The sequence below is a fragment of the Lytechinus pictus genome, chromosome 5, assembly GCF_037042905.1.
Source record: "Lytechinus pictus isolate F3 Inbred chromosome 5, Lp3.0, whole genome shotgun sequence".
NCBI lineage: Eukaryota > Metazoa > Echinodermata > Echinoidea > Temnopleuroida > Toxopneustidae > Lytechinus > Lytechinus pictus.
The window spans coordinates 38,520,579-38,664,757 of NC_087249.1; the positions used below are offsets into that span (position 1 = coordinate 38,520,579).

Sequence of the window (144,179 nt, forward strand, 5' to 3'; positions counted from 1 at the left end):
TACGAGTGTATACAGAGTACAGGTAGTTACTGTAGCATGCCTCCAAACCGATAATTGTAGTTTATCTGTAATCCCACCTACCGAAACATTATGAGGGTTTTTTAGGAAGTAGGACCTCGATCATCCTTCCTCAACCAGGAAATCCTGCATAGTTGGCTGACTCTATTCTTTTTTTCTTTTCCTCCACTGAATAGGTAGAAATGACGTACATTTTTTTTGTCATAAATGTAAAGGCTGAATTTCTTCTCAGGAACTTCCTGTGGTTTTAATCTAGTTTGTAGCTGTATACTCTGTAATTTTAGTGTGTAGCAGTACAGGACCTAACTTTCATGCCTCGGAAAGAGTTAGAATACACTTGGAGAAGGACTAGATCTAAATGTGTTTAAACAGGCTAGGCTCTCTTTCATAATATTTGTTGTTGCCCACAACTTTATTTCTGACCAGAACAAGTAGGTGCTAAAACCGGTAAGTTAGCTGGTTGGTGTTTAAATTTGATCCTAGTAGATTATTGTCTTAATGCAAAATTAATATTTGTTCAAACTCATAAAGAAAAATTAGGGAGAAATAAATCAATAAAATGAATTAATAACTGAAAATTAAAATGAATTTGAAAAGGAAAAGATGAAATAAAAGAATTGGAAATACATTTTTGAAATTTTATTTGAAATAAAATTAAATATGAAAACAATATTGATAATGATTTAAAAATGGATGAAACAAAGAATAAAATGTACAAATAAATAAATGGGTAATGATGAATGCATGAATGCATGAATGAATGAATGAAATGAGTGAATGAATAGAAGATGGATGGAATATGAATGAAATGGGTAGTGAATTCATTCAAAATGTGTCATATTATTCTTATTCTGAATAAGCAAGGGTTAATCCTATTTTTCATTTTTATATTGTCTGTATTATTTTGGATTGGGATTAGGAAGGCCATGCTTTCAAAGGTCCGATTTAGTGAGGTATAGTATTTTATTTACAAATAAAACATGAGTGGATTACAGGTCATGATGACGAGTCTTTATTCAATGAAGGTCTACTAGCAGTTGATAAGTATTTCCTTGACATGAATTGTTAATTTTGGATTAGGATAAAAGTCGACTTACAAACAATCCCGGGGAAAATAAACAAATATTACAAAGTGTTACAAGTGTATCTTGATTTTAGTTATCAAAGATAAATAATGGGAGGATCTCCTGGTTCGGCAAGGCTAAATCGTTGGATCAAGGTAGTAGTAATTTTATCTGGACATAGTGTAAATGATCAGTGTGAATTACACATTGTTTGAGTGTAGGTCTATTGGTATAAAAGTAAGAACTTGCGTTCCCACACATTTAGGCACAGGAAGGGAAGGTATATCATTAATAGAAAGTATCCTAGCAAGCAATGTAAACCACTGAGAAAAAGAAACTCTAAGTGGGAAAGGGGGAGTATTGAAGGCGTAGGGACGTTCACACCTGACAATTACCCTGGAATTTAAAGAAGGGAAATAATTAAGTACAAGTTCTGTTGTCACAGTTATTGAAGTTGCCAAGTGCATACTGCCCTGCATTTACACTAATGATTCAAGACCAGGGCTTATCTAATTCTCTAAATTATATTTTGTTTATTTATGCACAATTCATTTTCCCCTTTATCGTGATCTCATTAAAAGTGATATCAAATCAAATCATAGACAGATCTTTTGTGGTTAATATATAATTTATGCCATTTTTTTATATTCAGTGAAATTATACTACTTTTTTGTGAGGTAATTCAGACAGACAAATAAAGTGGGTAAATCATGACAAATCAAAATGTATTTTGTTTGTTTCCTTGGTGAAATCCTGATTACAAAGCATCAAGAATGAGGCAATGCTAAAATGGTAAAGAAGGAGCCTGAGATTTAAAAGATTTAATGGCGACTAATGCTTACTCACTACTTGGCCTCAGATGCAGTCAACATGTATCTACGTTTTAATGAACAATTGGATGAAAGGGGATTGCTGCATTCAGCTGACAAAAGAGGATTAGAATGGGAATAAAAAGGGTACATGTAGAAGCCACAAATAAATATACATGCACAGTGGGTAAAGTATAGTCCATATTCAGGATCAAAGAGAATATTATAACCAAATTATTTAGTACATTTTTTTTTCAATGAAGAAAATAATCTATATTAAACATATTCAGTTGAGTTGGAAGATAGACTTGTAATTTCTGTATTATTGTTAACATTCCCCACAGTCAAATACAAACTTTTATTCATCATAACCACCCCCTCTTCCGAAATCCCAACAACATCAACAGGCAATTAGGACTGTTGTAGACTTGATCACTCTCTCCATGTGCCCCCTTAAAATAAGAAATTTAGAACTGAATAGATGAATAAATAGGTAAATAAATAAATGAATAAATAGATAGATAGATAGAATGAATAAATAAGTATAAGTTGAATAAATAAAAACTAAATTGAATAAATGAATGAATTGAATGAATAAATAGATAGATAAATGAATAAATATAGCTGTAAATAAATGAATAAATATACAAACAAATAAGTAAATGCAAAAGAATGACCATATACACCCCTTTGGTCACACTGTCAAACCTCCCCACTATTTCCAAACAAAATAATAAAAGTTAAAAAAAATTGATTTTTGAAAAAGTGTGAATTTCACAGGAAGACTAGGAAAAAGAGCAAGCCAAAACTAGTATTGTTTTATTAGCTTGACCAAACCATGGACCTGTAGGTCCATGACCAAACCGAGTCCCTGGTGCTGGCATTTCTAGTCTCGGCATGACTTTTGTCATGCTATTAATAATACCATGCCCTGGAAATACTCCATCTATGAAGAGAAGTATTGGGCCTATTTGTAGGTCTGTTATTAAATGTATCAGGCATATTTTTTCTGAAAAACTGTTTGTTTTCCTCTCTTTCGGGTTCTGTACGGGGAATAACAAGGTTGGTTTCCTTTGCACAAGCACTGACTCACTGTCAACTTGTAGATTCTTGTTTTTGTGCTATATTGAACCATTTCAAAGGTAGTTTGACTTCAAATCATGCATGCAAGGGTGGGTTTATTACACAAAAGAGCAGTGTGTTATGAAACCCAGTAGGACAGCTTTTGAAGTGCATGTGTCATGTATGATGGGCGTACCAAATTGAGAAAATTTTCAACCAGATAGTGAACAGAACTCCATTTTTCACAAGACAGTTGAGGAACAACACTTAGAGTAAATGATGGGATGAGCAAGTTCTAACTAAGGAGCTTGTCAAATTAAATAAAATCAAACTATCCATTCTGTTTCTCTTGATAGATTTCTCTCTCCACACTAATGTTATGACCAAGGTTGGAGTATTCCCTTTATAAACTGACCAACAGAATTCATTTTCTTTCAGTTTTCCAGTATGGTATCCATGAGTAGCCAAGTGCTCAGCAAAAAAAAACCTATCATGTAAGATGATATCTTGTTCAGATTGACAGTTAGTACACCAATGTGACACAGTGTTGAATCGTTTCATTGTCATTTGATATACATTCCTGACCTAATAATATACACATGTGATAAGTAGTTGGTTTGTTAAAGGGGCAGTTGACCCAGACGATAAAATGTTTCAATGTAAATTAGCAACGGAAGCCGACCAAGACGATAATTGTGTGTCAGTCAAACACAGAAAAGGGAAGAATACTGGTCAAGGTTTGACAAAAATCAATAAATATAAGAGAGTTACATGTATGAATTTTTAATGATTCGATATTGTCATATGCAAGCAGCCACTCCGTAGGCCTGTGTATGTCGTATAATATAGACTCCCTAGATACCCATTGTTATGGTTTATATTTTATAATGACAGATTTTTTTATATAGAATTAGACTGGATGAAATTATGTATCCTGCTGATATAATGAATGCACAAGTAAAATCAGCCTCAATTTTCTGAGAAAATTAATTGCATTTTCTTGAATTTTTATATCACGTGACCAATGGTGGAATTAAGTGCAAATTGACATCACAAAACCAAATGTTTGAAATTCCATGACTCTGATATTCTTTTATGGATCTTCGCCAACTTGTCTTTTCACCAATATTTTTCTCTTTTTTTTTTTTTTGGGGGGGGGGCTTATTAAAAACCTACTTCACACCAGAGTAAACTCCCCATAGAGATATATACTAATAACGCTAGAGGGCGTACTTCGTCAAATCGCTGTGATTACGCGGAGACCGGCCGCCATTACTCGATAGGTCTTCGAAGCCTGCCATGCGCGTACAGTACCTATGGGGCATGTACAGTGGTAGCACAGAAACGGAACAAAAGGATGACATATGAGCGCGAAAGCAAATGGAAAAGTTAAATAGTTTTGAATATACTGAATTAAAGTTGAATTAACAAAAAATCTAACAAAACGGGAACAAAAATGCCTATATAGGAATATCAATAGCGCATACAGGCCAATGATATTACATCCCCAATTGTTTTTGCTTTGGTCATATTAAACATTTCGATAGGTCGCTACATTAATTTTTATGACTTTTATTTTCTAATGATTTGGAAGGGATGAATATTAAAATATAGGCCTGCAGATTTAGGGAATTTATCATGTTCCTATGAGAAAAAAAATAACAAGTGCACTGAAAACCCAATATAGTTTTACCATTGATGGTGTAACGGGAGGCTAACCATGATGTAAAATTAATAAGATGCCCTTTAAATATTCTATACTTGATAATAAAATAGTAATCAAAGATCAAAACACTTATACAAATTATTGTACATTTAAAAAAACTATATACTTCATACAAATGCAAGTTACATGTATAGTTGGCCATTTATGCTCAATTTTATAGGCCTACTGGTTTTTTTTTGTGACGAGATAAGAATGTTCATCTGTAAAATCGTAGGGCCTATCCGATTTATATTACTTTGTATTATGTTTGAATGAAAATGAAAAAAAAATTAGTTGAAGTAGAGTGAAACGAATAGAGTTAAAATGAATCAAACTTACAAAATTATATCCATCATAAACAAATTGATCATGAGAACACGGAATCGTGTGGACGAAGGAATGACGGTGCCAAAGGATGATGTATCATTAAAGCCAAAGATAGGGAAGTCCAGAGAAGATGGGCTAATTCACTGTCTTTTGAAATGATTTACTTTTAATGTTGTATGTTTTATTTTTTTCTACTTATCTATGTCATTATTATCAATATTGTTATCTATTATTATTTATAATAGGCATGTGGCAGGTAATCGTAAATGCACTATAAATAGAGAATTTCATCCCGAGAATCCAGATAAAAAGACAAATTAATAGCATAATCCCCATGTAAACACACTAATAGTTTATTGACATGCAATTTGTCATTCATATTTTCAATTGTAATTAGATTTGATTCCTTTCTTTAAGATAAAAGCCAGAGACAGCATCCCTTTTCACAGCGTTACAACGTACGAGCTATGGGTACATCCGGGTACTTTTGCGAATCTAGACCTATTGAGCAATGGCCGACCATGCTCCGCGCAATCACAGACGTTAAGTACGCGTGCCTATGGCGACTCCGCACTCTAGCGTAATTAGTATACATCTCTATGAAACTCCCCCATTAAACTTAGTGTGCTTATTTTCACTTTCAGTCCAGGCCAACATGCATGTCTTTAAGTAGAAACTGAAATGAATGAATGTACATCAAGTGATACAAGTTTTCTGTGAATTTGATTGATAAGAGTTGTACATGTAGGCTATGTACTTTACACTTGAAGTTTGATTCAATCTTGCTCTATGTTTGTTTTAAAATGAATCAGATATTATGGTCATGCTGTATATAGTCCTCTTGAGTGTTATTGGCCAACCCATCTGGGGCCCAGTTTCATAAAACTTGTTTTAACAAATTTGCAACAACAGTTAAAAGCTACTGAAATCATACAATTTGATTGGCTCATAGTAAACTTGATATATAGATTGTGCATTTGCTATTATAACTACATGTAGACTTTATGAAACAGGGCCCCAGATTGGATTCTCACAGGAATTTCCACAAGCTGACAAAAATGAAACAAATGCTCATGTTTCCTTTCATAAACATTAGCAACAAGGAAATAATAAGTTGTCATAATACTTAATGCTTACATATATTGTAAGAGCCTGGTTACGCCCCCACTTATTTAGATGCCCCGTGAACTTTTCCTGAATGTGAGCATGGAACAATATTTTTGCTGTATAAGCCTACATTAAGTACACTTGCTATTGGCTAATTAGCTTCAAACTAGCATACTTCAAACAAGATAATATATCCTAAATTGTGATTTTTTTAGGGGATGAGGTTGTCAGAAATCCTCAAAGATAAGCCCCCTCCACTCCACCAAAAAACCACCAAAATATAAGAACAATATTTTGCTGTTTTCCCTTAATAGCAGAGGGAAAACAAGTGCGGATCGGGGGGGGGGGGGTATTTTTAATGCTTTTTTTGCTTGTCAATTTTTTTGAGGGGAGCCAAAATGGTCTTCATTTTTTACAAGATCTCAACCCGTAAAATTCTGATTCTGGATCCGCGCCTTGAAACAATTAGGGTAGGCCAGGTATTAGTGTCCTAGCTCTGCTCATGAAATGTACAATTTTCATATGTGTCATTTGCCAGGTTGCATCAACCAAGCCTGTATGATTTGTTATGAAAATGTAGAAAATTTATGAAAATTAAGGTAGGTTTTGCACATATTAAAGGGGTCAAATTTGAATTTAAAAAAAAATTGAATTCATTGGTGGAGAGAATAATTTGAATGATACATTTCTTGAAATTCGAAACGTGGAATTGTGTGCATTTGTTTGGGTCTTTGCATTTCAAAGACCACATTTATTACTACCACTAATTACCACACATCTCAAGTACACATCATATGCCTGATATTCAAATAGTAACCAAGTAGATCAACTCGCACCAAGGCAAACAGTACATGTAACAAGTAGCTACCAAGTCAGGACTTAACCCCTTTCAGACATACAGAATTCATATACAACGAGGAAACAATGTCATACACTTTGTATGTTCTGAAAATTGTATTTATATAAATATAAAAATAGTATACAAAAGGAGGCAATGAATAAACTGTTTTTCAAAACGGAAATACATAAAATCTGTAAGAAATACTGTTATACATTGAATTTTGTATTGGAATATTTCAATTGACACAAAAATACAATATTTATATTTCGAAATAGGCTTCCCAAAGAATCACTGTCAGGTTCTATTCCAGGGGGGGGGGGGTGTTTCGTGAAACAAATATTCACTGAGTAATTTGTTCTAAGCCAGTCATATGCAAGGATGGAGTCAGCAGCTTGTACTGTCAGTGAAAATGAAAGAAATAATAAATCACTGACTATATTCCACGAATCGTTCCCTGCACTTTAGTTTGTATTCCACAGAACATCAACTTATTGTTATCCTCAAAGTCTCAATTTCTTATGTGTAGTGTGAATGGTCTGTTGTTTTTATTCTTTGAAGAAAGAAAAATGCCTGGTGAATAGTTGGAGGTATTTTAATATCCTTTGAACGTTGGACCCGTTCTCTGTCATCAAGGAGAATGGAGTTCCTGGTAGATTAATCACCATTATTGTTGTTTAAAAAGCAGACCCATTGTTTGCTTTGCGTGGAGATGTTAAATGTGACTTGTTGATATATCATAAAATATTGTCCATTTCTCTGAAGTAGATATAATGCTTAATAACATCCTGTTGACATAATTATAATTAACATTAATGATAATCGTGAAAAGTAGGAGAGGGACAATCGTGGAGGTTTGTTTGTACCAAGATAAAGTGAAGAAAACTTTGCTGATGTGCAAATAACTGTAAAGTTTGCAAATACGAACCTAATATTTATATTTTTCTTCCGTATTATTATTGCAAAGAATGCGCAAGATATTGATAAAATGTTGGGGGAAAACATGACAAGTGTGGTTATCTATGGGCAATTCCATAAGATATGTACATCAGACCCCCTATATGTGCATGGGCGCAAACCAGGGGCTGGAAAATTTGACAAGCAAAAAAAAAAAGGAAAAAAAGGTTATCACCCAAAATGTAAGGTCACTTTAACAAAAATTGACAAGCAAAAAAAAAAAAGGTTATCACCAAAAATGTAAGGTCATTTTAACCCAGGCCAGGTATTATTTTGATTGTGAATGATGTATTTTTCTCCATCATAAAAGACCAAAAATAGTAGGGGGGACATTTGATATTGTGTCACCCCCTACTATTTTGGGGAGGGGGGATGCTTCCCCCTGTCCCCCCCCCTATGATTTCCGCACATGTATATGTGGGACCTTCATGAAATTTTCTGTCTCTGATATCTGGTTCTTTTGACAATCTGCAATGCTCCCAAATGAATATGATCAATCAGTTTATGTTTAATGGAGTGAAGTAAAACTTGAGAAAAATGGGGGTGGGATGTACAAAAAAGTTGATCATTTTATGGAATTGCCCCTATAATGAAGGTTTCCCACATTTCAAAATGTATTTAATATGTCGATATATGTATATATATAATTTTTTCTGCTATTTGTTTTTATAATTAAAAAAAAGAAATTTATCAGGTATAAATATATTTCAATTACATTGTTAGATTGTATATATGCATATGTTATTTGTTATGTCATTTGCTAATATTGTTATGTCATGCTAAGAAAAAAAAAATGATTACACTTGTATATACTTTTGTTATTGGAATGTGAAAATAAATACATCAAATCAAATCTCTTCTGTCTAAGACATTGTTGTAATTAGGTTTTCTCCAAATGTCACAATTATTTAAAGATTATTGATGACAATAGTTTAGATTTTCTTGTATAATGCTTGTATTAACCCAAGTGTTAATAAAAGGAAATCTACCAAAAGTTAATGTTGGTAAAGATTTAGTGAAATCCATCAGAGATCAAAAGAGGTATGTTTTTTTTATTTATTTTAGTTTTATGACTACTGAGTACTCGCAAGCAACTCCTCTGTTGATTAGATGAAATAAATTCCATAACATGCAATTTTCCTGAAAATTGAGACTGATGTTGCTTGTACATTCATTATATCATAAATATTTCATACCACTTCAATAAAAAAATATTTTCAGTCATCATCGACCATTAAAAAATGGCAATTATGAATTACATTTCATGAGGTGTAAGGCATGTATGGGGCAACTGATCGCATTTGATGTCTCAAAAAATCAAGTCTTTGAAAAATCCATATAATTTTTTATTGATTTTAGTTGTCTTCGAAGATGTTTTTCTCTATTTTCTTCTATGTTTATTGTCAGTATATTTCCTCTTTAAACCTTGCTGTTCAGCATGCAGGATAGTGAAATGACATAGAATGATGTTTATAAGTGAAATTTAATACCTTGATTCTCATCTACGTCTACCAATGATGACTTGGCCTGTATTCATTTTGTTCAAATGCTGGTATTTGTCGCAAGCTTTGTAGTCTAAAGAGCCCTGGTTATACTACCTTGACAACTATATGCATGTAAATTAATGCACAAACAAATACCAATCCAGACATTCTTTCATTTATGGCCGTGGGCAGCGGGACATGGGTGACTTATCGTTATGAATGTAAAATCTATTGGTGCATGAAACAAGCTGAGGCTCTATAAAGAATATCAAATAAAGTTCAATCTACAGTCATTTTCTGTCTAAAGATCTGTGTTTTATGCAAGGGAAATCGGCCTCCAGCCAAATGGAATGTGTATTTAATGAATTCATGGAATAGGTAGATTTTGTCTTGTTTTGTTTACATGTACTTACGGTGGGCTTTCTAAAAAGTACATGAAACAATGTTTAAATTCAGTCATGTACATATATATACAGGGGTAATAATATTTTCATATTATTGTTATGTCTGATTCATTTGTGTAAATATTAAAATTTTTCCCAATTCTTAACAGCTGGCCAAGCCACAAAACCAATTCGTCTAGCCTAGTTCAGCTCAATATGTTTTATCACTGTGTTGACATGAAGTTTCCTCTTGCCTTGTTGATCAAGTGATTAGGGCAAATGTAAATGTCTCCCTCTCTTGGTAAAATACTGTTTATTCTGTACAGTATCATTGGATGATAATCCATCCAAGTTTTGATTCCACTATCATGACTCTGAATTATTCCATTCTTTCAAATGATTTTAGGATAAAAATAAAGGGATCAGTAATAGAAATATTCATGCAAAAATATGATTGTTTTCTAACAATAAAGAAAAAGTAGAAATGGCATGTAAAAATGTATCTGGACAATGTGTTTGTTTTATCACTTTAAAGATATAATATAAGCTTGGTTATTGGATTCTTGCTTGCCAGCACACAATGTAAGCACTTTCTCCACTCCCTGTGGAGCATTGGTTTTTGCAGCCCGGCACCCATATTACACCTTGATTATTAGTCAGTGTCAAAGTGTGGGTTGAAGCCTTGCCAAAGGATGATAAATGTTGATACCAGGAATACAAATTATTCAAGGAAAAAAAAATATAAGAAATTAGCAAAATAAACAAATTCTGATCTCTTATAGGACATATTCCTGCAAATGGTAAATTCATTCAAACAAGGTTTCCATGGATTTTCTACTGTTGGTATTCTCCATTTCACATTCATAACTCCTAAGGGTCAGAAATAGGGAAGAAAGAGTAAAATCCATGGTCAAATGCTTAGATTTGAATTGCATAACCGTTTCATCACTTTGAATTTTTTTTTTTTCATTTTGTCTTTACTACAGATTATACAAGTTAGGAGTGATCATGGCAGCCATCTTGGATGGTCAGTTCTTTGATTTCAACATGGGACCCTCAGATAAAACTTACCAGGTAACACTACATGTAGCTTCCAAGGCCTGTAATATAAAATTTAGCAATTGATCAATGGGTAGTTTTTGTCTCGCCCACCAGAGGTGAAGGCGAGACTTAGGGATCCAAATGTCGTCCGTTGTCCGTCCGTCACAAACCTAATGACACATAACTCCACAACCGTAAGTTGCTTTTCAACCAAACTTGGATGGTAGATGGACTTGGGGGACCTGCATGTTATGCCGCAGTTGGAGGTCACATGGTAAGGTCAAAGGTCATTTTCAGGTCAATGTTAAAGTTTACATGCAGGTCAACGTTAAAGTTTACATGCAAGACTCTCTTATGACACCTAACTCCGCAACCGTAAGTCACTTTTCGATCAAACTTGGATGGTAGATGGACTTTAAGGACCTGCATGTTATGCTGCAGTCGGAGGTCACATGAAAAGGTCAAAGGTCATTTTCAGGTCAACGTTAAAGTTTACATGTAAGACTCTCTTATGACACCTAACTCCGCAACCGTAAGTCGCTTTTCAACCAAACTTGGATGGTAGATGGACTTGGGGGACCTGCATGTTATGCTGCAGTCAGAGGTCACATGATAAGGTCAAAGGTCATTTTCAGGTCAACGTTAAAGTTTACATGCAAGACTCTCTTATGACACCTAACTCTGCAACCGTAAGTCACTTTTCAACAAAACTTGGATGATAGATGTACTTAGGCGACCTGCATGTTATGCTGCAGTCAGAGGTCACATGGTAAAGTCAAAGGTCATTTTCAGGTCAACATTAAAGTTTACGTGCAAGGCTCCTATGACAAGTGTTATTCCATCCCAGTCATTTCACAATGAAGTTTTGATACAATCACAATATTTCTGGTTATTTTCATAAGTGGGCGAGACACAAAATCGCTTTTGCCTTGTTTCAGACTGTTTCAGATTCTCAACAAATGTATTTTAAAACAAATTTTATATGGAAATTATTTTCTTACGTAGTTTATTCATTTTTTGGTTCTTTTATTGAAGGAAATTGCAGGAGCTCTTAAACAATATGAAATCAACTGAGTTGAATTATCAAAAGTACAAATAAATAATGATTTATATGAAATAATGATATATTTCTAAATGTTGGCTGCAAACACAATTTTTAATTGCTGCGCAGCTTGTATAAAGGCGTCAGCTTAAGGATTTTCTGTGGGAAAAAATACACTCTTCTGCCTTACCAAAAGGAAGGGGAATTCATTTACAAGATCATAATAACCATGCCACCCAGGCAGGGTCTGACCACTTGACCGAAGGCCCGCGAGACCGACTTAAAAAAAAGAATTATTTTCCCTCATCAGGTGCAGAGTGGTTTAAGGCGCCTCGTTGCAGCGGCGTATGCCTGTTATCAGAGGGGGAGGCCATAGCCAAATTTTTCGCGGTAACTCCGTCTAGAATTAGTGACATAGCTAGGATTTCAGTTTAGGGGCGATAGTGACCATGGGAAGCGCGCTCCCTTGGGGGTGCAGGGAGGGGGAGTGTCCCCCGCAAGAAGCGTGGAAGCTCGATCCGACGTTCCTGTAAATCATTCCTTGTCTGCTCCCGCTCCTCTTACATTCTCTGCCTGTTATAGGGGGAGCCAAATAATTCCCAGTAACTAAACTTAGAATCAGTGGCGTTGCAAGGATTTCATTTTAGCGGTGGTGAGCACGCGAATCGTGCGAAACACATACTGCGCGCACGAAACGGCTCTCTAGGGGGAGGGTGCAGCGTGTTTCCACTAGCTACTTACAGTATGAACTTACGTTGCCTAATTTCACTGACACTTCTTAATCATTAAAAATGACGGGGCTTATCTATAGATGAACAAAAGCAGTGTAAAAGAAAACGGGTCGTTGTATTTGTAAGATATAAAGAAAAGACCACTGAACGCGTTTGTAAAGGGGCATTTCTTATGGGAAAATGGGAATCTTTTGGAGGTTCTTGATAGAGTGGGGGTCCTTCTTCTGGAAGGGGTACCGCTCGGCCAGTGAGAGTATAATGGTTTTCGGTTGCAAAGTTCTTAGCACTGGAACATGAAGATTGTCAGATATAGAGTAAAAGTGAAAACTCTTTTTAAAGCAATTAAAAATGAGAAACCTAATATTTGTTTCTATTGTAGTTATTATTCACCATTATTATCATTATCATCATACGATTGTTGATATTTTTATTGATATTATTAATGTAGAGGAAGCGTGAAAGAGGAAGGACATAAGAGAGAGAGAGAGGAAAGAGGAAAAGAGAAATCCAGATGAAGAAAAATTGGTAGATGAGGTAAATAATCATAAAAATGGCCGTAAAAGGGAGGAAAATATATTAATAGAAGTGCCGAGTTCACCTACAGCATAGAGAAAAGACGTATAGACAAAAATCACAAAGAAAAAAAAAGAAGCGAAATTATTTAGGAATAAGATGTTAACATAATTAAAGAGAACAGAGAAGGAGAGAGGTGGGATCAAGAGGAACGATAGGAGAAATTGAAAGTAAAAAGAGCTGTGAGAAAAGTACAGAGGAAAAAAACTTGGAAGAATATCCAATTTATTTGAATGTGCTCTGTGTCTATCAGTGTGTGGGATGAGTGTGTGCGTTTCTATGCAAAATATGGTTAGGATATTTCTGAAAAAATTTCTTGAAATTTGCAACAGCCCACTTCGGATGCGGCGCCATTGTATTTGGGTTCATCAGTCTAATTGTAACATTTTTTGGTTTCACCTCGGTTGTGTAGATTTCTTCAGAGACTAGGGTATGATTTCGTTAGACGATGAAGTGAGAGAGGGGATGGGTGTCTGATTTCGTAGTATTATGAAAAGCATTTTTGCAAACCAATCCCAGTCTAATAATACCCCGGCAGAAGCTGAAAAGTTATCTTAAAAAAAATGATATTAAAACATGAACAGTTGAATGAATGAATGAATGAATAAATGAACAATTATATTTATTAATTGATTACACCCTCGTATAAAAAAAAAAAACGCCACCCCCCCAAAAAAAGGGGGGGAAACATGAGCGAGAAAATAAGGTATAGGAGAACGTAAGACGAGCGAGAGCAGTCAAGGAATAGTTCAAGGGATCGTCACAGCTTCTCCCTCCATGCACCCCCCCCGGGAACGCATTTTGCGCGCTCAGTAAGTGTTTCACACGCTTCGCGTGCTGACTACCATCCCCTTGAATTAAATCCTAGCTTCGCCACTAATTTTAGACTTAGTTAACAGGACATTTTTGGCTGTGCCCCTCCCCATTTCAGGCAGAAAACGTAAGAATTAGAGCGGATGCAGACAAGGAACGATTCAAAGAAATTTCGGAGCTTCCGCAATTCGAAATTTTTCTCCCCCCTTTCCGTTAACAGGCAGAGAATGTAGAGCAGGAGCGGGCAAGGAACAATTCGAAGAAAACGTCGGAGCTTCCGTGCTTCGCGCGGTCGGGGAGGGAGAAAACTCCCCTTATAATATGGAGCGCCTTTCATGCGCTCATTGTTAAGTGTTTCGCACACTTCGCGTGCTCACTACCGCCCCCTAAAATGAAATCCTAGCAAAGCCACTGATTCTGGACTTATAGTTACCGGGAATTTTTTTGCTCTGCCCCCCCTCCCCCTCCGATAACAGGCAGAGGACGTGCTAAGATGAGTGAGAGCAGATAAAGAACAATTCAAAGGAACATCGGCCTTCCGCGCTTCTCGCGGGGGGGGGGGGTACACTCCCCTCCCTGCACCCCCCCGAACGCGCTTCTCGTGCTCACTACTGCCCCCTAAACTGAAATCCTAGTTATGCCACTAACCATAGAGCTATTAACATAGCTCCATGCACTAACTCTAGACGGAATTACTGGGAAATATTTGGCTCTGCCCCCTCCCCCCTCAGATAACAGGCACTGTTACGCCGCTGCAACGAGGCGCCTTAAACCACTCGACCGCGGAACCCGATGAAGGGGGAAAAAAGTTGGTCTCGCGGGCCTTCGGTCTCGCGGGCCCTCGGTCTTGTGGGCCCTCGGTCTCGCGAGCTGTCACCACCCAGACAATGATACAGACTTGCCAAGTCTCACATATTGCAGGTGAGACTCCTGCGTTTAATAGGGCCTCTGCTGCTCATCCCGAGCTCAAATCTCTTTCTCACGCATATATCACAGCCTATCCCCATATACATTTTACACAATGCCTATGATCTTGCGCTGAGTCACAGAAAATCTTATCATCACTGGTCTTTGAACTTGGCATCTCTGTGTTAATGCTTATTCTTTTATTCCAAACCATGCCTTCAATCTCCTGACGAATAATTCTCTTGTTAATCTTGATCTGTAGTCTTCCAGTAGTCCTGCAGTAATTGTACAGATCAACGATGTCCTCCTTACTCCTAGTGAACTCCTGTCACCGACCGCCTTAGAATACCTCGCAGAGGAGATCGAGATCAACGCCATCGATGAGTTAGCTGGAATCATAGACAGACATGAAGGTGAGTTCAGAAAACCTGGGGATTATTTCATGAAAGTTGTCAGCACGGTGTAGGACTTCATTCTTTGACAGTTGACATAGTAACCATCAGAGACCAGTGCTTTTCAGGAAATCAACTATTTCATGTTTATTCAGTGCGGACATTTATCAGAGAAAATACTTCATGAAATACCCCCCCCCATCTGGTGGCAGTGATATAAAAAGCCGCAGAATTAATTATTTGAATGTAGCAAGCGCCTTTCACAGCTGGAGCTAAAGCCGGGGTAATGTATAGTGCGCTATTGAATAGGAAAATAGGTAATTGGCATGTCATAAATGCTATATATTATTATTATTATCATTATGCCTAATTGAAAGAGCTGCAATATATTCATAGCAGACTCAAATGGGAATCAATCTCAAATTGTGTCATTAAAAAAGACAAAAATTTTGATCACTCTCAGTTGGAGTTTGCCTTGAATCTGTTGCAAGAGAAGGCACTGGGGACACTTGCAAAGGCTTGTATCCACTTTGTCTGCTTTATAGCAGGTGGTCCAGTTATCAGATTGTCCAACACCACCATGGCTAAACCCACTTGGTATTATGATAATTAAATTTAGGTTCAACCCTAGTCTAAACTAGAATTTTAAACCGCACTTCTATGGAATGCTGTGTTTCATAGTATTTCTGTCCTATTCGTGACAATTTTAATTTCATTAAAATTTATTATATTTTGCACATTCCCATTTTTCCAATTTCACAACTCAATTGATTTTTTAGACAACTTTTTGCAGCAAGATAATACTAAGTTTTACTTGGTGAATGGGCTGATAACTAGCACTCCATAAAAGTTTGGTATTTAAAGTTAACCCTGGGGCCCGTAACACAAAACTTAGCAATGATCGTAGAACATTTTTCTATGATTGATTGCTTTGACTACAATGTACAATCCATCGCTAAAATCAAGCTTACCATCACATGGTCTAATATGACCTGGATGCGCCTAGCAGGCAGCTCATGATTTTGATCCAATTTTGATCATTTTTTTTATCACTTGTGACAGTTGTGACTTAATTTTGTGCCAATTTTTGCCATCAACATTTGACTTGTATGATTATGATGTTTTAGTATAATGTCCACCGGTTGGATGGTCATATTTTCAATGCATAAATGATTTTCCACTTTATAAAGAATTGGTTAATATAATAAACAATTCAGCTAATCACAACGACTGAAATGAACAGACAATATACAGTATGCATTGTATTTTAATACGTCACTACTTCATGGTGATTCTGGGCATTTAGGGAAAAGACCTGACAGAAATATGCTTCTGTCATAGCATACTATGTTATCAACTACTTCTCCTTTATTTTTGTCTGGTTGATATTGTGTTTATATTTTTTTTTTTTGGGGGGGGGGGGGTACAATATATAATAGTGATTTTGTATGATGTATATTGTGTCATTTATTTAAGTGCTTTAGAATAAATGAATGGTAATCAAATAATTTATCCAAAATGAAATTCATACTTTTTCCTTCCAGTTAGATGAAATCTTTAGTATTTTTTTTTATAGTAAGAGAAAAACTAATCCACCTCTCTCATCCATCTCCCTCATTCATCTCCCTCATCCATCTCCCTCATCCATCTCCCTCATCCATCTCCCTCATCCACCTCCCCCATCCACCTCCCTCATCATTCTCCCTCATCAACCTCTCTCATCCATCTCCCTCATCCACTTCCCTCATCCATCTCCCTCATCCATCTCCCTCATCCATCTCCCTCATCCATCTCCCTCATCCACCTCCCTCATCCACCTCCCTCATCCACCCCCCTCATATACCTCACTCATCCACCTCCCTCATCCATCCCCCTCATCCACCTCTCTCATCCATCTCCCTCATTCACCTCCCTCATCCATCTCCCTCATCCATCTCCCTCGTCCACCTCCCTTATCATTCTCCCTTATTCGCCTCCCTCATCCACCTCTCTCATCCATCTCCTTCATCCATCTCCCTCATCCATCTCCATCATCCATCTCCCTCATCCACCTCCCTCATCCACCTCTCTCATCCATCTCCCTCATTCTCCTACCTCATCAACCTCCATCATCCACCTCTCTCATCCATCTCCCTCATTCATCTTCCTTATCCGCCTCCCTCATCCACCTCTCTCATCCATCTCCCTCATTCATCTCCCTCATCAATCTCCCTTATCTGCCTCCCTCATCCACCTCTCTCATCCATCTCCCTCATCCACCTCCCTCATCCATCTACCTCTTCCACCTCCCTCATCCATCTTCCTCATCCATCTCCCTCATCCGCCTCCTTCATCCACCTCCCTCATCCATTCCTCCTCATCCATCCTCCTCATCCACCTCCCCCATCCAACTCCCTCATCATTCTCCCTTGTCCATCTCCCTCATCCATGTCCCTCCTCCACCCCCCTCATATACCTCATTCATCCATCTCCATCAACCATCCTCCTCATCCATATCCACGACCACCATCCACCTCCCTCATCCATCCTCCTCATCCACCTCCCTCATCCATCCCCCTCATCCACCCTCTCATCCATCTCCCTCGTTCATCTCCCTCATCCACCTCCCTCATCCATCTCCCTCTTCCACCTCCCTCATCCATCTTCCTCATCCATCTCCCTCATCCGCCTCCTTCATCCACCTCCCTCATCCCATTCCTCCTCATCCATCCTCATCCACCTCCCCCATCCACCTCCCTCATCATTCTCCCTTGTCCATCTTCCTCATCCATGTCCCTCCTCCACCCCCCTCATTCATCCATCTCCATCAGCCATCCTCCTCATCCATCTCCACGGACCACCATCCACCTCCCTCATCCATCCTCCTCATCCACCTCCCTCATCCATCCCCCTCATCCACCTCTCTCATCCATCTCCCTCATTCATCTCCCTCATCCATCTCCCTCATCCATATCCCTCTTCCACCTCCCTCATCCATCTCCCTCATCCATCTCCCTCGGCCATCTCCCTCATCCACCTCCCTCATCCATCTCCCTCATCCATCTCCCTCATCCACCTCCCCCATCCACCTTCCTCATCCTTCTCCCTTGTCCATCTCCCTCATCCATATCCCTCCTCCACCTCCCTCATCTACCTCACTCATCCGCCTCCCTCATCCACCTTTCTCATCCACCTTCCTCATCCACCTCCCTCATCCACCAATCTCCTTCCTTCACCTCCATCATCCATCTCCCTCATCCTTCTCCCTCGTCAATCTCCCTCATTCACCTCCCTCATCCACTTCCCTCGTCCACTTCCCTCGTCCACTTCCCTCGTCCACCTCCCTCATCCACCTCCCTCATCCTTCTCTCTTATCCATCTCCCTCAGCAATCTCCCTCATCAATCTCCCTTATCCATCTCCCTCAGCAATCATCATCCCCCTCCCTCATCCACCTCCCTCATCCACCTCTCTTATCCATCTCCCTCATCCATCTCCTGCATCCACCTCCCTCATCCACCTCTCTCATCCATCTCCCTCATCCACCTCTCTCATCCATCTCCCTCATTCCCCTCCCTCATCCACCTCCCTCATCCATCTCCTGCATCCACCTCCCTCATCCACCTCCCTCATCCATCTCCTGCATCCACCTCCCTCATTCATCTCCCTCACCCAACACCCTCATCCACCATCTCCCTTTTTTATCCACCTTCCTCTTCGACTTCTCCAGTCCATCTCCGTCATCAATCAACTGTCATGTTTTCTTTATTTGGATCACCGCCATCTTCTGCTCAGAATATTAAATATCTTTTCATTTTTGTGAAGAATCCTCGTACGACGTTCGTTCTACTGTACTTCCTGTTTACCCTCGTGCGTGAAAACGTAAACAACTTTTCTGGAGCACACACGTGCCAATCAGGGTCAGTCCATGTCCATCCGCCAATAATAATATAGTTCCACCCCTCCTGGCCTACACCACAGCCCAAGCTACATATCGGATTGAGTTCATCTTTGTAGGTTTGAATTCATCGAGTGCTTGACCAACTCACCACTCGTCCACTACATTTAAATTTATCGAGTAACTAGATTTTGGCAAAGAGTGCCACTTGATTATCTCAGCTAAATTGGCATAATATAATTCGCGTACCTCAAAACGCAAAACGAATGAATAAAATCATGGTGTGATATCACCAGCTATCCCAATTCTATACCATCCGCCTTTCATCCCAAAATAAATGTTTGTTGTCTCTCTCTTCCCCCACCCCCCAAAAAAAATAATCTGTCTGATATAATTAAAAAAAAATACATATTAAAGGGATGGTCCAGGCTAGAGATATTTATATCTAAATAAATAGAGTAAAATTCACAAAGCAAAATGCTGAAAATTTGATCAAAATCGGATAACAAATAGCGAAAATATTGAATTTTAAAGATTTGCATTTTTCCGGTGAAACAGTTCTAGGCATGTCTTTATGAATATTCATTAGGTGGGCTGATGATGTCATATCCCCACTTGTTCTTTTGTATTTTATTATATGAAATAAGGTTTATTCAAAAAATTTCTACCAAGAACTAAAACAAATGGATTGACAACTGATTAAGGGCATAAGTTATTTATTGCCGCAACTTATTTCATCATAATGGAGACACATCATTTACACATGTATGAAATAATGAAACATTTATTATTAATTCATGTAATAACAAAAGAAAAAGGAAAGTGGGGATGTGACATCATCCGCCCACCTACTGAATATTCATGACGATGTGCATATAACTGTTTTCACAAAATATTGCTAAACTTTAAACATAATGTAGAAAAAGACGTGTTAGGTATGGACTTTACTTTGTCTCGTTGTTAAAGATTTTGTTCTTTGTTATTTAGTGTTTGAATTCAGTTGAAATCATACGGAAATCATGCAGGTATTGACACACAAAAATAAATTACAACAGAGCCTTATTTAAAGGTGGGTTAAATTTGGTGGGATATTGTTTGAATTATACAATATTTCACTTTTTACTGGTTTGACAATAAGGACCAACTTGACTGAGCCATATAGTAGTAAACAATGGTAATTCCACATGTTCAGGGGGGAATCAATTTGTTTCACTTGACAATGAAAATTAGAATATTTCATATAATAATATGCAAAAGAAATAGTGGATAATGTCATCAGTCTCCCCCGGGCAGTCTCCTAATTTGCTTACCGACCAGGATGTGAATATAACTGTTTTGTGAAATTAAGCGAAACTTTAAAATGTCATAACTTTCTCATTTTACATCCGATTTTGGTGAAATTTTCTGCAGTGTTATGCTTGTTGGATTTTTCTCTTTTAATTCGAATCACCTTTTTGTTGGGGATGACTTGTCCTTATTAAACCAACTGAGAAATTCATAAAGACCCCGGATAAAACTAAATTAAAGGCAGATAATGCCCCAAAACATACAATAAGCATAACCGCATGGATTTTGAATAAACAAATAATCACAAAGCCATACGATTATTCATAGGCCAAAGGAGATTTATAAATAAATTCCATCTCTGTATCTGGTATCGGAAAGTTCAGCGGTCGGAACCAATAATCATGCAAATTATTTCCGGTATAAAATACACACGCGGATTAATTTACGCATTTACATGCTCGCCAAATTTTGCTGCGCGATTTTTTGAGAAAGGCTCGGATCGATCGCCTGTGTGGATTACGTGAGATTTGGCAAATGATAGAAAATGTCGTCGGAAAAGTCGAGAAATTTGGATCTATTGTTGGCAGCAGGTATGTGTCGTGAAATTGAATTCTTCTCCCATCGTGTGGTCAGTGTAAAACAGGTTTGATCTGTGTAAACCCTGTTTTTATTTTGTAAATGATCGTGTGAATATAAACACGGAAGTGCTGCCTACGCAACGCTTCATGGGTTATCAACACAACGTGGTTAGCGAAGAAAAAAAAAAATCGCTTCCGGTATTTTTAAATGATTGCTTTTCGCGCAATTTCCATGATGATGGCAATCCGTTATGTTTTTTATGATTTATAAAGTATCAAGTATGTGACGAAGGTGAAAATAAAGTGGCCTTTATAGTTTTGAGGTGTAAATTTGTTCTTATCTCCGTCCTGTTTTTGCCTTTTTTTGTAACGAGTCTTTGTTGTGGTACCCACACAAACGCGAATCAAGAACCAGGAAGTGCCATTGATACAACGTGCATTTTATCAGCAGCTGCTCGCTGCACTGTCGAGGCATTTTGTGCCAGCCCAGGGGTGGTATTCTGAGATCCATTTTATCTCAGATAAAATAAAATATTTTATCTCCGTTAAAATCAGTGAGATAAAATACCCTTAAAATCTCTCCGAATTGGTATTCTGAGAACAATTTTATCTTCATTTTATCTCTGTAGGACACACCTAATTTTTAATCAATATCCAATTAGAAATGCGCTTTTATAGCTCTCTCATATCACTCAACCAATGAAAATCCATTCCGCCAGGAGGTGTGGCAAAGGAGTGAGATTGCGTCAATCTATTGACTTCAAATACGCTTGCAAAATACGCTTGCGCGTCTTTACAGAGATTTCTTTTTAAAAAATGACAATACTCTCATCTTTTTTCGAAGTCTATATTTCCTCTTTTCAAGCATCATTTCAAAGACAATATTAGTCAAGAAAAGTCTCATGAAATACTTCCTGGTTGTACAGGAATAACGTTAAGGTATTATTCTCAATAAATATATAATTTTTCTTCATTTTCATGTCAACATTTGTAGTTAATTCACCAAGAAATAATGTTGAAATCAACGTCGCGGAGATAAAATAGCCCCTACCCTCTTTTAAGTTTATTTTATTTTTCTTCAAAGTAACATGAGCGCAAGCACATCATCCGCGTTGCAATGGCCAGATACGCGAAGGGTATGTCTACGCAGGCACTCCCCTGTTGCGTATTATCTGTAGATACGCAAGATAAAATTTCTACGCAAGATAAAATTTAAAATTTTATCTGAAAGATAAAATGTCATCTCAGAATACCAATTTCATTTTAAGAGATAAAATAAAATATTTTAAAGATAAAATGACCTCAGAATACCGCCCCAGGTCATGGGCAGGAGCTTGTTCAAATTTCCCATCGCCTTTTCATCACATTCAAAATATTCATTATCAAAACTAGTTGCAACATTCTAACTTCAATCTAAGTTTTGCATTTTGGTTAAACAATTCTATGAATGCATTTAGAGACTTAATGATGTCAATGTCATACATGTAATCTCCACCTATTTTGTATTTTATTTTATGAAATTCTATTTTTTTCTTCCATTAATTGCAAGAATATAAAATAGGCCCTTTATACCACTGTTGACATTATTTCTTGTTACAAGAGTCAAGAGAGACATGCTTTCACACATGTATGAAAATATGAAATAATAATTATTTCTAAGCAAGATTTTTTTTTTTGGGGGGGGGGGGGGGTGGGTTGGCTTACTGGACATCTAAAATCTACAACATTGGATAAGCTTAAACACAGATGAATTGTTAATTTCCAGGGCTCTTTTGAGCATGTTGGGGGCTAAATCGCCCCCAGCCCCCTTGTACGATTAATTCCCTGATTATTTCATGTGCATGTACAATATGGAAAAAGTGAAGACATGACATGTGTAGCTCACCTAATACATGTACTTGGGACAAACCATTTTCAAAAAATATTGTCTAACTTAAAAATTCTATACATGTACATGTATGTGTTACTTACTATTTTCTAACTTGTAGAGTTTTGTAATTTCCATGAGGTACATGTAATCCAAATGTGAACACATTTTTTAAATTTTTTTTTGTGCAAAAATTATTATATGCATTGTTTGAAAGTCACAAGAAATATTTTTCAAAGTTCTGATTTTATTATATTTTGTAGACCACTGAATTTGCAGTTTTTGTCTCGCCTGCATAGCAGAGCGAGACTATAGGCGCCGCTTTTCCGACGGCGACGGCGGCGTCAACATCAAATCTTAACCTAAGGTTAAGTTTTTGAAATGACATCATAACTTAGAAAGTCTATGGACCTATTTCATGAAACTTGGACATAAGGTTAATCAAGTATTACTGAACATCCTGCCTGAGTTTCAGGTCACATGACCAAGGTCAAGGTCATTTAGGGTCAATGAACTTTGACCATGTTGGGAGAATTATTTTCAAAATCTTAACCGAAGGTTAAGTTTTAGAAATGACATCATAACTTAGAAAGTGTATGGACCTAGTTCATGAAACTAAGGCATAAGGTTAGTCAAGTATAAGTGAACATCCTGCTCGACTTTCAGGTCACGTGACCAATGTCAAAGGTCATTTAGGGTCAATGAACTTTGGTCAAGTTGGGGGTATTTGTTGAATTACTATCATAACTTTGAAAATTTATGGATCTAGTTCATGAAACTTGGACATAAGGTTAATCAAGTATAAGTGAACATCCTGCCTGAGTTTCAGGTCACATGACCAAGGTCAAAGGTCATTTAGGGACAAAGAACTTTTGCCAAGTTGGGGGTATTTGTTGAATTACCATCATAACTTTGAAAATTTATGGATTCTAGTTCATGAAACTTGGACATAAGGTTAATCAAGTATAAGTGAACATCCTGCCTGAGTTTCAGGTCACGTGACCAATGTCAAAGGTCATTTAGGGTCAATGAACTTTGGTCAAGTTGGGGGTATTTGTTGAATTACTATCATAACTTTGAAAATTTATGGATCTAGTTCATTAAACTTGGACATAAGGTTAATCAAGTATAAGTGAACATCCTGCCTGAGTTTCAGGTCACATGACCAAGGTCAAAGGTCATTTAGGGACAAAGAACTTTTGCCAAGTTGGGGGTATTTGTTGAATTACCATCATAACTTTGAAAATTTATAGATCGAGTTCATGAAACTTGGACATTAGGTTAATTAAGTCCCACTGAATATCCTGTGCGAGTTTCAGGTCACATGACCATGGTCAATGGTCATTTAAGGTCAATGAACTTTGGCCGTGTTGGGGGTATTTGTTAAATTACCATCCTAACTCTGAAAGTTTACGGATCTAGTTCATAAAACTTGGACATAAGAGTAATCAAGTATCACTGAACATCCTGTACGAGTTTCAGGTCACATGACCATGGTCAAAGGTCATTAAAGGTCAATGAACTTTGGCCGTGTTGGGGGTATTTGTTGAATTACCATCGTAACTCTGAAAGTTTATGGATCTAGTTCATAAAACTTGGGATATATAGAGTAATCAAGTATCACTGAACATCCCCTGTGAGTTTCAGGTCACAAAACCAAGGTCAAAGGTCAGTTAAGGTCAATAAACTTAGGCCATGTTGGGGTAATTGTTGAATTGCCATCATAACTTTGAAAGTATAGAGTGAATGAAATGTGGACATGGGTGTAGTTGACAAGTCTTAAGTCACCGTTCAAATGTCATTTATGGTCAATGAACGTGGTATTATGTCATTATATGAATGGTGTTTTTGTGAATGATTATTTTATAGTAGTTTTCAAAGTTAGCACTGCTGCGATATTAAAATCGCGTAATGCAGGCGAGACTGCCAGAGCAATAAGCAATATTGTAGAAATGCAAAAAAAAAATGAATGCAACCTACAGTAGCGAGAAGTTAGAGAAAAAAAAAACATTGATTTCATCTGGAAGTGATAGTATTGTATGCTGTATATACATGTAGGCCTACTTGTATTTATGATACAACTGTAATTGTAATAACTCAATTCAATTCATTTCTTCCTGTGTAAGAACATATAATATTATAAAGCACAAACAATACAATTAACATTGAAAATATTTACATGTAAATGTATGTACTTGTACATGTACCAGTCAGCTATCTTTGAATCACTATTACAATGTACCTGTAAAAACCAGAGAACAATAAATTTTTACAGGACTGGTAGTGTACACTGACTGAGGGGATCAAAGCCAATGCAGATGTGTAAATTCTGTCAGTTTAAATCATACTCTGAAAAGTCTCAAGAAGTACATGCCTGCTAAATATTCGGATTTAGACATATCAGTCATTTATACAGGTCCATGCTTTCTCCACACAGACACAGACTAAATATTTTTATGATTTCATGCTTCATATAAAATTGCTGGTATTTCCAGTAATAAAAAAAGTTTTGTAAAACTTTGTCTGGTTTGTAGTCAGTTTTAATATAGTATTAGATCATGTATTTTAACTTTCCTTTTCGTTTAAAATATTGTTATATTTCTATGAATTTTAAATATTGATATTTCTTACATTTTATTTCATTCATGATTTTGTAGACGGCAGAGAGCAGGTTTATTTTTTTATTTTTTATTTTATTTTTTTTGGGGGGAGGGGTGTATTTTTCATATTCCTACATGTACATGAGCTACATGTTTGTTCTTTTATGTTTGATAAACCATTTAACTAGTATCTTGCTTATGATAATAATAATGGTCAACCTATCTGAAAAAAAGAAAAGAAATGGGTTCATACATGTTATTGTGTATCACACCCATTCTGAAATCTCTACACTGGTTGAAAGTCAATGATCGCATTTTGTTTAAAAAATTTGGTCTTTTGCGTACCTGCAAATTGGTTCTGCTCCACATTACAATATCAATAATCTAATAAACAAATACTCCATACTCCTGTCAGGTCCCTACGTTCGGCAACTCTGGTTCCCTAATTCTCAAATCTACAAGGGTTTATATGTTCATTTGGTCCAATGCCAATTCGCCCAATTGCCAACTTGTTTACTATCATTTGGTCTACCGTCAGTTCGTCCAATATCCATATGGTCTTATTGCCATTTTGTCCACTCACCATTTCGTCTAATCACCAGTTGGTCCAATAGCCATTTAGTCCACATACAATTTGGTCTAATTGGACTCAGTGTTAATTGGGCAAAATGAATGAAAATGAAACGAATATTAGACCAATTGATTATGAGATGAAATGGTCATAGACCCAACTGGTGATTAGACAAAGTGATGATCGGACCAAATGGTTTTTAGACGAAATTTTGAAGGATGGAATGGCATTAGACTAAATGAAAGTAGACCGTGTGGTGAGTGGACCAGTTGGCAATTTACCATCTACAGTGGGGGGTACAGGCCTTTGCTCACGCTTACACTGTTCTTTGGAATGATCTTCCTCTCGTCATTCGAGAATGCTCTTCTGTTTACACATAAAGTTTAAACGTTACCTAAAGCAGGGCTCCACACTAACCCATTTTTTCTACTGGTCCAACCTATTCATGTCGGACCAGTAGATACCCAGTTTTTCAAATTTTTACTGGTCCGAACCTAAAATCTACTGGTCCCAAAAAATGGATAAAACATTAAAAAAAGGCGCAAGTTTATTTTTCTAGCCTTTCGTTCCCCCCCCCCCAAATAAAATGAAGGAATGAAGGACAAAAAGAAAGCAAGACAGAAACGAAGAAACAGGGACTCGATTTTAAGGCGCGCGAGAGCGATCGCGCGCTACATGCGCGCCTTAATCCATTTTTGGTAGCGCGATTAATAGCGCGCCTCGCGATAGCTGACCTGCGCGAAAATGTCTAAAGTCGCCCTCGAAATCACCCAAAATCAAGCTTTCGGGGGCGACATAAAATCTGAATGTCGCCCCCGAAATTATTGCCGAGTGATAACAACTCAACGGCCCACTAGTGCCATATGCTCGAGCTCCGCTTACCATTTAAAAACCATCCAAAATCCACACTCAAAATCACGAATAAGCCTTAAAAGTAGCGAGTAGCGCAGTTTCAAATTCCGAAGTTGCGTTATTTTTTCTGTACCACGTATTTCCATACACATGGTACCAGGTATGGAAAAAAAATCAACGCAACGGTCGGGAAAGAGTTGCATGTATAGGGGTCCATTATGACTACCACCATGTGCAATTCCGAATGCACATGTTTCCCCTACAGATATCACGATTCTGTGATAAAATAATTCGAATTACACAGGAAATAAATCCCAGAGTCTAGTAACCTAGCATTGGTGAGTGGTCATTCGGCTTTGCTTTTCAAAACGGCTTATTAACTTCCAAAATAAGTTATCTAATTTATCAATTATAACTAAAAAATCATTTGTTTTCTTTTTCTAGGGGATGAGGTATTATATCAGACAATAAATCATCAAACAAAGCTCCATCTTTTTTACAAGGACGGCGGCAGGCTCACGCATTGGCGCTTTTACTAGCTAGCCAGTTGGAGCTCTGTCTCTCTGCCAGAGCTCTGGGGGACAATTCGCTCAGTAAAGGCCTCAATGATGGTGATTTTCTGTTTCAGACAGAGTTTACATTTCAGGAATATCATTCAAAACTGCCAATAAAGTTTGATGATTTCTTCATTGTCATGTATATTTAAGTTCTTAATGAATACATTCTCACCAAATTTAGACTCCCCCATAGAGAAATTAAATTTTCATGGAGATCTGCGTTTTCAAAGAACTTCAGGAAAAGTTAGGGTAAGTGGGCCTTTATTACATGTACATGGCTGACTAGGGTATTGTACTGGAATAAATGGAGTAGAAATTAGATATTGAATTCATTTATATCCAAGTCCAACTCACAGTCACACACACACGCACACACCCACCCATCCACACACACCCACATCCAAGATTCGAAACATGATAAATAACTTTAAAAATCATACAATATTAAACAAAAAGTAATAATTTCTTAATAAGTGAACAGGTATTCCTCAAAATACAAAAAAGTAGCATTTAAAAAGAGCCCCCGAAATTTGACCAAAAAATTAAAATGGAGCCCCCGAAAAAAAAAAAAAATTGTCAGTGACTTAACTTTTAGCCAAAGTCAAAACCTAACTAAAACAGGTTTCACAACACACAATCTAATTACAATACATTGTAAAACAATTATAAATACTTCCTTTGGTTGTTGATTGTAATTTTATAGTACATACATTTCCTCCATCCATTTTGTTAATTGGGCAAAAAGCTCCCCTTGTATGTTGAAGAAGAGCTTTTTGAAGTGCTCCTCTACCGCTCTCCTTAAAAGTTCTAGGAGAGCTTTTTATTGCTCCCCTTATAATTATAAAACTGAGTCCCTGAAGAAAGAAAGAAAGAAAGAAAGAAAGAAAGAAAGAAAGAAAGAAAGAAAGAAAGAAAGAAAGAAAGAAAGAAAGAAAGAAAGAAAGAAAGAAAGAAAGAAAGAAAGAAAATAATAAAAGAAAGGAAGGAAGAAAAAAAGAAAAGGTAAAGAAAGGATAGATGTGAAGGAAGGAAAAAAAGAAAGAACTAAAGGAAAGGAAGGAAGGAATAAAGAAGGAACAAAAATAAAGAAAGAAAGAAAGAAAGAAAAGAAAAAAAGAAATGAAGGAAAGAAATGAAGCAAGCAATACAGAAAGAAAGAACAAATCCAGTAAGTAGTAAAGGAAAGAAAGAAGAAGCAATAAAAAAGAAAGGGTAAAAGGAGAGATAAAATAAAGAGAGAGAGGAAGGAAGGATTGAAAGAAGGAAGAAAGGAATTAAGGAAGAAATAAAGGAAAGGTAAAATGATAGATAGAAGGAAAGAAATAAAGGAAGGGAAGGAAAGAAGCAAGCAATATAAAAAAAAAAGAGAAAAGAATAGATGAAAGGAAGAAAAAAAGAAAGACTGAGAGACAAAGAAAGGAAGGAATGAAAGAATAAAGGAGAGAAAGGAAGCAAGCAGTCAAAAAAAAAGAAAGGAAAGGTAAAAGGATAGATTTAACAAAGGGAAAAGGGAAAGAACAAGACATACATAAGAAAGGTAGGAATGAATGTAAGAAAGAGAGAAAGGGTTGGAAGAAGGAAGAAATTAAAAAAAACATGAAAGGGTAAATAAATGATGGATGGAAGGAAGAAAGTAACAAAGAATGAAGGAAAGAAAAGGGTAAAAAGAAGGAAAGAAAGGAATGAGAGAAGAGATGAATATAGGATGGATGGACTCAAGAATTAAAGAAAGAAAAATATCAAAAAGAAAGAAAGGAAGGAAGGAAGAAAGAAAGAAAGAAAGAAAAAAGAAATAGAGAAAAATATTTTTAAAAGGAAAGAAAGAACAAATTAAAGAAAAAAGGGAAATTAAAAAAGAAAGACAGTAACAAAAAAATTGAAAGAAAAAAGGGAAGAAACAAAGAAAGATGGAAAAGAAAGAAGGAAAGAAAGATAGGAAGAAAACAGAGGAAGAAAGCTAAAACTATCATCAAATAATTTATCAGTTTCTTTTTGGCTCAATTAAAATAGCTACGAGAGAAAGTCAGAAACCAAGTGTATCAACACACACATAAATGCATATGTGGGGCTATTATGTATTCAGAAGATATCACCCGAAACCCGATCTGTTTGAACCAAAACAGAAGTGGAAATTTCTCCTTTTACTGCTTACAAATGACAGAGTTACTCCAATTTTTAGGAAATATGGACTTATAAGAGCCTTTCATGAGTATGAACCGTGAATTTTTACAGTTCTGTGAGAGATTTCTGCCAGAGTTTAGCCAAGCTTCGTTCGCGCAGCCAGTAGAGAATTTACCACGTGGGTTGTGTGGCTGGCTACATGTACACTGTATGCTACTCTAGTGTGTGTATTCTGTGTGTGAATGACAGAATTTAACGGGGGGAAATAGTTTGCAGTGAATTTGACTATTTCTGGAAAAGTTATTGGCCCAACAGTGGATTTTATTAGTGGTCATGTCGGACCCTTAAATCTTGCTATTTTTGGAAAAATTACTGGCCCGAAAATGATATTTTTTACTGGTCATGTCGGACCAGTAAATCTTCCTATTTCTGAAAATCTACTGGCCCGACAGCGATTTTTACCGGTCTGGGACCGTCGGACCGCCGCTAGTGTCGAGCCCTGCCTAAAGACACATCTAGTCAATGCTTCCTAATCCTATTGTCATTTAATACTCAAGTTCTATAATTTTTCATTGCATATTGTGCCTTCGGCACTTTGGCGCACTATAAATCCCATCAATTATTATTATCGTTAATCGGGAAATGTTTTCACTCTGGTGCCTTTTGTTGCTTTGTCAATATGAACAATAATTGTCTTAAAAGCACACATCTTCAAGAAAGTAACAAATATATATAATCTTTGCTTTTTCTTCTTATCTTCTCCAGTGAAAGCATGCGACAAGTCAATGAGCGAAGATGCCCAGCAGAAGCCTCATGAGACGATAATGGCTGCTCATGCGCTGTTAGACATATCACCAACCAACACCGGGGACGACAGGAAATTCATTACTGTAGATTTCATCAAAGGTGTGTGGTAAATGCATTGGTTTTATGGTTTTGTGAATGTAATGATGTACAGTATATCATGATAAAAAGGGAATTCAAGATATGCAGGTATTGGGTTTGGTACACAGAGTAGCATGAATACATTCGTTCCTTGAAATTTGAATGACAGCACAAGTCAAGTAATCAAACAGATTGATAACAGTGGCAGTACCCATTAGTTTAAAACACTGTTCAGAATACATAGTGGATGTTTTCTGATGTAAACCAAGGTTGGGTGTTCAATTGCAGTTCCCAATCCCATCCATGACAGAATCTGATATTAAAGAATTCTAATGAAATGTTTAAATTCATTGTGGTTAGCTAAATTTGACACTAATTCTAAAAAGGAATGTGAAAAGTTACTTAATTAAATAAAGTCCTTCTGCTCTTCCCTCTTCTCCGCCCCCACCCTCCTCCCCTTCCCCTCCACTTATCCCCCCTCCCTCTATCTCTTCCTCCCTCTCTTCCCCCCTCACTGGAATCATCACATTCAATGCCATTATATCACTAAGAACTTGATCCTTTGTTTTATCTTATAGAAGAACCACCTGCTAGTCCCCTGCCAGAAGAAAACATTGACCCAATCACTGCTGATGATGAAGATGATGAATTGAAGCATAGAGTATCTCACATTCATCTTGATGAGGAAACTATGAGAGGTAAGAAAAAAATGTTAAATTGCAAAATGGTCTACACCTGCTTATTCTACAGTACTTTCTGTTTAGTTTCCTTCCACATGGTCTAACCCTACCTTGTCTACAACCACTTTGCCTACTCCATTTGATCTAATTACCATTTAGTCCATTTACCATTTTTGTCTAACATCCATTTAGCCTACATGTACATCCATTTCATGAAAGCACCACTTGGTCTAATGGTTGGTGAACACCCAATTTTAATTTGACTAAAATAATAACTAGATGATGTGGGAAATCTGACTGAGTATTGGATTAAAATGGGAATTACGGTAAGTGGGTTAAGTTCTATTGTAGTGTAGATCAAATGCCAATTAGAACATGTTGGTAGTTGACATAAAAGGTTTAGACCGTGTTGTGTACAGACTGTTTAATTCAACCCCCCCCCCTTCCCAAGGATCTCACTGAATAAAATTAAAATGCTAATTTTGGTGTACATATTCTTTGTATAATTCCTAGCAGTTTTGTTTGAATTAAAAAAAATTATCTTTTTGAGAAATATGAATGGTTCTGCAAGACTCAAACTGTGAATCTTTTTTTAAGTGATTCTTTCATAATTCACTGACAATTTATTTTATATTTCAACCTTTATTTTCAGAGCTGACACAGAAGGGTATGGCAACCCCTTCAGTGGAAACACTCAACACTCTTATGCAAGCAACACTGAGGCAAAGTAAGTACCACAATGAACTCCAGGGCCACATCTTCTTCAGGGGAGCATTTCAAGAAACAAATATGGATTTTCTTTGACAACTGTGATAAGCTACTAAAATCTTGCCTCTGATAGGCTCAGAACAATTGGTTCAGTGGAAATCACAGACACGATACTTCAGATTTCAGAAAAATTTTCGGGGGGGGGGGCTTTCATGAACCATAGTGCTTTTAACTGATAAGTGTTATAAGCTACCGAAATCCTTGCATCTGATTGGCTCAGAATAAGATAGTGAAAATTGCTTATATGATACTTGAGAAACACTTTCTAGGCGAACAAAAGTGAAAATTAGTTATGAAAATCATTGATTCCTGGAACACTCCTAGGTGAACTCCGTTGGACTTGGTTCTGTGAGAGCATACAGTCTTGCTCGTAGGTAGCACATCAAAATTAGAGTATATTCCAGAATGTTGAAACAATCTTTGAAGGCCACAGTGCCCCTCTCAGCTGGCTTGCAACCAAAGTAAGACATAAAATATAATCATAACTGATATGATGATGATGCACAGCATTTGTATAGCGCCATATATCTTTCAAAGACATTCAAAGGCGCATTGGAGGAGCCAGCCAATCTGGGTCGCCAAGAAGGGTGCGCACACAGAACTGTGACCCGCAGGTCTCTCCTCCCGATAACTGGTTGGGGAATGCAGGTGGACCACTACACCGGGGTTTCCCCCTACTCTTATTTGAATAGTGCAGTGGGCTCTTAACGTGCAAAGGTGGTGATTCTCCTCTACACGGGGCCTCCATTTAACGTCCTATCCGAGGGACAGTGTTTTCCACTGTAACATAGCCTGCATCTATGAAACAGGGGAGAGACGTTTACACACAACGCACTGGCTTCAGTCATCCACCCGGGGTGGACTCGAACCCACGATCTTTGGTTCGACGGGCACACACTTTACCGACTGAGCCAACTTCGCTCTCTGATATGATCATTCAAACATTGAAAATCTTGCTGTCCAAATCATCATATGCATGCTTGAGTTGAAATTCCGATCTGTGCATCGCTCTTCTTTTTAGGCATGAAGGCAAATTTAATTCCTTTATCGTTGTGACATAGCAAACAGCTGAATGTCAATGATTCGAAGGCTATATTTAAAAAAAAACTTTGCACTGATGGTATGATGAAAGGATATATGTATAGACAATAGGTTCATTTCCTTAGTTGCGATGTGAGTTCAGTCCCCTTTGAGGGATATATTTACATATATGGAGACAGGTAATTTGTTTTTCTGTATAGTTACACACAGATGTTAGATTGTATATGATGTGTAAAATTTCTTTATTATTTCTTCTGACACAGCGGCGGACTCGCAACAAGTACTGACCGTTCCCACATCACAGTTTGCATTTGAACCACCATCAGATCATAATATTGAGATGGGCTATGAAATGAACCTTGATACAGATCACCATCACAACCACCATCATAAACACCACCACCACCACCATGAAGGAAGAGAACAACATAAACGACATAAAAAGTCTAAAAAGAGTGAGTTTGTCTTCATCCTTAATGTGTAGATATGATTGGACTGCTTGATTTGAAATTCCTTATAGTGGTTTTCGCTGTTTATTTTTTTTATGAATAGTCAAGTTAGCATTTTATTGAAATGAAATCACAGAGCCCATTCCTTCCCCCTTACAGTTCATGAGTAAGCAGTTCTAAAAACAAAGAAGTGCATTGAAGGGAAAAATTGAAATAAGATCTCAAGTAGAGTTCAAAGTTTATTTGAAGCTAGATTGGATGTTTAGTATGCACATATTTGTCCTGAATGAATTTGCATATATCAGCTTATAGTTTATGTTGTTAAAAAGAAGGGGGCCTTTATGCCCCGCCCCCATTCTCTCCTTGATACAGAGTCCAGTCTTTTTAAGATTGAATGTGTATTTCTTTGTCATGTAAATAAACCTCAGCAGAATTAAGCATGGGGGAAAACATGTATTGCCTTTATAAACTTGACATTATGTCTATTTCGGTTCAAAGTATGATAATTCTCCATGCATGTTTTGTCTGCCAGGTCGAAAGCCAAAGATCAAATCAGAATCACCTCTCCAATTGTCAAATGGCAGCATCAGGAAAAAGGCAAAAGATGGTGAGTAGTATCACTTAAGCGATCTGATTTTATCGACTAAATTTTATGGACTGATCAGATTTCTGTAAAATATGTCGTCACAAATTTACATGTGCAACTTATACAAAATTAGTCTTGGAAAAGTTTGACATGTACTAATTTAATTTGCGAATGTTGTATGGTGTGCCTCATTATTCTTTTGAAAATAGAAACAATATATTATATTGGATGGCTCAGAATGGAATACCAGAAACATTCCAAAAGTTTGGGCAAATATCCCACGAATCGCAGATGAGTGGAATATTGGCCCTAACGAGTGAAATATTTCTGGTGTTCCATGAAATGAAGCCATCCATTATAATAATTATCTATCCCACCCCCTCCCCCCAAAAAAGAGGGAGACATTTGATTTAACAAGTCATATCACTTATTAAATTATGGCATCATGACTTCATAGGATAAATTTTGGTTGTTGACATGCGACTTACATACAGTTCATTATGACGTCATTGAGCGTAATTGTGATCTATGGTGCACGTCGCATTGCTTTCATAGTTGTACACGTATATTTCGCGCGTGCGCACTAGACTAGACTGTCGAATATGGTCTCGTACTCAACGGCAAATTTTGTACAGGAGCCTATGGCATATTGGTCCGATTTCAGTTCTTTTTAGGGTTACACTCTGATTTTTCGCCTTCCACACAAGCCCACTTGTTCCAAAGGTTTAATTCCCCTTTAAGCTTAGCGATAGATCATTAGACTGCTCATTGTGATTGATCATACATAATAATCATTGTAATCATTCATAGAAATCGGCCCCATGGTTAATTGATAAGCTTTGTGTTACCCGGCCCTGCAGTTTTATTTAGTTGACCAGAAATGAAATCATTATATTCTTCAATTCTTTTCTTCCCTTGGGATAGCACACACCACGTACCTGTGGGAGTTCCTACTGGAGCTACTTCAAGACACAGAGACCTGCCCTAGATTCATCAAATGGACGAGCAGGGAACAGGGTATCTTCAAACTGGTCGACTCCAAGGCTGTATCCAAGTTATGGGGTCAACACAAGAACAAACCTGATATGAACTATGAGACTATGGGTAGAGCACTCAGGTGAGTTCTTCATCATGCCTCGGTCTCAACAGCAAAACCCAGACCTGGGCGGTGTTTCACAAAGATTTAAGTATGACTTAGAGTCGCTTTTAAATACCTGATTGCGTGCGGTATAAAAGGCTTGATCGCATTGGTCAGATCGTGCCATGTACTATCATATATGCGTCGGCATTTAAATGCGACTCGTAAGTCATACTTAAATCTTTGTGAAACACCCCTCTGGGCTCCGTAACATAAAAATTGATCGTACGCTTGATTTTTAAGATTGATTGTACAATGTAGTCAATGCATCTATCGTAAAAATTTGTTCTACGATCATTGCTAAGCTTTTTGTTACCGGTTCCAGACAGACCAAAGTTATGTTCTTCCAAGTGACATATCAGGAGGGCGTTTCATAAAGCTGTTCATAAGTTAAGAGCGACTTTAAGAATGACTGGTGATCCTTTCTTGTGGTAAATGACAATCACCATTATATGTTTATTAAATGTTAATTGGTGATTATTTAGCATGTGAGACTGGTTCACCAGTCGTTCTGAAAGTCGCTGTTAACTTACGAACAGCTTTATGAAACACCAACCAGGGCTAAAATTAATCTAAGGCCCATACAAGGCCAAATATCTGTAGCCTTGAGGACAAATATGATTGCCATTTTCGCCTGTGGGCCTGGTGCCCTGCAGTAATCCAGTGCATGTGTCCCATTGAAAAGCACATTTTATTTTTGATGCCCTAATTGAATGGCCTTAGATGCCCCCTAAAGTGGGATAGTCATCTTACCTTTTGAATAATGGCCTTGCCCTTTTAATTCTTGATTCGAGCCCAGACATATCATTGGTTGGTTGGAGTCTCTTGTTAGTGTGTGTAGCATTCACTTTTAAGTTTGTTCCTTTTCACAGAGGGGGAATTCCCTAATTCTTACTCGATCACCTTGATCTACTTTTCAATTGGCATGTAAATATACCTGCTAGAAAAAAAAACCTGTACTGGCTCATTTTCAGGTGATTGATAGTTCAAGGGGAAGTTCACATTGGCTGGTTTTGATTAAAGCAGAACAATGAGAGGATAATATTGGTGAAGCCTTAATGAAAAATTGGTGAAAGAATAACAGTTATAAAATATGAATTTTGAAATTTTTGATTTTGTGACTTCACAGACAAGCAGGACCTCCATACGTTTTTTGATATTAATTCTGATATTAATGCCATTTTCCCATAAGTTTGAAAGTGATTCTATTTGTGTGATTGATATATCATTAGACACATCATTTCACACCCCATTTCAAAAGAAAAATACTTATATATATCATGTTCCATTTGAAAATAGAATTTATCTTTGCAATTTGCTATTTCATTGTTTGAATAATAAAAGCTAAGAAATGTAATTTATTAAAGAAATTAATTTTTAAACATTTCCCAAACAACCAAAACAGAATGTCAAAATCAAATTCAAAATAATTCCCCATATGGATTGAACTTGTATCAATTTCTTATTTTTTTTTTGGGGGGGGGGAATTAGCATGGCAGAAATTGTGTGTGAACTTTTTTTTTTGCAATAATTTTGATAAAATAGATCTGTTGTAAAAAGGTGCAGTAAATAAAAAGGTACAAGAAATCTACAAAAAATATACCAATTTGTAAATAATTTCTCGATAAATACCAATCAAATAATACATTTGTTTCATTTTTTTTAGGTACTACTATCAACGGGGGATCCTATCGAAGGTTGATGGACAGAGGCTAGTCTATAAATTCTGTGAGATACCAAAGAACATCCGTGAAATCGACTGCAGTTGAGGTCTTCGGCATCACTGACAATCTTCCATTCATCAGCTTTGTGACTGGTTAAAACATTATTACAGAGATTCCAGATTATATAGAAATATATATGAATATATATTAGAGATACTTTATAATATTTGCTTGAGATTGCTTATTCCATTTCAACCGAACTGATGGGCAATGGAAATATTTGCTATGATGAGTATTCGACGCTGTAGTGCAGGAGATGACCAAACAGGATTTTCACCAATGGTGGCGAGCAATGGTGGCAAGGCCGAAAGAGGAAAATTTGATTATACATGCACTGTAATGTTTTGGAGATGTTTAGAGAGTTAAAAGCAACAATTTGATAATAGTGATTTAGGGTATATACCTCGCATATACCGATACCTACCTTGTTAGGTGTTCAATGTGCTTCTGTATTACCCCTGCTGAAGTAGCCTCCCGATTCCGGTGCTCACAGCTTTTTTGAGGAATTACCTCCTCCCGGTACCCATTTGGCTGGGAATCGAACCCACGATCCTCGGTTTCAAATGGGAGAGTCGGAAACACCAGACGGCATCGCTCCAAAGCAATAGTGACATGTTTCATCCTGCCAAGCAGCGACGAGAGAATGTATTACGAGCGAAAGAAAGCACGGGTGACGAGACTGACTATGAGGAGTGTTCTTGATCTTCCAGAAACATCTGTCACTCAGATTTGAGAAAATGTCCATTTTTGGAATTTTTGAATAATTTTCAGTATTTGAATGAATTCCCAAACCCCATTTTATGCATTTTATATGAACAGATGTTTTTTGTACATGTATGTTGTATGATTGTGCCGAGAAAGTGAGATTGCACGTGTAACAGTCATAGAATCTTTAGAGGGTAACATCATGGGAAATGACCTTCCTTATTACATGTTATAGCAATACTGATCATCTTGCTCTGTATGAGTTCTTGATGAAATTCCTTACATTGTGGAACAGATTTTAAAACCGTACCCCATATATCAGGGAATAATTTCAATTCTTAAATCTTATTAGCATTTGTGGTTGTTAGAGAAAAGCTTTCTGTACAAAAAAATGCTACACAAGTGAAATTTTGTGTAGCTGTCATAAAATTATGTGGAGCAAATTGTGATGCAATACCAGGAAATTATTTGCTGTGCTCAATATTAGATAGCTTGAACTGCAAACTCTGTCAATATCTGATGACCACTTGATATAATCATCCCATTACCCCTACTTGTGGTAAAAGTAACATTTAATTAACTGTAGTAAATCTGAAAATTGATACACAACCATTGAAACTCATGTAACAAATTGTAAAAAATTAACATGTCTTTTTCTGGAGACTTGCAGTCACTGTTTCAATTATATTTATATCATAATTACAATGTAGAGAGTGTATGAAGATGTGTGATACGGCTTAGAGTGAGACGAATCATAAGTTTTCTTTACCTCAAACTTTGCCTTAAAGTTGATTTTTTTTCTGGTACATCACCTTTACTGACTGTATATCTTGACATATTTTGAAGATATATATATATTTTTTTTCAATTAACCCTGCAGAGATTAACTTTTGGGGTGTACATGTAATTTCTATAGGGGATTTTAGTATCAACGTATCAAATGACATCATTTGTTAGAAATGCAAAGAATATGGGTTATGGTTAGAGCAATTTGAATATATTTAACTCTCGGCCATTATTCTCACAACGTTTTCATTTTTAAGAATACTATCTGTATTAAGGTGCTATGATAAGATTTAAAATGTAACTGTAAGACTATCAGTTTCTGTTAGGTTGACTGAGTTTTTTCCCCCTTGCACAACAACTTATCTATTTAGTGATCTGTTCGTGTACCATATTTGAACATTATAAGCAGTCCATGTTTTTTTATTTATATTTCTTCCTATTCTTGTTGCAATACTGTTAATCCTAAAAAGTCTGACTCTTAGTCTATTAGGGCCTATTTAGACCCATTTCACAGCCAGAGCCCCCCCCCCCCCCCGAGTCTTCTTCCCCTCTTTAAGATCTTGGCCCAATGCACCCATGTCATCCATGTCTGAACTTACATGTACGCATGAAAGTGAAAACAAAGGTGCGCTCAGATTAATTGTAAAGTGCAGTGGCTAATTTTGTGTAGAGACTCTGTGTGAGACTGGAAAGTACAAATAGTTATGAAACAATGTGGTGATTGCTTTTCACGTTGCAAGATTATTGCACAAAAATATTGAGGGGAGTATGGAATCCCCCCCCCCTTGGGCCTTATAGGGTTAAAATCTATATACATGTACATGTAGTACATGCTCCATAACTCTACTGGAAATTGTCAATTGATTGTGGAGCACGGATTTCAAGGGATAATTAACCCATAAAGAATGTAGTGGCAATAACTTATTGATTTGATTTGATTAGATTTGGGCATTAGATATGTTAGAAAAGGGAACAAGACAAACCAGTTTCTTGCCAAAAGAACTGTATGTATCAGTTCTACCTCACACAAGGTTTTACTTGTTTTCCCCTTGTACAGTTTGCCAGATTAAAAAAAATGTTCTTTATGCAACGTAAATTTGATTTGACTCCAAGATAGTGTAACAGTCTGGTTTATTATGCTTGTGTGAAGGGGACCATTTTACATGAATCATCATTATGGCTTTATGGATTTGACACTGAAATTTTTATGTACATACTTCGGGGGTAAATTCACAGTAATGTAGAAAAATTCCTAGGACCTTTGTCGATAAAAGGTAAACAACAAAAATTGATATATATTTTTGAATTTTGTGTGAAGATTTTCAATGTTCCGTTAATTTGATAAACCAAACTCATTTCATTGAACTCATTTGTAAATATTCCATGATCATTTTTTTTAAAGATGCTATTTTTATGCACGACATTACTCTTGTAAATTTGTGTAAATTTTGTTTATTTTATATTTTGCTACATATTTTTCTTTCATCAATACTTGGGAGTTGGGAATTAGTGGGTTAGATATATATTTCTGATTACTTTCACTGGAGTTGATACTCATCCCATTTACTTGGTAACAGACAAAAACAAAAGGTGCAAAGGGTTTTTTGACCCACATAATTTAGAAATAAAAGATCGCACTCATAGGGTGATGAAGATTGCCATTGGTCTCACTTCAGAATGTTTTGTTTATTTGATGGATAGAAATAGAGATAGTCAAAACACAGAATTTGTTTTGATGTACGTGTAATTTGGAAGATTTTTTTTTCATTTGCAGGAAGGATTAGTAGTAAATTACAAAGGTACATTCCATTCTGCTTTATAAATCACATTTTTAGTCGATACAAGCCTCAAATAACCATGGAAACGCACCAGCAATACAGACTTGGAAGCAGACAAAGTATCCCTCGATAATGTAATGAACATTACAAGAATATAGCAGAATATTTTCTCGTCAAATAATGCATGTACTCCATTGTTATTGTCATGTTTGCTTTTATATTTTTACCCTAACCCTAAGATAAATCATTCACTGCCATTGAGTTTGTGTATGAATACCGTATATGTGTAGCTGTTTATGCACTTGTAGTATGCGAAGGATGGAAAATATTATTTGAATCGATTCTGTAGGATAATACAGAACAGAAAATCAGGTTTCATTTGAAAGATTTTCCAGTTGAATTCTTTTATGTATGATAATAATTATAAATCCTATTTTATCCGTAAACAAATCATAATGTAAGTCCGCGGATCATCCCAGATATGCCAACTGTATGCCTTAAATTTCAATAATTTTAGGTCAAGGGCACATGTTACAACACAAATGGAAACAGACGTTGGCAGATTAAAAACATTCAAGAAATCCTTTGATAAAAAGAATATGTACGTGCTGAACAAATAAAATTCAGATTTTTCCCCTTTCATTCATTGTAAAGTTGTAATAACATGCACTATCCAATATCCCTTGTACATTGGAATAGAATATACACATATTGAACAGTTTTTAGTCCGGTGTTGGTGTTAGTGTTGGAAGCACAATTTGGATTATGTTGCCTTCATTAGCTCCCAAACCTATTCTGAGTTTAATTACAAAAATGATACAGATCACAATATTACTTGCGCAACACCTAGTGACTAGTGAGTGACTTTTCAGGACCAATATAATTTTACATTTGGTGCTATGCTCATGTGAAAATGGACCGAACATTAACACCAAAAGGTCAACACTTAACTTGAAATCACCCATTATGCCTTTAGATTCTGCTAGTTTGAAAAGATGACGGTTCCAAAAGTTCCAACCACTGAGATCCCTACATTCAATTGACTCTACTGTTTTGTGGTAGAGGACAAGAATATGGCTTTATGGTCCATATTCTGGACTTTGGTTGAATTCAAACCCTGATCAGGGCTCTGTAACACAAAGGTTTGGGATGGATTGCAAACATGAAAGAACCGACCTGATTGGTCCCTGGTCAGTATTTTAAACCAAATGCGCGTGTAGCATTGATATTGATTGGTCAGTTCATTTAGCGATTGATCGCTATTTGTGTTACGGAGCCCTGGTCCGTCTAGATCAATGTCTAACCAGGGATTTGGGAGGTCCCAATTCTGGTTTAACCATGGATAGCCACTAATATCCTCTATAGATTGTATGGAAATAATAAGTTTAATACTTTTCTTTGAGTTTGCCTTAGAAAGGACCCCATAAACCTAAAAATCAAATGCAAATTTTTGGCTTTAGCACAACTTCTGGCTTGTAATTAAGTTATCCGGCCAAGAGTTCAGAATTATGGACCAAGGAATTCTTTTTCTTTTTTTCACTGAATCTCTGCCTTTTGACATTCCTTTCTATATTTGTTCATTATGTACATGTATGTAAATGAAGGGTAGGCAGTGAGTTTTCTAAAAGAAACCCAAATGTACAATGTTGAAATGAGATGTTTTATTATTAAATGATTATATGAAAAAACTCTCGAAGTTGTATTCGTATTGTGTGAAATGTGAACACTTAATTAAGTCAATGAATCAACATTTGATGGTTTTTGTTGGATTCTGTTTTTTTTGTGTGTGTGTGTGTGATAGTAAATAATGCATTGTCAACTAATGAATTTCAGTGCAGGTGCTTTTGACTTCCACTAGGGAAATTGCTGCATATGAGACGGCGAACAAAATTACAATTTTGTCTTCTAAGACATGAAGATCATAATTTTTTTCATTGGGTGCACTTTGTACACATGATTTCTTTTTTTTTGTGTGTGTGTAATTGGCTGCCTGTTGGGGACTGATGTCCTTGTTTGCAATATCTCTCCTGAGTCTCGTGTCTTCAGTCTTCATTTGTTGGCAAAGGCGGAAATCTGTCTCCAAAAAGGTAGGGGGGACCAGGGGCTGGAAAATTTTACAAGCAAAAAAAAAAAAAGGTTATCGCCCCAAATGTAATCGACCAAAATAAATTTGTTTGACAAGCAAAAAAAAAAAAAGGTTATCACCCAATAAGTAAGGTCATCTCGTCCAAATACATGTTTTATTTCAATTTCTTTCTTTCCATCATAAAAGACCAAAAATAGTAGGGGGGACATTTGATATTGTCCCCCCTACTATTTTGGGTAGGGGGGACACGTCCCCCCTGGGATTTCCGCCCATGTTTTTTGGTGAATGTTTGTGAAGATGAATGCGGGAAGTTTAATTGACTTCAAATTTCAGACACTGATGCAAAACACAAAATATTGAGAGTAAAATTAGTATCCCACAAACTGGTTCCACAAGGACCTCTATCTTGTCAAAGCTAAATATTTTCTGAAATGTGCCATTTTTGACAATTTTCTTTAAATTGTGGACTTTGTTTTGAAGAGTGTGAGGGCAGAGTATTGTTGCATCATTGATCATTGATGCAAAGTATATAATATTGAAAGTATATGGAGTTATGTTCAAAGTTCAGAGTAAGATCAAGGTGGCACCAGATCTGTTTATTATAATATTTTAAAATCAGCTAAACATATGAAATGTTGTACGAACTCGTTTCATTTAAAGTTTAACAATTTATTCCACCATGGAAGAATGTGCCTAGTTGACCTGAACACCACGGAAACTTTTGAAATTTATTTAAGGAAAAAGTAATGTGGTTAGGAATGATGCGGAATTCTAAAAAGAAGATCAATGGAAAAAAACTGAATATGCAAATCCCATGGTATAATCATGCATTTTTTTCTTTTAACTTTTTCATTTATCAATTTAGTAGCACTCGCAAAAAGATGGGGAGCATGCCTCCTCCCCGTAAAAAAAGTTTTACGACCAAGAAAATAAGGAGAAAAGGAATGGGAACAAGTAAAATAATATATTATTTTCTGAGTATTTTAAAATCTATCCAAAAAATATTTTTTTGTAAAGCAAAGATCAAAATTTTGCTAGCATGTTTCCTTCTTTAAGGTTACACTTGCTCCTTCTAGCTTCTGTCATGCCTGTTCCTCTCACAATTTACGGCTCATTAAACCACTCTTCTTGTAAGTAGCTTAATAATGGCAGAGGGTCTCTTATTAAAACGTTTCACATTTTGATTTTTTTATTCATTTGCGGTCGGACGTTTCGCCGACACTATACCGGGGGACGGAACTGTTATTTATCGCCGAATATCCTGGGGAGTCTTCGGAACAGAATTTGGCTTTGATTTCATTTTATGACATCATAATAATGGCTTTATCTTCCACATCAGTAAGTACAGCTAGTGATCTAAAAAAAAAAACTATAATTTGTTGCATGAATTCGACGATTGAAGTTCAATAAGTATGAGGTTTTCACCCAGAAGTATTTAGATGGCAATCATATATTGTCCCATGTATTGAAATTTATGCTGGAAACGGCGCACCCGCACCTAGACCAACTCGGCAAAAGCTTCAGTCTCTGTAATCTGTATTTTGGTTGTTCCGCTGAACTGCGTTGGCTCCATCCACCCTAACCCGCGGGCGGGAGCCCAGGGGCTTACTGTGTATTAGACCAAAAAAAGCTTCGGTCTCTGTTATGTTGGTTGTTCAGCTGAACTCCGTTGGCTTCACTCACCAAATACAGAGACCGAAGTAACTTCTACTTCTAAGTTCTAGCGCGATCTGTACAGGGGACTCAATGGCCATATGTTATGTACTTAAGATCGGATAAAACGGGGAAGTGAATTTGCGCGACAGCCGAGGTAAATCACTGTTTTTGTTCCTTTTAACTTGATTTTTCTCCGTTTTTGGGCAATTAATGCCAAGACAAGAGGGAATATCAATTTGCATTTTGGTCGCGTTAATTTTCAAAATTTTTATTCATTAAATAAAGACAAAAATTGAAGAGCCCCGACGGGGGGATTTCGCATTGCAAGTCCCCTAATGGTGGCTGCACGCTAGCGAGCCGTCTGTGTACGAGGAGAATAAAAAAAACAAAAAATTTAAAAAAACTCCTCGAAACAGACGGCTGCCAGCTGTCTAACTGTGTATTTGACCATACTCACGGGACTAGGGTGATTTATGGTCTAAATATTTCTCCAAATGAATTGTGAAAACAGAAAGTATACAATTACCACGATTATATGGATGAAGGTCTAACGAGTGGCAGTTTCCTGACATCTGGGCACAGACTGGAACCTCAAAAAACGAAAAGTTCTCTCCTTTTACCCCAGTCTCGATCGGCCATTTTGTTACGATTTTTAACAAAAATGGCCGATTGAGACGGGGGTAGAAGGAGCTAGGAGAGAACTTTTCGTTTTTTTGAGGTTCCAGTCACTCTAGGCGACACCCCAATACTTACCCGTGTTAATAAACTGGGACTCCACTCACGCGCATTTGGGCCGCCCTAGCTTACAACTAAGCTTTGTTTTACGAAAAAATAAATATTCTTATGATTCAATACATGTTACTAAATAAATTTGTACTGTTAAATCGGTACTCACCGGTTCTTTTCTTGAATTTGCTGGCAATTTCCCACGCTTCTGGCTACAATTCTGCGACTAGCCCTGTCGCGGTAGACAGCTACATATGCAACTTTATTTATAAATGGAGCGCCCCTTACGAGAGTTGTTAATGCCGCGGAGAAATCGTTAGGCATTTTTGCCTGTGTTCAAGGCGTAGCTGTTCTATTTTTTTTTATAGGTATGAGATCGAAATCACAGCGAACTCGTATTTACACTCTTCCATGATGATTCCGAAAGAGAGGCGCATCACCCCCACCCACATGGGCGCAAATCCCAGGGGGACATGTCCCCCTCACCCAAAATAGTCAGGGGCACATTATGAAATGCCCCTCTACTATTTTTGGTCTTTTAATTCAAAAATCGAAATAAAACATGTATTTTGGAAGAGACGATCTTACTTTTGGGATGCCCTTTTTTTTTAGGGGGGGGGGCTTGTTTGCTTGTCAAATTTCTTTTGGTCAAGATGACCTTCTTTTAATTGGGGTGATAAACCTTTTTTTTTTTTTTTTTTGCTTGTCAAATTTTCCAGCCCCTAGTCCCCCTACCTTTGGGGAGAGATTTCCGCCCTTGCCTAACACTACTCTTGATATTGTTTGCGAATCTGCACGGGCGTCGGGGGCTGGGGGATGAGGGATGAGGAAAATCGGTGAGACGAGAAAAAAATAGAAGGGAAAAGAGGACAGAAATAAAGTGAACGAAAGATAAATTAATGGAAAAGAAAAGGGAGGAGAAAATAGTGAGAAAAGAGATTTTATGTGCCCATGCAAAAAGAAATGAGCAGAGGTTGAGATGTTGTCCGTTTGGGCAAATGTTTGTCTGTTTGTTGGACTGGCGCCTGTTGCAAAAATTATTAAGCTGATTGAATCGGGAAATGTTCCAACTGCTTCATGAGGATTTAGCGGTTGTAGGTATAAATCTGTATAAATCGCGCTCTAACGCTCTAAAACTGTGTTCCGGGCTGTGTTCTTAAAAGTTGTCCTTCATATTCATTTTCGCAAAAGAATATCAAGTTTTCAATCAATTGTCTATAGTTATCCTGTTTATGATAAAAAATACTTAGAAATTGGGTTAGGTTAGGGTTAAAAATTATCAGGGCACAAAATATATTTTTTCAGCTCGAGCGTCGAGCTGGCATTATTTGATCTGTGAGATTATGTTTTTAATGACATTCATTCTATTCACAGCAATATATTATTAAACATTGCCGCACGCGCTGTGTGCCGCATGAATTATAGATAGGTCTATACTTATCAGGTGAATGCTTTACCGCTTCACACTGATCATGCTGATACTGTTTTGTAAATTATAAAAAAGGGGAATTTCACCTTGATAAAAAGATTGTGATAATAAGAAAAATAATTTCAAAATATCGGTGAAGGTGTTATTATTTTTTTTAAATTGGAGTTAATAGAATTTCGAATGCTTGATTTGTGACGCCATAAACAAGCAGTTGCTCTATATTCTATGTAATATAAAATGCCAAAATTTCCCATTTTTAATGGTCCGTAATGACCCACTTTTTTCTTTTTGGAACGAGTAGGGGTATGAAGTTATCTATTGAAATACTGAATGTACAATAAAAGTCATTATCATGTATTTCTTGACATTTCATTTACTTTTTTTTACCATAATTATATCCTAAAGCTGCTCGCATAGGCCTACGCCATCACAAATAATTTTTTTTTTAATCTCACCTTTAATTTTTTTTTTGGGTGGGGGATGGATTTTCCTCGAACGCATACCAATTTTTCAAATAATTTTTTTCTGCTATTTTCATAATAAACTTTAAATGAATTCACCTTTGCACTACTTAATTTTTTCAAAGACAAAATTACATCTAGTCATCATCATCATCACCAACTTCATTCTCATCTTCATCACCACTACCACCATCATCATCATCACCGCCACCATCACCACCACCATCATCTTCACCAAGATAATTTTCATCATCATAACCATTGCCATCATCGTCTTTCTTTTTTTCTTATTTTTTCCCCTTCCAGTTCTTTTTTTCCCTTCATATTTTCCTCCTTTTTCAGAGGGGCACACCACCAATGTGTTTGATGTTGTATATAAGTTGGCGGATGCCTCATGAATTGAAATAACAGAGAAAATAAGGAAATGGAAAAAAGTAAGAAGAAAAAGAAGGATGAGGAGAAGAAAAAAAGAAAGCCAAACAAACAAGAAAAACCAATATCAAAATTTCGTAATAAAGTCTTCTACGTCAGTTTAATAATTATGTTTTCAATGAAATGAGAACATAAAAGAATTGAAACAAGTAAAAAGGGCTACATCATAGTTAAAAGAAATAGAGGGAAGCTCCGAGACAATAAAAAAGGGTAAAAAAATAAGAAAAGACTTTGAAACACTCACAACACGAGCATAATAAAAAAATTGGGAATAAGCGAGGACAAGTAGCTGAGGGACCCCCCCCCCTTATCTATCAAACTCGCATTTACAAGAACTTCTTACTAATCAAAATATTGCGAGCAAAAAGCACGAGCTGGCATTTTTTTAAATATTCAAAACTGATAGAGAGACACCTTTTAAACAATTCATGAAACATAATAATCATTCATTAGCTTAATCGAATCATTCGATTGCGAAAGGATCTGAGAATTTAGTGTTTTTAGGAATTCATTAGAAGCATAAATTTGTATCTCAACATTAAAATAAGATGGGCGCAATGCATGAGCTAAAGCTTTATATACCAATACAAAATTTGGACATTTAAAATATTTTCGTATTTATGAAAAAGATTGATATTTCATGAAAGCTCGAATCCCGAGGAGGAATATTTTTTATTAATTGACTTTTAAAAAGGCTGTTCTAAGCCCCATTTAATATTTGATTATAAGTCGAATAAAACAGTAAAAGCTGAAAAAATAAATTATATTTTATTCCATCATTATTCTCTTTCTCTTTAACCCTGGTTCCTTTTTTTCTGGGGGGGGGGGAGTATTTTGGTTTTAAAAAAGAGAGAAAAAAAGGTAATTGCTGGCTTGTGGACGGTAGTGGTAGGGACACCCCTCCCCCCCCCCCCCCCGTAGTTACGCGTTACGCCATTATTGGACCAAATGATCCTACATGTCCGAGGCGAAACTTGTGCAATCAATTAAACGTTATTTAAAAAAAAAATTAAAGCTTGCGCTGTTTAACTTCAATCTCTTTCACCTAAATTTACGATGAATGCTAGCGTTATGAAATATATAACTATCAACGTCTGGCGAAAAGAATAACCAACCGATCACCTGAGGAGAACGCGTACCACGTGATCTGCATATCAGCTCCGATCGCGAGTCAGAAGTGAAGAGCAACTGCCAAGAAAATCAAGAAAAAGTCGTCAAAATGTAAGTTTCCCTTAATTTCTTTCATTTTTTGTTGTTGCTAACAATGCATTTACACACTAAAATTTAAATTTAAATAAAAGAAACAAATTATAGCTTCTACTTGTGATATAATATAGAAATATCCTGTTCTCAAAGATTTCTAACCCAAAATACTACTGATATGCCTATGAGGTCCATACATGTAATGTTTGGACCTCATTGGTACTAGGAGTGGTTCCAGTCTGTGCCCAGATGTCAGGAAACTGCCACTCGTTAGACCTTCATCCATATAATCGTGGTAATTGTATACTTTCTGTTTTCACAATTCATTTGGAGAAATATTTAGACCATAAATCACCCTAGTCCCGTGAGTATGGTCAAATACACGGTAAACCCCTGGGCTCCCTGGGTTACATTCACCCATACATAGACTGAAGAGTTGTTGGCCCGTATGTATAGCAAACGTATTAGCAGTAACGTTAGATCTAGTATAACATTCGGCGGAAACCCGATTTGTACATAAATTTAAAAAAAATGTCACATTATAAAAAAGAAAGTACATTCAAACTTACGAAAAAATATATAAGAAAGTCATAAAGGGGCCTAAGCTTTCGATCCTAGCAGAATCTTCGTCGGAGGCAAAATGACCACAAAAATATATAAAATTCAGAAATATCGTACCTCAGACCGCAGTTACCGCTAATTCCTTTCAAATGATGATCGAAACATAGTCATCTTCGATCCTTTCGTTGGTCAACGTAAGTTGCCATCTTGATGACGTCATCATCCTTACACTTTACAGACGTATGTACCAGTCGCTATATATCGCGATTTGTGCCGCTGCTTTGCGCTTGTAGATGTGCGTGCGTCAGCGTTCTCGCCAGGATTTTTTTACGCGTGTCGGAAACCCGCCGATTGGGCGGTGGCCAAATTTGCACGTGATGTTTTGATTTTCACATGCGCTCGCTTTGATCCGATCCAAAGTCAAGTTTCATTGCCAATCTGCGAAGTTCAATAGATGATGTAATGCTGTTTTAATCGGCGGCAGACACCAACCTAAAACTGATATCGGCGAAAATATTGGAATGTTAAGTTGTTAGTTATCTCAAAATTTAGGGGTCTTTTTTTGTCTGGATATGTTTTAAACTGTTTTGACTTGTTAATGAGTTCAAATATATTTCATATACCTTTCGTTATGGACTCCCGTTCTCCGAGAAGAAATATAAATCACGCATTATTCGTAAATTTCTTACAACGGCGGAAAAGAAATTAAAACAGAATAGAAGTCACAAACATCTCGGATTAATTAACGATCTATCAGGACATTTTAACATTGTTTTGAAGTGTTAATGAGTTAAAATATATTTGATATACCTTTCGTTACGGACTCCCGTTCTCCGAGAAGAAATATAAATCACGCATTATTCTTAAATTTCTTACAACGGCGGAAAAGAAAATAAAACAAAATAGAAATCACAAACATCTCAGATTAATGAGCGATCGACTTGGGAATGTTTTAAAATTGTTTTTGAGGTCCTAACGAGTTGAAATATATTTATATATACCTTTCGCTATGAACTCTCTAAGAAATATTAATGATGCACTATTCTGACAACGGCGGGAAGGATTATAAAACAGAATAGAAGTCACAAACATCTCAGATTAATGAATGATATATCAGGACGTTTTAACATTGTTTTGAAGTGTTAATGAGTTAAAATATATTTGATATACCTTTCGTTACGGACTCCCGTTCTCCGAGAAGAAATATAAATCACGCATTATTCTTAAATTTCTTACAACGGCGGAAAAGAAAATAAAACAAAATAGAAGTCACAAACATCTCAGATTAATGAATGAACGATCGATCTGGGAATGTTTTAAAATTGTTTTTGAGGTCCTAACGAGTTGAAATATATTTATATACCTTTCGCTATATGAACTCTCTAAGAAATATAAATGACACATTCTGACAACAGCGGAAATGTAAATAAAATAGAACAGAATTCACAAACATATATCACTAAACAGATCACTTGGATTGTGAAGCGTCTCGGCTTGATAGGGAGGTATAAACCGGGATATAGATGATAGTCTTTAATAAAATTGTTGAAGATTCATGATATATTTGTAAAGAGTTTTGATGTGATATCGACATGATTTATGATATAAAATCATTCTTCGAAAACCAAAATGAAGCTCACAGCCAAAGCAAGTGATACCTCCTTCGACATAAGGTACATTATGTAATACCTTGGGTGACCCAGCTGGGCCAAGTCTGTCATCAAGACACTCGACAACAAATTGAGATAATCTGTCGAGATTTGCTGAACCATTAAATCAGGTAAACATAAGATAAAAATCGTTTCTCTTAGGACTCATTTGGGCAGCCACTGAGGTGATTTTAAAACATGAGCCACGCAAGCAATTGCCTTGGGTGGTGATGGACATTTCATTGATTTCTTTTTTTTTCAGCGACTTAACAAATGAAAAATAATAATACATATTCTAATAACTTTTTAAATCTTTGATGGATTTTCCTCAAACTTTCACCAATATTTATCATTATTTTTTTCTCTTATCTTTACTATAAACTTTTTGTCAGGGTGAACTCCCCCTTTAATGTTTGGTCACTTGAAAATGACACCTACGTATCATGAACGTGTTTTCAGTTGGGAAAATTTGGAAATATAAAAAATCACTTATCGTCTATTTCTACCATGCTTATCTTTTTAAGAAAATTGAGACTTCGAAAAAGTGTTTTTGACCATTTTCATCATTTTGCAATTCAAATTCCCTTTAGAAAGATGTTGCAAAGTCTTAGGGATATTTCGGATCTGTACGATGCAGGATCTAGGGGCGGGGGAGTTTTTTTTGTATGGTAGTTTTTATTTGACAACTTCAGTTCATATACAAAATAAAATACATATAAGAAATAGAAGTTTGATGTCTTTACAAATTGATAAATACCTTGACAACTCATAAATTTAACACAATTTTTTCCCCTTAAGTGTTACAATAAAACACAATGTCAGACATCTTCCAATACATAATTATAAATAACATTGATGATAATAATATGCATTAAGAATAAAAACTTCTACAATAAATTCAACATATTGATTTTTTTTTCCAGTGTCAAATATCAACATAAAAAAGAGATTTTCCAAATACACATTGGCATGACATAGGCCTATCGATTAGAAATACATAAAAATACATTTTTAGATACTTCTAATCGATGTGTCGATCATGCGGTCTCATGCCAACCCCCCCCCCCTAGATTATTAATCAATAGAAGAAACTGTATACACTTGTGAAAAACAATACAAAAAATTATAGTCTGTTTTAGATGAAAGAATGAAAAATAAACGTTGAAAACAAGCAATTAGCCGTCAAACAAATAACATTAACTTTACATCTCGCTCCCGCGCCCGGGATCTCTTTTTTCTCCTTTGACAAAATCATGCACACACGTGTCGTCCTAAGCCCCATTTCCAGGGCAGTTTATAATCACTCGCGTCGCGTGCGGGTTCGTAATCACTCGCGTTTTGAATTTTTGGCGATTTTTTTAACGGTGTCTTCAATGGGACAGACATGCAGGGAAAATAAAATGAAATTGAAATTCCAGTTTCGTTTTAAGCCGGCAATTAAGTGCCTTAAAATAAAATGTACTCGACTACTGTTTTAACATAACAAACAAGCAAATCAGCCATGTGGCTCAACTAACTTAGAATAGATCCGGACTTCTACTGTGTCTTATACGAGGACTCCCGAGTCGGAACTTGCCATATCTGCCACATCGATATTACATCGTATCATTCCCATATGCGGACATGCCTGCATGCAATGACCCCAAGGCGGCCGGACCCGGCCGCGGTCGGACACGACGTGCATCGGTAGCATGGAGCAAGCTAACGTGAGTCGAGCTGAGTTAGATCCCACGTTATATATGAGGCGCCGATTGTACCAATATTATATAGAACAATTATTTGTTACATAATCATTATTCATTAAATAATAACTATTATTTATATATAATTTACATTCTATTTGTAAATAATTACTATTATATAAAATAACATTTCTAATTATTTATATATAATTCCAAGTAATACTTCATTATTTGTAAATAATAATAGTTCGACATTCCATTATTTATAAATAATGATTATTTGTTTTTCATTATCTATAAAGAATAATTTTTGTGTTTCATTATTTATAAATAATGACACTGCATACTTCATTATTTATGAATAATTGCAATTCGTTTTTTTATTATTTATAAATAAGTTTGTTGAGTTTTCTATTATTTGTAAATGATAATTATCTATTAACAATGCCAGTGCACATTTCTTTATTTATAAATAATTTGTTGAGTTTCCCATTATTTATAAATAATGAAAATTCATCGTGTTTCATTATTTATAAATAACATTTTTGTTTGAATATCCCATTATTTATAAATAATCATTATTTATAAACGATTTTTACAGTTTGCCATTATATACAAATAATCGTTATTTATATACAAATAACCATTATTTATAAATAATGAAAAACAAATAATCATTATTTATAAATAATGAAAAACAATCATTATTTATAAATAATAAAAAACAAATTATCATTATTCATAAATAATGAAAAAAAATAATCATTATTTACAAATAATAAAAAAAAAAAATCATTATTTATAAATAATGAAAAACAAACAATCAGTATTTATAAATAATGAAAAACAAATAAGTATTACTTGGAATTATATATAAATAATCCTCGTATAAGACACAGTAGAAGTCCGGATCTATTCTAAGTTAGTTGAGCCACATGGCTGATTTGCTTGTTTGTTATGTTAAAACAGTAGTCGAGTACATCTTATTTAAGGCACTTGCCGGCTTAAAACGAAACTCGAATTTCAATTTCATTTTATTTTCCCAGCGTGTTTGTCCCATTGAAGACACCGTTAGAAAAAAAATCGCACCGAAATGAAAAAAAAAAATCGCCAAAAATCAAAAACGCGTGTGATTACCAACGCGACGCGAGTGGTTACCAACGCGAGTGAATATAATAAGCCATTTCCAGCAAGCTAGCCAACACTTATTGTTGTGACATGACAGCAGATCAGAATGACATGAGAAATTGAGAATGAACGTTAAGAATATTACTAAGAAAGTAATTAGCGGGAAAATTATGAGGAACAATTCATTTTATGAAAAAAATTTCTTGAAAACTATCGGAAAACGGTATCATGTAAAAATGAAAGGCTACGTCGGACCCGGGTCGCACCGCGGACAATTCAGTTCTAACATACATTGTAGCATGCATGTTCGGCTCAGCACGGCGCGCTTGCAATGCTAGTGTGGCTGCTTAGGCTTGGCTGGCTGGCTGGCTAGCCGGCTGGAAGTGGAAATGCGCCAGTTTCTATGCATGGATATTTTCCGGTCATCAATAATAAGATCGTAGTTTGTCTGTTGCCGAAATGATTCTGAAACATCCTTTATTTTTTAGGATTGATGATGAATGATGTAACAATTATTTCCGATGACTTTCCCCCACTTTTAATGATTTTTTTTTTTGCCTGTGTCGCTCGCGTTTTGCACATGACGCATATAGAGCTTGTGGAATTTACGTGTGTCGCATGCGACGCGTGTGTTCTACACTGGCGAGAACGTTGGCGTGCGTTCTGAACCTGTCGCTCGCATTGATTGGCCAGGATATCGAAAATTGAATCGGAAAGCCTTGATAAAAGCACAACTCGGGCAGCAACACACGGCTGCCATTTATTCCTCTCCGGCAGAAAATAAATCATCGGTAACCTATATTTTCGTTATTTTTGTAGAACTTATAAAGTATCAAAAGAAAGATTAGAGTCTAACAAAAATAGTGGGCCTTCGTTCAAGATAATATAATGTCATTTAGAATTCATAAAAATAAAAATCTGGACAAAACCCGTCCTCCGATTTGCTGACCTGATTACACATGCAGGCTCGCACTAACACACTACCGTCGGTGAATGGGGATGATAGTAAAATGTCAGAAATTGTTGAATAAATCCCCAGAAACGACGGTTATTCCTGTCTATGTATGGGTGAATGGGGATGATAGTAAAATGTCAGAAATTGTTGAATAAATCCCCAGAAACTACGGTTATTCCTGTCTAACCCGCACATGCAAGCCAGGCCAAGCCAAGTAATACTTACCTCGCAATACGTGTGAGTGGCCAAGGCAAGCCCAAGCTGAGCTTAGCTCCGCTGTGGCCATGGTGGCCGTTGGCGTTGCTGGACGCGCTGCCTCGGGTGCTGAGGCCGACGGAGCAGGGTGACCAGATTTCACAAAATGAAATACGGGACAAGGAAGAACATGAAGAAGGAAGGATGGGAAATGAATTAGAAGGAAACAAGAAAATTAAGAATGAAAGAAAGGGAGGAAAGATCAAAGAATGAAGGGAGGAGAGTGAAAAAAAGAAAATAATGGAAAGAGAGAAAGAATGAAAAGAAAAAGGAGAGGAAGTGAGAAGAAAGCAAAGAAAAAGTAAAAGATAGAAAAATGAAGGAAATAAAAAGGAAGTTTAAAAAAGGAAAGTGAGAGAAAGAAGGAAAGACTGAGAAAAATGAATAGAGAGAGAAAGGATCATGAAAGAAAGCTAGGATAAATTGGGAATAAAGATAGATGGAACAAAAAAAGGCAAGCAGGGAGGATGTATGAAGAAAGAAGGATAGAAAAGAAAGAAATATGAAAGAAAGAGGGAAAAAGTTCAAACGTAAAAAACAAATGATCCAATGATCTAACAAAAATCTTAATGATATTTGAGTTTTTAAAATGTATTTTCAAAATTGTTAGAAAACTAAAATGATTTAGAAATGAATAAAATTTCTAAGTGAAACGTTGTCAAACTTAAAAAATAGATGAAACATAGCGCCATCACACACGCATCTCTCATCCCATTACAAGTTCGCACGATCATACATGTAACAAGACTCAAATCCAAAGCTGAAACCACTAGATCTAGTTTTGGACACTCAATAACTTGCTCCTCCGAATACATACATGTACATCACCAAATCAGTAATCTGAGAATTCATAATCGGTAGATGCGCTGGTCTAAAAATTGGGATTGTCCCAGAAAACAAGGATATCCTCATAAACCAGGACAAATCATGTTTTGATAAACTGAGATTGTCCTTGTTTATGCGGACAGTTTTTTTCACTTACCCCGGCGGGACATAGACGGTAATTACGGGGATTGAGAGTGCTAAAAATAGATTCATTGACCTCAATTCCCCCCAGTTCACCATCTATTTTTCACGACTTGCCATCTTCCAATAATCTAACTTAAGATTAATCATAATTTTTTATTATTTCACAAAAATTTCCAGTTGATAATTTTCCCTAGGTATTCCTATGAGTAAGTGTGCCAAAAATCTCATAAAAATTTCAGACAAATATGTTATTTTCTTGGAAAAAACCTTGGCCAGTCATTTTCAGACTGAACAATAAAATGGTGCCCGATGTCTGCGCACCCATTCACTTTACACACGATTTAGACATGCTGCATTTTGAGGCCGTAACATGAAATGCCCAAAGTTCATTATTTTTCCGCCAGTTTGAGTAGGATTTTTAAAATGAATATCTGTCTATGTATTGCAGATGAAAAGTTTGTGGTTGGTTCGTATCATCTTTCACTAGAATCGTGCAGATACGCGCATGCGCAGACAAGGGGGACTGCGCACTTGCTTGGGGGACCTTACCATAATTCGAAGCAAAAATCAAATGATTAATAAATCAGATGTTCAGCTGTAACATTGAAATTGAATCTGGGATATTAAAAAAACAGAGAAATAGAATTTGTGGTCATGCAGGTATAATTTGTGGTCATGCAGTGGAACATTGTGGCCCAGTGGATAAGTCTTCTGACTTTGAAACAGAGGGTCGTGGGTTCGAATCCCAGCCATGGCGTAATTTCCTTCAGCAAGAAATTTATCCACATTGTGCTGCACTCAACCCAGGTGAGGTGAATGGGTACCCGGCAGGATTAATTCCTTGAATGCATGAGTGCTGAAAGGCAGCTCGAGCTAAAGCCGGGGTAATAATAATGATAATAACACGCCTCGGAATAAAATATTTCTTGATAGATGGCGCTATATAAATGCCTATTATTATTATTATAATAAATTGCATTACAAAAATCGGTCGCAATAGATGCATTCAACAGTGTATGGCATTCATCGGAGTTCATCTCTGATGTTGACAACTTTAAATCCATTTTATTTCCTTTTCAGATTTGTTAGGAAGATGAGTGAATTATATTTATTCCAGGAAAACAAGTCCATTCTGGAAAGTGTATAAAGTTAATTTACGGTATTGCTTTAACAAGTACCTCAAAACAATTTTCAAACATTCAAACATGTACTGAATGGTCATGGACTGAATTAATCTGTTTATGTTGATGATTTCTAATCCATTGCATTTCCCTTGCCAACTTTGTTTGGAAACTATGTGATTATATGTAGATTCGATTCAGTGATAGGTCAATACGCCATCATGTGACCATAGCTGAGAGGATCGCATTTGTTATATTCTAGGTTTTGACGTCACCTCAGTGAATAGAACTGTGTTGTATTGTCGATTGCGGCGTTATATTCACTAAGGTGACGTCACTTGCTGCTTACAAGTTGCGTAATCAGGTGGTTTATTTGATGTACGCGCTAGTGTTAACGTGTCGATTGCATGAAGAACGCACTTGATGTATTTTCCAAATTTTTCTATTATGACGTAGATGGATCAGAGCTGCAGCAAGAATTTCGGGTTAACCAGAGAGCCAGACGATAAATGCATTCTCTGACGGCGAATCCACATAGACTATATAATATAACAGATATTGCCTGGTCTATCTTTTTACTAAATAACATTTCAACTCCCCTCCGAAGCTATATTTTTCCCTTGGGAGAATATTTTCCCTCAGTGCTGCGCGCTTCGGGCAAAATATAATCTCTTGGGGAAAAATATAACTCGGGGAGAGGAAATATTACATTCAAACTCTAGGTAGACAATATCTGTGTACTATTTCTCCCAAGAAAATAAGAATTTATTATGAAAGGTACAGGTAATATATATTAATTCTATATCAATATGACCTCAAAACAAATTTTCTGAATGACCTTGAATTGATCTGTAATGTTGACTACTTTTGATCATGGTAATGCAGCTCTGCTCTGATTGTTTTCAGTATTAATTTTTTTTTCTTCAAGGGGCGTGATGGAAGATCGCTGATTGTGATGAAATCAAATCAGGAGCCGATTTTGAAATTGGTGACAAGCTTAGATTTATTCATGTTCTAGTCTCCCTAGCCTTGGCCTGCACCTAGATAGCGTAATCTAGATCAAAAAAATTCTGTCTTTGATGCCGAATGTTCATTCCAATCGTGATAGATAGAGATAATATTATGTGGATAGCTTCCATTCACAAAAAAATGCACTAAAAATGTAGAAAGAAACAAAAAAGAGCAAATTCACGATTCAATTATCTACATACCTACATTGATGCACATACATTTGTAATAATAGATTGATAACATTTTGTTAACCCACCCTTAGCCAAGATGCATGCACCCCCATCCCGCCCCCCCCCCACATGTTGGAATAACAGGAAATGTCTTCAATAACCACAACATATCTAATATTCATTCTTTTTTCTTTCTTGTTTTTCAGCAATTTTCAGCCATTGATCAAGCATGTGAGGCAGGGGAACAATTCTACAAGGTGTTTTATGAAAACTTTGACAAGAAGAGAACAGTAAGTTAACCACTCATTCTTTTATCTGGCCATTTTGTATTGTATGAACACTGTACAATGATGAATAATTACCTTAATGACATCACCCATCGATTGGTTTTGAAAAGTTTTTGATGTTCCATTATAGTAAAATGGACTTTTTAAAGAGATGCTTCTCAGTAATTTGAAGTTATTTGTGAAAATGTTGAGTACGATTTCTCAAAATATCGGACAAAATATATCACACAGAACAGAAATTATGGAGGAATCTATTATGAAAGGAAATGTGTGTGATTATCTCACAACATTTCATGCAAAACTGGTTTACTTTAATCTCTTCAAAAAGTTGCTGCTGAAAGCCTAAAACCAATTAGATTAGTGGCTGTCTTTTTGTTGGATTGTAACGCAGTGTACACGGATGGGTGTACAGGTACCCTTCACAACATTGAAGCATGTAGTGAGAATACATCTGGTTTCTTATTTTATTATAAAATCACAATACATCTTTTTTCCTTAATTACTCTTTCAAGCTCCTGGGTAAGCTATACCTGGAGAGTGCCACTATGGTTTGGAATGGCAATCCCGTATCAGGGTCCGCCGAGATCACAAAGTTCTTTGATAAACTACCGGTCTCGGAACATCGAGTGGACACGCTAGACTGTCAGCCTATTCCAAGTGAGTAAATATTAATAATACTCCTCTTACATCTTATTTGTGCATTTTATGCATGCATCATACAATTTTACTCTCTATAAGCCTATAGATAGCATAATAGCACGCACCATGATTGACAGTAGAAATTGAAAAATCAAAGAAATATTTAAGTGAAAAATAAATCGAAGCACAGGAAGAATGAGCACTTTTCAGAACTACAATTGAGATCGTAGGAAAGCTGAAGTGTTTGATTGAGGTTTATAGTCACATTTAAAAGAGAAACACTGAGATTAATGCATGGTGTTGAATACACTTTGGTGGACCAATCTCTTTGGATTATTAGACACAGAGGAGTGACATCACAATAAGGGCATAACTTCTGTATTATAAAAAGGCACACATTCATGCAACTGGGTGTATAACATGATTGTGACCTGCGTAAGAATAACTGAAACTGGTTTATTTTCACTTGGTCTATAAGCAGTTTGTCTTTTTAGTCTTTTATGGATATTAATTATAGGAAAAACGATGAGAACCAGCTAGATGAGACATGGGATCAACACATCCAGTGAAATTACAGTGTAACATGGCTATGTGCACGTCTTACGGTCACACATACAGCCTGCGCACCAATAATAATGCCGTCTTGAATTAACAAATATTTGACACCTAAAATTTGGGGATAATATCGATAGTGTCAATTAACATCAATTATTTTCAATAAAGAGGGTTGTCTGAATTGTTAATCGGTCTGTGAGGCATGGAATTTGCTAACTATTCTAACCTCGTCTTTTCTTTTTCTTTCTCTTCAGCTGAGGTTACAGACAACCAGACATCGGTTCTCGTCATAACCAGTGGGAAAGTCAAATTCGATGGAAAAGGAAACTTCCCTTTCGCTCAAAACTTTGTCCTCACACAGACTCCGAATGGAGTTTGGAAAGTAGCAAGCAGTTCCTTCAGGTATGAAGAATGACATTGGAAAGAGACTTGTGACGTTACACCTTGATCAGGCTGTAAGATGAATCTGATGGTGTTGCTTTGTGCAGAAATCCGCAAGTAATGTTGCTCCTATCCATCAGATGTTTACATTACATCAGGAGTTAATGAGACAATGAGCCATTACCATCAGCGAAGCCATTGTGTGAGATGGATTATTGGTGCTATGTCTACATACCTCTAACAAGCTACAAGGAAGGAGAGGATTCGATGACATACAGTACATGTCAGCATTCATCAACTTTGGATGGCCAAGTGTGCTTGAAGTCTATTGGGGATGATCCAGGCCCTGGGCTGTAACAAAGCTTAGCGATTGATCATAGGGCCAATTTCTACGATTAATTGCATTGATTGTGTATGATCAATCATAGATATCAGCCTTATGATCAATTGCAAAGCTTCATGTTACAGGGTCTAGGGTTGAAGATGCACAACCCTGTCTTAATGGAGAAACTTGCAACAGGGGCCCCTAAAGCTTAGCAATCGATCATAGGACTGATTTCTATAATTTATTGCATTGATTATTGTGTGATCTGTCATAGATATCAGCCTTATGATCAATTGCAAAGCTTTATGTTACATGTCCCCAGACAATAAAAGCACACAAACTCTCACTGATTTCAAGCAAGGGAAGTTAGTTTGTGTTTTCAACATTCCTATACTTTTTGTCTGCTTTTGTAGACTTATATTTGCAGTATCTTTTAATCATAAATGCCAGTATTCGTACAATTAATATGATAAAAAAGAGAAATGTACTTAGACAAATATTTGACAAGTTTAAGGTTTAAAAAAATAAGAAATTTGCAGATGTTTTTTTATATCCAACACCCAATTTTCTTGTGAAATTACACGTTCATCTAGGAAAATATTTTTTACTGGAAATACTCCTTATCACAATTGTTTTCAGACATACACATTTATATAATCTAGAAATAAGTTTGAGTAGTAATATGCACTGTTTGGGCTTACTAAAACTTTTCTTGTTCTTTCCAGGGCCCTGTAACACAAAGCATAGTGATTGATCGTGGGCATACTTTTATGATTGATCATACACAATAATCATGCAATAGATTGTAGAATCAGCCCTACAAGCAATCACAAAGTTTAATAAATAGGGTTGTGAATCTAATGTAAGAGAACTGTTACTAAAGCTGGTGTAAATTTAGAGCACAAGGGCCCGGAACACAAAGCTTAGCAATGGTAAATTGTTTACAGGAATTGAATAATAAAACAAACTTGCGCAGCTACAAGAAATCACTCAAAAAAATTTGGCCTTGTATGAAAAGACATGAACAATTTATTAAATGTTTTATCTTGTTTTTGTATATAAAACACATTGTAGTTTACACTTGTTTATCATTCAAGGGAAAAGTAAAGTCATGAAGGATGTTACAAAGTCATATGTCAAAATGACAATGAATAAATGAATGATGATGGTGGCGATGATAATTGTGGTGATATTGGTGAAATGTTTATGACAACGATGATGATGATGATAACGACGATGATGAAGATTATATGATGGTGATGATGATCATGGACGACGGAGCTAAGGATTATCCTTTGTTCTTGGGGGGACATCTATATTGCGTTCCCCCCCCCCCCCATACAAATGATAATACTCTGCTCTGACACCCATAATGAAGATGAAGATTGTGATGATGATAATGGTTTAGATGATGGTGAAGATCATGTCAGGCAATGATGATACTAATTTTCAAAATGAAAGAAGAAAAAAAAGGAAGATACAACGCCTACACACTACAATTGCAAAGAGAAAGAAAATCTTTCACTTTGACTGGATCAAAACCTAGACCAGTCACATTCCATCACTGGAACACATGAAAATTCAACCAACATATAAAATGAACTAGTTAAAGATATTTCCTAAGCAAGAAAGAAGTTCATGACCTATAAACAAAAAAGCTGTCATAGTACCAACAAATGAAAATTGCCTTTAGTAAAAGCAAATTCTTGACTTTGGTGTCCTAGTGATATTGTGAGGAGCAACTCTATGTATGTACTAAATTCTTCCAGTATGATTGCACCACAATGAATCACAAAATAGAGAATGTCAATAAACCTTTTTAGCTGAATATCATGGAGTTGGAACAATTGGATGCCAGATATATATTTTTATGCAACTTTATAATTATTTCCCGAAATAGGGGAGATAATTAAACCAATGAGAATATAGAAAAATATGCCCCCCAAAAAAAGGACGAAGAAAAACAGCAAAACTCCCCCCCCCCCCACAATAGTTTCTTTTCTGTACTGGGGAGAAAAAAATAAATATATATTGTTCATCCCCCATCCTTTTCATTTTCAATTATCTCTTGATAGTATGCTAGTACACAGAAATTTCACTAATATCCTGAATTCATGTGGCTCATAATACATGCGCCATCAACGTTGATTATCGGAAAGGGTTTGTAGGTCTACCAATTTTCCCAAAGACACATTAAGACACCATAGGCTGCAAGTGAGAATAAAAAAGGATTTAAGTGAACAAAGAATCCCAAGTGCATAAATGAATAAGGAAAAATCATTTGAATTATAAATAACATCCCAGGAAACCTTATATTTAAATGATGATTATAAGCACTTTGTCTTAAAACTTACAGTTATTCCGACATCAAAATGCTAAACAGAATACGCTAAGCTTTTCCAGTTTTACAGATGACAATGGGAGTACTATACATATTTTGTTGCATGGAACAGCAATGAACACGTAACAAGTAGCGACACTGCGAACCAAACTTACGCTTGTCAGTCGTCACATTGGGGATTATCTGTGTTGGGGTGCGAGGATGGTATAGATGAAGAATCTCACAGATTTCGGGGTGAGATTTTATCAATACTAAGGCCCAGATGTATGCGAATGGTTTTGAGATCATTATATTCTTAAACCAAGGGTTACGCAGCATTAATTCACACTTAATTTGGTGCCTGTAATGCTTTTGTCACATGGGCCAAAATTACGTAATAACTTTTGATTTACCGAGCCCACAGTTATGAATTGATGGCCTGTACATGTATGCTCATATTAAGAAGTTTCATTCGTCCATGGTACAAAACCATGGTTGATGCAGATTTCACACGTTATCATGCTTCTATTAGGTACGCTTTGCCGTAAGTGCACATTAGGACTTTTCTTAGGGTATGCGATAAAATGAGCATAATTTTGTACACAAATCTGCTTAGTCTATGGTTTTTTACTCTGGTACAATTACAACCTCTTTCGATAATATAGGCCAATGAGTCCATACTATGATGATATGAGGATATTTACAAATTTAACCACCTTATGACAAAAGCATGTATTCAATATAGCAATCGTTCTCAATATAATCATGATATCTGCATAAATTTTTTTTTTCCAAGCCACAGTTTCATAACTATCTACAGTTGAGGCCAGAAGTTTAAATACACCCAAGAAATTCAAAGAAAAGTTGACACTTGCCAAACATCATAAAATTGATTGTATCTTATAAAATTCTTGAGCTATCATGACAAATTTGATATCAAACATATCGAGCATGTCATGCCCCTTCATCACATTGCTTTGTCATCAGGAGCTGAAAAATATTTAGGTGTCATTTTTTCAAAAAAATCTTCATATTTTAGACAAATTAAAAATAAAAACTTGACAAAAAATATTTCATATTTGTGCTAGTTACTTCTAGAAAATATAATATAAATCATAGATTTAACATTTATATATTTCTGTCAAACGATGTTTGAAAATATAATAACAAACAATAGAATACATTTGGCACGAATATTCCTTTTTTTTCAAAGAAAATTCCACCTGAAATACTTTTTTTTTTTTTTTGTACCTCTAAACGAGGGATTTATTCATAATTCATCACACATGTCATAATAAACTGAACATCACAATACATTTAACATTTTCTCCGGCAATCTCTTATCTGGCTTCTTCAATTCTTTGTTTGTAATTATTCTATTTTCCATTTCTCTTACAAAAAGGTATTTCAAACTTGAATCTCTTCTATCTATACCATATCTATTTCTATTATGCAACATTTTATGTATACACCAAAAGGCGACTGTCATTGTTATATCTGTGTTTACATCGGTATTGATTTTTAGTAAACAAAAAGTATTCACATGAATTTTGACTTTAAAAGTATACATAACAACACTCTTAACAAAAGAAAAGAACTGTTTGTTCAAATCACATTCAATAAAAGCGTGTATTAAGTCTTCTTTTACGTGACAGTGCGGACAATATTTATTGTCGGCAAGACCCCATTTAAAAAGATTACTTCTAACGGGTAATAAATTGTATAGAAGTTTAAAATTAAATTCTCGTAAACGAAGCTCACCTATACATGTCAAGTTTCTTTTAAACACAGAAAACCAGTAAATATCAGTCTGCAGTATATTTTCCCAAAAGATACAACATCTATTCGTATAATTCGGTGTTAAACAAATCAGATTATAAAAACGTTTACTACTTATGTCACTCACTGCAACGAGCCTTTCTCCAATGAAAAAAAGTAGGAGTTTCAAGAAAGTAATTTAAATCATTCGCTGTCTGTATATTTGTATAAAACTCTTTTAACCACACTTTTGGAATAGCTTTCTTTAACTTTGCATAATCAAATAACATATTCTGCTTGCCTTTCTTTGTTGTAAGGCGAGCTAGAATTTTTTCCATAGAAATATACTTCAATCCCAATCTTGTGAAAGAGTGTGATACGCTATTTCATTTGATACCAAATTCGTCATGGTAGTATTCATATTTCTGAAGATAAAGTAAATTTTACGATGTTCGGCAAGCGCACAAATTTCACTGAATTCCATGGGTGTATGTTATTATTTGGCCTAAACTGTCTGTAAATTCAAGCAAAACATTCTGCCACACTCTTTTGTCGGCAGAACCACCGCATACTGGTTCCAGCGTTAATCACACTCACATCACAAATTGAGCTTGAAGAAGTACCCAATATCGCGTTCCATGAGAGAAAGGGCTTCCATGTCACACCACAAAACGGTTCTTTTCAAAGTTCAACAAATGTTTGAAGATTAAATTTGACTCTTGAAATGATCATGAATCCCATTTCTTGTGCTCCATGCCGTCGGGGGGTTTAATATCCGTCTTCTTGGCACCGATATCTTTCCAATTAGTGCTCAAAACCGTGCCCGCCGACTCCACCTGCGTATGAACATAGTAAGAAAACATACAATCCTCAATTATCCAAGACAATGACACCTTTTCTACCTTCATACCAACGACACAATAAGCGAACTCTTTCTTCCCCGACACAATTGCCCACTGGAACAAACTCACAAGAAAAAATGTCACTTCAAAAAGTTCTGAAATCTTTAAAACAAAATTACAAAGGCCCTCCCTAAACCCCAAATCAGAAATAATACCACCACTCTCGTCAGCCCTGAGTAATACTTCCTGGCGGAGGGCTTTGGGCTAAACGACTACAAGGTACTTAGTGGAATATATATGCGAGCAGCTCGCGTGTGACATGGCAAAACTACCAACGCCAAATCTTCACAATGCTCTTATTCTTTGATGGACTTTCGCCGAAATCTCCATCAATATCTTTTTCAAAACCAACTTGGCAACAAGACTTCCCCTAACCAGATAAATTATAACAGTTGCGGTAACCCCAAAATAAGTTTGAACAGAATCCAATAAAATGACCACCAAAGTATTTGTATAAAAAAAAATGATTCTGGAAGATGTGTGTAATTGCTGAGAAATAGGGCTGTTATCGTTAGGAAAATTGTCTGTCAATATCGCGCTAAAAATATCTTACCGATATCGATAACTAATGTAGTATCGACAAAAGAACATAATCAATACATATTTTTTATCCATTATAGCGATGTTACATACTCACGTTGGTCAAAATTTGTATCTGCCACTGTACCAAGAACGCTCTAAATCCGCGTTCATCGGATGTAAATGGTTACATAACATCTTTTAACAAACATATTTAGCAAAATACATCATCACCTTTCACATTATTTGAGGGTTGGATGAAGTTTTATCGATTATTTTGGGGCTTTTTGGACATCATTCTGAGCAGTCAACATCTTTGGCCTATCTGCAATTTTGATATCGTGCTGTACATCTCCGAACGTAGAGGGCAGCAACACACGGCTGTGTGCTGCCTTCTACATTAGTTGGTACTTAGCTAAAATTGAGCTTGCGCTAGTGATGTATTTGATTCGATCGAATGGAGTCAAGTGCAGTCACGATGTTTGGATTGTCATGATTATAGCGTAAATGGGGGTGAGATCGTATTTTGTGGCTAGTAAGTATTCATATTTTGTTGAGATTTTGAAAACTGTTCTGTGCAGTTTAAGAAAAATGCGTTTTCCATGATTTTCCATTTGAAAAGCCACTTTCAAAAGGCCGTTTCCGTGCATTCCATGAAATCGCGGAAATTCACTGTGTCCCTACATAATAGCGGGTATTATCGACAACGAGAGAAAAGTTATCGATATCGCTAAGTGGCAAAAACCAAGCAATTATCGACAAGACTAGCGATAAAGACGTTATCGATAACAGCCCTACTGAGAAATGGATAAAATAAGCACGGTAATCCAGCCAGATGGGTGTTTCATAAAGCTGGTCGAGAGACTTGAAGAACGACTGGTGATTCTTTCTTGTGGTAAATGATATTCACCATTTAATGTTATTTGGTGATTATTCAGCACGTAAGAAAGGATCACCAGTCATTCTTAAAGTCGCTCGTTACTTACGAAGAACTTTATGAAATGCCATCAGGTGTCGGGTCTTTTTACAAGCACTAACAATACACTGTCTCCAAAATATCTGTGTTTGGCGATCTTCAGTGTGATAATTTTCAGGGTGGATTTCATGATTTCACATAGAATGGTTACTTAGATTTAATGGAGAATGAAACCCTTGATATCACTTGAATTATATAAACAGAGAGAAAGAAAAGAAATTGATGAATGAAAGTTTGAGAAAAATAATTAAATAATTAAGTTATGAGCATTTTAATGTTTGAGAGTACCCAATGCTATGGAGATCTTCCTATTGGTAATGCAAGCAACATCTGTGAGGTCACACACGTCACATATGTGACACATGTAGAACATCCCCTCTACTTTCGTACATATTTCACTTAAATTTTCTCATTTATATCATCTATTCAAAGACCAGGTATTTATCTTTTTTAGGGAAGAATATGTAATACAGGTTTCACAACATCACATAATGGATGAATTGTTTGTCCTATCATTAGAATGAAAAAAAAAGAAGAGATGATTTGGTGTGTATTTTCAGTTGTTGTTCATGTGTGACATCATATATCTTGTTCCCATTGCCAATGGGAGGATCTCCATAGCAATAATGATCTCATTATACAAATACTCATAAATATTCGATTGTTTGTCTAATTTCTTTGTAAGACGGGGCCCAGCACTACTCACAAATGACTTGTTCATGGCTTTCTTCGTCTCTTCGTCTCCACCTGAGTAGATCTTCTGGAAGAGACTGTTGAGAGCCTCCTCTCCTTTCGCGTTCTCCTCTTCCTCCTTCTCAAAATCCTTTGCAATCTGGTCCCAGTTCCTCGTCACATGGCTAGATGTTGGGTATTTGTGGATGCTGTCTTCAACCTTTGTTTCCACTGGTCAGTAAATAAATGAACAAATCAGAGTTGAGGACATAATAAGGTTTGAAGTCTGGGGTTCCCTATAGAATGAGATGTGCACACTGTGCAATCTCGATGAAACTTCCAAGCAGTCTAGAAAAATGGCGTCAAAGACACCCTCATATCTCATCCTTCATTTGAAGTTACAACTTCGAATTTGACAGTATGAATAAGAAATAGTCTTTCAAATATGCAGATTTTCTAATTTTAACTATTTGAAGACCAAAGGACTGTTTTGGCTATTTACAGAGAATCTTCCCCGGCGACTGATTGTTGGTTTTCAACACATTTCACCAATTCTCCAAAAGTTACATTGGTTGCCAATCCGGAAACGTTTAGAATTTAAAATACTTCTCACTTGGAAAGTGTTTAAATGGTATGGCACCAAAATATCTACAGGACCTTGTCATGCCTTATACACCAGCTCATAGCCTAGGATCATCACACCAGCAACTTCTTAAGACTCCCAAGACACGTGTAGCATATGGTGCGCAAGCTTTCTCTGCCTCGGCACCTTCTCTCTGGAATAATTTGCCATTGAATCTAAGAAATATACCATCACTGGAGACCTTCAAATCTAAACTGAAATCATATCTTTTCTAACAGTATTAGTTATTGGCACTTTGACACTCATTTGAACTGAAGTGAATTGAAGTGGTGGTGTGTCATATTTCCTACCTGCAGGCTTGACTGCTTGAGGGATATCATCTTCACCTTCTAGTTTGTTCCATCTGATGGCTTCTTCTTTCTTCAATTTAATCTCTATCTGCATTGGGAGAAATCAACAAGCGCAATACAACATCATCATCAGTGAGAGAGCCATGCCTTTACATCACACAAAGGCGGAAGGGACGTTTCCTGGTTATGAATTACTTTACAAATGATATCGAAATTATAAAATATGCATTTATCTATGACAAAATGGGAATAATAGATTTTCATTATGCGATCTAATTTGCTATTCGATACGAGGGATTTGTAAAAAAAAAATTACAGATTACTGAACAAACATTTTTATACAATATACATACATCTATGACAAAATGGGAATAATAGATTTTCAGTATTTGATTTTTTCCCCTAAATACATACATCATACTGATATGACGTTCAGGATTTTTCTCATTTGGCAGGTTAAATTGTAATATGCAAATCCTGTATCCATAACAAAATATTTCTATTTTCTCCATTTATTACCAAAGGAAATCAACCACGGACATTGTGGTGTGCGCCTGGAAGCTATGTGGGAGTTTCAAATTCATGCAGAGGTTTTGAGGTTCGAGCCCTGGACACGTTAAAGGTTGGTCCCAGACGTAAATAATCATATCTGATGATACACATCTGAATAAACTCAAATACACACACACAACCAAGGGCTTTAATCAAAATATCTAATTCATTTCCTCGGTGAAACACCATTGCCATTAGCAACAGACCATCATCAGAAGAAACAGTACCAACAATGTTACAGGAACAACTCAGGTTTTATTCAAACCTTGGTCTAAAGTTACACATGGGTAAACTATGGATAGTAAACTGTCACACAAATCTCAACTAGTATGAGGTTCAACCAATTCATCAGCACATTTGATGAATTCATTCATAACCATCTAGGAATACTGACTCTAGTAATATTGTTTATTTGTTGCTATTAAAGTTTAGGAAAACACAGTAAAGAGGAAATACACGTTGTGCTGTAAATAAAGTTTTGACATTTTTGGCTTTCCATAATTTTAGCACACAGTTAGACCATGGCCTAATCTAACAAGACTTCAGAATACAGGCCTATATTAGTCTTAATTACGAATGAATATTCTTACTTTACTATTTAGTATCCTTGTTGTGCTCTTCTCTGGAATGATCGGGTGAGCCAGGTCTAATTTCAATCTGTAATCACTCCCATCGGACAACTTGATTGTTGAACTCAACTGTAATGATGATAATCAATATTCAACGATTTATTAATTTCATTTTATCTCCTCAGAGTAGCCCTACCAGTAATTGAAGTACTTTTTTTTACAAGGGGCCCCTGCATAACATAAAAAAAGCATTTACATGAAATATGTTTCATTATGGGATGTAAAAAGACCACTTTAAATAAGTGTATTGTACAAATATTTAATGACAAAAGTAGGCCTATCAGAAAAACAATCATAACATCATCATCATAACAAATTTGACAAACATTAAAAGAAATTAATTAAACCATCTAGTTACCCCTCCCCTCACTCTCCAAAACATTTCCTCACTTGACCTCTTTAAGAGCACCATCAGAATCTCCTTTTATACTGCAAGAAGTATCCTCTTGAAAAAGTGCTGTATATAAATCAAATAATTATTTACATGTAATTATTATCATAACATTTTCTGTTAACTTTCTAAAATACATAAATTCCTCCCGACCCTGATTAAAGTTAATTAGTGCTTACTGTAGTCTTGGTCAGAACAATATTAACATCTTCTTCCTTGGCCTTTTTGATGAGTATATTCATAGTAACAAGCCCATCTGTTTGGTACCAGTCATACCTTCAAAGAAATCAGAAATACTGTAGGTCAAATTCGACAGTTTTAATAATAAAATAATACAGATTGATACAACTAATGCTGTGGTAGAGGAGGAGGGTATGAGGAGGAAGGTAGGAGGAGGAGGAGGAGGGGGAGAAGGAGAAGGGGAGGAGGAGGAGGGGGAGGAGGCAGAGGAGGAGAAAGAGAAGGAGGAGTAGGGAGAGGAAAAAGAGTGGAGAAGTAAATTGATATTTTTCAATGAAAAATCATTGGTGATATTTGTGAACATTGAGTGAAGCTTTATTATGGACAATTATGTGGCCTTTTCCTGCCCTTAGAGGTCTGAAGACCTTGGCCCGCGCACAAGCAGTCAGACCTTGTCAATAGCTTGGCAGTGTCTTTTTAACCTTGCCCACAATAGGTACAGGCTTCAAGTATGGTGGCGTGACCTTAATTTGTGCGTTACCTTATTTTGCCCACAGTCAAATATCTCAATATCTAATCAATAACTTGAAAAACTGATATCACCAACAGACCCAAAATTACTCAGTTGCTAACTTTCTTAAAGATAAAATCTGCATCTGTGAAATAATTGGTAAACCTTCGGCAAATTATGTTCCCATTTGCGCCGTTCTGAGAAAATCAGAATGTCGACTCTCGACAAGCATCCAGAAATTGGCAGTTTGCAACCAGAGGTCTCCAAACAAATAAGTAAAATGTGATACCACCTGATTTTATGGCATTTTAACTTACAACTGATACACTTATCTTACCTTTTTCTGCTTGACTTCTTTTCTAAAGCTTCATAAAACCAATCATGTACAAAATAAGGTCACACTTTTTATGACACTTTTTCAGCCATGCAGGCACTTGTCGATCAGCATAGAATTTTGAAATCGCGATACCAGCGAAATCCTTGACCATTTTATAATTCCGTAGAGCGATTTTGACTCGATGACCTTGCCTTCTGTTTGGTATTTCCTATTTTAGTTGATTTTGAATGAACTGTGAGAAATTGTTTATTCAAAATCAACTTCTTGATAATGTTTAAAACATGCACAAATCATGGTCACCCCATCATGATCATACACAGTACCTGGCTGTTAAGATGAGAATAAGCAGATTAGTCACTTGCTCACTGCAACCATCCTGCCTGTGGGGTATCTACAGGTAGGACTATGGTGTGCCAATGCAGTACACAACACACACTTTAAAATATAATTAAACACTTTTGTGACCACAAATACTAATGTCCATACAGTTGCAATTTATTTTTCATTAGTAACTTGGGAATAATTTTTGTATTCACCAGAGCACTCAAAAACTTGAATTTTGTGCATATTTTTGTGTACCCTCTATTGGTGGAAAGTAATATGGCAAGAAAATTTTCAGTTTTCAATCTCTATTTTTAATTTAGAAATTAAAAGAATCAAATTTACTTACAAGCCAGGTTATATGATGATTAGCTGTAATGGAATCTGACAGTGTCAAACAATCAATCATTTGTTCCAAATAAAAAGAGAAAATATGCCAAACAGTACTAACCTTATGTTGCCACACATGGAGTACTAACAGAGAACAAGGTTATATCATAACCTTGTTCATTGAATAAGTGAGATTAGTCTTGAATTACCTTTGTTTCTGAGGTTGAGGCAATGGTGCTTGTTGCTGGTTTGCCAATGGTTCGGACTGCTTTTCCTTTTGCTCATCTGTTGACGCCATTTTAAACTTTGATGGGGAAAAAAAGATAACAAAACATACAATCAAATTGACATTTCACTTTATTGGTCAATGAATCTAAAACATCATGTGCTTCACTACCATAAAAACATGCGCTTTGCTTTACTTGATTTCTTCTTCTTCCTCTGTGTGCTTCGGAGATCGATCAGCAGTTAAAATCCTGCAGAGTGCAGGTATAATCTCGTAACATTATTTTCATTGTAATAAAATCTGATGCTTTACAAATTACATTATTAATATAACTTATAAGACAAACTTCACAAAGGTAGATCTATTCTAGCCAACATTCTAACGACATCTGGATCTGGATCTGGATGTACCGTAAGGGCACTAGTATTCAACCCGTTTGGAGAGTTTCCTCAAATATATAGAAATATAGAATTTACCTGAATTTCAGACCCGTCTTATTTCCAAGAGCAAATGCTGTTTATTCTTTTTCCGTTATTTTTTTCTTCAACCAGTTGACTGTGTGCGCGGGCGATCGAATTATACGGCGACGGATTTTGGTACTAGTATTCAACCCGTCGGCACTAGTATTCAACCTAGCGATGAAAGATGGCCCTATCTCTCAATCTGCCCTTGTCCCATCCGACTATGGACTAGACCATTTGAGATGAGACCAAACAGGGAATTAATCAAAGCCAGAGATTTACATAGATCTAGATCTAATTTAGCAATCTAAACCCTTTTGAGATTTGCTATCAATCCTCACTAGGTTGAATACTAGTACCATTCAGTGCAAAAGGCCATCGCCGCATAATTCGATCCTCCGCGCATACAGTCGACAGATTGACAAAGAAAATATCGACAACAGATTACCCTGGAAATAACAAAGGTGTGAAATTAAGATAAATTCCCTATTTCTAAATATTTTGGGGAATATGTCAAAATCTTTGAATTATGCTGGGTTGAATACTAGTACCCATACGGTATACGATGCAGGGCCCTTCTGGGCATAAACGCATCGGGTACTTGACCTGGATTTTGCCGGGACCGGCAGGTGCAATACACCGGGTGAACACCCTACTCTTTGACGAATAGTGTATTGGTTTTAACGTGCATAGGTTGTACCTCTCCTATACACGGGACCAACATTTGCGTCCTTTCCGATGGACGGAGTGTTTTCCAACTGTATTCACACCTGCACTGAATACAGTGGTGAGGCACGCTAACACACAACGCTATAGCATCAAGACTTTTTTGTTAGACGCGTTTCGGCATGAGCGGGACTCGAACCCCTCACGTTGAGATCTACGATCTTATCCGAAACATGCGCTCTAGTCTAAGTCTAACCGACTGAGCTACGCTGCCTCCCCTAATGACATAACGTTAATATTAGATATCAAAAGAAAATGAGTGCAAACATGCAGATTTAGTTTTCAAGAAATATTTCTGCTTAGTCCACATAGTAGCATGTTTCTTGTTTTGTTATCAAAATTAAAGTGAGCCGAGTTGTGCTTACAACTGTAGTACTAGTGTCATTAGTGTGACATGTAACCAACACGGCTATCAATACACGGGACCGCGCCAGGAAATGTTTCAGGACATTGTTCGTCAATTCACCCGTATATCATGTATATCCCAGACACCTTTGTTTATTGTTTGACTAGAGTATGCCTAGATCTATACTGCTTATTTTTCTTTATCTAAAATAAAGAGGTCAAAGAAACGAAGTCTGGTAGAAAAAAATGGCTTACCTGGTCCTGGGCCTGGGTGGTCCGCTATTTCTGCTACCACTTTACCAGTACCAATTTCTGCGCTGCAGCTGCATACATACAACTCTTGTCATACTCTACAATTCATTAATATTGCCTTATATATCATATTGCAACATAGTTTGGGCAACATGTGCAAAAACTAAAATTAATACAATATACTTATTACAGAAAAAAGCAATTCGAATCTGTACTGATTCCCAATATTTATCACACACAAATCCATTATTCCATAAACTAAAGACTCTAACAGTATTTGACATAAATCCTCTTCAAAGTTTACTACTTATGTTTAAGTACGTACATAACATGCTCCCACCTTCATTCCACAATTTTTATACTCTGAATACATCTATTCATTCTTACCCTACCCGTAACTCTTCAAATTTCCATTTAATCAACCCTAAATTGCTTATTGCGCAGAGATCCATGAGACACCATGGTCCAGATTTGTGGAACTCTCTACCAGAGCCTGTAAAACAATCTTCGTCTCTTCACTCATTTAAGGCAAACCAATCTATGTTATTATCAGAATATTTGAAGTAAAATTTCTGTGTCATATCCTTTTTATCGTGAATTTATTCCTCCTTCGATTTAGTCATTACCAATATCTTCATCATGACCACCATCATCTCCATGGCCTTCATCATCATCATCATCATCATCATCATATCACCGTCACCCTCAGCTTTATCATCTTCATACTATAATATTGCATGAATTCATGTTTCGTATTTGAAAATGTATGCCCATTCTGCTTTATAAATGTATTAATTAATTCAATTAGTATAAGTTTGGGATTGTCATTTTTTTCAAGCAATCTGCTTATGATGACAATCCTTCTGCAAATTGTGAATATCATATAGTTAATCATTTTTGTCTGAAATTATCTTTTTAATACTCTTTATTTATGATTCATGCCAAAAATGCTAGCATATTATGTTTATTATGTTATGAAAAATGTATTATACAAATGTTATGGATGCAGAAGAAAACAATAAATCAAATCAAATCAAAGGATCAAATTTTCTAGAATGTCCTGGCTAGCTTGCATGCCTTGTATGACGTCATGACGTCACTTGCACGTCGCGTGTGTGAGGGGAATTCCCCCAGATATATTCCCCCAGATATAAAATATTTTATGGGAGTTTGGAATTTGGATAAACAACAAATAATTACCATATGTTTCTTTCATAAAGGTCACTTTTTAAATGACCCTACTTCACACCCTCGTCCAAAAACAAAACTAAACTTCCACAAGGGTCCAACACATGGACCCTTAATTGTGGACATAAAAGGACAAACACTATAGAAAATCCAAGCTTTTATTACAGTATTGTCCTTCTTTTTGGCCAAAATACGCGCCATCGATAATTCAGAGGGGGGGGGGGGGAATGGGTGGAATGGGGGAGGTAGAGCTCTGTGCGTCTCGGAATCCCAAAACAATTAATGGTGATCATAAATTCGCAGAATGTTCGTTTGTTTCGTTTTCTTTAAAAACACATTCATCTAGCTTGATTATAGCTTTTGATCGCTATATAATAGTAGGGCGGATACAAGTCAAGTTCGCCCATGAAGGGAGGAGGCATATTGTTTTCCATCATCATTAGTGTATCATGCAGATCTTATACCGAAACGTTTTAATCAGGTTTAAAACAAAATGCAGATAAAAACGGTGAAATAAAAACGGATGCACCTTTTAAAGGTAAAGACTCAAGGTTTCACTTCATGGGATATCCCAGGACCAAAATCCAATTGAAACCAGTTGGATTTCCAACTGGTTTCAATTGGTTTTAACTGGTTTCAATTGGTTTTAACTGGAATTTAACAATTTCCAGTTGAAACCAATTGAAACCAGTTGGGCAACTGGAAATCCTAACTGGAACCAGTTGGGTAACTGGAAATGACTTCCAATTGGAAATGATTTCTAACTGGAACCAGTTGAGTAACTGGAAATCCCAACTGGAACCAGTTGGGCAACTGGAAATCCTAACTGGAACCAGTTGGGTAACTGGAAATGACTTCCAATTTGAAATGATTTCTAACTGGAACCAGTTGAGTAACTGGAAATCCCAACTGGAACCAGTTGGGCAACTGGAAATCCTAACTGGAACCAGTTGGGTAACTGGAAATGACTTCCAATTGGAAATGATTTCTAACTGGAACCAGTTGAGTAACTGGAAATCCCAACTGGAACCAGTTGGGCAACTGGAAATCCTAACTGGAACCAGTTGGGTAACTGGAAATGACTTCCAATTGGAAATGATTTCTAACTGGAACCAGTTGAGTAACTGGAAATCCCAACTGGAACCAGTTGGGCAACTGGAAATCCTAACTGGAACCAGTTGGGTAACTGGAAATGACTTCCAATTGGAAATGATTTCTAACTGGAACCAGTTGAGTAACTGGAAATCCCAACTGGAACCAGTTGGGCAACTGGAAATCCTAACTGGAACCAGTTGGGTAACTGGAAATGACTTCCAACTGGAAATAATTTCTAACTGGAACCAGTTGGGTAACTGGAAATCTTAACTTGAACCATGTAGTTGTGTAACTGAAAATCCTAACTGGTACCAATTGGGTAACTGGAGATGACTTCTAACTGGAAAGATGGGTAACTGGAAATGAATTCTAATTGGAACCAGTTGGGTAACTGGAAATAAAACTGGAACCAGTTGGGCAACTGGAAATGATTTCCAATTGGTTTCCAATTGGAAATTTTCCAGTTACCCAACTGGATCCAATTGAAACCAGTTAATTTGCATATTATCTGCCAGTGTGCACAGATTAATGTTTTATGAGATTCATCATCATTAACAATGTATCTATTTTTCTCTTTTCAATTTCAAGTACCACACTTTTTAAAGATCAAGTATTTAGAATACTTTGCAGTGAAAACCATGTTCATAAATGTTATAGATTATAATTAAAACAGATTAAAGGATAATTAGTACACCACTAACTATTACCAAATTACATCAAATAAAAATACATCTATCTGAAGATCTTCCATATAAATATATACATATGAAAGTCTGTATTTTATCAATGCCCTTTACATTGGTATCAATAGACATATAACACTGCTTCTGTGTTGGCATGAGCAATAGTTAGTGCAAATGCTAATTAATTTGTAACTAATTAAGTTCATTCCAACTGGAAGTTCCAATTGGATCCAGTTGGAAACCAATTGGTTTCAACTGGTTCCAGTTGAAACCAGTTGCCTCCAATTGGTTTCAACTGGAACCAATTGAAACCAGTTGCCTCCAATTGGATTCAACTGGTTTTAATAGGGAAATTGGAACAACTGGAACCAATTGACACAAATTGCCAACTGGTTCCAGTTGCCCAATTGGTTTTAACTGGAACCAATTGGCAACTGGTTTTCAATTGGAACCAATTGGTTTTAACTGGAACCAATTGGCAACTGGTTTTCAATTGGAACTAGTTGTTCCAATTTCCCTATTGAAACCAGTTGGCCAACTGGTTTCAATTGGTTTTGCCCTAATTGGTTTTAACTGGATTTTGGTCCTGGGATATTACAGATGAAACATTTTTGAGAATTTCGCCTAGTTGGAAAAGGCAAATGCATATCACGGAAGGAAATAAAATGGATAAAGATCTGAAAGAAATTGTATTGATTGTTTCGGGCCAAATGTATGTGAACTCGCCTCGGAAATATTAGGCCTATATAGAATTATTCTCAATTCCAAATTAAAAGTCACTCCTGTAGTTAATCAGTTAGAAGAATCATTGAGTTATATTAGAGATATTGAAAAACCCTTTTTTTCAGGCCAAGGAAATGTACTTTGAATGGTAAGCTTAGGGAATTTCAATTTAAAATCATATCATATCAATCAAAAAGTAGAAATATATCGTCACTTACTTTGTGTAAATATTCGTTCGCTATTGCGACGCACTTGACCTACCCATTAAAAAAGGAAAACTTGATTGGGAAGAAATATGTTTGGTGCACCAATGTATGATATAAGGAAGACGTATTCATTAAATCATGTAATTTTTCTATCAAAATATATCATATTTCAATCTAAAATAATAGCCAAGAAGTGAAAGAAGTAAGAAATCAAGTTGAGGAAAAGGGATATCACATTTATCGTAACATCTTATCTTTGCATCTAAAAAAATTACTAAGAGGCTTGGCCATGGCAGAGTTACCCCCTTCTTCATTTACTTTGTTTTTTCTCTTCTTCTCGATCTCCCCCCCCCCTCAATTTATACGTTGCATAAGCTTAGGGGGGAAGGGGCGGATTCCAGCCTTCACCAATAGGGGGGGGGGGGCCGGAATTGTTTTCAGCCACATTTTCCCCGATCGGCCGCTCGAAGTTAATTTTTGTTTGTTTCTTTGAAGCAGAGGCGTCGATCCTGGGGGGCAGGGGGGGCGATCGCCCCACCAATGAAAATATTGGGGGGGCAAACATATCATTTTGCCCCCCCAATAATTCCGGATATGCATTAAAAAAAACAAGATTGTAATGTTCAGCAAGCGAGATTGAGATACACAACTCGTTCTTTATTTAAAATCGTGCTCAAAATGTCCGCTTTTCAGATTGGAATATAAAAATTTTCAGCTCGCGCTTCGCGCTCGCATCATTTCTGTAGCAAAAACCCATACTTTTCATGATTAAATTGGTGAATGTAAATGTCCCATTTTCAGTTCTAAGCCTCAAAAGAACTGCTTCAATTTGCAATCATCTTTTCTTGGATATATAGCTTGTTCTTTATCAAAAACGTCCAGTAAACTGTCATTTTTTCAGATCGAAATATCAAAATGGTCAGCTCGCGCTTCGCGCTCGCATCTATTCTCTTTTAGATACAAATCTTATTCATTGGTACCAAAAATGCTTAGAATATCAAGTTTTCAGCTCAGAATATAAAGAAATTTGAGCTCACTCTCGGCACTCGTACTATCTGTGTAGTGAGATACGTGTCTGTGTCTCATGAGTCATACATATATATAGATATATACATATATATATATATATATATATATATATATATATATATATATATATATATATATATATATATATATATATATATATATGTGTGTGTGTGTGTGTGTGTGTGTGTGTATATAATATATATATATATATGCATGTGTGTGTGTGTGTGAGTGTGTGTGTGTGTGTGTGGGTGGGTGGGTGTTTTGTACGATCGAGCGCCTTTTGAACGTTAATGATTTCGCCCCCCCAATCTCAAAAATGGATCGACGCCCCTGCTTTGAAGGGGTAGTCCTATAACAGTCACTTCTAAGCTTTATAAATAAATAAATATATATACATATATATATATATATATTCATATAATATCATGAGCCTTATTTAAAAAAGTGCGAGCGCGAAGTTTTTAATATGCGTTTTGATCTCATAAAAAAGGATCTGTTAACGGCAGCTTCTTAGCCATGAAGACATTGCATATTTCAACTATCAAGTAATGCGAGCGCGAAGCGCGAGCTGTAAATTTTGACATTTGTACCTGAAGAATGGAAAACGATAAGTATATAACTAAATAATATTTAAACCTAAAAATTGGACACTCTATTCATATTAAATCATGAAAAGGATGAGTAATTGGAAATCTTCGTATATTAATAATGCGAGCGCAAAGCTCTAGCAGAATTTTTAAATTTATTTTTAATATACGTTTTGATCTGATAAAAAAAGGATCTGTTAACGGCTGCTTGTTAACAAATGAAGACATTACATATTTTAACTATCAAATAATGCGAGCGCGAAGCGCGAGCTCAAAATTTTGTGTGTTTGTTTGTTTGCTTGCATTTATTTCTGCGTTCAAAAACACAATACAAAAATATTTACAATTACAATATACAAAATAATTCACAATATAAACAATGTAGTCATATTACATGATAAATACAAATAAGGGTGTGAGTATAAATTAATCTTTTATAAATGTAAACATATATGTATAATGCAATAAATGAACGCAGGAGACCGCCATCGTGAGCGGTTAGGCTTGAATTGATGGCGGCCTCATAAAAAGATTCGTGACTTAGATTGATATTTACTGGTCAAGTGGGTGCATTGCAGGTGCAGGTGCTGTGTATAGCAGTTGAGTAAAATCAGAATATTAAATAGCGAATGTGGATATTTGAGTGAATGTTTTAATTTGGAGCGAGGGGTTGATAAGATTGATCTACAAGGCTGTATGGTTAAATTTTCCAAAATAATGAGATTTTATTTTATATGAATTAATTATGCTAATTTATGCATAAATCATACTTTTTGCTCTAATTCACTAAATAAAGCTCCTAGAATGCTAATTTTTGGTAAAAATATTCTTTGTAGCATTCTTAACAATCGCAATTAAAATAACTTTGGTTTGGAAATCAATTTCTTATGTATTTTATTGTTTTATGAATTTCTTATGTATTTCTTTGTTTTTTTACTTTTTGTTTTTTATTGTTTTTTCAATGGAAATCGTTCCAGACTTAATTCTGACCATACACAAGGCAAAATTAATTAAGTTTAATCAGTAAAAGTAGAAATAATGATACATTTATGAATTTTGGCTAAATACACAATTTGCATTGGATTTGTACATGAAATCACGTTTATGAGCAATTTTGGGTCTGACATGCACTTACATAATGTTGCGTAATGTCGTAACCGTGTACCCGGGTGACACAAATTTGGTCTCAAAATTTGCGCGAGACTTGAAAGTAAAAAGTCGGTAAGCGGCGAGGTCAAAAAATTTTGCGCAGCAGATATATCGCGAAAATTGTCGAGGGGGGGGGGCCATTATGGCCCCCCCCCCCGGGAGAATTAGGGTTAAGAACAAGTTTTAATATTGTTTGGAAGATCATTCCAAATGTCTGGACCATGATGTCGAATCGATTTAGAGGCAATTAACAGTCTGGAGTTAGAGAGATGAAAGTTTCCGGATATGCGCGTTGGGTAAGTATGGACAGAACTATTAAATTTAAACATGTTATCAAAAGACGAAGGGAGCAGATTGTTAATATATTTAAACATAATTATGGCTATTTGAATAGTATATAAGTCGGCAATTTTTAATGTCTTTTGTTTAAAAATAAAGGATCGGTGTGAGCCAAATAATGTGATCCTGTACAAATGCGAATTGCTCTTTTTTGTAATTTAGAAATAGAAGTAAGTTTTGTGGAACCACAATTAGCCCAAACAACGTTACAATATGTTAATATACGGGAGTATTAACGAATTATACAATAGAAATACAGTTTTATGAGGTAAAATAAATTTCAACTTGGAAATTATTCCAATATTTCTCGAGATACATATAATGATATGGTGCAGATGTTCATTCCAAGACAAAGCTTGATCTATGATGACGCCTAAAAATCTAAAGTGAGTCTTCCGCTCTAATGGTGTACCGTCAATCTGTAAGTGAATTGGAGTATCGGTAATATAAGAATGTTTAAAATGGATGAAGTGGGTCTTTTTTTAGTTCAAGGATAGTTCGTTTGCTTTAAACCACTGTGAAACTTTAATTAATTCAAGATTTAATATGTTGTTTAGGGAAGTTATATTTTTATGAGAAAAAAAGATATTTGTGTCGTCAGCAAATAATACAAATGACAAAATGGAAGATGTGTTGATAATATCATTGACATATAATAAAATAAAAGCGGGCCTAGAATGGAGCCTTGAGGGACACCACATTGAACTGAAAGTGAACTAGAATCGTTGCCATTAAATGTGACATATTGTTTTCGATTTATTACATAATCTTTAAACCAAAGGAGTGATTGACCTCGTATACCATAATAATTAAGTTTTGAAAGTAAAATATTATGATTAAGTGTATCGAACGCCTTACTGAGGTCACAAAATATACCAATGACATGCTCTTTGTAAGCTATGGCGTTTTTTATTTTATCGTAAATTTGAATTAAAGCCAAGTTTGTTGAATAATTTTTTCTGAAGCCATATTTATTAGAAATTAATAAATTGTGTTTGTTGATAAATTCATAAAGTCTATTATATATTATTTTCTCGAGGATTTTGGATATACAAGGGGGTAGAGATATAGGGCGATAATTGCTTATTTCATGTCAAAATTTTGACATTTATACCTGAAGAATTGAAATTCTAAGCACTTTTTGTCATCGTGAAAATGATAAGTATATAACTACACAATTGATGCGAGGCGCGAAGCGCGAGCGGAAAAATTCTGGACACTCTATTCATGTTTTATAAATCATGAAAAGGATGTGTAATTTGAAAGTTTCCTACATTAATAATGCGAGCGCAAAGCGCGAGCAGACAATTTTTTATATTGTGATCTGAAACTGGATATGATTTAAATAGAGAACAAGCTGCGTATCTGAATAAACGCGTGTTTCAGATTTCGACCTAGAATTTTGGTATTCTAAATACTTTTTTTATCATGAAAATCAATAAAGCGAGCGCGAAGTGCGAGCTAAAAATATATGATATTCCGATCTGAAAAAGGGTCAATTTAAGCTCTGTATTTCAAGCACTTTGTGGGAAAATTGTGAGGTACCGTGGATATACATTTAAAAAAGAGCTGATTATGTTTCATTATTATTACTTTGAGTTTTGACATAGGACCGGGACATTCTATAAGGACATGATGTCATCATATAAAAATGATGACTATCTTCCTATATCTCTTCCCAAGCATGAGAGCGCAAAATCTGTTTATATTATGGCCTGAAAACTGGATATTATTTTAAAGCACTTTTGTAATTATGAATAAGATGCATAAGTTAATATCTTTCAACAATCGATGCGAGCGGAAATCGCGAGCCGAAATTTATTATAAACTGTCATCAAATGGGGATTTTAAGTAGTTTGTTTTAGAATTAATATTGAGATATACATAACTCACCAATCAAAATGCGAGCGTGCGGCGCTAGCTGATACGTTTTGACAATCTGACCTGAATAGGGATATTTTTAATACAGGAAAATAATAGGTACCTGACAAATCAAATTTTGCGAGCGCAGCGCAAGCAGAAAATGTTAATATTCAGACCATAAAACACAATTTTTTACAGAGCACTTTTTAAAAATTAATTTGTAAATCAAACAAAATAATGAAAGTTCAATTTCCGAGCTGAAATATGTTTTGTATATTGACTTCAAAATTTGATATTTTAAGCTCCATATTGAGCAAGATATGTAAATCACCAAAAAGACAATGCGAGCGCGAGCGAAAATTTTATACCCCGACATGAAATTTTTTTAAATTATTTTCCAAGTCTTCCCCTCATCTTATTTTATTCACTCGTCTTCCTCCTCTTATGTTTATCCTTCTTTTTTTTCTCCTCTCTTTTCCCTTCTTTTTCTTTTTTTCTTTCTTCTCCCCCCCCCCTTTTTTTTGCTCCGCCAATAGGGGGGGGGGGGGAGCGGGCCCCTCGGCCCCCCTGGATCCGCCTATGGGGGGAGAAGAATAAGGTTGTTTTGTGTCATTGGTTTCCTGCAGATTCCGAATGTTATTGTTTTTTCTTCATCATCATCATCTGGTACGGCATGAAGGCGCGAGTCTGTAACTCCCGGTAACCGCTTCTTGTATAGGATTAATATTGCTGAAAACTACAACTTCATGAGCTTGCGTGAGGAGTCATGGAAGCTCAAAGTGCTTATTTTGCCAAAATGTATCAATACTTCTTTTAAATTTGTCTGTTGTTGGCATTTGTATTAAGTTTTCAGGAAGACTATTCCAGTCATTGATTACTCTTCTACTGAAAGATTTATTTCTCACATCCAGTTTCTTCATCTGTAAGTTACTTCTGCGGGGGCATCGGCCTGGATCATGTGGGAGGGGAGGCGGCTCGTGATGGTGGGGCAAGGGGAGGGGGTGATGGGGAATGATTTATGCATTTATGTATTATGTTTATGAATTAATTATTTTAATTATTGGTACCATATGATTATTATTCATGAAGTTATTTGTTAGTTTTGTATTTCACTACTGTTTGTAAATGTCACTGGAAGAATCAGAATACATGTTTTCTATTTAAATCCCCCCCCCCAAAAAAAAAATTAAAAGGTTGAACATACTCCTGCGACCCGGTTCTGGGGCAATATTGCTCCGGGCTTAATTTCGTCTAAGATGTAGGGTTAGGGTTGTAATAGGGTCATTCGGTTAGTGTATATAATTATAGCGGAGCATTAATTGTCGTCGGAGAAAATATGCCATGGAACCTATGATGCAAAAGAGAAGTGGGAGCTGATCGATGATATATTGACTGACTTGAAAGGGGAAGGAGGGGGTGGGCGGGGTTGACATTAGTATAAGTATTCAAATTGAGAATACGTACCTATTCTCGCATTTCCCAACTCCCTTTCCCTTGATCTACTTTTTTTTTTTTTTTTTTTTTTTTTTTTTTTTTGGGGGGGGGGGGGGGTAAGACTCCCTCTGCTCCCATAGATGTGCGCCGGATACCAGTTTCTTGTACTATTCTCCCATTTTTATGGGGGGGGGGCGGAGGGGGATGTGAGGTCCAGTAGAATATGAAGAGTTTGGTTGCAAAAGGGGTTAGGTCCAATTTGGACCATTTTGAGAAAATCGTGTTATTGCAATATTCTTACGAGAAACTTAATTGTCATGAGGTACTACCCTACCATGTGAACATAAAATTGGATATAAAAGAAATCCCCCTGTCTTCAATTTTCCTCAAAAATTATTACAGTGGACCTAACCCCTTTATCAGAGCAACTAAAAATCTATAGGCTTTGAGACAAAAACAATAAAATTTATGAAAAATGGACCTAACCCCTTTTGAAAACAAGTGATTTTTCTTTGCCATTTTTGTTCCCTTTTTAATGGGAATTTCAACTTTTCTTTGGTATCATCTTATAGAGCTACTAAATTATCTATACATTGAGACCAAAAAAAAAATCAAATTTGATGAAAAATGGACCTAACCCCTTTTGCAACTGAGCTCTTCATATAGTTATATCCAACGAACGTAGAGGGCAGCAACACACAAGCGTGTTAGGCAGCAACCATAGAGATGTATACTAACTACGCTAGAGTGCGGAGTCGCCATAGGCGCGCGTACTTAACGTCTGTGATTGTGTGGAGCGTGGCGGCCATTGCTCGATAGGTATAGATTCGCAAAAGTACCCGGATGTACCCATAGCTCGTGCGTTGTAGCGCTGTGAAAAGGGGTGCCGTCTCCGGCCTTTATCTTGAAGAAAAGAACACAACCTCATAAAAATCGAAAATATGAATGACAAATTGCATCTCACTACACTATTAGAGTGATTACATGGGGATTATGCTATTAATTTGGCATTTTAAAAACCTGATTTCTCGGGATGAAATTCTAAATAATTTGCATTTACCTGTCCGTTTATAGGCCTGTAATAGATAACAATGTTGATATACTATCATATAAACAATCATATAAAAATAAAAACATACAGCGGACATTAATAGAAAGATTGACAATTAATTCAAAAGACTGCAGTGAATTAGCCCTTCTCTGGATTTCCCTACCTTTAACTGCATCGTCCTCCTTCCATCCTTCCCACATATACGTCCTTTGATTCTATGTTTATGTTGGATATAATTTTGTAATTTCTATATAGGCCTACATGATATGTAACTTGCTTTAATTTGTATGAAATATAGGCCTATCATTTTTATACATTAAGTTGTACAATTAATTCTGTATAAGTTAGTGTTTTGATCTACATGCGCTATTAAAGGGCATCTCATTATTGTTCTTGGTGAGCCTCCCGTTACACCATCAATGTTGAAATTTGTGTTATTTGGTGAACGTGCTGATTTTGTTCTTATAGGAACATAATAAATTCCCCAAAATCTGCAGGCCTATATGGCCCGAAAATAAAATATTGATTTAAAATGTCGAGAATATAGCCTAATTTGTTCAAACTTTTAAAAAATGACAGTTTTAATTCCCTTCACTTTAAGTTAGATTTTTTTAATTCGCTTTTTAGGGGCCGTGTGTGCAATTAAAATAACAAACACACCTAAGCAAATTCGCTTTAACATACTGATCAAAATAAAATACAGGGGGCGCGACCGGACCCCTCCCTGAAATGAAAATGAACATTACACATAATAAATGATTGTGATTTTATGCACCCCATCACTTTCAAAATCATTCCGCGACGCCGTAACATAATAAAATAATTTTGTTCATCCATGGAAATCTTATTTAAAAAAAAACCGATCGAATACTCAAACTCAGGTCCATAGGCCAGCAAATGACATTAAAGGAAGAAAACTAGAAAATCAAATTCAGTTATACTTTTAAAATGAAAAACAAAACTGGATATTCAAAACGCGTGTTTATCTGTTTATATGTTAGGCCGGTGCCAGTGCTTACAAATATTTGCCATAAAGTTCATTTATTCAAGCGACACAGACACAGTTAATTAACACAATTTCAAGGCAGGTATCAAATTTGAGATTAAATTAGGATTTTTAATATCTTATTCCAAGTATTGTCACTTTTGCAATATTATTGTTTCATAATTATGTTTGGTTTTAGTACTCACAATTTTGCAACCGTTTTCATAATTATGATAAGTTTGCATTGATGTCTTTCATGATATTAGTTTTATACACTCTTGCAGTAGTAATAATATTCTTTATAGTATAATACAAATTATATATCATAATCCCGCCCCTTTTCTTCTCTCCTTCTCCCCCTTCTTCCTCTCCTTATTATTCTATCCTTGATTTGTTCACATGATATTGGTCCAATCATTATAGGATCAGAAACAACGGCGATAAACAAAATATTTCAGCAAGTTTGCCGATCAGCATATTTTCAGCCGGGGAGAATCAAGTCTATACTTTCCAGAAAATCAAAGTAAAATTGTTTTGCGCATTGTGATTTGTTTACTCTCCGAAGTTTTAAAATGTTTGCAAGGCAATAACACTGTACATAAACATCCAACCCCCCATTAGGCCTCCTGTACATTGCAAAATTGTACGACTGCATGCGCGCATTTGATATGCAAATTTTGCTGTCAACAAACTTTTCTATACATTGATCGCAAGTAAGAAAGTATACTTTTATATACATATTTATAAATATGATGGGATGGTTGCCAGCAAAGGAAATCTAAATCATCAATTTTTAACTGAATCAATGCGTAAATCATTTCCAAATATCAATAAAAAGTCATTTTATGATTCGCGAGTTTTTGTGATGTTGGTTTACATCAGCGTGTAAGACATGGGGAAAAGGGATCGAGTTATTATAGGCCCTATTGTGTAGATATATATGGAAAATGAATTATAACAATTATCTAAAGTGAAGAAATAAATTATCAGCAATCAGCATAATAGTAATTAGGAAACTATGAACTATAAAAATACAATCGTGGTTTTTTTTCGATACAGCGTCTCAGATGCATCAGACACTGTGATATGGCCTATGAATTTTCTTAGGTTAATGTACATCAAATCATATTAAAACACATTAAATTTATTTATCAGGACCTAGGTCTAAATGTTATTTTTGATATTCATCTCTTCCAAATCATTAGAAAATAGAAGTCATATTAATGTATCGAAATTTTACCTAAGCAAAAACAATTGGGACTTTAAATCGTTTGCCTGTATTATAGCTGTATCGGCCTATATTATGCGCTATAGATAGGCCTATATAGGCCTTTTGACCTCAGTTTTGCTAGATTTTTGTTGTATTTGAACTTTAATCCAGTGCAATATTTACAATTTTGCTTTTCCATATGCTTTCGTGCTCAATTTGTCATGTTCTGTGCTCATCCGTGTACATGCCCCATAGGTACTGTACGCGCATGGCAGGCTGCGAATACCTATCGAGCAATGGCGGACGGTCTCCACGTAATCACAGCGATTTGACGAAGTACGCCCTCTAGCGTTACTAGTATACATCTCTATGGCAGCAACACACAAGCGTGTTGCTATTAGGAAGGTCCACTCGATACGCGCATACAAATGAAGTGCGCGAACAATTTGGTAGTCATGCCAACGAAACCATGATCCGATACAATACACTCACGGAGTGACAGCAAAATAGAGGTAAACTAATAGATTATGACAATAGTAGATTAAAACAATGAAAAGAAAAAATACATTAAAAATTGAATAATAATGTACCACATTCTTAAAATAATATATCAGTAAATTATTGTCACAATTTTTTTGTACATCTTCAGTAAAACAGGATTAAATTCTGTCATAAATAAACCAGTCTGCTAATTTCACCCGGATTTAGCCAAGTCATTTTGTGACCACCGAAAACCTCTCAGAGCACTTTTTTAGTAGATTGTAGAGTTGATTTATTTTCATTTCCTCTTTATCATTATTTTTGCTTGAAATGTTTTTACATCAAATATCATGCTTAAAAATATGAAATACTTGTTCCTGTATTTTTCATAAAATATTACATGGTGGTGACAACAGTTTTATGACTTTGCATATCAATATGATAACAAGTATACGTGAGGTTGATACGTCTTCATCTAAATTTCGCTGCACCATAATGCGCCTACACAATCCAGCACCGACTCTTGAGTATACAAGCGCCATGGCTGGCATGACCTCGCCGGCGCCCCGGGCCGGTCGGTGCTGAGGTAGGGTACGGTGGGCTGCATGCATATGCTAACACAAATTTTTGTAAAATTATAGAATTAAAATAGTAGATGTGACATAGACCTTCGACCCTTGATAGTTCGCCTCAAGTCAAGAACCGTCGGAATATACATAGCTCGATACTGAACCAGATAATTTCTGTCTAATAGTATGTCTAACGTTAGACTGGGACTTGGCTTTGCTGTTTAGTGGTCGTATTCGATCCTGCCTGATGGATTGCAAAATGTGGGTTGGATTTGTGGATATAGCATAATTATTTTAGATTTTCAGACTACAATCTACACTGTAAGTGAAAATTTAAATTCTAACCTTGAATATTTATCGTTACTCATCCGCCATAGTGCCACATCAATGACAGACCAAGTCTATATCTTTCAAGTCCATATCTAGCTAAGTCGAGTCGCGTCGAGATTATTATGCCAGTGCAGTGAGCATTATCATTCACACAGCGCAGTACGCGCACCGAGGTACAGGTGACCGGGGAAGTTTCGGCGCGGCCAGACCGGTACATCACGGTCTTGGCTCTGGCGTTAGCTTGTGTAGATTTGGTAGGGGCAGCGAAATGAAGCAGAAGAACGGTAACACAAATGTCATCAGTCTTTGTATTTTTATTGCTATGTAAACTACAAGAATCATGATTACCTTTTGTCTTACAATTTTTAAAAAATAAAAATATGCTAAAATAATATTATTTAACATATTTTCTTGGAAATTTTATTATCAACAAAAAATAGTAAAATTGAACAAACGAAAAAAAATCAACTCTACAATCTTCCAAAAAAGTGCTCTGGGAGAAAATGGTCACAAAATCTGAGCGGAGTGGACCTTCCTAAAAGCAATACTGCAAAGTGTTGCTGCCCTCTACGTTCGTTGGTTATATCCATGGACCTACGGATACGCCGGGTCAACAAACTTTGCAATGCAACACATGCTTATTATCTGCGCATGCGCGAATATAGCTGCTGGAGAAAAAGGATCCGTGATCGTGCAACTTCAAGACAAGACAACACAAATAAAGGAAACCTAACTTAGAATTTCGTTGACAAAATAGAGTTTGAAAGAAAGACGCATCTACCAAGTTCGGAATCTTTATCCCGGTAAGTTCTTAATAATATCAACTTAGGACCCAAGACCTTTTGTGATCAGCTCTGGCCTGGCTCTGCACTGAACTGAACTGAAGAGTGAAGTACCGGTACGGTACCGGTAGCGGCGGTACCGCACGGTACGGATGCTCCATGTGTCGGCACGCAGCCGGCGGGGCCTCCCGGGGAGCGTTTCATGTAATGTAAGGACTTGTCGGACGTTTTATCCGACAAGTCCCATTTTATCCGACAGTTACCATAGTAACAGTACCTCTCAGCCAATCAAAATCAGAGAAAGATTGTCGTTAGTCAATTCGACGTCGACATGTTAGCTTTTCTGCAATATTTTTTGTTTTAAAATGTCTTTTCACAAAAATGAAATTTGCAAAAGGGTCATTCCAATTTCCATGCCAATAGTGAATAGACCTTATCGCAAATAGATTCACGCAAAGGATCATGGGATCGCAAAGGGGGCAATAGCGCCGCTGTTGTCCGGATGCGACCATGCGAGCCCAAGCAGCCGACAATAAAGTGTACGATTTCCATAGTGTATCAAAATACGATCGACACCCGCAGCCAACATTTTGCTAACTTCCAGTAAACGCCTCGTCATATTTGTTCCAGAGTCTAACAAAGTAACATCACTTTTCTTCTTAATCATGGGTGGCAGAGATAGATGTGCTGTCTATAGCTGCAAGAATTACCACAGATTTTATGAAGACAAGTGCAATTTTCTTTCATTTTTGCGCACTGTCTGTGCGTATTTTGAGCTGTGCAGCTGCTGTGCAAAGTGTGCACGGACAGCGGGCATGCACTTTTGGCCCAGGGGTACGTCGGCGAGGCAATGGAGGAAACTGGTCCCGAAATTCCAAGCAATAATAAAATGATGATCAATAAAACAAAGTTAACAAACTCTAAAGTAGATTTGATTACTTTATTCTAGTTATATATTTTTGTAATATCAATCGATAGTCAAGAATACATGTTTCATAAATAATTATCTCAATCATGATTTTATTCAGAGTAGGCCTACAAACCGAGCTGTGGTTTCTTTTTCTCTCCACAGATAGGCTACATAATGTTATTGCATATTATTCAGGATCGTGGTCCGTGGTCGGACATTCTGAAGTTTTATTAGTGGCATGCATAGACAAAATAATGAATGAAATAGAAAAAAATGAGAATAGATGAAAGTACATTGAGAGAAAAATAAGCTAAAAAGAGAAAAAAAGAAATTAATGAGGAAGGTGATCTGTTAGAGAAAGTGACTGAATGCGATGAAAATAATTGAAGATGTAAATGTTGAAATAAGATTTTTTATCAAAAGAATGGAATATATATCATTTATATGAATTAAACATCCATCATCTGCTAAGTTTCAGACAAAATAAAATTACAGAGAGGTTGGAGGGATAGGGCCTATATGCAAGGCTCCACATTAAAGGAGAATGAAACCCTTGAAACCAGCTGAATCCATATAAAAGAGAAAAATCAAAGAAACATATTGTTGAAAGTTTGAGGAAGATTGAATGAATAATAAGAAAGTTATGAGCATTTGAATATTGAGATCACTAATGCCATGTAGATCCTCCCATTGGCAATGCAACCAAGATCTGTGATGTCACACACGTACAACTCCCTCATTACTTTAGTACTTATTTCACTTATATTCTCACTTTTATAGAGTCTATCACAAGGTGAGGTGTTCTCTTTATGAGAGGACAAGTACAGAGGTTTCACAACATTATATCATTGATGAATCGTTTGTCATATGATTAGAATGAGCAAAAAGAGATGTTTTGGGGTATATTTTCAGTGTCCAAAACTGGACAACTCTCCCCTTTTGGACACTGAAAATGTACCCCAAAACATCTCTTTTTGCTCATTCTAATCATATGACAAACGATTCATCATTGATATAATGTTGTGAAACCTCTGTACTTGTCCTCTCATAAAGAGAACACCTCACCTTGTGATAGACTCTATAAAAGTGAGAATATAAGTGAAATAAGTACTAAAGTAATGAGGGAGTTGTACGTGTGTGACATCACAGATCTTGGTTGCATTGCCAATGGGAGGATCTACATGGCATTAGTGATCTCAATATTCAAATGCTCATAACTTTCTTATTATTCATTCAATCTTCCTCAAACTTTCAACAATATGTTTCTTTGATTTTTCTCTTTGATATGGATTCAGCTGGTTTCAAGGGTTTCATTCTCCTTTAACTTTTTTTGGTGGTGGCCCGTTCGGGCCACCAAAACCTTCAAATAATTTTTTTGGGTGGCCCGATATTAAAGTTTGGTGGCCCGAAAAATATAAAGAAAAACATTAATTAAAAATGAATAAAACAAACTTTTGAAATATTAATTCTGCAGCCACTACCACTAAGTTACTTTCACTTTGTACATCTTGTATGTAAATCTTGTTTGCTGTTATTTTACTTTGCTAATTGATTTGTGGTAATATATAAATTGTTCTATCATTGTAAATATGAAATGATTGAAAGATAATAAAATAATTGTATTGTTCCCAGGTTGTGTGGACTTTTTTTTAAATCTCTGTATAGACACACACTCACAATGGTAAAGTAAATAAATAGTGCATATCAAACTCAGATAGATGTACAAAACAATGATTTTTCCTTCCTTTTTTAATCCTAAAACCGAGATTATGCAGGCCCCAAATCCAGTTTATTTTCTCTTTTCCAGCATATTATAGCAGGAGAAAATCACAGAAAAATATGCTGCAAAATTAGAACAATGCATAAAAGGGGGAAACAAACAAAAATAATTTTTAGAATAGTAGGCCTATATTAAAAAAAGAAAACAAAAATAATAAGATAAATAAGTGAAATAAAACAAAAGAAAGAAAAAACAAAGAACAGGAAAAAAAGAAAAAAAAGGAAAGAAAAAATTTAGAGAAAAAAAAGAAAATGAAAGAAAAATGCATAAAACAAAATTAATAAAAAATGGGGAAAATTATTATTATTTTTCATTAGAAACATATTCTTTAATCAGGCATATTTAATGGGAAGGGGTTTAATTGGTTTAGCCACTATAAAAAAATGAAAACAAAAAAAAAAATGGCAAAAGTTATATCTGGAAAAAACAGTGTGAGAAAAGTCCTTCCCCATATTTGCCAAAATGCTAGAAAAATTCACATTTCATATCAATGAAATGCCTTCCAAAAGTATTTACTTGTTTAAGAAGTCATTTATAAACAAGAAGTCATTTATAAACAAGAAAGAAAGAAACCGTCTGTTTATTTTTGGCTAGAAAAGACACAGCTTCGAAAGAAACCAAGTATCAACATACATACAAATGCACACGTGGGACTGTGATGTACTCACCTAGATGTGTTTTATGTGCATTAATGTATTTGGAAATCGGTCTTTTTGAGTCAAAAGAGAGGTCTTTTAATGCTTGCAAATAATCAGGTTACACCAGATTTTAGTAATATGGACTGTAGAAGGGCATTTCATTGGTGTAAAATGCGATTTTGACGTAGATTTTCATAGTTCTGTGGAAGATTTCTTAGCAGCAACATTTCGTATCGCAGCTCCCTGAGTCTGAATAGTCTGCTAGCGCACAGCTAGCTGCAGTGGTTTCATGCATGCAAAGCTAATGCCAGACGGCCGGCGCGGCCGGCTGGATATTCTCCCCTGCTTTGTCATGTTCCTTTCCTTCATGACTGCAATCTTTGTGTGTGTGTATTTGTGTGTAGATTAACAAAAAGGGCGCATGACGAATTGGCTTGCAATTTGAACTGTAGAAAGTTGATAAATGCATGCAAAATCGGGAGAAAAATTGCGCTGCTTTCAAAATTATTGGTTGCCCGATTCGGGCCACAAAAACTTAACATTTTTTCAATAATGGTTGCCCGAGGTGAATTTCTGGTGGCCCTGGGCCACCGGGCCACCGCTAATGTCGAGCCTTGCTATATGGGATCATAAAATGTTTTAAATTCAGGGATTTCTGCATGTCATAGGCCTATTATTTTATATGTCCTTAATATTATGTATATATATATTTGCCATTGTCATCTTGCAGTCATGGTAACGCGTCTTTAGATGCGTCTTTTACAGTGCGCTTCCTCTATCTTCAGCGCATTGATTTCTTTGAAAGGTGAGTTTCATAATCCGTTTGCCCATGAACAGACGTGTTTTTCACGACTGTTTCAGAAACGGATTTTGAATTCTCTTTTTTGTCACATCATGGGCACTGACGAAGAGTGTGACTTTACCTTTCATTTTTTAGAGCTATGCTCCTTTTAAAATCTACGATTTTATTTCTACGGCATTTACTAAACCTTTTGTGATTATATATATATATATATACATACACTAGCTTATTTTTGGCTTTAGATTTGTCCGATATAGAACTTGTATGATCAAACAGCCCGAGTTGCAAAAAAGGACTATATTTCCCCCAAAATAACAAAAACTAGCTAAATTTATATGGAGATATATGGTCTACATTATGATTCTCATGAACATTCTTTAATGGAAAAAATATGCTATCTAATTCGGATCGCCGACATGCTCTTTTCTAAAGTCGATCTGCATTGACCCGTAATCACCGTCTCACTTTTCCCACAAAATCTTACCAAGTTTAGCCCCAGAAAACTTCGAAAATACGGTGAGTATTGAGTTCATACTTTCACTGGGCAATCATGATACAAAGATTGTTCTATAAATCCACATTTAAGTATCCAAAATAATTTAAATACGAAGAAATCAGACTTTAGAAAAAGCCTGAATTTTGAGTGACACTACACAAAACATATGGCGTTGTATGGCTTCCCGAAAGCCGATTTCGCGTTTGCCCCCTTTCGCATCCCGTGATCCTCTGCGATGACAGACGCCCTCACGCGACAGACGCTATTTGCGATAAGGTCTATTCACCCAATGAATTAACCCAGGGAGCTCCCGGCCGCGCAGCGGCCGGAGCCCAGGGGCTTACCCCAGGGGCTTACCGTGTATTTTACCATACTCACGGGACTAGGGTGATTTATGGTCTAAATATTTCTCCAAATGAATTGTGAAAACAGAAATTATGCACTTACCACGATTATATGGATGAAGGTCTAACGAGTGGCAGTTTCCTGACATCTGGGCACAAACTGGAACCTCAAAAAAAGTTCTCTCCTACCCCAGTCTCGATCGGCCATTTTGTTACAATGCATAATTGTAACATATGTACCTATATGTATTCATAAACATAAATGTTTAATGTTTCATTTATCAACTGATGAGCTTAATTTCTTTTCATGTGTTTGCATACTGTAACTTAAGATTGGAAGAAATCATGTATCATGGGACTGGTAAACAATTTACTAACATGAATATCAGTATGTGGGACTAGAGTGAAATTTCAGATCAGAAAATTGGTATCTTTGGAAGAGTTTTAAAAGGTGAAGAAATAAAATATCATCATTGGTTTTAACATATTTTGTCAATATCATACTAATGATTAACATACACGAAAATCAAGTAAAAAAATTATTTGTCCGGGGGTCAAACTCAAGGTCAAAGTAAAAGTCAAAGGTCATGACCTTATAAATCGCTCCAATACATTATTTGATGCATGTTTTGGATTCCTCTCTGAATTTCCTTTTGAATGGTACCAGTTTCGTGAAAATTGGTCAACACGTTACGACGCAATGGCCATTGAAAGTTGAAGGTCACGCCCATTTTTGTCAAAACAAGGAGAAAAGGGCGAGAACCGACCGACCGATTGGACTAAATTTTTTTTGTGTGCGTGAGCCATGGTGAATTTTATGTGTACCAATTTACAACAAAAACTGAGAGGGTCGGGTGCAACCACTGCCTGGGTGAATCCAGATGGAATGACAAAAAATGTTTGTTGAGTATATTTGTCTATTTTTAATTGCAATGTTTATTTTCATCTTCTAAACTTAGTCTTAGACAGCTGGCAGCCGGTTGTTTCGAGGAGTTTTTTATTTTAACATTTTTTTTTATTATTATGTCTCCTCGGCTCGAGTCCTCGTCGTAGTAGCAGGGAGTTCGGTGACTTATTGAAATCTTGAAGGAATCTCAACAAATTTGGTACCATTGGAAAGCTTGTGAAATAAGAAAAACAATGCTGCTTCAATCAACTCATTGTCTGATATATTGACCGAGATATTCCAATGTACAGGGGAAAATATGCAGATATTTTGTTCTGTCAAAAAAAATATTAAAGCCAAAGGCTTGTTCGAGTGGGGGAGACAGTGGCTTTTTGAAATATTTTAGTTGAAGGAATCCCAACAAATTTGATACCATTGGAAAGCTTGTGAAATAAGAAAACAATGCTGCTTCAATCAACTCATTGTCTGATATATTGACAGAGATATTCCAATGTACAGGGCAAAATATGCAGATATTTTGTTCTGTCAAAAAAAATATTAAAGCCAAAGGCTTGTTCGAGTGGGGGAGACAGTGGCTTTTTGAAATCTTTTAGTTGAAGGAATCCCAACAAATTTGGTACCATTCGAAAAATTAACTCATGATGTCAAATATTGACAGAGATATGTTTTAAAGGAAAGAATGTGCAGATTTTTTTTACAGCAAAAGTAGATTTTCATAACTTACACAGAATACAATGAATGGGACTGTGTAATCCTTTTTTTAAAGTGCAATGCGCTGCTATGTGACCCCAAATTGTCACCCCAAATGCAATCTATAATAGCATCTTCTTTGGCTCGCTTCATCAAAAGCACCAATGCCAACTTCTAGCACCAGTATCTAAGCAAATAGTACCTAGCAGCTCATCAACCTTGTGACAAACACACTGAGAGTATACCGAGGAGATCATTTGGGTGTGGAAACGACCCACAACGAACAACAACAACAACAACAACAACTATGTGAGGCGAGGCATGCCCTTGAATTGTACATCATTTTATTCATAAAACTTCAAAGTTTCTCATGGTATGGGTTTCTATAGGGTTTTTCCTCCTCCTTTAATGGCTTCATACTTGTTTTATACATGTACATGGGTGCACGTGCACAGACAGAAACAAATCCTGAAGGTGGCATTTCACCGAACTCCCTACTCGTAGAGTCGTAATTGGTGAGTGGAGCCAACGGAGTTCACCGGAACAACCAATAAAACACAGACCGAAGCTTTTGGTCTACTTCTAACTAAAACAGGTCCCTATCTAAGTAGCCAGGCCAGGACAGAGGCAGTCCTACTCCTAGGCTAGAGAGTAAAAATCTTTCACTAACGTGTGTTTAATCTCCGCAGAGCCAGGGATTGCGACCCATTCATGTGCGTGTACCGCGAAAAAAATTTGAAATTTTCGCCTTCGAGATTTCTACTTTCCTTCTAAAATATCTAGCCCTAAATCATGTTAATGGGATACAATATCATTTCCGACATTTATATGACATTGATTTAATTAAAAAAAAAAGAATTCATTAAAAAAACAAGAAAAATATTATGAAATGACGGGGAAAACCTGCCGCGATGTTTACGTCGCCATCTTGTTTCTTTTTGCTTTTTGCCAAGTTACATGACGCATATCCTCCGATATTGGGCTGTCAAATCATTGCCGTAAAACGTACATGTACATTTCAAAATTTTATGAAATAGTGTTAGAGATCTACATGTACCGGTATGTAAGTTGAAATGAACATTGCAGTTTAGAATCATAGACAAATATGATCTAGATTATTTGCTTGTGGGCGGCCATCCCCATTGAGCGGCCAGTGCAGTGCAGAATAAAAATTGAAATTTACAAAAAATTTCTTTTATATCTATTCAGAAATTAATAGAAATTGTCAGGTAGGTTTATTTATTTATTTATTTATTCTCGAATATTTATACAGAGTGGCCTGATCAGCATTAAAAAAAAACATACAATATACGAAAAACATAGTAACAGGTCATTATGAGATACAGAAAAAAGGAACAAATACAAAGTAAAATACGAAAATATGTTATGAGTTACAGATAAAGATACATGTACATGGGGCCAATGGGGGGGGGGGCACTCACTGGAGCCATTTTCTGGATGGGTGCAGTGAGCGACCACCCTTGATTTATCAGGGATGCCAGTTTTCAGGCAAAAGGCTGAATTCAGGCTCTGGCACTTTATTTTCAGGCCATAGTTTTTTTTTGCATTTTTGTGTACAAAATATTGTATTCTAGGTGATTTTCAGGCCCTCTGATCAATTCCAACTGGCATCCCTAATTTTATAAAAACATGTACAATATGCAGGTTTTTGTAGGAGATTGTACTCTTCCTTCATTTTTGACAAAGTGTGGCATTTAATAATAAGATCTTTACTTTTGACTGGTTTTATGGATTTCTACAGAATATTATTACTCCTCATGAAGTGCTTGTATGAAATTTGATATTGATTATGTTTACTTTCTGAAGTCACAAATACATGTATGGTGCTAAATGCTCGCCAAATGATAGGCGGCCGGTATTGAACTTTGTGTGAGTCTTTGATTGATAAATATAATCAGGAAATTCCATTTAAGTGGCCGCTTACTGGAGCCTTTACTCTACATTTTATTTTAATCAACAAACATCGGAGCCAGTGTTGTAGTGCCTTGATGCTCGGCCTTGGCCTTAAGGCGCCTTAAGGCCTACTTTTTCAAAGCCTTGGCCTTGAACATTCAAGCCTTGGCCTTGAGAGGGCCTTGGCCTTGGCCTTGAGGATTTTGAGCCTTGAAATTTCAAGGCATTTTCAAGGCATTTTCAAGGCTTTTTCAAGGCATTTTTATTTTGGTACTTTCATTTGTTTTTAAATAAGTAATTATAAATGTTACTATGATATTTGTAATTGTTCTGTATATTTAATGGCACTACTTCCAGTCAGCAGTAGTAAGTGTACTAGCAGTGCCATAAATTGTGATTATCACCATCATCAAGAATTATCATCATATTCATGTATGTGACAAAGAAAACAGTAATGATGAAAAAGAGCATTATTTATTGGTACCGTGTTGTAATCATGACTAATGATGATAATGATAGTAATAATCATTATGATAAAGATTACAGTGATTTGATGACAGGAATAATTCTGACAGATCTGACAGCAAGTTTTGACAACAATTTTCATAAAGAATAATAACAAGGACTTTCATTGTATTATTTCCTTTGGCCAAGAAGAATGTTTCAAGTATTAATGATATTCTGAAAAGATTTGGTAAACTTGAACACAATCTTCAATTTTGTCATATCCAAATGGGTTATGTCAATGGCATGATGAACCAAAAGTTTTGAGAGGCCAAGCATGGCATATATATAGAGCAAAATTTCTGCCAAAAAAAAGTTGAAAGCAATTGAAGTGAGCGAGCGAGCAAAATTTTTTACCCTCTTACTATAAGAAAAGCTAATTTTTGTGATAGATTGTGACAATATGTTAAGAAAATAATATCACATTTACTCCTTTAATCCATATTTTATTGTTCGAAATAGACACCAGAAATGAAATACTCCTAAAATTTGTTTTGCTCAATTGATCGTGGGCCCGGCAGCCGCTGTGCAGCGCCAGATCGACGAGGCTCTATCTCTTTAATTATTGAACGCCAAACAGGGTAGCAGCAACTCCCATCTTTAAACGTCTTTTGGTCTGACGCGGCCAGGGTTTGAACCCCCGACCTCGCGGTTGTGAGACGGACGCTCTACCAACTGAGCCAACACACCGGTTACCTTTCCTTTTTTCCTTTTCTAAATTTATTCTTGGTGGTGGAACTTCTCTCTCTTTTTTGAGGGGGGAGAGGGGGTTCTGATATTTGTAAAGAGGTGAGAAAGGGGAATATAACTTTATTTTGTTAGTATTCTTTATTCCGGTTTTTGAGGTAAAATAAGTGTAGAAGATACAAGAAATGAAAATTTAAATTTAAAAAGGGGTTGTGAGCAGGAAAAAAACATGAAAACGGACACGAGTCCTAAAAGTGACTCATTTTCAGGTCAGCATTTGAAAATTTCAACTTGTGCTCTCTTGCCCCCCCCCCCCAAAAAAAAAATAATCCTTGTAGGAAAAAATGCCCCTTTTCCAAAATCGGAAATACTCTTTTTTCCAAATGAAATGTGCCCTTTTAAAATAAAATACCTTTTTTTTAAATAGTAAATTATAATACATTTTAGGTTCGAAAATCGCCAAATTTTGGATCGCGCTTGCATCATTTATTGTTTAGTACAGTATTAATCCTATTCATGGTTACAAAAATGTTTAGAATTTTTAGGTTAGAATATCACAAATTTTTGGTTCGCGTTCTGCACTTGCATCAATTATTGTTAGGTACATGTAAGGTACCGGTACTCAATATGTTCCTGTTTACAAAAAAATGTTTAGAATATCCAATTTTCAGGTTGGAATATCACAAATTTTTGAGCTCGCGCTCTGCGCTCGCATTATTTGATCGGTGAGTTATGTATCATATTTATGAGTCACTAAACATGCTAAATGCAGTCCTTAACAGCTTACTTTGCGGACCTGTCAGTATATTAAAAATGTCAGCTCGTGCTTAATTATTAGTTAGATGCACATCTTTTTCATGATTACAAAAACAGCCCGGAATATTTGATTTCTATGTCTCAATGTCAACAAGTTTTTGCTTATGATTCGCGCTGGCAACATCTCGCAAGGATGTCCTTTTAAAAGTGATTAGCCCTGTAATTGACCAAACATCAAGTTTTTCAAATTCAAAATTGAATTTTTTTAAACCAATACATCCAAATATCTGTCTTATCAATGAGAAATCACTAAAAAGGCTTTGGTCAACTTAATTTCCACAAAATACACAACTACTTCACGTAGTTGATAATCTCATTTTGAAAACATCTGTTTGCACCAAATGCCAATTTTTAAATATAAGTACCCTTTTTGGTTTTGACCCCCCCCCAAACAAAATCGTTCTGCCGCCCCTGTCCCAGGGAGTGGAGAAAGACATACGTTGAGAACGGGCATGCCAGGATCAGATGACCGTGGTAATAATAATTATTGCAATGTAAATCACATTAAAAAAAAAAATTATAATAATAATTTAATAATAAAATAATAATTATATGTACAAAGGTAACTTTATTATTATTTTAAATTAATGTCTAAATCTACCATCAAATTATTTTTGTTTTTCATGTACAAAAGTCAAAATTTTTTGGTCGCTCAGTTCGCTCGCTCTCACCTATTAAAGTTTGAAATGCCTTGGCCTTGGCCTTGGCCTTGAGGTTTTCAGGCCTTGGCCTTGGCCTTGGGTTTCCATGCCTTGGCCTCAGCCTTGGGTATTGAAGCCTTGGCCTTGGGTATTAAAGCCTTGGCCTTGGCCTTGGCCTTGGAGGTTTATGCCTTGACTACAACACTGATCGGAGCAAATTTAATTTTGAAAGTCAAAAAGGGGCCTAAAATTTAATTTTGTGAAAGAAAAAGAACCCCCAAAACCCCAGCAGAAATGCTTTTTTAATGTCAAATCTTGGGCTGTCTAATCTTTCTATGATTTAGCAAGAAAAAATCAATAACAGTGTAAATTCTAACATTACTTGCTCAATCATTGTACTAACTTTATTCTGTTAAAATCATCTACTACATGTATGTGGCTGTGTGCAATTCAAGTGGTTTGTTTAGTAAGAAAAAAAATAAATCTGCTAATGCAGGTTCCACTTCAGTCTTAATTTTTTTTTTACTGGTGGTCAGTTTGGGTCACCAAAATCCTCATATTTGATTGTTTGGTGTCCTAACATTGAAATTTGGTGGCCCAGAGAAACATTAAAAAGCTAATAAAACTTTAAACATAAAAAATGAACCTGACAAACATCTTAGTTTTCAGTTTGTGCATTGAGCTTGTTGACAATGAATGAAGAACGGATTTTTGTGTTGGTTTTGGTTGAAAAATGTGGAAGACTGTTGAGAACAGTGAAATTTTCTGCTCTTTCTTGCATGGCCCTTTGTCAAGGAAAGACAACATTTATCGAGCATCAATAAACAAAGCAAAATGCATTACATGGCATAGCAACAAGATTTCAAAGGGCAACTCAAACGTGATGTAATAATACTTTGTACATCAGAAGAAAAAGCTTAACTAGAAAAGGGATTATAAAAAAGAAAGACAGACAGAAAGATAGACATTAATTTTCAAATGAAAGTTCTTACAAATAATCACAAAATAATAGTTTGACATGGATATTTCAAAGGAAAACAAATGCATAGTTTATATGATTTAAATTAAAAACAGAAGCATAGTCTACCAAGGGTTATATTTGCCATGCAATAGGCCTACTCATTTTTTACAAAAAGCAAACCATTCATACACTACATGTATTTTCATAAGAAGTGTTAGGGTGTAAAAATAATATGTATTTGTAGGGTAGAAAACGTAAATTTCACAGCAGCTACTCAAATCCTCGATCAAGCATCGACCAAAAAGGGAATAAACGTGAAACCAGAAGGAACGCAAATGAAATGAACTGAAGCAGAAGAAGTCTTGTAGTGCACTGACTTTAATATCAGGGCTACTCTGCTACCGTACTTTAAACATTTATAACAGATGGAGAAATCACCAATTCGAATTCTAACAGCTGAATAAAAAACATCAAATGACCAATACTCTTGTAACATTTCAAGTTTACTCGAGTACATTTATATTAATAAACTCACATTTCTTTACCAAAGCTATTTATAGTCAGGCTTAAAAATAAAGTCCTTACTGGCTAATTAAGAGGTCTGGATACATTTTAAAAGTAAAAGACAGTAGTTGCAGCAAACAATTATTTCCTGGGACAGTCTTTTAAATCAAGGTTTAATTATCAAAATATTATCATACATCTACATGTAGATCTGGTACATTACTGTAAACTTAACTTCATGAAATCTTAGCTCAAAAATGATAATTCTGATGATCACTAACACAGAAAAGCATATGTGGGACAGTGTATTAATATTGGTTAAAAAAAACCCGACATTTGATGGAATTGCTTATTTTGCTCATTTCTCAGGGACAATTACCGGGTACATACATGTATTTTCTTCCAGAGCTATTTGGCACATATTTTTTTTATTTATACAAACACTTTGGTGGTAACTTCATGGGATTCAGTTCGAACTCATTTTGAGATCGTTACCACAAGTGGTATTTATCTTTAAGTGAGACTGCGCTGTACCTCATGTTGTTGCAATTCTGATTGTCTTAACTTTTATTTTCATTTCTTTTTTTTTTGCATCCAGCTTGTCTATGGAATATATCATTAAGGCAGTCATCAGAGGTTTAGTCTTTCCAATATTGAGAACGTTTTGTTGGTAAGTTGCATAAATTTTTATTTATTTCAATACAACAATAAATTTGGTAATCTGCTTTCAATGCAAGCATTCATTGTTGATCAGGCTGCTTTGATCACAAAGTACATGTACACACTATAAAGTAAGCCATTATTAACTTCCTCTTTCTCAGAAGTGAAACAACACACAATTGATCCTACTTCCTTCCTTTATTAGGCAAGTGACAAAGGAATGTCTCTCAGAGAAGCTTGCCATTTGTTCTCTTTAGAACTACTGTCTATCAGCTTTGAATTTTAAAGGTCAAGTCCACCCCAGAAAAATGTTGTTTTGGATATATACAGGGTGTAGAGAAAAATAAAACTAGCATAATGCTGAAAATTTCATCAAAATCGGATGGAAAATAAACAAAATTATGACACTTCAAAATTTCGCTTATTTTTCACAAATTTGATATGCCTATTCATGTTGGTCTATGAATATGAAATTCATCTTGAGAAGACCGGTCATAAAAAGACAAGGTGAGATGATTAAGTGAAGTATATTATACAAATATACAATGACACTCGAGGATCTGGCTAAAACTATTCGCATCGAAGGAACATCACATAGTACTATTCTCCCGAGGGCCATCGGCCCGAGGGAGAATAGTACTATGTGATGTTCCTGAGTGCAAATAGTTTTAGCCAGTTCCGAGAATGGGTCATTGTATATTTGTTTTATATCCCTTCCACTCATATATATTCTTCATACGATATTCTTCGTTGATACCCTACTTTTAGAGCAAAACGATTTTTAATAAGTCGATGATGGAACAATCGTTGAGAAGTTGAGAAAACAATAAGCCTTGCCGTATTGATCGTCTGTTCAGCGAGCGCACCTGGTTAGTGCAGCTCGCCGAAAGTTTACCGTGGCATGCAGTAGAGAGTACCGTTGGGCTGAGCAGCGCTCTGCTCGCATCGCGCCGCACAGCTCGCGAATCGAGTAGGGGGCGGGGTCAAAAACCGTATAGTTCACTTTTTCCCTAGAGGGAAAAAATGGACTATGCGTGACGTCAGCAAGGAAAATGAACTATTTCATGGCAAACGTTTTTCGTAGTAAAACTATTCTTTTTCTCCTTGTGTACACTCTCAATACAACAATCGTAAGTAAGGGATATAATACAGTGTATGTTCTTCTAACATTCTTTTGCATAATTTCTATAAAATACATGTATATTTTATTAATTTGTTGAAAAAAAACATTTCTTGTGTTTTTATACATCTCAAATATCATTCCAGAGAATCTGTAAACTTACTACCTGTACATTAATTATTTATGTATATTGCTTTCCAGCAGGTTCTCTTTCATTTCTTTCTTGATATATTTTTGTATTGAATATGTGGTTGCATATGCCATAAGGTGGTGTAATTTGGTAGATGTGCAGACTGGAGTGGTTGCACTGCATTTTATATCAGTTTTCAGTTTGCATGGTCAAAATGGGCAAAATACACATTTTCATGAATTAGTTTTTTAGTAATCATAAATGTTCAGCATTCTTGTATGAGTCTGTGCTACGGGCCGAAAGGGTGATTTCTGTATCCTGCAAGTCTATCTGTTTTCTTTTTAGTTCTTGAAACAGGGGCCCTGCCACAAGTACATGTGGTGCGCAAGTGAAGGGCATGTTTGTAGGACACTTTCATGATTTATTTCCATGAAAACTGAAATAGTTCAACCACCCTAGATTATCTGCCTTGAATAACCAAAAGTGCTCCAACTGACATTGACTTTGTATGTACATGGTATTTTTGAGGCCAGCTTAAGAGGGAATTTGCACCCTCATTTCGATTGACACTTTTACATGTATATAGCCCCTTCACTTTTTTGCTGGTTGGGGCTGTTGGTACTGGTACTGTGGTAGGCAACTACAGATATCCAGTCAAAGTCAAACTCAAAATGATGTGAAATTGAAAATTGGCTTGCAATTGTACATGTACCAGCAGCCAATGTACATGTACTAATTAATTTTCATGTACACATCTGTACAAGCCTTGTTGGGCATGGTTAGTGCCACGTTATCAAATGAACTTGAAAACATCTGCAGGAGGAGGACTGTTGGATTGTCATCAAGGAAGATTGAATTGAGTTTTGTTGTTGTGATAAAATTGTTGGCAGTGTATAAAAATGAGAGGAATTTCACGATTGACATGCAGGTAGGTTTATAGAAGACCGACTTGCTGATTACAATTTTACAATCCTTTTTTCTTTCTCAAACTCTTTGAAAAACACGTGTACATATATGTTTTCTCCCATCATTTCTACCATTTTCATGACTCCACTCCCAATCGACAGCCATTGTACAAAAGTTGCCAAAGGCATAATTCTTAGAATGTTTTTGGGGTGTCGGTCTGTCCCCCAATTTGCAGTTAAAATCATAAAATGTGATCATTTACCGGTTTCTACAAGTTTTTTATGATTTTTTTTTTTTTTTAAATATTTTTTTTAATATACTAATTTGTGGAATCACCTTTTTGCAAAGAAAAAAAAATACTTGTTCCCCTCCATTCCTTGATCAATAGTAATGAGTAGAGTTCTGAGTAGAGTGGTTCTGAGTAGAGTAATGAGTGGTTCTGAGTAGAGCTACATGTACTATGTAGGCTACATTGAGCATCGAGCAATAGCTTTTAAATGTTGTAATTGTGGAACTTGATAATTTGTGTGTGATTTTATTAGTAAGACACAAAAAATTCTTCTCAGTACTTCTTCCTTTTTTTATTCTAAAAGTTTGGTTTGTCTATGTCATCAGTTATCTGCTGTCAGAATTTTGCAGGCAATGATATTCTCCCAACTAAAATCGGAATTCCGATTTGTAAATAATTTTTTTTCAGATTTTTTTTTCTTTACGTGAAATCCTTTGCCCAAGAACATTCTCATGCTGTTTTTTACTGCTTTTTTAATATTAAAGTCAAATGATACAGCTATAATGCAGACTCACCTTGAAAAATCACTTTCTATTTCGTTACTATGCAAGAGCTTGTAACCCGACTGGGGCGTCTCGGATTTCGGCGAGGACTTAGCCACCCTTGGCTACTTTTCATTTTTTTTTCAGAGGGGAATATCATGCCTGATTTTGCTGATAATTGAATGTTTGATGATTTGTTTTAGGATTTTGTTTATTTCGTAATATACATGTATGCACTGGTCATTAATTATAAGAGATCGACACTGTACATGTATGTAGTTTTCCTTGTGGGTCCACGACGTTTCCTTCCTACATCTAGATCAAGGTACATGTATTGTAGATACAGTGTAGCACATATCAGAACCAAGAGTGAGAATTGAAAAAATTAAATTACATGTCTGTATTCAAGTGAATGATTATTAACCCTAGCACGGAACAACAAGTATTAAAAAGTGCTCAGAAAAAGCATCGGCATTCCAGGAAAAATAACTTTGAAAGAGAAACATAATGACTAAGACACCGTTCTCATTATACTTTCTAAAATTACATGTAGTTTACTGGAAATCAATTTAGGAAACCAGTTTGGAAGATCCCTTTGCTAGCGTTCCCATTTGATCAGCCACAAGTGGTTTTCTAAATCGCTTCATGCAAGTGGCCGTGTTGCTATGGGAATGCTCTCAGTGGACGTGACATATTTTGTGCAAAATTCGAAACCGCAGCGTAGACATTCTATACACAGTGTGGGGAGTAGTGTGTTCAAAATGTGCGAAGATCGCTTCCTCACTTGCTAAAACCCGTTTAATGAGGCAAAGTGAACTTGAAAACTACATCGTGAGGTGGTTTTCCGAACTGATTTGGAAGATCGCTTTGACCGTTTTCATTACGTATTATTCCAGTTAATAAGTTTAAGGGTAGTAATGAGAACAGGGTCTAATGCATCATAGTGTCAAGTATCGTTGTCAACCAATATCTTAGGATAAATGGGAAGGAGTGACATCACAAGTGCGCAAATTAAACTTGTGCTTTTTACGAGAATCAGGGAAAAATAAAAAATTACACAATGACTTGGGGTGATTTCGCCGCCGAAATGGTCAAAAGATTGCCTGACCAAAATAATGACAAATCAATGCTAACGAGTGACAAGCATTATGAACAAATGCATGTACATAATTTTGATTGATTCTTTCAGAATTAATGTTTCGACTAGAACCACAAGTTGGATTTATCTTAGTTTAAAGCACCTTTCAAGTTTTTGGTCATTCCTCTCAAAAGTGTTGGTTTTTACAAAGTACAATTTTGTGTTTCATTATATTGGTGCATATACTTAAAGAGTATTTTTACCAAAGTGTGACGTCATCAATTTTCCCTTTTTGCATTTCAGCGATTTTGATACCATATTTTCATAGAGCATGTGATGACATACCTCCACAACCCAAATTTGGTGGGAATCAGTCCATGGGGGCCTTAGATATGACCTCATGAATACATAATAAGCTCCATTGTACTCAATGTACAGTATTACTGGCCTGGTCCCTAAAGTTTAGAAAATTTAGAAATTTATCAAAAACGCTGAAATGCAAAAAAAAAGTTTTTTTGTGATGTCATCACTTTGGTACTCTATTGTGTGGACTGCAGATAATATGTAAAATAATGAACATGGATTTTATCCGATTGTTTTTTTTTTTTTTTGGAGGGGGGTGGGTGACTGGTCTGGATCATGACCAAAACGACTGCATACATGTTTGTAAATCAATGTTCAAACATGGAATAGGTTTTTTGTCAGGAAATATTTTTAATAGAGCTCTACATCAATTACTAATGTTCATATGGCTTTAGAAAAATAAAAAAATCACAACATTATGAAAGAGACTGCTACATGAATTTAGTAAGTGAAAGGGAAATGGATGAACAATAAAATCAGTCATTACATCCCTGGTTTAAAATTCCCCTTGTTATCACATTGTTGATCATTTACTAAAGCTTTATAAAGTCTGATGAATTAATCTGCATCATTTTGCAGATTGGAATATTTTTATATTAGCTTTAATAAGAGAGTTCTCTGATGTTTTGTACCTTTTGTGGGGCTTTGATATTGTACATACATACAAACATGTCTCATTTTAATTTTTGGCATTTTGTTTATAAATTGAAATGGCGCAAAAATTTATTCAACACAAATGCCACCAAGATGCTGAACTGTACAAAATCAAATAGACAGATTAAAGTGAAATGTTACTTGTATTTTCATCCCCAATATCAAAATAAAGATTGCCAGTGAATCTCTGATCATTTCCATCTATAGGTTCTTTGGCAGCCAGATGTCCAGCATCCAATCAATAGGGCTTGGCTGCCTCCAGGCCTCCACCAGGGAACAGCTGCTCCATCAATGCCAGGAAACGCCCGCCAGGAAGGTCCCTCTACTCCGCAGGCAGTTCAAGCCGTTGCCCGTGGCGCCGCATCTAGGGAACGATGCGCCGGATAGCGGCAATTGTCAGAGCAACAGGCGTGCAGCTGAAACGGTGCCTGATGTATTGCCGCCCGGAGACGGTAGAGTGCGAGTGATGGTGTGGAACGTATTGGCTGATGGTTAGTGTCATTATCCACATCTTTTATTGACCTTTATGAATTATATATTTTTCACTCAATCTCGACTGTTCTACATGTACTGTATGTCTTATCCATCACGTATGATCTTGTACTATTAACATAGTATGATGACCTACATTAATCCCAGGTGTGTGCTGCTAAAAAAGAAAGGTTGACTCTGACAGAATAAGATCTTTTCCGTTTGCAGAGCACAAATAGATGTACTTTGTTTGGTTTTTTTTGTTTGTTTTTTTCCTTTGCAAAGTAGGGATTGTAGAGACCAGTGTTATAGCTACAATGAATGGCAGTGGTAGGGCCCAACCGGCACAGAAGATTTCTGACCACCACACATCATGAAAAATAGTGCTTCCCGGCCACCACTAATTTCAAATGAAAAGTGCTTCAAACCTATTAAACTCTTTGGAAAGAGGAATTGCTCTTGCATTCATTTCCATCTTTAATTTTCGCATAGGAGGGGGTAACGAATGGTGTATCGAATGATATATTCATTACACATATCACTTTCAATTTTTGAGAAAATGCCATTTTTGTCTTGCCTGCATACAGCAGAGCGAGACTATAGGCGCCGCTTTTCCGACGGCGGCGGCGGTGTTTTTTAAATGCTGTCATAACTTAGAAAGTATTTGGACCTAGTTCATGAAACTTCGGCATAAGGGTGATTATTATTATTATTTTATTCGGCATTTCAACAAAAACAGTTTACAATCAATTTACAAGAGAATATACAATTACAAGTGAAAAGGGATGTTTACAGAACAAGTCCTGGTTGCCTGGAAAAGGAAAAAGGAAAAGGAAAAATTACTGTAGCAGGCTTTCCTCCCCGACCTGGACTTGTATGTTAACACCCCAAGAATAAAAACATATATATATATTATTATATTAATACAAACAATAATTCATATAGAAAAAGCATGTTGAAATTGATATGTATAAGAAAAATCAAATATAGTGTGATTAGAAACGTAATTACAGGACAACTTTAATAAAGAAGGTGTAGTAAATTAATTGGTATTGAGATATACATTTAATTGGTCAGGTAAAAATAAACTTTAAAATGAAGTACATTGTATTGGGAAAAGATGTATAAGCAGTAAAAAAAAAAAAAAAAAAAACACCTAATAAGATTTGGAATTAATAACAAATAAAAATATGAATGTGAGAATAATGTACCGGTAAATGAGTGTATATTTAAAAAGAAATTTGTCAGGTTCACTGGTCACTTAGGAATTACATATATATGTTTGTTTAACGTAATTCAAACTAAAAGTATATAAAAGCAATGGGTTAAAGAACATTAGATTTGACAAATTAATGCGGTGAGTATAGAAAAAAAAAAGAAAAGGCTGACCAATATTCCATTCCATTGCTCATAGAGCCCCCCCCCCCCTCGCAGTAATCATTATACATCTTATTCAAATAACTCAGACCGTAAGCTTCATAGCCATGGATTTAAAGATCTGCAGACCAGGACAAACTCGTTTCGTAGACTAGGCGTTAATTCCTCCCACACTCTTGGGAAGTAGTGGATTGGGGAGCAGTGCAAACTTTGGGTCCTAGCCAGCAGGTGTCTGAACAATAGATTTTCTTGATGACGGTCATTAATGATTGTTTTGGAGATTATAATGGTAGAATCAATTTGTCTGAACAGGGACTTGGCAAAAAACGAAATCAATAGAAATTTGCGTCTAGAAGCCAGTGTTGGCCATTCTAAAAATACGAAGACGGTCTTCATATGACATCTGTTGTTTTTTCTGCTTTAACACCATACGGGTGGCTCTCTTTTGCAGAGACTCAATTCTGTCAATCAGACACCTGTTGTGTAGGTACCACATGGGCATGCCATAATGGAGAGTACTAGGGCTTTATACAATGCAAATAAAGCCTTTGTAGATAAACTCTGTGACATAGTAGTAGAAGTGGGCTATACATGGGTCAAAAATACTTTTTTTGTAATTTCAATATGACAACAGTTTTTTTTTATTCCTTGTAATGTATCTCAACATGAAATGACAATATTTTTTGTCTCGGGTCCGAGAAAAAAGTGTGCCGGGCCAAAATCCAAAATGGCCGCCAAAAGCCACCAAAATCACAGTTTTGGCCACAACTTTTTTATTTGGTGGTCTTTTTCTCTGGTTTTGGTGTCTATTCATATGTTTTTTGGGGCAGGCAATTTGTTTATCCTATGATTAGTACTTTTAAACCATTATTTGTAGAGTTAAAAGGTAATTATACCTAAATTTTCAAATTTTTATAGTTTTTTTTTCAGCCAAAAAGTAGGTTTTATCGTCCTGGGGTTCTTGGATATTAGATGGTACGAGGTCAACAATAGAAAGCAGCTTCATATAGCTATATTGCTTTTATTCCTCTACTTTGGGTTTTACGGATATTTGTGAAATATATATCTTATTAAATAAAAAATGTCAATTATCCATTGGGCCTATACAGTACATATATACAATGTACCGGTACTGTACATACTGCACTGCATAAATGCATTGGCCACCATGACAGCTAACAAGGCCTGTATAAACTATAGTGTCATAGAAATGAGCTCTCAGGTTTAGAATCAGATGCCTCAGAAATTGAAGCTATGTTTTGTCTCATAAATTGAGGACGTTTTGTCAAATATGCTAATTCAGGGGGCGGAGAGAGGTAATTAACCCCACATCATGGCATTTACACTGTAGCTATTCTGGTCCCCGTTGCATAAAAATTTACCATTATGTTAACTTAACTTATAAATGGTAACTTGCATGGAATCCTTGATTCTGATTTGCTGTTGATCAGCGTTACCATATTTAACTGACCCCATAAATATAGGCCAGTTTAGACACCACAACCAGGTAAAAAAAGCCTCCAAATGGAGAAGATATGGTTAAAAATGTGATGTACGTATATGATATACATGTTATGTGATATTTTTGTGCAATTTACGTTGCTGGTTTCATCATGTATTATACATCAGCTGACAAGCAATCAAATTCACAATTTACAATCTAATTCTAAACATTAGGAGCTCATTTCTATGACACTATAGTTTATATACAGTCCTTTTCATAAGTCATGGTGGGTAATGCATGGATATATGCAGTGTAGTATGTACAGTACAGTGCATTGTATACCGTATAGCCCCTATGGATAAATGACATTTTCTTTTATTTGATAAGATATATTTTGCAAATATCCATAAAAACACAAAGTAGAGGAATAAAAGCAATAGCTATATAAAGCTGCCTGCTACTGTTCAACTGGTATCGTCTAATATTCAAGAACCACATAACGATGAAATCTACTTTTTGGCTGAAAAAATGGCTTTAAAAAGTGGTAAATTTAGGTAAAATCACCTTATAACTACAAATAATTATTTAAAAGTACTAAGTTTAGGAAAAACATATTCCCTGCCCCCAGAAACATATGAATAGACACCAAAACCAGAGAAAAAGACCATCAAATAAAAAATTTGTGGTCCAAAATGTGATTTGGGGGGGTTTTGGCGGCCATTTTGGATTTTGTCCCGGCACACTTTTTTCTCGGACCCGAGACAAAAAATATTGTAATTTCATGTTGAGATAAGGTAAAAGGAACACAAAAAAACTGTTGTCACAGTAAAACTAAAAATCACCCATATATAGCCCACTCCTAATAGTAGTGATGAGACCAAGCAGTCGATTTGCTTTGGATACTACATATTCTACATGGGAATGCCAGGTAAGTTTAGAGTTTAATATTAGCCCAAGATATTTGATTTGTGAGACAGAGTCCAGGGGCTTATTACTCATGACATACTTGGGATTATTGACATTTATATTAAAAGTCCTCCAACAATGCGCATAGTTTTTGTTTTACAAACATTTAGTACCATGCGATTTGCTGTACACCATAAACATATCTTGTCTAAATCGTCTTGCAATATCTTTTCATCAGCGGGTGACTGTATGGATCGATATATGAGTGTATCATCGGCAAAAAGTGCATGGGAGGAATTCATACATCCAACTATATCGTTGATGAACATATTGAATAGCTTCGGGCCAAGTACACTCCCCTGAGGGACACCTGATAGAAATCAACCCACTCTGAGTAGTGTCCATTGTATATAACTCGTTGGGAGCGTTCAATTAGAAATGATCGCAACCATTACCATAAGTTACCCTGGATGTTAAAGTCTCTACAAAGTTTCCGTAATAATATGTCATGTGGTATCTTGTCAAACGCACAAGAAAAGTCCAAGAAGACCACATCTATAGGCTTTGGTCGTCGATGATCCAGTGATGTCAACCAATCAGTTGTTAATTGTAGAAGCTGTGTTACACACGACTTGCCCTTGGTAAAGCCATGCTGAGTTTGTGAAAAAGGACAGTTAAGCTGAAGGTGGATGTCAATTGCCTCAGCCACGCATGACTCCATTAATTTTGAAACAGTTGACATTAAAGCTACAGGACGGTAGTTCCCAGGATGAGAACGATCACCAGATTTGAAGACCGGAGTAATGTTAGCCAACTTCCAGTCTTGTGGGAGCTCACCATTTGCTAGGGAAATAGTAAAAATACGCTGAAGTATGGGAGCAATAACCGCTGCAGATTGTTTGAGGACGGATACGGTGATGCCATCGGGCCCAGGTGCCTTACTGTTTGGGAGAAGCATAAGTCGTCGATGAATATCACCAGCAGTGATCGGTGCTGAGCTTAGAGCAGATATTGGAAAGACGCAACTTGATGGGTGATAGTGTATCACTGAAGATCCTGCCTGAGTTTTAGGTCACATTACCAAGGTCAAAGGTCACTTAGGTCAAACTTTGACCATGTTGGGGGTATTTGTGGCATTGTCATCATAACTTTAAAATTTTATTGATCTAGTTCATGAAACTATAAAACATAAGAGCAATTATCCTGTGCGAGTTTCAGGTTACATGACCAAGGTCAAAGGTTTATGGTCAACGAACTTTGATAATGTTGGGGGTATTTGTGGAATTGTCATTATAACTTTAAAAGTTAAAAAGATCTACACATGTACATGTAGGTCATGAAACAGATATAAGGGTAATCAAGTATGCATTGCACACGTCTTAGGTCACATGATATGGTCAAAGGTCATGTTGGGTCAATGGACATAGTATTTTATTATCATATGAATGTTTTCTTTTGTGAATGATTATTCAATGCCCGTTTTCAAAGTCAGCACTGTTGCTATATTGAATCGCGTAATGCATGCGAGACAGCCAGAGGCATTCCACTTGTTATGAAATGAATCCCGATACCAAAATATGATATCTTATCATTTATGAATTTTAGCTGAAAACTCATTTGTATTGACATTGTACATCAAAACATGTTTTTGAGCAATTTTTGGCTCTGATATGAACTCGATAATGTTGGATAATAATTTTGGAACCGCATAACCGAGCGTCAAAAATTTGGTCTGAAAAGTTGCGCAAGTAAAAAGGTCAGCAAGCTGCGCAGTTGAAATTTTTTTCATGTGGGATTTATCGTGGAAAATGTTGATCACATGATCAAGGTCAAAGGTAATTTATGGTCAATGAACTTGAAAATGTTATTATTATGGTGAATAATTATAAATCTAAGATTTCAAAGTCAGCAATCGCATAATGCAGGCAAGACTGCCTATTTCAATAATTCCAATCCATTATACCAAATATCAGTCCATACTGTAGATGTACATTGTACATGAAGTATCAATTACGCCTTTCACAATAAATTGGAGACAGTTACATGTACATGTATATCAATTATCCAAATTAACAACATGACCTGGATTTTATCTTTAAAGTAAAGTAATTCAGCACTAAAGGACAAATTATTTGGGTGATAAATTATGATTATATATCACGATAGATTTTAATAGTTTTATGAGGGCCGATAAATTTATCTTGCTATAAAAGCAGGTATATAAATGTTTTCTTTTTATTCATTCTCCAGCTCTGAGTACGGGAGCGGATAACTTCATAAAGTGCCCCATGGAAGCTTTGTTATGGGAAAACAGGAAGTATGCCATCATAGAGGAGATTCTGACCTATGACCCGGACGTGGTTTGCCTACAGGAAGTTGATCACTATGAGGACTTCTTTCAACCCGTCCTTCAGCAAATAGGGTACTCTGGTTCCTTCAACCCAAAACCAGACTCACCATGCTTAGACTGTGTGATTAACAATGGTCCAGATGGATGTGCCGTCTTCTTCAAAACGGGCCGTTTCAAGCTTGTGAAAAGCGAGCTTCCGAACCTGGAAGTGGACTACAATGGGAAGAAGTTTGTGTCCAATCAGGTAGCAGTGATGCATCATCTGAAGTGCATCTCGGATGAGCTACCCGCCAAAGAATTCTGCATTGCGACCACCCATCTGAAGGCGAAGCGCGGTTACGAGACGATGCGAGCCAAGCAGGGTCAGCATCTGATTGAGGTCCTTAAGAACTGCTCCAGGAACCTACCTCTGATCGTCGGCGGTGACTTCAACGCCGAACCCACCGAAGACGTTTACAACTTGTACAAGACCAGCGACCTCAACCTGGCCAGTGCCTACCAGAAATTGAGCGAGGACGGACTGCAGGAACCGCCCTACACCACGTGGAAGATCCGTCCAAGGAGAGAGGAGTGCCACACCATAGACTACATGTGGTACTCGCAGAAGCACCTTGAACCTGTAGCACTCCTGCAGTTTCCTGGAGAGGAAGACATAGGTTCTGGGAGATTACCGTCCTGGAGCTACCCGTCCGATCATCTGTCCTTGGTGTGTGACTTTGTTTTCAAGAGGACATGAGTCTGTGTCCATGTGCAATGTTCTACATTAAACAAAACCAACCCTGCCATCCAGGTTACCAAAGTTTGAAATTACATGTGCTTTGTCTTTGTTGTTGCTCAGTCATGACATGTTTTTGCTTTAGGAAAGCACCTAATATCATTCCTCACCATTGTGCCAATAACAGATGTTCATTGTTCATATATTTTCATGAGAAAGATATTTATTCAAATAGATATATGAAAGATTTCCAACCTAATGCATGTTGATTACTGTAAATGTCTTGCAATGTACATCACCATACAAATGCCTTCTGCGAGGTATTAGTTTTACAATTTTTATGAAAATGGGAATAGAAACATGGAGGATCGAATACATGTACATATCCTTGTCCCGGGTTTCATGTCATAAAGATTTGTTATAATAACAAATGCAAAATTTCTATAACATCTTTACTATCATTCTTTTGTAGCTTAAAACCGATTTTACAAATATGTTTTCAAGTTTGTAGCAGGCCCCTGATTGATAATTGCGATTGTTGTTGAATGGTATTTGTATAACTTAAATAGTTGTTGAATGGTATTAGTAATAATTTTATATGTAATGTGTTGCAGTATATTGTAGAGTGTATGCCACATGAAGGTGCAAGTGATATTTGGAGTTTATTAATAAAAGGGGACAAACAAGTTCTTATAAACTTACAAGGGGCGACTGAAATTTTTTATATGAAGACCAAATTTGGTCCATAAAATCTTTCACATTTCTTAATCCTACATGTACCTACCAAATTTCTTGGTCTTAGCTGAATTGAGTTTTATTTTACAGGTTCCTAAATTTCTGTATCAGGTGTCTCGTGAAAAATGGACAAATCTAAGTATCGAACTGTCATCAAGTTCCTGTACCTGAATGGCATGACCCCTGCTGAGGTTTGGTACTCTTTGAGGGTAACCCATCCAATTTCTTGGAATGAGCTGTGAGGAAGTAATTCCTCAAAAAGCTGTGTGCACCTGAATAGGTAGCCTAGCTTAGCCGGGGTAATAATAATAGCAGGGCCCGTTGGAAGAACAGTTTTCAGAACTGAAGAGGCTACACTGGGTAAATATTCCGTTATTATTATTATTATGATTATTATTATGACTGTGGATGAGGCTTGGGTTCATCATTTTCACCCTGAGACCAAGGAGCAGTCAAAACAATGGAAACATCCAATTGCGCCAACCCCAAAGAAGGCCAACTGAAGTTTGTCCATTATTCATGAAACATTTTGATACATGAACCTGTAAAATAATATTAAAATTGTACATTTATATTGCGCAATTTCTATGTGTATATATTCAACTGCGCAATACAATAATGTTATCATTATTACCCCGGCTATAGCCGTGCTGCCTACAGGCGCTCTGGCATTCGAGGAATTTCTTCCTGCCGGGTACCCATTTACCTCACCTGGGTTGAGTGCAGCACAATGTGGGTGAATTTCTTGCTGAAGGAAAACACGCCATGGCTGGGAATCGAACCCACGTCCCTCGAATAAAACGGCGAGAGTCATAACCACTAGACCACGACGCCCCCAGACTTGATGTAGCTATGACCAAGAAGTTTGGTGGGCTGCATGTAGACCAAGCGAATTAAACCTCTGCAACCATGAATTAGATTCTTCAAAAAAATTATGTTTGAAAATTCCTTTTGAAACTGTTACGGGCTATATGAAGTAATAAGATTATAAATTCACCTCCGGATTCAAATACATGAATTGCCGCCATTGAGTATGTACTGTATTTTATTTAATATTGTGTAGGTGGTGCTCGTGTGTTTTGTGTATAAAAAGGCCGTATTGTTGAATAATTTTCAATTATTTTAAAGAAATATCTGTTAAATGTTTCAAACTCCATATCGTTTCTACATCATACATGTACATGCAGCAGTTACCAGTTTTGTCATCTTTTGTGCAGAAACAAAACATGCAGTACTTCAACAGTCACTTATATATAGTGTACTGTGAGTGCTGGTCAGTGTAAATTATGGTTGAGCTGAGATTTGAATTTATATTGAAAGTCATTGTTTTCTTTGAGAGTAGATCAGTTTAAGGAGATATTTATTTTACCTCTTCTCTTTTACATGTATTTTCATTAATAATGGTCTTTCTTGATTGATTTATTTAAAAACAAACTATTTGATTTTTTAATGGTATATTAATACCAATATGATTTTTTTTATATTTGGGATATATACATACAGTTTGTACATATGCAAGTATGTACTTGTGTTGTTGTGAAAGATGGCAATTTAATGTTTTGGGGAATTGTTCATCTAGCATATTAATGTACATGTATAAGACGGAAATTTTCTGTTTGTGTTCCGTTCGTTTCAATCTTGATGTCTCTCATATACGACAGAAGCCAGCATGTGCCACTACTACATAAGCCGTACACATTAAAGGAAACAAAAACCCGAGAAGAGAAGCAATCTTATTGGAAAGAGTGAAATGCGAGGAGCAATCTAAAACTTTGTTTTATCAAAATCGGTTATAGAATAAGCGAGTTATAGAAGTTTGAAAACTCTTGTTGAACTTTCTATGGGGATCCTCAAATTGGCATATGTGCTTCAAAATGGCTGATTTTGTGGGCAACTCTCCATTTGTGTTGTACACAAATTTTCAGATTTTCCTCATCTTTCAAATTGCATCTTGCCTCCTTCTGAGCACAACATATGTCATGGGAAAATATAATTCACACCACATACATGTATGTCAAGGTCAGAAGGAGATACATGTAATGTTAATTATGTAAAATAAAGGGGAAAATCTGAAGTGCACGCCGCCATGTTGTCGGCGGAACTACTGGCTTAATACCCATTATAACTATGATTTTAAATGAAGGGAGAAGCTCAAAATTATGTATTTATAATTTAAGCCTCTGATTGGCTCTTGATACCTTTGTTATCTTGTACATTTTTTGTGCATTTTTGTCACGATAAGAACTACTTTGCTTCAGCCATAGAGATAATACATTTTTGTTGTTTAGGAGTCAGATCGAAGTTAAAATGAACAGAGCAAAGACAGAAAATTTGGTCTAGCATATCGTGCACTAGTGACTATCATGCACTAGTAACTATCATGTACTAGTGACTATCATGCACTAGTAACTATCATATACTAGTGTCTTCATGCACTAGATACTATCATGCACTAGTGACTATCATGCACTATTAACTATCATATACTAGTGACTCATGCATTAGTGACTATCATGCACTCATGACTGTCATGTACTAGTGACTATCATGCACTAGTAACTGCCATGTACTAGTGACTATCATGCACTAGTGATTATTATGCACTAGTAACTGTCATGTACTAGTGACTATCATGCACTAGTAACTGAGTGTCATGTACTAGTGACTATCATGTACTAGTGACTATCATGCTCTAGTAACTGTCATGTACTAGTGACTATCATGCACTAGTGACTATCATGCACTAGCGACTATCATGCACTAGTGACTGTAATGCACTAGTGACTATCATACACTAGTGACTATCATGTACTAGTGACTATCCTGTATTATACAACACATAGATAGATCCTTGGCATGAATACTCATCACATGACATTCAGTGTAATGAGCTATAGCACGCCAAAACATGACATCCGTGCAATAGTCGACAATTGCACGCTCCCGCAAGAGAGCCAGCCCGGCAATAGTCGATAATTGCACGCTCCATTAAGAGAGCCGGCTGTGCAATAGTCGACTATTGCACACTCCAGCAAGAGAGCCAGCCATGCAATAGTTGACTATTGCACGCTCAAGCAAGAGAGCAGGCACTTCAAACTCAATAAATGTGCGTCCCATGGCCTGCGCCTCCACAATAAGTGCATCCGCATAGGCCAACCTGAATCACTGCGCTTCATACACCACGCGCAGATAAAATAATATTTAGCAAAATAAAAGGCTAAAAAGTTGGACCCGAGAAGATCTATACTCCTAGCCCTATCCCTTCATAGGCCAAATACTTTCTATAATTTGATCATCTACTTTGGTTAATATTGATCTAGACGATGTCTTCAAATCATGTGTTGTATAAAACAAATATTCAATGTTTTGTTATTCCTGCGACTGTTCGAATATTACATTCGGCACAAGTTGAAGCAATCTATTCAACTCCGCTTCGCGTCATTGAATAGATTCTTTCACTTTGCACCCTCATGTAATATTCGGAACAATCGCACTCATAAACATTGAACATTTGTTTACTAGAGACTATCATCTAAAGGTATATATGGTACAGTTTCGGAATGTTTGACCAAGAGGTTTATGACTGTCATTCAGATGAGGATGAGAATTTGTATTGTAATCTTGACATTTGTTAGTTTCAGTACTTTCATACCTTGAATGGGTCTCATTGGAGTATTGTTTAAAGCAGGGTAGGTAATGGGTAAAATGATTTAATATTCTGACAAACAGGAATGTTGTGCATTTATTATAGGAATGTTGAAAGGGAGGGATGAGTTATTTTTTAATGAAATAGATGAAATTACTTCCGATAGAGTGAGGGGTACTATACTTATTGTCCACAATATCTGAACTTTCTGGACAAAATGGCCATCATTTACCTAAGAGGCCGTTCTCATTACGCTTTCTAAAACTAGTTTGTACAAGAAACCGATTCAGGAAACCAGTTTGGAAGATTGCTTTGCTAGCGTTCCCACTTGATCACACGAAAGTGGTTTTCAAAATCACTTCACGTAAAGTGATCTTGTTGCTATGGAAACGCTTTCATTGGGGTGACATGTTTCGCTCGAAATTCAAAACCACAGCGTAGGCATTCTACACCTGTCGTGCAGGGAGTAGCGCGCTCAAAATGTGCGAAGATCGCTTCCCGAAGAACGGTTTTGTCCTCTAAAACCAGTTTAATGAGGCAAAGCGATCTTGAAAACTACATCGCGAGGTGGTCTTCTGAACCGGTTTTGAAGGTCGCTTCCAAGAGGCTGTTCACACCGCAAGGGGGGACCGTGGGCGGACCGCAGTGAGATAGCGCAGTCTATCGTAGCACCCCCTTTTTTGAGAGGTCCTGTTGCCATAACGCGTGATGTCATGAGGTCAGAGCGGTCAAAGATTTTGCGCGCTATTACGAACCCGTACTAGTTAGTTGAGAGCTCGATATCGCTGTGCCTATTATGCTAGCCGGCCTACGTTTATTTCATGGCGTTGTATACATTGTGCATGTATTTCTAATTTGATTAATCTAGATTCTAGACTCTTGTATTTTAACTGTGTTTGTGGACGTGATCACAGCAGGATCGCAGCAGGATTATGGAAGTACCTGTAACTTTAGATATACAACAACTTCCGGCGTGCTATCGTAGCTCGGGTTCACACCGGCAGAGATAGCGCGATCTAGCGCGCGCTAGACCGCGCTATCTCTCGTGGACCACCCCCAAGAGGTGCTCCAGTGGCACGCCGTTTTGGCTCGCCGTGGCTCGCTGTTGGGCGGACCGAAACGACGTTGTACCTTCCACACCGCAGAGATAGCGCGCGCTTAGATCGCGCTATCTCTGCCGGTCTGAACAGGCTCCAAGATTGCTTCGACCGTTCTCACTACACGTCAAACTAGTTTCCACTAAACTAGTTTTAGGAAGGTAGTGAGAACGGTGTCCAAGTTTACCTGAAAAAAGGTAACAAATAATTGTAGACCACTTACGTAGCTAAGTGCTAGTCTGCAAGCACAGACTCAACTTTTGACACTTTAACCAATTATACCATGTCTGGAGTGAAGACTAGACTCCACACTCTGTCTGTGTAGAGGCAGCCACAGTACATAGTGAATCTAGTCTTACAACTACAGACTGAAATTCACTATGCAAATTGCAAAAACCAAAGGTCTGTGCCTGCAGACTAGACCAAGGTGACTATGGGTTGTGAAGAATTTGACGGTATATGTATCCTCATTGCAGAATCTATGTCGATGAATAGCTAACCAATCGGCTTACAAAGCTGTGACCATTTATGTACATGATCTTTATAGAAGGGTTGCTATTATGACAAAATACTTTTGCATCTTTTTTACTTTCTAAATGATTTTGATTCTAGTTATACAACATCACGGCAAAATGATGTATTCTATTTGTAATGATTTACATTCTGTCATAATATAGAGTATTTTTTTATGAAAGTTTTTTTATCCACAATTTCTGGGGGAGATATCCCACTCCAGCACTTGTGTCCTTAACAAGGCATTTATTTACATTTGCCACACTCCACCCAGGTGTAGTAATCTGGTATCCAGTTGGAAGAATTTTTTTGAATGCTGGAGGCAAGATCAGGGTAGCCAGGATACAGTCAGGGTAACAATATGCAACGCTTAAAATGATTCGTATCAAGGGCTGTATAAATGCTGCATATTGTTATTATTATTATTATTATTGTTATTAAGGTGTTTCTTGATTTAGAATGCCACATTCTGTTGTCAGACAAATTTCCTTTTTTTAATACCTGATGCAAGTTTCATGGAAAAACATGTTCCTCCCATGTCTACATTATGAGGGCCAAACTCATTTGAAATACTGCGATGATTTGACTCCCGAGCTTATCGCAATATTTCCTCCTCTTGATCCAGACTGGAGCGAAGCATCGCGATAAGAAGTGATCTGCAAACACTCTGCGGTCTTTTGAACAGCATGCTTTGCGAATTGGCAACGCGCGAAATTTAAACATTTTTCGGATCATTGGATTCACATTTGAAAACTCGCGAGTAATTGACTCACGATGATAGACAAATGGCAAGATTACTCGCGATGTTTCGTGCAGTCTGTATCGCGGAGGTTTGTGTGTTTTTCTGTTCTTATTCAGAAACACTTCATGAAACAACGCGATGTTTGATTTATCGCGATAAATTACTGCCAGTGTGAACGGCCATATAATCATGGAAATTGCAATATACAGGAGAGATTTCAATCGTGAAACAATGCAAATAGTGTTACTTTCCAATTCCATGATATCTATATGATTTTTTTTATCATGAATGAGATAATAAATTGTACGTTTAATTGATTTTTTAATTCATTACCTTTGTCAGTACCTTGGCAGTAATACCTAAGTCACATTTGCTCTACGGCGGCCGTACGGCGAGTAAAAAACGGCCGTTTTAACATTTTTTGTACCAGCTAAGTATAGGTGGTTTGATTAAAAATGAATAAAACAGCTGATTTCGACTCGCCGCCAGGCCCCCAGCCGTAGAGCAAATGTGACTTTGGCATAATTGATATAATATGTGATTGATAATACATAACACAAAGCTTCTTATATCTACTCAAGGGCCATTTCATAAAGGTGTAATGCACAACTTGACACAACTATGATTAACATTTTTTGTGTACTAAATTAGGGCCCTGTTGCATAAAGCGTTGTGATCAATCACAACTAACAAAAAATCTAACACAACTTGATTTTCAACTAATGAAATGCATCTATCATAATGTTCCCATCTGCTCTGGTTGGGTTATAATAATTGTGAAACGCTTTGAGCAGTTGTAGATTGATATCACACTATATAAAAGCCAATTATTATTATTATATGAGATCTGGGGGGGGGGGGGTGTTTCACAAAGTTTTAAGTATGACTAAAAGTCACACTTAAATTCCCAGTTGCATGTGGTCCAAGAGAGGTGGTAACAGAGAGATGGAACATTTTATTGTGTGCTACATATTAGTATTCTTCAACTTCATGGCCCATATTCTGAAGTTGGGTTTGATTTAAACTCTGGTTCAAAGTTTTAATTTAATTATGGATAGTCAATTGTGACCCAAATCTCTAACAGTAGAGGTTCATAGTATCAGCTCAGTTGACTCTCAAATCACTCTTAACTGTCTGGGAAGGATAAATAAGATAATTGTCTTCACCAATAAAGAATTAGAAAGGAGAATGTGCAGTAAACATAATAAACATACCATGTGAACAAATTTTGATATGTTTGGCTTCCCATAATATTAGCACAGAGTTTGACCACGGTCTGAGTTGAACCCTAGTTCAGAATACGGGCCTATGTGTTTGGTATGCGTGTGATTCACAATCATTGAAAAAATGTAATGAACTTTAGAATCATTATTTCAATATTCAGTTCAATAATCAACCCTTTTGAAATGTGTACTGGATAATGCGATCATTATTTCAATTAATGAATGTTGTTGGGCTGTATAATGACGCACACCTTTTAAAGTAATGACGATTATTTTGAAGTTTTAGAGCATGAATGATTTTGTCAAAGCTCACAATTCCGGTGATATTAGCTCTAACAAAGTCTAAGGGGGTGTTTGAACAAAAATATTTGCAATCAATTGCAAATTTCTATTGCTAATTTACAAGGGATATAAGAATGGCAAATTATCATTGCTCATTTGCAATTCTTATTGCTAGTTTGCAATTGATATAAGAATAGCAAATTTCTATTGCTAATTTGCAAATGATATAAATTCGTCGGCGGTCATCCGAATTGTCATATCACACTACAATAGTGCAAACACATTCAGAGAAAATATTTCCACACTTTGTTCCCCAGCCTTACAGCATTTTCATTGCGAGAAAAATACATGGTTGGAAAGACCAAGACAATTGCTTGACATTGGTATCTTTATTTTAACACAAATCCAAGGTTCAGAGAAAATATTGCAAGACAGCTACATAATAATAATATATAGCATTTATGAGGCGCCGATTTATCAAGTTGCCTATTTAAAGGTGCACTATATATGCACTATAAACATGCTTGCAATTTCAGTCTCAGTGGTTTAGATTTCCCCTTTACTAAAACGCTATAGGGGATACAACAACCCTGGCCACGATTTCAATGCGCATGATCAGTCAAAACATATCGCTTTTTCACGTGCAAAGTCAATGCAGTGCCGATACGACGGTTTGACTGACCATGCATTTGTATATTAAGTGCGCACAGCTATCGTTTACTTTACTACAGTACAATTTCCTATGGGACTTGCACATTTTATCAACAAATTGCATGGCATCGTCATGAAAATCCCCACATATCTCAAATTAAAATAAATTGTTGCCTAGATATCTAAGTATGTATAGAATAGACAATGGAATAGGACTTTTTACCAAAATTGACTGATACAACAGTTCGGATGAATGCTGTGGAATTGTAACTGTAGCTAAATTTGTTTTGACTTCTTGTTGTAAGAAGCAGACCTGCATTCATGTGCAGGTTTGCAATTAATTACTAGTTACAATTAATTTTTGGGACATAAAAAGCCTTACAATTGATTGCAATGCCCCCACAGACTTATGAAAATTGTGATATCCAATTGTAGAGTGTGGGGTTTTGTTTGTAGTAAGAAAGACATGGGTCCAGACTTATAATAACAAATGCAAGATTTCTGTGACAAGTTCACTATCAGCCAATCAGATTGAAGGATTTCAGTAGCTTATAACTGTTATTGTGAATTTGTTACTATAAGAAGTTTTATGAAATGGGACCCAGAAATACATGGATTTGCAGTTATGTTTGAACAGGATGACTCTGTACTCTCAATTATGCAAAGTTCACTCTGACAAAGAGTGAATTATAAAAAATAGCAGAAAAAATGATTTTTTTGAAAATTAGTGAAAACTTGAGGAATATCCATGAAACATTAAAAAAATTATTAGAAGTTTCATTTATTTTCTATTTTGTGACATCATATGCGAGCAGCTTTCATTGTATTGCGGATTTTAAAAAAATAAATGAAATGTAATTTCCCTGGGGTAACTTCCTCAAAAATTGAATTTTTTTTTTTTTAAACTTATTATTTCACACCCGCTCCTGAAAGAAAAATATATTTGGAGTCATCATGAACCATTAAAAAATTGAATTCATGCATTTTATGTTACATGACATAAGGGACAACTGCTCGTATATGACTTCACAAATCCAAACTTCAATTTCTTTCTTAATCTTTGATTGATTTGCCTCAAACCTTCACCGATATTTTTTTGTATTATTTGTTCTGGTATTTTTTATTTTTACAACAAACTTTTTGTCAGGATGAACTTCCCCTTCAAGGATGTGGTAGCTAAATGAATTTGTTTAATACATATGCAATTTGGAGATAACTTAAGATCATAAGTACAACCTGGGCCCCGTCTTACAATTAAAGAGTTACAATCGATCCAATCAATCGTAACTCTATGGAAATCCATCAGTGACATAATTTTTTCTATAGGAAATATGAAAATGTCCTTAGTTATCAAAGGAGAACATACCAAATTGTCAAGAAATCAATGAATTCGTGGATATACATTCATATCTAGAACAAAGTCCGAACAAACATGCATTTTATAAATGTTGACTTTACTGGCTTTCAATAGTTGCTATTAATCGGATCAGTCGCAACTCTTTGTAAGATGCAGCCCTGGGCTCCATAACAACGGTTTGTGATGAATTGCAAATATGAAAGAACCGCACTGATTGGTTCCCGGTCAATATTTCAAACAGAGTGTGCATGCAACGATGATCTTGATTGGTCATTGATAATTAGCGATTGTGCAAACCTTTGTGTTAAAGAGCCCTTGATTCCATATTTATTGTATACTAGTTTAAGCAATGTGTATATAAGAATGCATGTACATAATAGTTCTGAGAATCTAAGTCTATGTTGATGATTTTGTGGAAATATGTATTTTAACACTGTATAAAGAATAATTTATCAAAGAATGTGTGCACCAATTATCACCTCCCCTATCTTTTTATATTGGCAAATAATCAGTCCTGACTAACACCCACCAATTTAAGCACTGACGATGAACATCAATTATTATTTTATATATATATATTTGTCATAAGGTTTTGATTTGTAAACCTTTCACCAAGTCTGTACAAGCATGTTATTATTCTTTTTTGTAAATGGCATTCTATGGACTCGGGGAAGTTGTCACATTTTGTGAGTTTCATAATAGATATGCCACCAGTGTTCATAAGTACGAGAGGCTCTTTGGTCAACCATATTTGAAGAGTGGACTCATGAATAAAAACAGTCGACTCATGAATAAAATAGCGTATCTAACCATGGTAACAGGCGTCAATTTGGCGCACTGTGACAAAAGCGTGCATCAGAATTGGACATTTCTTATACACGCGCCAGATACACGCTAAATTAAGCGTTATTTATACAGGAAATCTGCATAAACCATGGACTCAACCGTGGGTTTTCAAAACCACCTTTGTGAATTCGGGCCATTGAGCTGAAAAATAAGGATTTAACATTAGAAATATGAGCGAGATCCCAGGAAAACTTTACTTTTCAAATGAGGTTTGTAATTACTGTGAAAGAAGTTGGAATAAACCATGGTTGCAAGCCACGGATTGAAAACCACCTTTGTGGATTCAGGCTATTCGGGTTTTGTAAAGCACCAGGCATCAAGATTAAGAGGAAATCAAGATTAAGATTTGAATGGAAAGATAAAAATCAGACTAGCATACTGCTGAACATTTCATCAAAATCCGATTTAAAGTAATAGTTATGATATTTTAATGTTTTGCTTAATTTCATGAAACAGTTACATGCACATCATTGATGGTATGCAAATGAGGGAACTGAAGACGTCACCCAGTCACAGCTTCTTTTGCTTTTTATCATATAAAATAGAAATATTGATTGTTTTCCTTATTATACTGTGAAACAAAGCGATTTCTTGTTGAATGTTTGGATTGATTTTTCATAACCTATTTTGATTTGATGAAGAGTCTCTTTCTTTTCAAATCTGCAAAATCTTGTATTCAAACAATAAAATATATTTGAAAAAAAAATTTGAAAAACAAATATTTGAAATATAAAATGAAATGTAGTAAGTGAGAGCATAGCACTGTGCTGTGCATGGAACTGTTTTGTGAAAAATAAGCAAAATTTTAAAGTTGTGATAACTGACCCAATTTTGATAGAATTTTCACTGTTACCCTTTGTTTTATTTGTCTCTTTTTATTCAAATCAATTTTTTGTTGGGGTGGGCTTTCTTAGTTCCAATATCCATTTCATCATTCAATGTGTGCTAATAGTACTTGGTTAACTAATGATAATGTATTCTGCAAATTTGTTTTATATTCACCAATCGACTTGCTTTGCGTATTTATAAAGTATATTTTTCTCGTCAACTCTTGAAGTGGAATAAAGTAGAATAATTATGTTAGTCATCCAAGCACGTATAAAATATATATATTGCCAAGCAATATTATTGTATGCTTTCCTGTCTTTTAATGGGTTTAATTTGCATCTTTTGTGTTACCTTGAGAAAATGCTCATTTTTCACAATCAAGAAATTTTTGTATGTTTTTAGTTAACTTCTACTTTAAGACTGCAAGCTCAATCAGACTTTATTTATAGATGACGCAGTTCCACAACGAAGCGTTACTAATGGGATTGTGTTGTAATGTGGATAGCATAACCTCCCTGATCCATCAGAGAGAATTTTCTCTTTTTTCTCTCTCTTTTCTCTCCTTTGTTTATGGTAGAAAAAAAATTAATATCAACTCATACCCCTTTCATAAACCCAATTATGCGGCTAATAGCAGCATAATTGGGTCGTAAAATCGGAGGAGGACCAGAGTTATCCGTATTATTTTGATGCTGCAATTATCCGCATAATAGCGGCATCGGGACCAGATTTTGACTTTATGAACGCATTTCAAAGTAATGCGGATAATTGCCATGGTGCGGTCACAAGGTCACCCTTTTCCAACACAACCGCATCGGAGGGGGTGTGTGCTGTTGCCATGACGATTATCCGCCTTTTTCAGGACGGGCGCTCGTAAAAATAGTGCGGATTATTTTCGGAGTTTGTGAACGCAATTTTTATTGAAAGGATGGGTTTATGAAAGGGGTATTAAATACAGGGGCCGCGGAACGGTTTCCAAAGCGGGGGGGGGGGGGGGGGGGGGCTGACAATGCAAGAAATTACAATCATATCATCATTTTAAAGTTTTTGTACACGGTTTTGGAAAAAAAGGGCTTCCGCTGCCCCTGAAATAAACATCTTTGTAACAAGCATATGCAATTACAAATACATAAATAACATTTCCATCTCACATTCAAAGGGGGTGGTGGTCTCTGCACGACTAAAATTCAGTACTTAGTTTATCATGCCAGAGTAAAAAAATACACCCAAATGTGACGTTCTAAAGTCATTAATACATGTAGCTTCGTGATGCTCTTGTGCTGCATCAGCTACTACCCCATCTACGACGAAGATCTGATGAAATCTACAACCTCGCAAGCAAAATGATACCAACAGGACTGGTAAAATTTCTTGATTGTGGAAAAGATAATTTTATCAATATAGATACCATGAAATCATTTGGAATTATTATTTTTCTCTATATTTTACCTTGCCTTCTTTACTCTCTGGTTTTTCATCTTCCTTTCTCTCTTTTACCTTGTTTCATTTTCTCCATCCCTTTCTTCTCATCCTTTTTCTCCTACTCGCTATCTTTCTCTGTTCGCTTCCTCTTCCCTTTCTAGTGTATGATCTCTATCCCTTTCTCTTATTTTATCTCTCGTTTCTTTTTCTCTCCTCCCCCACCCCTCAAGTCGGATACCGTGCTCGTCCCCAAAAGCACGGGCAAAAGGGTTAGTCCCAGGGTTAGTATTAAAAAAAAACCTGCAGTGTTTCAAAAAGACATTAAGCATGACTGTTTGGGACCTTTCTTGTGCTATTGTAACATTAGATTCTAAATGATTTTAGATCTGATTTATTAGATTAATAATATTCTTGTCGTTATTAACATGCATTTAAATGCAAGATTATCTGTTAAGTATATCAAACGTTCACTTATCAGAAAAATGTGTCACATTTCGTGCCTAAAATCGTGTGTAACTTTCGAACCGCTTTGTGAAACTGCCCCTGGTTCATAATAATGAAATGGAGAAATAATTGGTAATGATACATCAAACCGATATAATAAATGCCAAAAACAGATACAAATATGCACACACGCCAAAATAAAATAGAACATAACAAACAGCTGGAAATAACGCATACTAAAAATAACAATAACACACACTGGATAAATAGGACTCATTAATAATATAAGGTTAGTAAGGAGGATTAAAGGTCGCCGATAAAGGCCGAAATTATGCACCTTGTATAAATAAGTCATTAATAAGAATGGGTAAGCTTATTGAAAGGCGCCTAGAAAAGTAGAAATTGCGTGCCCTGTCTAAATAAGAGTAATAAATAAGGTAAAGTTTGTCGTACTGATAGAACGTCGCCGAGATTATGCCCCCTGTATAAGGGTGTGTTTATGCTTCCATTGCGAGGACAGAATCGGCGTTTTCAAACGCCGATCGTAAACGTGGTTCTGGGAGTGCTGTTAATGCTTAACTTTTCAGAGGCGAAATCACGATCTCCAGCTGGCTTCGCATCGTAATTTTCGTTGAGCAGGAAAGCGAGGTCAAATTGCATGGGCGCGCCCTTTTTCGAAAGTTTTTTTTCCGACTGTTATGGGGAATGTACGTCGACTGTTATATAAACATCGAACAATTTCCGATATTTTAGTCATTGCATGGAGCTTCTTGATATAGCCATATAATTTCAACCATGGTGAGGATAATAGTAATAAAAAATAAAGAAAATTAAGTATACAAAATGATAAAATATCTATTCGTTTATGCTACTGGGGCATCTGGCGATGTCTCCTCATTATAACTCATGTTCCTATTTTTTTTGGGTGTAAATCCCTCAACATTCATCGTGATGACAAATTAAAAGAGTAATACTAGTAGTAGTACTACACATGCAAAACAAGGGGAGATGAGAGGTAATTCCGTGGAGGTAACATGCGCCCATGTGGGGCAATGCGATTATTTGCCCGGAAGCATGTACCAAATGACATCATTTAAACACGTTTACAATCGTGGTTCTGTTTATACTTCACCAGAAAGCCTGTTTCTGGTCAAACAACGTTTACAAAGGCACCTTTTTGTGAGTTTACGATCGGCGTTTTGAAACAGCGTTTAAATGAAAGTAAGCATGGACGCAACCGTTTTTTGGACTAATCACGTTTGGAAACGCTGATTCTGGCCTGAAAAGTGGAAGCATAAACACGGCCTAAGAGACAATAAGGTACAGTTAATGATACTGAATAAGGTTAAAGATGGAAGGAGACTTGTTTCTCTATGATGAAACGGTGTAGTCGAAGATGGAAGGTGACTTGTTTCTCTCTGATGAAAGGGTGTTGTCAAAGAAGGAAGGTGACTTGTTTCTCTATGATGTAAGGGTGTTGTCAAAGATGGAAGGTGACTTGTTTCTCTGATGAAAAAGTGTTGTCGAAGAAGGAAGGTGACTTGTTTCTCTCTGATGAAAGGGTGTTGTCGAAGATGGAAGGTGACTTGTTTCTCTATGATGAAAGAATGTTGTCGAAGATGAAAGGTGACTTGTTTCTCTATGATGAAAGGGTGTTGTCGAAGATGGAAGGTGACTTGTTTCTCTCTGATGAAAGGGTGTTGTCGAAGATGAAAGGTGACTTGTTTCTCTAGGATGAAAGGGTGTTGTCGAAGATGGAAGGTGACTTGTTTCTCTATGATGTAAGGGTGTTGTCGAAGATGAAAGGTGACTTGTTTCTCTATGATGAAAGGGTGTTGTCGAAGATGGAAGGTGACTTGTTTCTCTCTGATGAAAGGGTGTTGTCGAACAAGGAAGGTGACTTGTTTCTCTATGATGTAAGGGTGTTGTCGAAGATGGAAGGTGACTTGTTTCTCTATGATGAAAGGGTGTTCTCGAAGATAAAAGGTGACTTGTTTCTCTATGATGAAAGGGTGTTGTCGAAGAAGGAAGGTGACTTGTTTCTCTATGATGAAAGGGTGTTGTCGAAGAAGGAATGTTACTTGTTTCTCTATGATGAAAGGGGGTTGTCGATAATGGAAAGTGACCAGTTTCTCTATGATGAAAGGGTGTTGTCGAAAAAGGAAGGTGACTTGCTTCTCTCTGATGAAAGGGTGCTGTCGAAAGAAGGAATGTGTCTTGTTTCTCTGATGAAAGGGTGTTGTCAAAGATGGAAGGGGACTTGTTTCTCTATGATGAAAGGGTGTTGTCGAAGAAGGAATGTGACTTCTTTCTCTCTGATGAAAGGGTGACTTGTTTCTCTATGATGAAAGGGTGTTGTTGAAGAAGGAAGGTGACTTGTTTCTCTCTGACGAAAGGGTGTTGTCAAAGATGGATGGTGACTTGTTTCTCTATGATGAAAGGGTGTTGTCGAAGAAGGAAGGTGACTTCTTTCTCTCTGATGAAAGGGTGACTTGTTTCTCTATGATGAAAGGGTGTTGTTGAAGAAGGAAGTGACTTGTTTCTCTCTGATGAAAGGGTGTTGTCTAAAAAGGAATGTGTCTTGTTTCTCTGATGAAAGGCTATTGTAGAAGATGGATGGTGACTTGTTTCTCTATGATGAAAGGGTGTTGTCAAAGATGGATGGTGACTTGTTTCTCTATGATGAAAGGGTGTTGTCGAAGAAGGATGGTGACTTGTTTCTCTCTGATGAAAGAATGTTGTCGAAGATGAAAGGTGACTTATTTCTCTATGATAAAAGGATGTTGTTGAAGATGGAGGCGACCTTTCCTTCATGATTAAAGGGTGTTATCAAATACGAAAGGTAACTTGTTTTTATGATTAAAGGGGGTGTCGAAGATGGAAGGTGACTTTCTTTCTCTATGATGGAAAGGTGTTGTCGAAGAATGAAGGTGTTTTGTTTCTCTATGATGAAAGGATGTTGTCGAAGATGGAAGGTGACTTGTTTCTCTGTGATGAAAGGGTGTTGTCGAAGATTGGAGATGACTTGTTTCTCTATGATGAAAGGATGTTGTCGAAGATGGAAGGTGACTTGTTTCTCTGTGATGAAAGGGTGTTGTCGAAGATGGACGATGACTTGTTTCTCTATGATGAAAGGATGTTGTCGAAGATGGAAGGTGACTTGTTTCTCTATGATGAAAGAGTGTTGTCGAAGATGGAATGTGATTTTTTTTCTCGGTGATGTAAGGGTGTTGTCAAAGATGGAAGGTGACTTGTTTCTTCATGGTGAAAGGCTATTGTCAAAGATGGAAGGAGACTTGATTCTCTAAGATGAAAGCGTGATGTCGAAGCTGGAAGGTATCTTGTTTCTCTGTGATGAAAGGGTGTTGTCGAAGATGGAATGTGACTAGTTTCTTTAGGATAGAAGGATGTTGTCGAAGAAAGAATGTGACTTGTTTTTGTATGATGAAAGGATGTTGTCGAAGAAGAAATGTAACTTGTTTTTCTCAGATGAAAGGATGTTGTCGAAGAAGGAAGATGACTTGTTTCTTAGAGATGAAATGGTGTTGTGGAAGATGGAAGGTGACTTTTTCTCTATGAAAAAAGGTGACTTGTTTCTCTATGATGAAAGTGTGTTGTCGAAGATGGAAGGTGATTTGTTTATCTCTGGTAAAAGGGTGTTGTGGAAGATGGAAGATGACCTTTTTTCTCGGTGATGAAAGGATGCTGTCGAAGTAGGAAGGTGAACTGTTTTTCTACGATAAAATGGTGTTGTCGAAGAAGAAATGTGACTTGGTTTTCTCTGATGAAAGGGTGTTGTCAAAGAATGAAGGTGACTGTTTCTCTCTGATGAAAGGGTGTTGTGGAAGAAGGAAGGTGATTTTTTTTTCTCTATGATGAAAGGATGTTGTCGAAATAGGAAGGTGACTTGTTTTTCTACGATAAAATGTTATTGGCGATGAAGAAATGTGACTTGGTTTTCTCTGATGAAAGGGTTTGTCAAAGAATGAAGGTGACTGTTTCTCTCTGATGAAAGGGTGTTGTCAAAGAATGAAGGTGACTGTTTCTCTCTGATGAAAGGGTGTTGTGGAAGAAGGAAGGTGATTTTTTTTTCTCTATTATGAAAGGATGTTGTCGAAGATGGAAGGTGAGTTGTTTCTCTGTGATGAAACGGTGTTGTCGAAGAAGGAAGATGACTTGTTTCTCTATGATGAAAGGATGTTGTCGAAGATGGAAGGTGACTTGTTTCTCTGTGATGAAAGGGTGTTGTCGAAGATGGAAGATGACTTGTTTCTCTATGATGAAAGGATGTTGTCGAAGATGGAAGGTGACTTGTTTCTCTATGATGAAAGGGTGTTGTCGAAGATGGAAGATGACTTGTTTCTCTATGATGAAAGGATGTTGTCGAAGATGGAAGGTGACTTGTTTCTCTATGATGAAAGGGTGTTGTCGAAGATGGAATGTGATTTTTTTTCTCGGTAATGTAAGGGTGTTGTCAAAGATGGAAGGTGACTTGTTTCTTCATGGTGAAAGGCTATTGTCAAAGATGGAAGGAGACTTGATTCACTAAGATGAAAGCGTGATGTCGAAGCTGGAAGGTGTCTTGTTTCTCTGTGATGAAAGGGTGTTGTCGAAGATGGAATGTGACTAGTTTCTTTAGGATAGAAGGATGTTGTCGAAGAAAGAATGTGACTTGTTTTTGTATGATGAAAGGATGTTGTCGAAGAAGAAATGTAACTTGTTTTTCTCTGATGAAAGGATGTTGTCGAAGAAGGAAGATGACTTGTTTCTTAGAGATGAAATGGTGTTGTGGAAGATGGAAGGTGACCTTTTCTCTATGAAAAAAGGTGACTTGTTTCTCTATGATGAAAGTGTGTTGTCGAAGATGGAAGGTGATTTGTTTATCTCTGGTAAAAGGGTGTTGTGGAAGATGGAAGATGACCTTTTTTCTCGGTGATGAAAGGATGCTGTCGAAGTAGGAAGGTGAACTGTTTTTCTACGATAAAATGGTGTTGTCGAAGAAGAAATGTGACTTGGTTTTCTCTGATGAAAGGGTGTTGTCAAAGAATGAAGGTGACTGTTTCTCTCTGATGAAAGGGTGTTGTGGAAGAAGGAAGGTGATTTTTTTTTCTCTATGATGAAAGGATGTTGTCGAAATAGGAAGGTGACTTGTTTTTCTACGATAAAATGTTATTGGCGATGAAGAAATGTGATATGGTTTTCTCTGATGAAAGGGTTTGTCAAAGAATGAAGGTGACTGTTTCTCTCTGATGAAAGGGTGTTGTCAAAGAATGAAGGTGACTGTTTCTCTCTGATGAAAGGGTGTTGTGGAAGAAGGAAGGTGATTTTTTTTTCTCTATTATGAAAGGATGTTGTCGAAGATGGAAGGTGAGTTGTTTCTCTGTGATGAAACGGTGTTGTCGAAGATGGAAGATGACTTGTTTCTCTATGATGAAAGGATGTTGTCGAAGATGGAAGGTGACTTGTTTCTCTGTGATGAAAGGGTGTTGTCGAAGATGGAAGATGACTTGTTTCTCTATGATGAAAGGATGTTGTCGAAGATGGAAGGTGACTTGTTTCTCTATGATGAAAGGGTGTTGTCGAAGATGGAAGATGACTTGTTTCTCTATGATGAAAGGATGTTGTCGAAGATGGAAGGTGACTTGTTTCTCTATGATGAAAGGGTGTTGTCGAAGATGGAATGTGATTTTTTTTCTCGGTGATGTAAGGGTGTTGTCAAAGATGGAAGGTGACTTGTTTCTTCATGGTGAAAGGCTATTGTCAAAGATGGAAGGAGACTTGATTCTCTAAGATGAAAGCGTGATGTCGAAGCTGGAAGGTGACTTGTTTCTCTCTGATGAAAGAATGTTGTCGAAGATGAAAGGTGACTTATTTCTCTATGATAAAAGGATGTTGTTGAAGATGGAGGCGACCTTTCCTTCATGATTAAAGGGTGTTATCAAATACGAAAGGTAACTTGTTTTTATGATTAAAGGGGGTGTCGAAGACGGAAGGTGACTTTCTTTCTCTATGATGGAAAGGTGTTGTCGAAGATTGAAGGTGTTTTGTTTCTCTATGATGAAAGGATGTTGTCGAAGATGGAAGGTGACTTGTTTCTCTGTGATGAAAGGGTGTTGTCGAAGATTGGAGATGACTTGTTTCTCTATGATGAAAGGATGTTGTCGAAGATGGAAGGTGACTTGTTTCTCTGTGATGAAAGGGTGTTGTCGAAGATGGAAGATGACTTGTTTCTCTATGATGAAAGGATGTTGTCGAAGATGGAAGATGACTTGTTTCTCTATGATGAAAGTGTGTTGTCGAAGATGGAAGGTGACTTGTTTCTCTATGATGAAAGGGTGTTGTCGAAGATGGAATGTGATTTTTTTTCTCGGTGATGTAAGGGTGTTGTCAAAGATGGAAGGTGACTTGTTTCTTCATGGTGAAAGGCTATTGTCAAAGATGGAAGGAGACTTGTTTCTCTAAGATGAAAGCGTGATGTCGAAGCTGGAAGGTGTCTTGTTTCTCTGTGATGAAAGGGTGTTGTCGAAGATGGAATGTGACTAGTTTCTTTAGGATAGAAGGATGTTGTCGAAGAAAGAATGTGACTTGTTTTTGTATGATGAAAGGATGTTGTCGAAGAAGAAATGTAACTTGTTTTTCTCTGATGAAAGGATGTTGTCGAAGAAGGAAGATGACTTGTTTCTTAGAGATGAAATGGTGTTGTGGAAGATGGAAGGTGACTTTTTCTCTATGAAAAAAGGTGACTTGTTTCTCTATGATGAAAGTGTGTTGTCGAAGATGGAAGGTGATTTGTTTATCTCTGGTAAAAGGGTGTTGTGGAAGATGGAAGATGACCTTTTTTCTCGGTGATGAAAGGATGCTGTCGAAGTAGGAAGGTGAACTGTTTTTCTACGATAAAATGGTGTTTTCGAAGAAGAAATGTGACTTGGTTGTCTCTGATGAAAGGGTGTTGTCAAAGAATGAAAGTGACTGTTTCTCTCTGATGAAAGGGTGTTGTGGAAGAAGGAAGGTGATTTTTTTTTCTCTATGATGAAAGGATGTTGTCGAAATAGGAAGGTGACTTGTTTTTCTACGATAAAATGTTATTGGCGATGAAGAAATGTGACTTGGTTTTCTCTGATGAAAGGGTTTGTCAAAGAATGAAGGTGACTGTTTCTCTCTGATGAAAGGGTGTTGTCAAAGAATGAAGGTGACTGTTTCTCTCTGATGAAAAGGTGTTGTGGAAGAAGGAAGGTGATTTTTTTCTCTATTATGAAAGGATGTTGTCGAAGATGGAAGGTGACTTGTTTCTCTGTGATGAAAGGGTGTTGTCGAAGATGGAAGATGACTTGTTTCTCTATGATGAAAGGATGTTGTCGAAGATGGAAGGTGACTTGTTTCTCTATGATGAAAGGGTGTTGTCGAAGATGGAAGATGACTTGTTTCTCTATGATGAAAGGATGTTGTCGAAGATGGAAGGTGACTTGTTTCTCTATGATGAAAGGGTGTTGTCGAAGATGGAATGTGATTTTTTTTCTCGGTGATGTAAGGGTGTTGTCAAAGATGGAAGGTGACTTGTTTCTTCATGGTGAAAGGCTATTGTCAAAGATGGAAGGAGACTTGATTCTCTACGATGAAAGCGTGATGTCGAAGCTGGAAGGTGACTTGTTTCTCTCTGATGAAAGAATGTTGTCGAAGATGAAAGGTGACTTATTTCTCTATGATAAAAGGATGTTGTTGAAGATGGAGGCGACCTTTCCTTCATGATTAAAGGGTGTTATCAAATACGAAAGGTAACTTGTTTTTATGATTAAAGGGGGTGTCGAAGATGGAAGGTGACTTTCTTTCTCTATGATGGAAAGGTGTTGTCGAAGATTGAAGGTGTTTTGTTTCTCTATGATGAAAGGATGTTGTCGAAGATGGAAGGTGACTTGTTTCTCTGTGATGAAAGGGTGTTGTCGAAGATTGGAGATGACTTGTTTCTCTATGATGAAAGGATGTTGTCGAAGATGGAAGGTGACTTGTTTCTCTGTGATGAAAGGGTGTTGTCGAAGATGGAAGATGACTTGTTTCTCTATGATGAAAGGATGTTGTCGAAGATGGAAGATGACTTGTTTTTCTATGATGAAAGTGTGTTGTCGAAGATGGAAGGTGACTTGTTTCTCTATGATGAAAGGGTGTTGTCGAAGATGGAATGTGATTTTTTTTCTCGGTGATGTAAGGGTGTTGTCAAAGATGGAAGGTGACTTGTTTCTTCATGGTGAAAGGCTATTGTCAAAGATGGAAGGAGACTTGATTCTCTAAGATGAAAGCGTGATGTCGAAGCTGGAAGGTGTCTTGTTTCTCTGTGATGAAAGGGTGTTGTCGAAGATGGAATGTGACTAGTTTCTTTAGGATAGAAGGATGTTGTCGAAGAAAGAATGTGACTTGTTTTTGTATGATGAAAGGATGTTGTCGAAGAAGAAATGTAACTTGTTTTTCTCTGATGAAAGGAAGTTGTCGAAGAAGGAAGATGACTTGTTTCTTAGAGATGAAATGGTGTTGTGGAAGATGGAAGGTGACTTTTTCTCTATGAAAAAAGGTGACTTGTTTCTCTATGATGAAAGTGTGTTGTCGAAGATGGAAGGTGATTTGTTTATCTCTGGTAAAAGGGTGTTGTGGAAGATGGAAGATGACCTTTTTTCTCGGTGATGAAAGGATGCTGTCGAAGTAGGAAGGTGAACTGTTTTTCTACGATAAAATGGTGTTGTCGAAGAAGAAATGTGACTTGGTTGTCTCTGATGAAAGGGTGTTGTCAAAGAATGAAGGTGACTGTTTCTCTCTGATGAAAGGGTGTTGTGGAAGAAGGAAGGTGATTTTTTTTTCTCTATTATGAAAGGATGTTGTCGAAATAGGAAGGTGACTTGTTTTTCTACGATAAAATGTTATTGGCGATGAAGAAATGTGACTTGGTTTTCTCTGATGAAAGGGTTTGTCAAAGAATGAAGGTGACTGTTTCTCTCTGATGAAAGGGTGTTGTCAAAGAATGAAGGTGACTGTTTCTCTCTGATGAAAGGGTGTTGTGGAAGAAGGAAGGTGATTTTTTTCTCTATTATGAAAGGATGTTGTCGAAGATGGAAGGTGACTTGTTTCTCTGTGATGAAAGGGTGTTGTCGAAGATGGAAGATGACTTGTTTCTCTATGATGAAAGGATGTTGTCGAAGATGGAAGGTGACTTGTTTCTCTATGATGAAAGGGTGTTGTCGAAGATGGAAGATGACTTATTTCTCTATGATGAAAGGATGTTGTCGAAGATGGAAGGTGACTTGTTTCTCTATGATGAAAGGGTGTTGTCGAAGATGGAATGTGATTTTTTTTCTCGGTGATGTAAGGGTGTTGTCAAAGATGGAAGGTGACTTGTTTCTTCATGGTGAAAGGCTATTGTCAAAGATGGATGGAGACTTGATTCTCTAAGATGAAAGCGTGATGTCGAAGCTGGAAGGTGACTTGTTTCTCTCTGATGAAAGAATGTTGTCGAAGATGAAAGGTGACTTATTTCTTTATGATAAAAGGATGTTGTTGAAGATGGAGGCGACCTTTCCTTCATGATTAAAGGGTGTTATCAAATACGAAAGGTAACTTGTTTTTATGATTAAAGGGGGTGTCGAAGATGGAAGGTGACTTTCTTTCTCTATGATGGAAAGGTGTTGTCGAAGATTGAAGGTGTTTTGTTTCTCTATGATGAAAGGATGTTGTCGAAGATGGAAGGTGACTTGTTTCTCTGTGATGAAAGGGTGTTGTCGAAGATTGGAGATGACTTGTTTCTCTATGATGAAAGGATGTTGTCGAAGATGGAAGGTGACTTGTTTCTCTGTGATGAAAGGGTGTTGTCGAAGATGGAAGATGACTTGTTTCTCTATGATGAAAGGATGTTGTCGAAGATGGAAGATGACTTGTTTCTCTATGATGAAAGTGTGTTGTCGAAGATGGAAGGTGACTTGTTTCTCTATGATGAAAGGGTGTTGTCGAAGATGGAATGTGATTTTTTTTCTCGGTGATGTAAGGGTGTTGTCAAAGATGGAAGGTGACTTGTTTCTTCATGGCGAAAGGCTATTGTCAAAGATGGAAGGAGACTTGATTCTCTAAGATGAAAGCGTGATGTCGAAGCTGGAAGGTATCTTGTTTCTCTGTGATGAAAGGGTGTTGTCGAAGATGGAATGTGACTAGTTTCTTTAGGATAGAAGGATGTTGTCGAAGAAAGAATGTGACTTGTTTTTGTATGATGAAAGGATGTTGTCGAAGAAGAAATGTAACTTGTTTTTCTCTGATGAAAGGATGTTGTCGAAGAAGGAAGATGACTTGTTTCTTAGAGATGAAATGGTGTTGTGGAAGATGGAAGGTGACTTTTTCTCTATGAAAAAAGGTGACTTGTTTCTCTATGATGAAAGTGTGTTGTCGAAGATGGAAGGTGATTTGTTTATCTCTGGTAAAAGGGTGTTGTGGAAGATGGAAGATGACCTTTTTTCTCGGTGATGAAAGGATGCTGTCGAAGTAGGAAGGTGAACTGTTTTTCTACGATAAAATGGTGTTGTCGAAGAAGAAATGTGACTTGGTTTTCTCTGATGAAAGGGTGTTGTCAAAGAATGAAGGTGACTGTTTCTCTCTGATGAAAGGGTGTTGTGGAAGAAGGAAGGTGATTTTTTTCTCTCCATGATGAAAGGATGTTGTCGAAATAGGAAGGTGACTTGTTTTTCTACGATAAAATGTTATTGGCGATGAAGAAATGTGACTTGGTTTTCTCTGATGAAAGGGTTTGTCAAAGAATGAAGGTGACTGTTTCTCTCTGATGAAAGGGTGTTGTCAAAGAATGAAGGTGACTGTTTCTCTCTGATGAAAGGGTGTTGTGGAAGAAGGAAGGTGATTTTTTTTCTCTATTATGAAAGGATGTTGTCGAAGATGGAAGGTGAGTTGTTTCTCTGTGATGAAACGGTGTTGTCGAAGAAGGAAGATGACTTGTTTCTCTATGATGAAAGGATGTTGTCGAAGATGGAAGGTGACTTGTTTCTCTGTGATGAAAGGGTGTTGTCGAAGATGGAAGATGACTTGTTTCTCTATGATGAAAGGATGTTGTCGAAGATGGAAGGTGACTTGTTTCTCTATGATGAAAGGGTGTTGTCGAAGATGGAAGATGACTTGTTTCTCTATGATGAAAGGATGTTGTCGAAGATGGAAGGTGACTTGTTTCTCTATGATGAAAGGGTGTTGTCGAAGATGGAATGTGATTTTTTTTCTCGGTAATGTAAGGGTGTTGTCAAAGATGGAAGGTGACTTGTTTCTTCATGGTGAAAGGCTATTGTCAAAGATGGAAGGAGACTTGATTCACTAAGATGAAAGCGTGATGTCGAAGCTGGAAGGTGTCTTGTTTCTCTGTGATGAAAGGGTGTTGTCGAAGATGGAATGTGACTAGTTTCTTTAGGATAGAAGGATGTTGTCGAAGAAAGAATGTGACTTGTTTTTGTATGATGAAAGGATGTTGTCGAAGAAGAAATGTAACTTGTTTTTCTCTGATGAAAGGATGTTGTCGAAGAAGGAAGATGACTTGTTTCTTAGAGATGAAATGGTGTTGTGGAAGATGGAAGGTGACCTTTTCTCTATGAAAAAAGGTGACTTGTTTCTCTATGATGAAAGTGTGTTGTCGAAGATGGAAGGTGATTTGTTTATCTCTGGTAAAAGGGTGTTGTGGAAGATGGAAGATGACCTTTTTTCTCGGTGATGAAAGGATGCTGTCGAAGTAGGAAGGTGAACTGTTTTTCTACGATAAAATGGTGTTGTCGAAGAAGAAATGTGACTTGGTTTTCTCTGATGAAAGGGTGTTGTCAAAGAATGAAGGTGACTGTTTCTCTCTGATGAAAGGGTGTTGTGGAAGAAGGAAGGTGATTTTTTTTTCTCTATGATGAAAGGATGTTGTCGAAATAGGAAGATGACTTGTTTTTCTACGATAAAATGTTATTGGCGATGAAGAAATGTGATATGGTTTTCTCTGATGAAAGGGTTTGTCAAAGAATGAAGGTGACTGTTTCTCTCTGATGAAAGGGTGTTGTCAAAGAATGAAGGTGACTGTTTCTCTCTGATGAAAGGGTGTTGTGGAAGAAGGAAGGTGATTTTTTTTTTCTCTATTATGAAAGGATGTTGTCGAAGATGGAAGGTGAGTTGTTTCTCTGTGATGAAACGGTGTTGTCGAAGATGGAAGATGACTTGTTTCTCTATGATGAAAGGATGTTGTCGAAGATGGAAGGTGACTTGTTTCTCTGTGATGAAAGGGTGTTGTCGAAGATGGAAGATGACTTGTTTCTCTATGATGAAAGGATGTTGTCGAAGATGGAAGGTGACTTGTTTCTCTATGATGAAAGGGTGTTGTCGAAGATGGAAGATGACTTGTTTCTCTATGATGAAAGGATGTTGTCGAAGATGGAAGGTGACTTGTTTCTCTATGATGAAAGGGTGTTGTCGAAGATGGAATGTGATTTTTTTTCTCGGTGATGTAAGGGTGTTGTCAAAGATGGAAGGTGACTTGTTTCTTCATGGTGAAAGGCTATTGTCAAAGATGGAAGGAGACTTGATTCTCTAAGATGAAAGCGTGATGTCGAAGCTGGAAGGTGACTTGTTTCTCTCTGATGAAAGAATGTTGTCGAAGATGAAAGGTGACTTATTTCTCTATGATAAAAGGATGTTGTTGAAGATGGAGGCGACCTTTCCTTCATGATTAAAGGGTGTTATCAAATACGAAAGGTAACTTGTTTTTATGATTAAAGGGGGTGTCGAAGATGGAAGGTGACTTTCTTTCTCTATGATGGAAAGGTGTTGTCGAAGATTGAAGGTGTTTTGTTTCTCTATGATGAAAGGATGTTGTCGAAGATGGAAGGTGACTTGTTTCTCTGTGATGAAAGGGTGTTGTCGAAGATTGGAGATGACTTGTTTCTCTATGATGAAAGGATGTTGTCGAAGATGGAAGGTGACTTGTTTCTCTGTGATGAAAGGGTGTTGTCGAAGATGGAAGATGACTTGTTTCTCTATGATGAAAGGATGTTGTCGAAGATGGAAGATGACTTGTTTCTCTATGATGAAAGTGTGTTGTCGAAGATGGAAGGTGACTTGTTTCTCTATGATGAAAGGGTGTTGTCGAAGATGGAATGTGATTTTTTTTCTCGGTGATGTAAGGGTGTTGTCAAAGATGGAAGGTGACTTGTTTCTTCATGGTGAAAGGCTATTGTCAAAGATGGAAGGAGACTTGATTCTCTAAGATGAAAGCGTGATGTCGAAGCTGGAAGGTGTCTTGTTTCTCTGTGATGAAAGGGTGTTGTCGAAGATGGAATGTGACTAGTTTCTTTAGGATAGAAGGATGTTGTCGAAGAAAGAATGTGACTTGTTTTTGTATGATGAAAGGATGTTGTCGAAGAAGAAATGTAACTTGTTTTTCTCTGATGAAAGGATGTTGTCGAAGAAGGAAGATGACTTGTTTCTTAGAGATGAAATGGTGTTGTGGAAGATGGAAGGTGACCTTTTCTCTATGAAAAAAGGTGACTTGTTTCTCTATGATGAAAGTGTGTTGTCGAAGATGGAAGGTGATTTGTTTATCTCTGGTAAAAGGGTGTTGTGGAAGATGGAAGATGACCTTTTTTCTCGGTGATGAAAGGATGCTGTCGAAGTAGGAAGGTGAACTGTTTTTCTACGATAAAATGGTGTTGTCGAAGAAGAAATGTGACTTGGTTTTCTCTGATGAAAGGGTGTTGTCAAAGAATGAAGGTGACTGTTTCTCTCTGATGAAAGGGTGTTGTGGAAGAAGGAAGGTGATTTTTTTTTCTCTATGATGAAAGGATGTTGTCGAAATAGGAAGATGACTTGTTTTTCTACGATAAAATGTTATTGGCGATGAAGAAATGTGATATGGTTTTCTCTGATGAAAGGGTTTGTCAAAGAATGAAGGTGACTGTTTCTCTCTGATGAAAGGGTGTTGTCAAAGAATGAAGGTGACTGTTTCTCTCTGATGAAAGGGTGTTGTGGAAGAAGGAAGGTGATTTTTTTTTTCTCTATTATGAAAGGATGTTGTCGAAGATGGAAGGTGAGTTGTTTCTCTGTGATGAAACGGTGTTGTCGAAGATGGAAGATGACTTGTTTCTCTATGATGAAAGGATGTTGTCGAAGATGGAAGGTGACTTGTTTCTCTGTGATGAAAGGGTGTTGTCGAAGATGGAAGATGACTTGTTTCTCTATGATGAAAGGATGTTGTCGAAGATGGAAGGTGACTTGTTTCTCTATGATGAAAGGGTGTTGTCGAAGATGGAAGATGACTTGTTTCTCTATGATGAAAGGATGTTGTCGAAGATGGAAGGTGACTTGTTTCTCTATGATGAAAGGGTGTTGTCGAAGATGGAATGTGATTTTTTTTCTCGGTGATGTAAGGGTGTTGTCAAAGATGGAAGGTGACTTGTTTCTTCATGGTGAAAGGCTATTGTCAAAGATGGAAGGAGACTTGATTCTCTAAGATGAAAGCGTGATGTCGAAGCTGGAAGGTGACTTGTTTCTCTCTGATGAAAGAATGTTGTCGAAGATGAAAGGTGACTTATTTCTCTATGATAAAAGGATGTTGTTGAAGATGGAGGCGACCTTTCCTTCATGATTAAAGGGTGTTATCAAATACGAAAGGTAACTTGTTTTTATGATTAAAGGGGGTGTCGAAGATGGAAGGTGACTTTCTTTCTCTATGATGGAAAGGTGTTGTCGAAGATTGAAGGTGTTTTGTTTCTCTATGATGAAAGGATGTTGTCGAAGATGGAAGGTGACTTGTTTCTCTGTGATGAAAGGGTGTTGTCGAAGATTGGAGATGACTTGTTTCTCTATGATGAAAGGATGTTGTCGAAGATGGAAGGTGACTTGTTTCTCTGTGATGAAAGGGTGTTGTCGAAGATGGAAGATGACTTGTTTCTCTATGATGAAAGGATGTTGTCGAAGATGGAAGATGACTTGTTTCTCTATGATGAAAGTGTGTTGTCGAAGATGGAAGGTGACTTGTTTCTCTATGATGAAAGGGTGTTGTCGAAGATGGAATGTGATTTTTTTTCTCGGTGATGTAAGGGTGTTGTCAAAGATGGAAGGTGACTTGTTTCTTCATGGTGAAAGGCTATTGTCAAAGATGGAAGGAGACTTGATTCTCTAAGATGAAAGCGTGATGTCGAAGCTGGAAGGTGTCTTGTTTCTCTGTGATGAAAGGGTGTTGTCGAAGATGGAATGTGACTAGTTTCTTTAGGATAGAAGGATGTTGTCGAAGAAAGAATGTGACTTGTTTTTGTATGATGAAAGGATGTTGTCGAAGAAGAAATGTAACTTGTTTTTCTCTGATGAAAGGATGTTGTCGAAGAAGGAAGATGACTTGTTTCTTAGAGATGAAATGGTGTTGTGGAAGATGGAAGGTGACTTTTTCTCTATGAAAAAAGGTGACTTGTTTCTCTATGATGAAAGTGTGTTGTCGAAGATGGAAGGTGATTTGTTTATCTCTGGTAAAAGGGTGTTGTGGAAGATGGAAGATGACCTTTTTTCTCGGTGATGAAAGGATGCTGTCGAAGTAGGAAGGTGAACTGTTTTTCTACGATAAAATGGTGTTTTCGAAGAAGAAATGTGACTTGGTTGTCTTTGATGAAAGGGTGTTGTCAAAGAATGAAGGTGACTGTTTCTCTCTGATGAAAGGGTGTTGTGGAAGAAGGAAGGTGATTTTTTTTTCTCTATGATGAAAGGATGTTGTCGAAATAGGAAGGTGACTTGTTTTTCTACGATAAAATGTTATTGGCGATGAAGAAATGTGACTTGGTTTTCTCTGATGAAAGGGTTTGTCAAAGAATGAAGGTGACTGTTTCTCTCTGATGAAAGGGTGTTGTCAAAGAATGAAGGTGACTGTTTCTCTCTGATGAAAAGGTGTTGTGGAAGAAGGAAGGTGATTTTTTTCTCTATTATGAAAGGATGTTGTCGAAGATGGAAGGTGACTTGTTTCTCTGTGATGAAAGGGTGTTGTCGAA

General features: G+C 36.5%; 5 protein-coding genes across 7 annotated transcripts; 4 read left to right on the forward strand and 1 right to left on the reverse strand.

Annotated features, from left to right (window-relative positions):
* Window positions 1-15,832: 15,832 nt before the first annotated feature.
* On the forward strand, window positions 15,833-19,184 carry LOC129261443 (uncharacterized). The gene is made up of 2 exons (XM_054899504.2): window positions 15,833-15,849; window positions 16,829-19,184. The coding sequence occupies exons 1-2, from the start codon at window positions 15,833-15,835 to the stop codon at window positions 19,182-19,184; spliced, it is 2,373 nt and encodes a 790-aa protein (XP_054755479.2).
* Window positions 19,185-20,869: 1,685 nt separating this feature from the next.
* On the forward strand, window positions 20,870-41,795 carry LOC129262024 (ETS-related transcription factor Elf-4-like). The gene is made up of 8 exons (XM_054900058.2): window positions 20,870-21,005; window positions 30,327-30,467; window positions 31,025-31,144; window positions 31,779-31,853; window positions 33,199-33,390; window positions 33,917-33,991; window positions 34,895-35,087; window positions 36,775-41,795. Exons 1-8 carry the CDS (start codon window positions 20,960-20,962, stop codon window positions 36,875-36,877), a joined length of 945 nt encoding a protein of 314 aa, XP_054756033.2. The 5' UTR covers window positions 20,870-20,959; the 3' UTR covers window positions 36,878-41,795.
* A 1,589-nt stretch (window positions 41,796-43,384) lies between these two features.
* On the forward strand, window positions 43,385-60,846 carry LOC129261442 (NTF2-related export protein 2-like). The gene is made up of 4 exons (XM_054899503.2): window positions 43,385-43,525; window positions 57,802-57,885; window positions 58,395-58,539; window positions 59,331-60,846. Exons 1-4 carry the CDS (start codon window positions 43,505-43,507, stop codon window positions 59,489-59,491), a joined length of 411 nt encoding a protein of 136 aa, XP_054755478.2. The 5' UTR covers window positions 43,385-43,504; the 3' UTR covers window positions 59,492-60,846.
* A 2,407-nt stretch (window positions 60,847-63,253) lies between these two features.
* LOC129262023 (protein SGT1 homolog) lies at window positions 63,254-73,640 on the reverse strand. Of its 2 annotated transcripts, none has more exons than XM_064100335.1 (7): window positions 73,511-73,640; window positions 71,323-71,417; window positions 69,614-69,710; window positions 69,005-69,112; window positions 67,863-67,950; window positions 66,964-67,160; window positions 63,254-64,696 (listed from the first exon to the last, which is right to left on the reverse strand). In XM_064100335.1, the coding sequence occupies exons 2-7, from the start codon at window positions 71,409-71,411 to the stop codon at window positions 64,589-64,591; spliced, it is 687 nt and encodes a 228-aa protein (XP_063956405.1). In that variant the 5' UTR covers window positions 71,412-71,417; window positions 73,511-73,640; the 3' UTR covers window positions 63,254-64,588. The 2 variants fall into 2 exon arrangements, with proteins under 2 accessions (XP_063956405.1, XP_054756032.1); XM_054900057.2 differs by having other exon boundaries at window positions 73,127-73,618.
* Window positions 73,641-102,021: 28,381 nt separating this feature from the next.
* On the forward strand, window positions 102,022-126,583 carry LOC129262022 (nocturnin-like). 2 transcript variants are annotated; one of them, XM_064100336.1, is made up of 3 exons: window positions 102,022-102,093; window positions 107,313-107,596; window positions 113,554-126,583. In XM_064100336.1, exons 1-3 carry the CDS (start codon window positions 102,029-102,031, stop codon window positions 114,387-114,389), a joined length of 1,185 nt encoding a protein of 394 aa, XP_063956406.1. In that variant the 5' UTR covers window positions 102,022-102,028; the 3' UTR covers window positions 114,390-126,583. The 2 variants fall into 2 exon arrangements, with proteins under 2 accessions (XP_063956406.1, XP_063956407.1); XM_064100337.1 differs by lacking the exon at window positions 102,022-102,093 and adding an exon at window positions 104,062-104,261.
* Window positions 126,584-144,179: the final 17,596 nt, after the last annotated feature.

What these genes read in the sequence shown, in the direction of transcription:
- LOC129262024 (XM_054900058.2), top strand. Translation starts at nt 20,960, where the DNA reads ATGTCGTCGGAAAAGTCGAGAAATTTGGATCTATTGTTGGCAGCAG. An exon ending in TGATGAGGAAACTATGAGAG is followed by an intron (nt 31,145 to 31,778) that starts GTAAGAAAAAAA and finishes CTTTATTTTCAG; the next exon opens with AGCTGACACAGAAGGGTATG. An exon ending in GCAAGCAACACTGAGGCAAA is followed by an intron (nt 31,854 to 33,198) that starts GTAAGTACCACA and finishes CTTCTGACACAG; the next exon opens with CGGCGGACTCGCAACAAGTA.
- LOC129262023 (XM_064100335.1), bottom strand. Translation starts at nt 71,411, where the DNA reads ATGGCGTCAACAGATGAGCAAAAGGAAAAGCAGTCCGAACCATTGGCA. An exon ending in TTGTTCTGACCAAGACTACA is followed by an intron (nt 69,113 to 69,613) that starts GTAAGCACTAAT and finishes TCATCATTACAG; the next exon opens with TTGAGTTCAACAATCAAGTT. An exon ending in CAAGGATACTAAATAGTAAA is followed by an intron (nt 67,951 to 69,004) that starts GTAAGAATATTC and finishes CTCCCAATGCAG; the next exon opens with ATAGAGATTAAATTGAAGAA.
- LOC129261442 (XM_054899503.2), top strand. Translation starts at nt 43,505, where the DNA reads ATGGCTTTATCTTCCACATCA. An exon ending in TGGCTTTATCTTCCACATCA is followed by an intron (nt 43,526 to 57,801) that starts GTAAGTACAGCT and finishes CTTGTTTTTCAG; the next exon opens with CAATTTTCAGCCATTGATCA. An exon ending in AGACTGTCAGCCTATTCCAA is followed by an intron (nt 58,540 to 59,330) that starts GTGAGTAAATAT and finishes CTTTCTCTTCAG; the next exon opens with CTGAGGTTACAGACAACCAG.
- LOC129262022 (XM_064100336.1), top strand. Translation starts at nt 102,029, where the DNA reads ATGGAATATATCATTAAGGCAGTCATCAGAGGTTTAGTCTTTCCAATA. An exon ending in ATATTGAGAACGTTTTGTTG is followed by an intron (nt 102,094 to 107,312) that starts GTAAGTTGCATA and finishes TTCCATCTATAG; the next exon opens with GTTCTTTGGCAGCCAGATGT. An exon ending in GTGGAACGTATTGGCTGATG is followed by an intron (nt 107,597 to 113,553) that starts GTTAGTGTCATT and finishes TTCATTCTCCAG; the next exon opens with CTCTGAGTACGGGAGCGGAT.